This window comes from Primulina tabacum, chromosome 14, assembly GCF_025594145.1.
Source record: "Primulina tabacum isolate GXHZ01 chromosome 14, ASM2559414v2, whole genome shotgun sequence".
Classification (NCBI taxonomy): Eukaryota; Viridiplantae; Streptophyta; class Magnoliopsida; order Lamiales; family Gesneriaceae; genus Primulina; species Primulina tabacum.
The window spans coordinates 8,911,440-9,055,618 of record NC_134563.1 but is presented as its reverse complement, the minus strand read 5'-3'; the positions used below and the strand labels follow the sequence as shown (position 1 = coordinate 9,055,618).

The 144,179-nt window shown below is 37.1% G+C and overlaps 7 protein-coding genes and 1 pseudogene across 9 annotated transcripts; 3 read left to right on the top strand and 5 right to left on the bottom strand.

Moving 5' to 3' along the window:
• Nucleotides 1–5,524: 5,524 nt before the first annotated feature.
• LOC142523767 (uncharacterized) lies at nucleotides 5,525–9,773 on the bottom strand. The gene is made up of 4 exons (XM_075627499.1): nucleotides 8,300–9,773; nucleotides 7,329–7,466; nucleotides 6,578–7,209; nucleotides 5,525–6,112 (listed from the first exon to the last, which is right to left on the bottom strand). The coding sequence occupies exons 1-4, from the start codon at nucleotides 9,771–9,773 to the stop codon at nucleotides 5,525–5,527; spliced, it is 2,832 nt and encodes a 943-aa protein (XP_075483614.1).
• A 40,828-nt stretch (nucleotides 9,774–50,601) lies between these two features.
• On the top strand, nucleotides 50,602–55,608 carry LOC142524339 (proline-rich receptor-like protein kinase PERK8). The gene is made up of 8 exons (XM_075628284.1): nucleotides 50,602–52,302; nucleotides 52,401–52,811; nucleotides 52,887–52,973; nucleotides 53,805–53,875; nucleotides 53,946–54,022; nucleotides 54,128–54,275; nucleotides 54,791–54,952; nucleotides 55,130–55,608. Exons 1-8 carry the CDS (start codon nucleotides 51,282–51,284, stop codon nucleotides 55,337–55,339), a joined length of 2,187 nt encoding a protein of 728 aa, XP_075484399.1. The 5' UTR covers nucleotides 50,602–51,281; the 3' UTR covers nucleotides 55,340–55,608.
• Nucleotides 55,401–75,670, top strand: LOC142523766 (uncharacterized; annotated as a pseudogene).
• Nucleotides 75,671–79,436: 3,766 nt separating this feature from the next.
• On the top strand, nucleotides 79,437–80,639 carry LOC142524875 (uncharacterized). Its single transcript, XM_075629018.1, has 2 exons — nucleotides 79,437–80,231; nucleotides 80,344–80,639. The coding sequence occupies exons 1-2, from the start codon at nucleotides 79,572–79,574 to the stop codon at nucleotides 80,443–80,445; spliced, it is 762 nt and encodes a 253-aa protein (XP_075485133.1). The 5' UTR covers nucleotides 79,437–79,571; the 3' UTR covers nucleotides 80,446–80,639.
• Nucleotides 80,052–85,953, bottom strand: LOC142524874 (isoprenylcysteine alpha-carbonyl methylesterase ICME-like). 3 transcript variants are annotated; one of them, XM_075629015.1, is made up of 12 exons: nucleotides 85,385–85,949; nucleotides 84,885–84,961; nucleotides 84,720–84,789; nucleotides 84,491–84,571; nucleotides 83,997–84,071; nucleotides 83,529–83,630; nucleotides 83,302–83,439; nucleotides 82,701–82,766; nucleotides 82,473–82,616; nucleotides 82,151–82,241; nucleotides 80,331–81,995; nucleotides 80,052–80,247 (listed from the first exon to the last, which is right to left on the bottom strand). In XM_075629015.1, exons 1-11 carry the CDS (start codon nucleotides 85,612–85,614, stop codon nucleotides 81,834–81,836), a joined length of 1,236 nt encoding a protein of 411 aa, XP_075485130.1. In that variant the 5' UTR covers nucleotides 85,615–85,949; the 3' UTR covers nucleotides 80,052–80,247; nucleotides 80,331–81,833. The 3 variants fall into 3 exon arrangements, with proteins under 3 accessions (XP_075485130.1, XP_075485129.1, XP_075485132.1); XM_075629014.1 differs by lacking the exon at nucleotides 80,052–80,247 and having other exon boundaries at nucleotides 81,853–82,241; nucleotides 85,385–85,952; XM_075629017.1 differs by lacking the exons at nucleotides 80,052–80,247; nucleotides 83,997–84,071 and having other exon boundaries at nucleotides 81,853–82,241; nucleotides 85,385–85,953.
• Nucleotides 85,954–87,572: 1,619 nt separating this feature from the next.
• Nucleotides 87,573–91,113, bottom strand: LOC142525087 (ABC transporter G family member 21). Its single transcript, XM_075629257.1, has 5 exons — nucleotides 90,734–91,113; nucleotides 89,777–90,575; nucleotides 88,883–89,083; nucleotides 88,528–88,706; nucleotides 87,573–88,391 (listed from the first exon to the last, which is right to left on the bottom strand). Exons 1-5 carry the CDS (start codon nucleotides 90,932–90,934, stop codon nucleotides 87,741–87,743), a joined length of 2,031 nt encoding a protein of 676 aa, XP_075485372.1. The 5' UTR covers nucleotides 90,935–91,113; the 3' UTR covers nucleotides 87,573–87,740.
• Nucleotides 91,114–110,294: 19,181 nt separating this feature from the next.
• LOC142523765 (uncharacterized) lies at nucleotides 110,295–111,839 on the bottom strand. The gene is made up of 2 exons (XM_075627498.1): nucleotides 111,113–111,839; nucleotides 110,295–110,812 (listed from the first exon to the last, which is right to left on the bottom strand). The coding sequence occupies exons 1-2, from the start codon at nucleotides 111,837–111,839 to the stop codon at nucleotides 110,295–110,297; spliced, it is 1,245 nt and encodes a 414-aa protein (XP_075483613.1).
• Nucleotides 111,840–112,202: 363 nt separating this feature from the next.
• Nucleotides 112,203–112,916, bottom strand: LOC142523764 (uncharacterized). Its single transcript, XM_075627497.1, has one exon. The coding sequence runs from the start codon at nucleotides 112,914–112,916 to the stop codon at nucleotides 112,203–112,205; it is 714 nt and encodes a 237-aa protein (XP_075483612.1).
• Nucleotides 112,917–144,179: the final 31,263 nt, after the last annotated feature.

Sequence of the window (144,179 nt, the reverse complement as noted above, 5' to 3'; positions counted from 1 at the left end):
TTCTTCAAGATTGATAAAGTATCATCAGGCAACATTGAAAAACATAAAAATAGACTTATTGCTAAGAAATCCACCCAAGAGAAAAGAATTTACTAAATGAAAATAATTTCAAATGTATTTAAGACAATTCTCTTCATGTGGTCATGACTTTAATTGCTCATATGATTTAGAAATTTCCAATAAATGGATATGAAAACAAAATTCATCAATAATGATATAGAGTAAGAATGTTATATCAAATAACATTAATTATTCTTCTCTAGTTTGGTGAGTATTATTAGTATGCAAGATTAAGAAAACTATAAATATATTGAAACAAGCCTCGTATTAGTGGTATTTAAGGTTTCAGAATGTTATATCATAATCAAGTTTTGTTTATAATATTGTGGACCATTATGTATATCGGAAGGTTAGTGGGAACCTAATTATTAGGAAAATTATCAAACTAATCTAGATATTGACACTATGAAATCTATATTTGTCTCTTATTTTGAAGCACTATTGTATGATGTATGTTAAGGAGTTTTATTTTTTGCCTAATTAGAATTGTGAATTTTATGATAAAGTCTTCATTATTATATTACAACAATTAAGATATAGTTTTTGTGACTAAAGAGAAAGTCAAATTTAGTATATCTACATAAAGATTTATAACCGTTGAGAACGTGTTAAGTAAAATAAAATGGTCATTGGAAATGTATGACTGAATTAATGATCTTTTAACCTAAAGATATGCAAATTAAGATGTTTAAGGATCTTGTGGTAATTAATGATGTAACGTCCCGAGAATTTAAAGGGTCACGTAAACCACATGCATGCGAGTTATTAAATTTCTTTGGTATTTTATTAAATTGTTTTAAAGTTTTAAATGCATTTTTATTTCGTTAATTTATGTTTAAATATTTTTATGCATTTTATGCATAATTCATGCATGGTAGAATTTAATTAATGAAATTTTAAAGGTTCATTCATTAAGATTTTTAAGTTTCATTTCACGCTCGAACGAGGAGCGGAGATCGGAGAATTTTCAGGAAAAATTATTTTAGTACATGATTAATTTTTATTAATTAATATAAGGTATTTTAAAGGTATTTTTTAAGAATTGGGATTTATTGGATATTTTACCCGCAGGATTTTAATTTTTAACAGTACGCAAAATTTATCGAATCGGGGGATTTTTTTAGGGTTCGACTAATATTTTCAAAATATTTTCAACACGAAATATTTTTCGGGAGCATGTTTGGATTTAATGGGCCTATTTTTAAGCTTGTTGGACTTAAAAATCATTTTTGACTTTTAATTAGTAACTTAGGGCCCATTAGCTAATTGTTAAACTAATTAAATACTACTTAATTAACTCTACACCTATCCTTCCCCACCACACCAACCGACACCTCTTTATTTCAGTTTATCCCCACTCTCATTATCTCAATTCAGCAGCCTCCCTTAAGCAAACCATCGGCCATAGCATTTTGATTTCAAGAAAATTCTTCGGTGCTCTTCCGTTGCGCGGTTCTTCAAAGTTTCGTTCATATACATCAAAGGCACGCCGCGTACTTTTATTGCTGCATCATATATGCTATATACATGCTGTAATTCGTTTATTTGTTGGTGGAATTCTCGATCTAATGCATGTCATGGAATCTCTCGGTTTTTTTTGGCTTAAATACATGCATCTTTTGTTCTCTTCTCACGTTTTTGTTGAATGGTTGCAAGGGGCTGCTGATTTTTGGTTGCCTAGAGGTGAACATGCTGTGTCTAAGGCGATATGATGAAGGGATTCTAAGGAACACTCAGCTCTTGGTGAAAAACGATGGGGTCATGCGTGTGGCTAAGATTTCGGGTGACTTTGGTGTAGTGTTGGGTGAGTTCGGTCGGCTGGGGGCCTGGGGCTATGGTCTGGTGCGTGTCTAAGGGTCCTAGGATAAGTCTCTTTATGGTGGTTCATGGCCTGGAGCGGCAGCCAAGAGGCTGAACAAAGAAAGCTGCGGCTGTGCAATTTGGGTTCACGTAGAGCAAGCCACGGCTGTGGGGTTGGGGCGGCTGCTGGACGGGGCCAGGGCATGGGGCAGTGTCTTGGGTCGTTCCTTATGGTCCTAGGGAGGGCCTGGTGGTGTTGGTTCAGGGCTGGGTTGGCTAGGGAAGGTGGCTAGACCAGGAAGCAACCAGCTGCACCAATGGGAGACGGGTTAGGCTAGTCACGGCTCTTGCTTGCTTTGGGGCTCAGGCATTAGTTCTGAGTTTGAAAGGGGTGTATCATGGTCTTAAGATATGCCTAAGGGTTGGGTCTAGGGCCTGGTTCGGGTCCGGTTCGAGTCGGTTTAAGCATGAGAGTCGAATTAAGGAAAGATGGTGACTAAGGCTTTCAGGGTTAGCACATGCTGGAAATTCCAGCAGCTTGCTGGCCTATTATTCTAGTGTCTAAAGGTCTGGTTTTAAGGTTTTTATGACCTTTTAGATGTTTTTAAGGTATGATAAAAATTTGAGAAAGTTTTGGTTAAGTTTCGATTCGATTCGGGTTAAAACCGGGAACCCGGTTCAAGTTTTAAAAAGAATGGGTTAAGTTGTGATTTTGGCTTGATTTTATGTCTAGGAATGCTTTTAATAATGTTTTAGGACATTTTAAGGAGTTTGGTAAGCTTCGGGTCAATTTTAGAGGTTCAGGGTTGAAACGATAATTTTCGGGTTTCCAGGGGCAAAATGGTCATTTTGCACCCGAGGTGAGATTTCGGTCCTAGCAGCGCCCTGAGCACATTTTATCATGTTTTAAATGTTTATGTATCATGTTTACGATTTTTACGCAAATATGATAAATACGGTGCATGCTTGGTTTAAAGGAAAAAATTACGTATATGCATGATTTTATTAAGTGATGAATATGATGACATGTTTTGAAGGAAGTGATTTAGTTGTGATTAACACGATGACATGATGATATGATTGGAGATATCGTGAGGAAAAAGGCCCCAGAGGGAGCCCATTTACGGGAGAAGGCCCCAGAGGGAGCCCGACGATCGTATTTCCATTGACATGATATGATGATATGATAGGCCAAGGCCCAGTTGACGGGTGAGAGTGTCGCTGGTGTCCCCGCCTCCCAGTACTGTGGTTACACGTAGATGGATCCATCGATTGACATGATGATACGAAAGTCACAGCTAATGAACTGAATTCAATTAAAAAAAATGTTTACGTATATGATAACATGAGATGACATGTTTTGACACGTATATGATGATATGAGATGACATGATATGAGACGACATGATTTTATACGACATGTTTATGTTCATGTTTTAAAGTTCATGAAAGGTATGTTGGCATTATGATTTTACACGACACGTTTAATTATATGATGACATGACATGCTTTAATACGATATGATTTTACACAACACGTTTACGTTATGCTTTTAAGTTCATGAAAGATATGTTAAGTATGATATTTTTCACTGTTGTGTGCTGTGTATATGTACTTGTTATTCCTGGTACAGGCGTGTTGAGTCTTTAGACTCACTAGGCGTGTATGATGCAGGTGAGCTAAATGGTGAGGAGACTGGAGGTGCCGAACTCTGAGTAGGCAGACTTGGTGGGGTGACACGACCCGAGGACCACATGTTTTCCGCATTACGATTTATGAGATTGAGAGAAGATGAATATTTTCATACGTTGATGATTTTAAGATTTTTATTAGTTTATGTTTTCGAATGATTATGGATGAGTTTGGTTATTTCGAAAATGTGCTTTTTTTAAAAAAAAATTCTGCACTTTTAAAATGAGCGAAACGCTACAAATGATGGATTTGGTTCCTCAAAGAATTTTATGGTATATACATTTGGTTGATATTTATGCAAATCATTCAGTTATGATCTTTCTCATATTCAGTTATGTACATATTCAGTTATCTCGAGAAAAATATCAATTAAGTTGGACATAGAATTAAAAAAATTAGTTTTATTCATTAAGTTATGTTAAGGAATATGATACATGTGATACATGGAAGATAATACTCGGTATAACAGGACATATCGTCATGATTCATGTATTTGTTTATTAACTTTGGATGATGATTAATTTCTTGATTATTTAGTTTATTTGAAAATGTAGACCAAGTTAGAGAATGTTAGATTATTTTATTAAAATCTATAAAATAATCTAATTATAATCAATATATTTTATTAAGATAAATGTGAAAATTTTCTCATATTTAAATAAGATAAATCAAGAATATTAAATGTGTCACGCCCCGAAACTCGGGATTTGACACTGGCGGCGTTTAACAATCACACAATTGAAAACAACCAGCCTCGTAGCATAGTATAAACCGAAATACCAGTTTATTAATCATAATCTCAAAAACCAAAGTCTTTACAACTGAATAAAATAAATTTGCGGAAAAGGTCTAACATGAAATTGAAAGTAATAAAATTCAAAAAAATACAATAACATGACTGAACTAAATCACCAAATTCATCATCCCCCAAATTGTTCAGATTCTTCTTCTTCAACCTGTTCTTCGGATTTATCTGGGGAAGGTTGTAAGGGGTAAGTATTTTGGGAAATACTCAGCAAGTGGGGAATATCGAACACAACATAAAATTTTTTTCAATATTTTCGAAAATAACACATATTTACAACATACTTTTCATAATCGTAACATCGTATTCATATCATTGTAACACTGCGATTTTTAACCTTTCATGGTTTACTGATATCAGTCTCTAAGTTTTGATCCTCTAAGGGGGCGAGGCCATAAAACAGTTCTATCCCACTGTTAAGGGCCATATGTTGGAATTCCACCCATTTTCAGGGAATTCTCACAGTGCCAACGTATAAACGTACCAAAACTTTTAAAAAAAAAAACGTAGACGGTGTTCGACCGAATTTTTCTTTAAAAAGAAAACACATAACCGAAAATTTAAGAATTTTAAAATTTGCCCACTTACCTTGAATTCTTGATGAAAAAAAAACAGTGAATAACTAGGATTGCTTGCACAGGAGTTTTCGAAAATTCCTCTTCGGCGGCTGGACGGCGGCAGCGCTTCGCTGTGCTCGAAAATCCTAGGGAGACTAGGGCACAAATTTCGAAATTTTGTGTGATATGAGGTGTGATTTTCGAGTCTACAGGGCCCTTCTATTTATAGGGGTTGGCTGCTATCGTGATCAAGAGTTATAGTGCATTTGAACTCTGAATCAAATCTTAATCCAGAATCATGATATAATCGTGATATTGTTCGAAATCTTAAACCTTCCATCCCCTAATTTTCGAAATTTGCATTATATATATACACTGTTTAATTTCGACTTCTAGGGATTTTATTATCTCTTGCTTGATTTTTATCCCGGTATCTCAATATCAACTCAATTCTTGGATTTTTATCTGCTCAATTTCAAATCATAAACACGATATTATTATTCACTCAATCTTGGTAAAATCTTACAAATCTCACATCCTAAAATGAGATAAATCCTGGTATCCAAAATATACTATCGTGATAAATGATAAAACTTAAAATTCTTGGATTTTACATCCCTCCCTCCTTATGGGAAGTTTCTTCCTCGAAACATGGGTTGGCTTGGTCTATGAAGAGGTACGGGTATTGGTTTCTCATCCTTTCTTCTAGCTCCCACGTGGCTTCTCTTTCGATGTGGTTAGACCATTGTACCTTGACGTAGGGAATCATTCGTTGTCTTAGTACTTGGTCCTTGGTGTCCACGATTCTAATGGGAACTTCTTCGTACTTCAGCTCTTCTCCCAAGTTACTTTCGATCATGAGCGGTTCTGCTTCTAACATATCGCTTGGGTCCGAGATGTATTTCCGTAGTTGGGACACGTGGAAAACGTTGTGAATTCTAGACATGCTTGGTGGCAGGGCCAATCTGTATGCTAGTGTGCCCACCTTTTCCAAAATCTCAAAGGGTCCTACATAACGGAGGTTTAGCTTCCCAGCTTTACTGAATCGGTCAACTCCTTTCATAGGCGACACTTTTACGTAGGCCTTCTCGCCAACGTTGAATTCCACTGGCCTTCTCTTCAGATCTGCCCAACTCTTTTGTCGATCTTGGGCTGCCTTGAGTTTTTCTCGAACTACGGTAACCTTGCCTATTGTTATCTGTACGAGCTCGGGTCCTACTATTGCTTTTTCTCCCACTTCATCTCAATATAAGGGTGATCGGCATTTCCTCCCATACAGGGCTTCGTATGGAGCCATCCCAATACTGCTGTGATAGCTGTTATTATAAGCAAACTCGATCAATGGTAGATGATTGCTCCAATTGCTACGGAATTCTAGGGCGCAGGCTCGCAGCATGTCTTCCAGGGTTTGAATTGTTCTCTCGGTTTGGCCATCGGTTTGTGGGTGATAGGCCGTACTAAGAGTCACTTTAGTTCCCATGGCCCCCTGAAAGCTCTTCCAAAAACGTGAGACGAACCTTGGGCCTCTGTCAGACAGGATGCTCACTGGTACTCCATGAAGTCGTACAATATTGTCCATATACAGTGTAGCCAACTTGTCCAGATTATAGTTCATACGGACGGGTAGGAAGTGTGCAGATTTTGTAAGTCTATTTACAATTACCCATATTCCGTCTTGACCTTGCCTCGACCTTGGTAACCCCACCACAAAGTCCATGGAGATATGTTCCCACTTCCATTCAGGTATCTCCAACGGTTGCAATAATCCTCCGGGTCGCTGGTGCTCTGCTTTGACCTGTTGACACACTTGGCATTTAGAGAAAAATTCTACCACGTCTCTTTTCATTCCATTCCACCAAAAATTCATCTTAAGGTCCCTGTACATTTTTGTACTCCCTGGATGGACTAAAAATTTGGACTTGTGTGCTTCTGACACTATTTTTTGGTGAAGGTTATCGCTGTCTGGTACACACATTCGTCCTTTCATCCACAGGACTCCTTTGTCATCAATTTGTAGATCTTGAGACTTCCCGCTTTCAAATTGTCCCTTAAGTTTCTTTAGCTCAAGGTCTCGATCCTGGTTTAACTTGACGATCTCTTGCAGACATGGTCTCGCGGAGAGAGAGGCCAGAGTAATCTTGCTCTCACTTTTCCGACTCAGAGCATCGGCCACCTTGTTCGCTTTACCCGGATGGTAGCTGATAGTCAGGTCGTAATCCTTCAGCAGTTCGATCCACCGCCTTTGCCTCATGTTCAGTTCTTTTTGGGTGAACAGGTACTTGAGACTCTGGTGATCTGTGAAAATTTCACACTTGGCACTGATGTCTGAAAAATTTTCTCGCAACCTTCGTCCCAGACGAACTTGAAATTCTTCTGAGTGAGTTTAGTCAGTGGTATGGCGATTGAGGAAAAACCTTCGACAAACTTTCTGTAATACCCTGCCAGTCCAAGAAAGCTCCTGATGTCTGTGGCGTTCTTAGGTTTTGGCCACTCTGTAATTGCCTTGACTTTCTTGGGATCCACTGATACTCCTGCTTCAGAGATTACGTGTCCTAAAAATGATACACTCTTTAACTAGAACTCACATTTCTTAAACTTAGTATAGAGTTCCTTCTCTCTCAAAGTCTGAAGTGCAATGCGGAGATGCTCTTCGTGATCATGTTCGTTAGAAGAATAGACGAGGATGTCGTCAATAAATACCACTATGAACTGATCCAGGAATGGCTTGAAGACTCTGTTCATTAGGTCCATGAAGGCTGCAGGCGCGTTGTTCAACCCAAACGGCATCACTGTGAACTCATAATGCCCATATCTTGTCCGAAAGGCTGTTTTGGGGATATCTTCCGCCCTGACCTTCAGTTTGTGGTATCCTGTCCTTAGATCCAGTTTAGAAAATACTGCGGCTTCCTTAAGCTGATCAAATAGGTCGTCAATCCTCGGGAGGGGGTACTTGTTTTTGATGGTGATCTTGTTCAGTTCTCTATAGTCGATGCACAATCTCAGACTCCCATCTTTCTTCTTTACGAAGAGTACTGGTGCTCCCCATGGTGACACACTGGGTCGCACTTGCTTTTTGTCCAGCAATTCTTGGAGTTGTTCCTTTAACTCCTTGAGTTCAGCTGGCGCCATCCTGTAAGGCACTTTCGAAATTGGTGCTGCACAGGGACCAGATTAATTTCGAACTCAACTTCGCGGTCCGGGATTATCCCTGGGAGTTCTTCTGGAAAAACATCCGGGAATTCGCATACTACTGGGATGTCTTCTATCTTCAGTTCGACTTCTCCTTGTACTTCGCTGATCATGGCCAGGTAGATATCTTCTCCGGATTTCATAGCCTTCCATGCTTGGGAAGCGGAAAGAAGTGATTTCCGTTCCTTGGATTTACCTTGATACACGATCTCTTCCTGATTTGGGGTTCGGAGCTTAACTCTTTTCCTTTTACAGTCCACTATTGCATTGTTTCTGGCTAACCAATCCATTCCTAAAATGATGTCGAAGTGGGCCATAACTAATTGTATCAAGTCTGCACTGAAAGTCTGATTACCGATACTGATTAAACAGTCCCTGTGAATCTCATGAGTTTTGATGGCCTTATTTGTAGGTGTGGCTATTCGAAAAGGTTCGGCTAATAATTCAGGCTTAAGTCCTAGTTTCTTAGCCAATCTCTTAGATACAAAAGAATGCGTAGGACCACAATCAAATAACGCATACGCAGGCACTTTTTGAATTAGGATGGTACCTGACACGACTTCATTGGCGTCGTCAGCCTCTTCTTGAGTCATAGCAAAGACCCTGGCGTTAGGCTTGCTTTCCTTTGGCTTGTTGGGGTTAGCTCCTGGATTTGGCCCAGTTCCCTTATTGGGCCCGGTGGCTTGGTTGGCGGCAGTAGAGCATTCGGCAATTCGGTGTCCCGCTTTCCCACATCCGAAGCATACACCACTGTTTCTTCGGCATTCTCCCCGGTGTCGTAAGTGACAAGTTGGGCAAGGCTTAATATCCTGGAAGCTTGAGGTAGGCGAAGGCCCTTTAGATGGTCCACCGGACTGGTTAGGCTTCTTGAACGTCTGATTGCTACGTGAGGACTGACTATTCATGATCCTTTTGTTCTTAAATTCTTTCTCCCTGCGCTGGATGTCAGTTTCAGCTCGGATAGCTGTACCCATTAGATCTGAAAAATTCGCGGGTTGGTAGACTGCTAGGGCTGATTGGATCCTACTGTTCAATCCCTTTTTAAAACGGTGCAATTTCAAAACTTCGTCCGCCATGATTGCCGGAGCATAAGATCCAAGGGCATTAAACTGGGAGGTGTATTCCACAACCGACATATCCGGAGTTTGAGTGAAGTTTTCAAACTCACTCAGTTTCTGCAGTCTGACCTCGGCTGGATAATATTGTTTCAGAAAGGCTTCTCGAAATCGCTGCCAAGTCATTGGTCCTGCAGCTGTCAAGGCTGGCGAGATTGCTTCCCACCATTTTCCTGCTTTATCTTCCAGGAACGGCACAGTCACGTCCACTTTCAGTGCCTCGGGAACTTCCAATAGTCGCAGCTGCGTCTCTACACTTTTCAGCCAACTCTGGCTAACTTCAGGGTCTGCAGCTCCACTGAAGGTTGGACACCTGTTCTTGCGAAGCGATTCATAGTGGAACCTAATTCCATTAGGTGGTGGTGGCTGATTGGCGTTCTGGTTTCCCAATCCTTGCAGTGTTGTCGCCACAATGGTGGCTATGGCCATAAGATCAGCTTGGCTTAAGTTGACTGCAGGCGAGGGTCCATTCCCTTGCTCGTTCTCATGTCCGCCTTCACGGTTGGCATTAGTGTAACGCGGGTTGCGGTTTTGTCTTGGGGGTCTACCGGCCATTTTCGACAATTGCAAGTTTTAAGAATTTTTTGTACGAGTAGAGTTCATACAATAGATTGTGCTGAAATAAATTGAAATCAATGAACCAAATAGAACAAATTTTTATTGATTTCTAAAAGAAAGAACATGATCAATCTAATGGAAACAAAAGTCGTACTGAATAAAATAGCAACAACGGAAAAAGTAAAATAAAACTCCTAGAACAAATTCACTAAGATATCCTAGTCTGATCCTCTATCTCTCCATCCCCAATGGCTGCTATCGGCTCCTCAATCTCTATGGGCTCTTCCTCTTCCGGCTCCTCCTCCGGCTCTCCTTCCTGAAGTAGCTCTACCATATGAGTGGGTTGGGCCTTCTCTGTATTAAGCTGGGCCTCTTGTGTCTTCCACCCTTGAACGTCTGCCTCTGCCTCGTCCAACATATCAATGGTAAGCTGGTGGCGCAGTTCGCAATCCCTCTTATTCTGCTTGATCTTGTTCTTCAGCGCTTCACCCTGATGAGCCAGATGCTGGTTCACCCTTGCAATGCTGCTTATAGCTTCACTTAAATTCTCTAGTCGCTTCTTGTTCCTGGCACTTTGCTGTTTTTCTTCCTCCAATTCTGTACGGTATCGGTCGATATCTTCTTGCATCTTTTTCTCTCGATACAAGCCGTGCTCTATGCCATCCCTCAAATCCATGTTATCTCCTCTTACCAACTCTCCCTGATAGATTGCGTTGTTAAGTTGGGTTCGTATTACCTCTTTTTCTGTGGCTAAGATCGCATTCTCCCGTCTTCTCTCACCTAGTCTGGCTCTAAGGCGCTTTATTAGACGCGACTGATTATCAATGGCAAGCTGCTTCATGTGGATGGCAGCCTGGGCACGAGTGCGGAATCGGGGAGACATTTTCCTGAAAGAAAATAAAAAAGAAAGTGCTCAGAATATCATCAATATGACAGAATAAAATATCAGGATATGGTAAGATACTGAAAATTAAAAATTTTCAAAAATTTCCTGAAATGGAAAGTTTTGAGATAGACACGTGTCGAGAGGGTGTATGTTGGCAGGTTGACTCGTTGAATCCGCCGAGTTGACTCGTCGAAGTATGGTCGGAGCAAAGGCGTGTGTCGGCGAACGGGGTCAGGATCACGGAACCGGTGGTGGCACGGAAAGAACCGGTCGGAAAACTACCCAATTTGGCCGGAACTCGCTCAAACTCGATGGACTCACTTTAAATTGGGCGTTTCCGATTGGTTGATACGATCTCAAAATTGATTGTTGGAAAAAGTTACCCATGGGTATTATAATGTTTGGGTAAAAGGAATTGAAAATCGGAGTAGGACTGGTAGGGTAATTGGACGAAATAAGATTCGGCGTTAGGGTTTCAGACGCCCCATCGTAGATCCGAAATTCAGGTTGCACCCGAACGCGAAACCTGAAATTGTTTGAGGGCTTTTGTTCGTCTCATCGAGGCGGTTCTAGAACTGGTCGCCGATCGAAGAAAAAGTACCGGAAGCGGCCGGAATCAGAGGAAACGCGGCGGCGCGCGTAGACGCCGTTCACCGGAATCTCCCGAAAATTTTCCTTCCTTTTTTTTAATCGATTTTTTCCACTCGGATTATGAACCTGGCGGCTCTGATACCACTTAAATGTCATGCCCCGAAACTCGGGATTTGACACCGGCGTCGTTTAACAATCACACAATTGAAAACAACCAGCCTCGTAGCATAGTATAAACCGAAATACAAGTTTATTAATCATAATCTCAAAAACCAAAGTCTTTACAACTGAATAAAATAAATTTGCGGAAAACGTCTAACATGAAATTGAAAGTACTAAAATTCAAAAAAAAGCAATAACATGACTAAACTAAATCACCAAATTCACCATCCCCAAAATTGTTCAGATTCTTCTTCTTCAACCTGTTCTTCGGATTTATCTGGGGAAGGGTGTAAGGGGTAAATATTTTGGGAATTACTCAGCAAGTGGGGGATATCGAACACAACATAAAATTTTTTTTCAATATTTTCGAAAATAACACATATTTACAACATACTTTTCATAATCGTAACATCGTATTCATATCATTGTAACACTGCGATTTTTCACCTTTCATGGTTTACGGATATCAGTCCCTAAATTTTGATCCTCTAAGGGGGCGAGGCCATAAAACAGTTCTATCCCACTGTTAATAAGGGCCATATGTTGGAATTCCACCCATTTTCAGGGAATTCTCACAGTGTCAACGTATAAACGTACCAAGATTTAAAAAAAAACGTAGACAGTGTTCGACCGAATTTTTCTTTAAAAAGAAAACACATAACCGAAAATTTAAGAATTTTAAAATTTGCCCACTTACCTTGAATTCTTGATGAAAAAAAAACTGTGAATAACTAGGATTGCTTGCACAGGAGTTTTCGAAAATTCCTCTTCGGCGGCTGGACGGCGGCAGCGCTTCGCTGTGCTCGAAAATCCTAGTGTGACTAGGGCACAAATTTCGAAATTTTGTGTGATATGAGGTGTGATTTTCGAGTCTACAGGGCCCTTCTATTTGTAGGGGTTGGCTGCTATCGTGATCAAGAGTTATAGTGCGTTTGAACTCTGAATCAAATCTTAATCCAGAATCATGATATAATCGTGATATTGTTCGAAATCTTAAACTTTCCATCCCCTGATTTTTGAAATTTTCATTATATATATACACTGTTTAATTTCGACTTCTAGGGATTTTATTATCTCTTGCTTGATTTTTATCCCGGTATCTCAATATCAACTCAATTCTTGGATTTTTATCTGCTCAATTTCATATCATATACACGATATTATTATTCACTCAATCTTGGTAAAATCTTACAAATCTCACATCCTAAAATGAGATAAATCCTGGTATCCAAAATATACTATCGTGATAAATGATAAAACTTAAAATTCTTGGATTTTACAAAATGGATTAAGATGATAAATACCAGGAGATTTGATAAATCATATCCCGGATAACTATCATCAAGATAAGTCAAAATCGATTCAAACTCTCTCTATGATGGTTGGAGAACATTTATAAATAGTGAAATACAAGGACCCTAAATAAATGTAGTTATTCAAAGATACAACATCTCATAAATTGAATAAAGATTTAGAAGATATCTGTTTTTAGTGTTTGTGTGATCTCGTTAGTTGCAGTCTCAAATTCAATATCAATGCCTACAGAGGTTAGAACTCATTCATTTCTTTAAATTTTTCACATATCGATTTTTACGTGTTATGTTGTACGTATGTACATCGAATTTACTCCAGTCTTATATTATATTTCTAACAATTTTTACAAAATTTCGACATTTTTATGGATGATTTGGTTGGTTGTCTGGGTTGATATTTGCTCTTGGTTGAGTTCAATCCACCATCAGGGTGATAATAAACGAGGACCGTTCGATTAAACTTAGGGCAAGACACGTCTAACATTGATTGATATGCATCAAAAGATGTATGTTACAGTGAAATCATTAGTTAATAGCCATTAAGTTAAATATAATTTGACTTATAGTCAATCTTGCCATTAATATTAAATTAAAATGTGACTAATTCTATTTGATATTACACATTTTTTTAAAGAAATTACACATTTTTAAGAAAAGAGTACGATAGTCTTGCATTCTATCGGACACAGGGGCGTAGCCAGAAATTTTTTTCATCATGGGCTCTGATTCAACGGAATCTAGGTTGAAGCTTGAAGGAACAATAAATATTTCACTTAATAATGAGTTTTACAAAAATTTAACACAATCTATAATTAAAATACATAATAATCATATTTTTTTACCCTGGGCTCCGTCCCTGATCGAACATGACTTTCTTATATAAATTAAAAACTAAATCTTGGATCTTATTTCAAGGGTCGAAAAATTGGATTAAGATCTAATAATTCTAACTTGCGTAAAATCCCATCCAATCTTGGAATCAAATTTAGGTATGGAACCATAATTTATATATATAGTAAAAAATAGTAACACATGATATTTCTTTAATAATACTCGTTTTAACTCTTTAGTAATAATATATAACAATACAAAAACTTGTTTATGAGTCAATTTTGTGAGACTGATATTCTATTTAGGTCACTTGTGAAAAAAATTACTTTTTATTGTAAATATAAATATGATTTACTCATCTCACGAATAAAATTCATGAAATCGTCGTAATAAATAGCCATTCGGCCTTACGAGTCCAACGAGTTTCCGCCATTTGTTCAATGGTATAATGATTATAGGATTTCTTCAATTTTGTTACATTAGCTTTTGGATAATTAATTTCATGTAATGCTATGAATATATTATGTGGTAGGGAACCTAACATTGTCATGGAGGCATACGTGTATTAATAAATCATGACTAAAATATGATTTTACTTTTTTTATTTAAAATTAATACTAGTAAGTTTATTTATACATCATCTAATAAAACAGAAAGAAAAAAAAATATCATTACACCTTCAATAAAAAAAAATTAAATATTTAATTTCAATAATTTTATTTTTACATCCGACACCAAATCATTCGTCCACGTTCAATAAGTAAAAGCGTGCATGGTGAAAGAGTGAAGCTGCATTTTTCATCATTGCTATCCGATCAAACTTAGTGGTGCTTTAATAGTTTACATGTGTCTTTGCTTAAAACTAGCCAGAGCGCACAAACTTCGAATCATATTAGTTGTTTGATATTTTTATTAATAAATTAAATTATTTATATATATTTTTTATGTTCGATTAACTCTGTTTGCTGAGTGTTTTTCCAAACATCCATCCTTATTTTTCCTCTTCTGATAAGAGTAAATATATATATTGTTCGATTAACCATGTTTGTTAAGTGTTTTTTAAAACACCCATCCATATTTTTCCTCTTCTGATAAAAGTGAAGAAGAGTGAGTGGTTCGATTAATCCTGTTTGTTGAGTGTTTTTTCAAACACTCAAATATATTTTTACTCTTCTGATAAGAGTGAAGAAAAGTGAATATATATATATATAAAATCGAAACGGGAATTTTACGAAGCTAAAAATAATTTTATTGCAATTATTTCAAAAACTAACATAAACATATAAGCACTAAAAATCTTGTAATTTCTTCAGGACTATTGATATCAGTCTTTAGACTTAACTATCCTAAGATAAGATCAGGACATTATTAGTTCACTCATCGGATAAGAGTCTGAAAATCACAACGGTTTCCCATCCTATTAAGGTAAGAACAACAGTTACCACCCCTAAAATTTATTATTTTCTTTTCACTTAGATTTCGAGTCTTAACGGTGTTCATGAACTTACACTTGCTTTAACCTTTCATAGTTTATGATACCCCTGTAAGGGTCCGGGATAATGGTGACCCATTTCCGGGTTAATGATGACCCGGGTTATCGGTTGAATAGCCCGGATCAGAAGACAGCTGTCCGGACACTTCTTCTCCACCCGGTTTCTCATACAGGTACCCAGGTAACCAACTACCCAGGCCACCTCGAGAATTGCACCACACTCGAGTGTGATCGATACAGGCAGTCTAATCCGTCAGAACCACTTGGGCTTGGAGTGTCCTAGAAGTCATCAGAAGCTACAAGTATGGGCAGCCGACTTGCCATACTTAGTAGGTGGCACAAGAATCGAGGTACATACCCCATTTTCTACTATAAATAGCTGGTATTAGTGTCATTTAAACATTCGGAAATCTTTGAACTAAAAGCACTTACATATTTCCCTTCAAATATTGCTTGTGTTCATAAAAAAGCCTGCTGACTTAAGCATCGGAGTGGCCACGCCGGACATCCCTCCGGCGTTCATTCACGAGTTACTTTCTTGTTTACAGGTGTTGATCTAAGTCATTATCTTCACTCAAATTCCCAAACATTATAAATTATTGATTTGGTCCGTTGAAGCCCCGTACCCGGCTCACCTATTTTAACGAGATCACATCAATTTATATTTTCAAAATTAATATTCACATATACAATCGATTTAAATCCTGTTATATGATTTTAAAACAATTAGCCGACTTACCGATTAATATTTAAATAATTTCGGTAGTTTTGATTCTATTTGGAGGACGAGAATTCCTTTAGCTCGATCTAGCCTACTTCCACTAGCTAGCTGCTTGTACTAAAACTTTCCAGCTTTTGAGTGTCTCTTCCCATGAATTACAAGTGGGTATTGGAGTAAATTTGCTATAAATCTTCCTAATCAAATTTAAATTTATAAATCTTCGTAATCAATTTAAGTTCGCATTCAGTCCATATCAGAAAAATTATGTGTTTGCATTCTCTGAACAATAAAATATGATTCTGCATTCTTTGGACCCACAGATTTTTCATCGGATGAAAATCGATACAAAACATTAAAAATGTGGTACTAATATATGATATTTCAATATCAGTTGTTTCATATCCGATGCTAATATATGCTTAATGAGTACTCAAACATGTATAGTCAGAATTGATATTATTGACACATTTGTTTTTTGGATGAAATTCGATACAAAATATAAATGGTACTGATATGTGAAACAAATGTTGATATTAATAAAAAAAATTCTGATTTTATACTCAAAATCTTATCTTTTGTATCTGATCTAAAACATTTTAAATAATAAGACTATATTTTCAATGTTTTATCTATCGATTTTCATCCGTGAAAAATATATGGGTTCCAAAGAGTGTAGAAATATTTTTTTTGGATCAAGAAGTACAAACACATATTTTTCTGACAGATATCGGATGCAAAATTAAGTTTGATTTGGAAGATTTAAAACAAATTCCCAAATTACAGAGGGTAAATATATGAGAGTTACAAGTCCGGCTATCATTAACCTATCACAAACACAAGTTTTCAATAATTATCGCCAATAACTTTCCTGTCACACTCCATTATTACTCGTTAATTGATTGTTACAAATCTGAAGCATATATCTTTCAGGTTTGCATGAGTTTGACAGGGTAGTGTGTAAATATATCGAGCTGGTTTGTGAGTTTTTCATGACAACTCGAAAAATATTTGATTTATATTCGAATTTATTGAGCTCGAGCTGAACTCTTCAAATTTTTTTCGCCCTTGAATCAATTTTCTTTAAATTTTAAATATTTTCACATTATCTTTTACATGTTATATGTTGGGAAATCTGTTTTCTTGTGTTCAAAATGCAGCGAACATTTTAAAATTTTATTTGACATTCAAATAGTATGGTTTAAACAAATTAAATCATTCATATGGCGTTTATGAATTTACCTTTAGTGAATAAATCATTCGACACCAACTATTCTGGAGTTAGCGAATATAGCTCTTGTAGTATTCCCTACGTACATTCTTCTTGATCTCTTTTATTCAATCCTACTAATCCGGTCCACGACTGGATCGATTGTTCCCTTTCTAAATTACACTAAAAATTTATAAGTATTTTGACGTTTGAGATCAAAAATTAAGAGGTGGCTCAAACCCTTAAAATTCTAGTAGTGGGGCCGAAAATTGGAGATAAAATTTGAGTGCAATTTTCGAAAATTGCATTGGTATGGTGATTAGGGTTTGTGGCCTCATTCCATAATATTGAACCATTAACCTAATTTCCATAATTGTAGATTTAGGTTCCTTAATTAACATTGAGCTTATTAATTAATTTTGAACATTCCAATTAGTTTAATTAATTAATATGTTAAAGTTCATTAAGAACTTTAATTAATTAGCATGTTGAACTTATACTCCTACAAGTCCATTATGCATTCTCCATTTACATTTATTACTGTTCAATAAACTCAAAATTTGAGTTTATTATTTTAAATTCTCAATTTTCTATAAGTTCATCTCCTTGAGTTCATTCTTTCCAAATTTTAATTATCATAAATTCAACTCTTTGAATTTATTATCTCATAATTTTATATAAATTCAACTCCTTGTGTAACGTACCGTACTTTTACATCTTAAAATTTGCGGAAAAATTTAAAATTTTCTTAAAGGAGTAATCAAACTTCAATTTCGATAATGTAAACCGTACATCCCAAAAGTATTTGCAACAAAAGATCTAAAAATAAAGTTTGACCAAAGTATTTGTTTGAAATCTTATAACTAGTAGCTGTGAAATCAGAGTATTCGACATTTCATAAAAACTTAAAAACATGGGCGGTCCTCGGGTCTAGCCTCCTGCTCAGTCCAAGCCAGCTTCCTTGGTCCCCACCCGTAGTCTCATCGAAATCATCCTCACCTGCATCGATCAAGTCTAGTGAGTCTAAAGACTCAACACGTATAAACTGGAAGTAACGAGTAATACATAATAAAACCACATGCAAATTTAAAATAGAGCGTACATACATGAACTTGAACTTGCATAAATAAACTTGAACGTACATACTACATAGACGTGTCATAAACATAAACTTTTCTTAAACATGCTTGCATACTTGAACATACATAACTTCATCATTTTGTGTAGAGGCATGTTTCAAAGCAAGTGACCCATATATAAATACGTCTGATCAGACCAAACCACAGTACTGGGCTGACAGGGACGAATTCACTGCCACATACATGAGATCCTCGTTCATGCTTTAACGGGTGGATTGATCCCCGTTCATGCTTTAACGCTTTCCAATCCTGATCTAAACACGTTCATGCTTTAACGGGGTGGAGAGGTCCTCGGCCACGTTCACCGACTTCTAAATCTATTCATAATTTGGTCACAAGACATTTAGCATACCTCAAAAACATGAAAATATTTTCCTTTGCACGTCGAACATACTTAGTTGGCGTTGAGGGATTCGTTGGATCTCGCTTGGGGCCACTGCTGCAACATACTAACATGAATTTAAATACTTAACTTGCATGTCTTAGACGTAGGTACTCATGCTCAACACCGAAGTAATTAAATAGCTTATACATTCTAGATCACTCGGGACTTGACCTCTTTTAATCATCGTACTAACCATTATCATGCACCCCAACACAAACCTGAAATGAAGTCTACAAATTTTTCCCAAAATATGAAGTACACGGACCCCGTGCCCGGGTCCGTGTATAGTTCCGTATAGGTTCGCAAAAGAAATGCTCGAAAAGAAGTAAGGACACGGACCCCGTGCCTAGGTCCGTGTAAGGGTCTGTGTAGCCTCGGTAAAAAGACACATCGGAAGAAACAAGGGCACGAACCTCGTGTCAGGGTCCGTCGAGGGGTCCGTGTAGGCTCGGTAAAATAAAACCAACGGAAAGTCATGTACCCAAAGCTCATTTCTCCTAACTCTATCATCCCGATCATAACTCGACACCTCGAGACCCGTCATAGAGTGCTAGAACACTCATTCAACTCAAACGAATGCCCCAAACAACGATGTCCAACTTACAGCGCAATTCAACTCATGAACACGAAATTTGACATCAAAATCAATTCCTACAATTTCTAACTCAACCAAGTGCCTAAAGACACGAAACGAAATACCAACGTACATCCCAACATCATTCTCGGTATACTTAAACGCAGCACTGATCACCCATCGATGCCCAACGAAGCCTACAACAAGAAAATCTCAAGAACACATCAATAACATAATTTTTCAGAAAACGCAGTTTGAGCAGTCCCACGAAAATGATCATAACTCACTCAATTTTCATCCAAATATTTCGAACTTTATATCAAATCGAAGGTATCGAAACGTTCTACAATTTTTGTGATGAAATTTTTCTCAGAATCACGACCGAAAAATCGCAGTTTTCAAAAGAACAGTAAATTTCGAAATTTTAGATCTAAAAACGTTTCAAAATCGATCCAACATGTTTCTGCCCAAACCTCGCACATCATACATGAATTTTACGCATAAAAACAACGCAACACATATTATGACATGATCGACGCAGAAAAAAAAAAGAATATACGTGCCTTTAAATCTTTAACGTTACCGAAACGACGATACCGAAGCGGAGACGGAGCGAAGGTTGATCCGGGACGAACGTGGCTCTAAAATCCTTGAAGAAAATTCAACGAAAAATGCTGGGAATTGAAGGGAATAGGGGCTGCTGCTCTAAACTTTAGAACCCTAGGTTTCTCTTCTCTCAAAATAAAACTTGAATAAATTGTGTGTGTGTGCGCTATGTCGTGTGATGTGTGTGTAAAAGTGTGTTTAGTGCTGAAAACGTGTGTGTGGGTTTAATTAGGGGAATAAATTTGATTAATGATAATTAAAAATGTTATTTAAAAGTAAATCCCCAAATAAAAAATAAAAATACACAATGCTAACTTTAAAAGCTTTAAAAAAATTCTAGAGTCACTAAATAAATCAATTAGACTTTAAAATGCTTAAACTTTAATTAAACCTTTTAAAATGCCCCAAACCCAACTTAAAATAAAATACCACGTTTTAAAATTATCAAATCGTCCCCGGTCTCATATCCTCGACCCCGCATCAAATAATCACCTGAAACATGAACCTCGAGAAAACATTTTAACGTGCATCACATAACATAAATAATTTAGAATAATGCAATTTGAATAATTAATGCATCACTAAAATCATTTTAAATTTAAATAACTGCTTTTATAATTAAATAAATGCATGGGTTATACGTGTACTGAATTTGGGCTCTACAGTTCCTCCCCCACTTATAAAAATTTCTTCCTCGAAATTAAATCTTACCGAACAACTCCGGGTAGCGAATCCTCATGTCCGCCTCTGACTCCCAAGTGGCTTCCTCCACTGATTGATTCAGCCATCGGACTTTGACCAGCTTGGCCACTTTGTTCCGAAGTCTACGCTCCTGTCTATCGAGGATTGGACAGGTCTTTCCTCATAGGACAGATCTGGAGCCAACTGCAACAACTCTTAACTCAACACATGCGAAGGATTAGCCAGGTACTTCTTCAGTATTGAGACATGGAACACATTGTGTACCCCGGCCAGATTCGGCGGAAGGGCAACACGATAAGCTAGTGTCCCAACTCTGTCAAGAATCTCGAAAGGTCCAATGAACCTCGAACTGAGCTTGCCTTTCTTCCCAAATCTCATACCACCCTTCATGGGTGCTATCTTCACGAAAACGTGATCACCTACGGCAAATTCTAGATCTCTTCTTCTTTTATCAGCATAACTCTTCTAAAGACTCTGGGCGGTCTTCATCCGGTCTCGGATCTTGACCCCCACATCTGCAGTCTGCTGAACAATCTCTGGACCAAGTTCTGCTTCTCTCCGACTTCATCCCAATGAATCGGCGATCTGCACTTTCTCCCATACAATGCCTCGTAGGGAGCCATACCTATAGATGCTTGAAAACTGTTGTTGTAGGTAAACTCCACTAGAGGTAGCTTCGATTCCCAAGTCCCCTGAAATCGATCATACATGCTCGCAATAAATCCTCCAAAATCTGGATCACTCGCTCAGACTGGCCGTCTGTCTGCTGGTGAAAAGCTGTACTGAATAGCAACTTCGTCCCCATGGATGCATGCAAACTCTTCCAAAAGGACGATGTAAACCTCGAGTCCCTGTCGGACACAATATAAACTGGGATTCCGTGCAATCGGACTATCTCCCTGATATATAGTTCTGCATACTGCGTCATGGAGAAAGTCGTCTTTACTGGCAAGAAGTGCGCTGACTTAGTGAGTCGATCCACTATGACCCAAATGGCATTAAAACCTCTGACTGACTTTGGCAAACCAACTACGATGTCCATGGCAATATTCTCCAATTTCCACTCGGGGATAGGGAATGGATTAAACATCCCTGCTGGCCTCTGATGCTTTACCTTCACTTGTTGACAAGTGATGCTTTCAGACACAAACCGACGGATGTCTCACTTCATCCCTGACCACCAATACAAAATCTGCAGATCCTTGCACATTTTGGTGCCTCCTAGGTGGATGGAATACGACGATGCATGTGCCTCTGACAAAATATCTTCTCTGATCGAGTCAACACTAGGCACCCACATTCTACCTCTGTAACTCACAATACCATCAGACACTGTGTAGAGCACACTGCCCTTGGCCTCATCTTTCAGTCTCCATTTCTGCATCTGTTCATCTGAAGGCTGTCCTCTACGGATTCGGTCTAGCAAATCAGACTTGACTGTCAAATTAGATAGCCTGAGAGCTCTACCCTTGGAATAAACCTCGAACCCAAACCTCTGGATCTCAGACTGAAGAGGTCTCTGTACTGACAACTGAGCTACAACTGTCACCTTCTTGTTCAAGGCGTCTGCGACAACATTAGCTTTTCCCGGATAGTAGCTAATTTCGCGATCGTAGTCTTTTACTAACTCCAACCACCGTCTCTATCTTATATTCAGCTCTTTCTGCGTGAAGAAATACTTGAGACTCTTGTGATCAGTGAATATCTGGCATTTCTCGTCGTACAAGTGGTGTCTCCAAATCTTCAATGCAAAGACAACGGCGGCTAATTCTAAATCATGAGTTGGATAATTCTTCTCATGCACCTTCAACTGTCTGGAAGCATAAACTATCACCCGACCATGCTGCATCAACACTGCACCTAACCCGAGCTCAGATGCATTGGTGTATAGCACAAAATCCCCTTGCCCGGATGGCATGGCTAGCACTGGTGCTGAAATAAGGGCTTGCTTCAAAGTATCGAAGCTCTTCTGACACTCGTCGCTCCACACGAACTTAGCATTCTTCTTGGTCAGTGAAGTGAGTGGCACTGCTATCGAAGAAAATCCCTAAATAAACTTACGGTAGTAACCGGCTAAACCAAGAAAACTGCGGATTTCTGATGCATTATTCGGCTCAACCCATTCCTTAACCGCTGCCACTTTAGCTAGATCCACCTCAATACCGCTGTTAGATATAATATGACCCAAAAACGCTAATTTCTCCAACCAAAATTCACACTTACTGAACTTCGCAAATAACTTGCGACTCTGCAAGGTCTGCAAAACTGTCTTCAAGTGCCGACTGTGCTCCTCATGACTCTTCGAGTAAATAAGAATATCGTCAATGAACACTATGACGAATTGGTCTAAGTAGGGCTGGAATACTCGATTCATCAAGTCCATGAAAATTGCTGGAGCGTTCGTCAATCCAAACGGCATCACTAAGAACTCGTAATGCCCATACCTGGTCCTGAAGGCTGTCTTGTGAACATCTGCATCTTTCACCTTCAACTGGTGATACCCTGATCGAATATCTATCTTAGATAACATTTTAGCTCCCTGCAACTGATCAACCAAGCCTTCGATTCTGGGAAGTGGGTATTTATTCTTGATCGTCACTTTGTTCAACTCTCGGTAATCGATGCACAGTCTCATGCTCCCATTTTTCTTTTTCACAAAGAGCATTGGTGCGCCCCACGGTGAGAAACTAGGGCGAATGAATTCCTTGTCAAGGAGCTCCTGGATCTGCTGCTTGAGTTCTAACATCTCAGCTAGAGCTAAACGGTACGGTGCTTTGGAGATTGGCATTGTGCCTGGCATGAGATCAATCGCAAACTCTACCTCTCTCTCTGGTGAAAGACTTGTGACGTCATCAGGAAAGACGTCTGGGAAGTCTCTGACTACTGGCACATCTGATATTGACTGGAGTGGGTATGTCAGGTGTTGAAATGATGCTGGCCAAGAAAGCCTGACACCCCTTGGAAATAAGTTTCCGCGCCTGCATGCAAGAGATCATGCGAGGGAAACTCCTTCATCTTGCTGGTTCAAATAGAAACTGTTCCATGCCCAACGGTCTAACCAATACTGATCTCTTCTGAAAATCAATCAGGACTCTGTTCTTTGTCAGCCAGTCCATACCCAAGATAATATCGAATTCCGGTATTGGCAACACTATCAAGTCTACATACACTAGGTGGCCCTGCAGCTCGAGATCGATGTCTCTGACCACGCAAGTAGCTGATATTTCTTCCCCTGATGGGACTGTTACTGAATAATTCACATCGATTCCAATGGTCTTGATATCCAAGTGACTAGCGAACGTCTCCGAGATAAATGAATGGGTGGCTCCTGAATCTATCAAGGCCTGAGTAGCTATTCTCTTAATGAAAATATTTCCTGAGAGACGTTAGCACAACACAAAACTTATATCTCCTAAAATTCTAATATTAACCTCAAGCATAGCGGAAAATAATATTCCAAGTCACTCAAAAATTTTGCTAGAACACTAGTAATCCCAAATAAAATTTCAACATGCAAGGCAAAATAATACTGAGCTTAGGTAGATAAGTTTACCGGTCAGTAATGTCGTGTTTGGGTTCGCCTCCTGTGCATGCATGGCGAACACTCTGCCCTGAGTCGGCTACCTCCACTGTGGGCACTCCTTCAACATGTGGTCACTGGCTCCACATTTAAAACACTTGCCTGACCCATACAAACATTGTCCCAGGTGCTGGCGATTGCACTTAGGACACACTGAGAAATCACCGGGCTTCTGAGGCGCCCTCTGTTGCTGAATTGGACCATTTCCCTTTGGCGGTCCCTGATATGGCCTCTCCCTTGGATGTCCTTGGAAAGGCTTCTTGAATGGAGGCCGCTGATGTTGCTGCTGCTGTGGAGCCTGATAGGGCCTCTTGCCCTGCCTGTCAGCCTCAATATCTCTCTGATCCTGTTCTGCCGCCAAGGCTCTAGATACAGCAACTGCATAAGTCGTAGGACCAGCAACTCGAACATCACGGCGCAAGATCGGCCGCAACCCATCCATGAAATACCTCAGCTTCCCCTGGGCATCGTTAGCTATCAGAGGCACAAAGTGACACCCCCTCTCGAACTTCCTCACGAACTCCGCCACGCTGCTATCCCCCTGACGCAACGTCATGACTTCCCTGGATAGTCTGGACCGTACTTCTTCAGTGAAGTACTTGGAGTAGAATACCTCCTTGAAACCATTCCAAGGCAATACCTGCAAGTTGACTGCCACTGACGCACTCTCCCACCATAGTCTGGCGTCCCCTGTCAGAAGGAACATGGCACACCTGATCCTATCTGCATCAGTCAGTTCCATAAAATCAAAGATTACCTCGATGGACTTAATTCATCCTTCAGCTATCATCGGGTCAGTGGTCCCCGAAAACTCCTTTGGGTTCATCCTCCTGAACCTCTCATACACTGCTTCCGTTCTGGGCCTCGCCCCTGTATCCACTTCTGCCTGGTTCCCCGCAAACTGTGCGAAGAACTGGGTCATTCCTGCAAGCATCTGTGCCTGCATATCTGGTGGTGGAGGTGAGGGATTGGCCCTATCCCCATCTCGAGGCTCTCGATCCTCTTCCCTAGCTTCACGGTTAACCATATGTCTAGGAGGCATACTGTTCCAGAATTTACCCACTACGTAAGCCCCACATGCATGAACATGATATCAATAACATAAGATGCACGTACTTGAACTTAAAAATATGCACATGCTGAAATCAGAACTTCATGCTTACTACATAACATAAATTTAAAACCTTAAAACTTACAGACTCGAGGTGTGACTTCGTGAGCTTCTTGCGACTGGCAGTAGGCGTAACCCTTTACAAGAACACCGCTCTGATACCAACTGTAACGTACCGTACTTTTACCTCTAAAAATTTGCGGAAAAATTTAAAATTTTCTTAAAGGAGTAATCAAACTTCAATTTCGATAATGTAAACCATACATACCAAAATTATTTGCAACAAAAGATCTAAAAATAAAGTTTGACCAAAGTATTTGTTTGAAATCTTATAACTAGTAGCGTGAAATCAGAGTATTCGACATTTCATAAAAACTTAAAAACTTGGGCGGTCCTCGGGTCTAGCCTCCTGCTCAGTCTAAGCCAGCTCCTTGGTCCCCACCCCTAGTCTCATCGAAATCATCCTCACCTGCATCGATCAAGTCTAGTGAGTCTAAAGACTCAACACGTATAAACTGGAAGTAACGAGTAATACATAATAAAATCACTTGCAACTTTAAAATAGAGCGTACATACATGAACTTGAACTTGCATAAATAAACTTGAACGTACATACATAGACGTGTCATAAACATAAACTTTTCTTAAACATGCTTGCATACTTGAACATACATAACTTCATCATTTTGCGTAGAGGCATGTTTCAAAGCAAGTGACCCATACATAAATACGCCTGATCAGACTAAACCACAGTACTGGGCTGAAAGGGACGAATCCACTGCCACATACATGAGATCCCCGTTCATGCTTTAACGGGTGGATTGGTTCCCGTTCATGCTTTAACGCTTTCCAATCCTGATCTAAACACGTTCATGCTTTAACGGGGTGGAGAGGTCCTCGGCCACGTTCACCGACTTCCAAACTCATTCATAATTTGGTCACAAGACATTTAGCATACCTCAAAAACATGAAAATATTTTCCTTTGCACGTCGAACATACTTAGTTGGCGTTGAGGGATTCGTTGGATCTCGCTTGGGGCCACTGCTGCAACATACTAACATGAATTTAAATACTTAACTTGCATGTCTTAGACGTAGGTACTCATGCTCAACACCGAAGTAATTAAATAGCTTATACATTCTAGATCACTCGGGACTTGACCTCTTTTAATCATCGTACTAACCATTATCATGCACCCCAACACAAACCTGAAATGAAGTCTACAAATTTTTCCCAAAACATGAAGTACACGGACCCCGTGCCCGGGTCCGTGTATAGGTCCGTGTAGGTTCGCAAAAGAAATGCTCGAAAAGAAGTAAGGACACGGACCCCGTGCCTAGGTCCGTGTAAGGGTCTGTGTAGCCTCGGTAAAAAGACACATCGGAAGAAACAAGGGCACGAACCCCGTGCCAGGGTCCGTCGAGGGGTCCGTGTAGGCTCGGTAAAATTAAACCAACGGAAAGTCATGTACCCAAAGCTCATTTCTCCTAACTCTATCATCCCGATCATAACTCGACACCTCGAGACCCGTCATAGAGTGCTAGAACACTCATTCAACTCAAACGAATGCCCCAAACAACGATGTCCAACTTACAGCGCAATTCAACTCATGAACACGAAATTTGACATCAAAATCAATTCCTACGATTTCTAACTCAACCAAGTGCCTAAAGACACGAAACGAAATACCAACGTACATCCCAACATCATTCTCGGTATACCTAAACGCAGCACTGATCACCCATCGATGCCCAACGAAGCCTACAACAAGAAAATCTCAAGAACACATCAATAACATAATTTTTCAGAAAACGCAGTTTGAGCAGTCCCACGAAAATGATCATAACTCACTCAATTTTCATCCAAATATTTCAACTTTTATATCAAATCGAAGGTATCGAAACGTTCTACAATTTTTGTGATGAAATTTTTCTCAGAATCACGACCGAAAAATCGCAGTTTTCAAAAGAACAGTAAATTTCGAAATTTTAGATCTAAAAACGTTTCAAAATCGATCCAACATGTTTCTGCCCAAACCTCGCACATCATACATGGATTTTACGCATAAAAATAACGCAACACATATTATGACATGATCGACGCAGAAAAAAAAAGGATATACGTGCCTTTAAATCTTTAGCGTTACTGAAACGACGATACCGAAGCGGAGACGGAGCGAAGGTTGATCCGGGACGAACGTGGCTCTGAAATCCTTGAAGAAAATTCAACGAAAAATGCTGGGAATTGAAGGGAATAGGGGCTGCTGCTCTAAACTTTAGAACCCTAGGTTTCTCTTCTCTCAAAATAAAACTTGAATAAATTGTGTGTGTGTGTGCTATGTCGTGTGATATGTGTGTAAAAGTGTGTTTAGTGGTGAAAACGTGTGTGTGGTTTTAATTAGGGGAATAAATTTGATTAATGATAATTAAAAATTTTATTTAAATGTAATCCCCAAATAAAAAATAAAATACATAATGCTAACTTTAAAAGCTTTAAAAAAATTCTAGAGTCACTAAATAAATCAATTAGACTTTAAAATGCTTAAACTTTAATTAAACCTTTTAAAATGCCCCAAACCCAACTTAAAATAAAATACCACGTTTTAAAATTATCAAATCGTCCCCGGTCTCATATCCTCGACCCCGCATCGAATAATCACCTGAAACATGAACCTCGAGAAAATATTTTAACGTGCAGCACATAAGATAAATAATTTAGAATAATGCAATTTGAATAATTAATGCATCACTGAAATCATTTTAAATTTAAATAACTGCTTTAATAATTAAATAAATACATGGGTTATAAGTGTACTGAATTTGAGCTCTACACCTTGAATTTATTTTTTCAATGGGAACAAATGATCCAGTGCTTGTGTGACCCTCAATGGTTCAGAGATACAAATAGCCGTGGGTTCACAACTCCTTGTGATTCAGGACATTTTCATGTATTCGGATTTCTCTAATTTGCCTCATTCCATGCATCAACATTTGATAATGAGAATGTCAAAAATTATTTTTTTGAATTAAACCCATCGAATCATGGTAAAAATGTCTAGTAGCATTGCCCCGTGATTTCCTAGGTATCACTGATAGTGCATGCAATAACCAATCGGTTGATTAACGCACAATACGGTCCCTTCATCTCATATATCTCGATCGAATCTGCAACCATTGGTTCATCGATGGTTGCATGTTAGATTCGATATCTATGTGATACAGTCATGAAATATTCATAGTGTCATCGCATGCATAACTAGAGAAATCTAGTCCTAATGTACATCTTACACTATGGCAAGAGATTTCATGCACTATTATTTCATTAGATCAAATAGGATATCAACACCCGTAAGTGAGTGATGAACCCGACTACAATACACTGGCTCCTACACATATCGCAATTACACCAAAACTCGCCACCTTGTGACCCTCGCGAGGTTGGTAAACGAGTCAAAGCACAATCCTAGTATGTAGAACCACAGTGTTGTCTCGAGTCATAAGGATTAATGATGTACAATCACAACCACATACTTTTTCTCTCGATGAATGATAACCACTTGGAAAGTCCGAGGGAGGGTTGTTCTGTACAACCATCATATGATTACCCATCTGCATGATTGGACATCTATATGTCCTTGCCATTTAACTTGATACACAACATCAAATATGCTAGTTTCAAGTTCAAGCAGCATTTATCCTTATTTTAGGCGGCTGAATTGACTAGGAGCTAATTTATAATATACAATGTTTATAAATGAGTTTTAAGATCAAAGTTCGATTCCTTTGTATTAAAGTATAATCAAGGACTTTATCTATGTCGATTGCATTAGTATACAGATAAAATAAAATGAAACAATGAAATATAAATTCTATTAAAATAAAGACTATTAATTACAACCGAGTTAAAATTTCTTAGCTAACCATTGGCTTACAGGACATCTACTCTAACAATTTTCCACTTGCCATATATCCAGCTACCCATAAACTTTAATCTCATTGTTTTGCGATACTTTTCAAACAATGGTCCTGGCAAGTACTTTGTAAGTGTATCAACAACGTTATCTGCAGAGTCGACTCTCTCGACTGAAATATCTCATTTTTCCACAATCTTCCGGATGATGTGAAATTTTCTCAATATATATTAGGATCGCTGATGAGGCCTTGGTTTCTTTGCTTGTGCAACGTCACCAGTGTTGTCACAGTATACCGGGACTGGATCAACTCCATTAGGAACAATGCTCAACTCTTGGACGAAATTTCTCATCCAAACTGCCTTTTTGGCTGCAGCAGATGCATCAATGTATTCAGCTTCAGTGGTAGAATCCGCAACGGTGTCTTTCTTGGAACTCTTCCAAGAGACAGTAGCATCATTGAGCATGAATACAAAATCAGATTTTGATCCTAAACCATCTACGTCACTTTGGAAGCTAGAATCAGTGTAACCTTCCAATTTAAATTCTCTACCACCATAGACCATGAACAAGTTCTTAGTCCTCCTGTTAGGATCAGGAAAGAGTTTGGAGGGGGGGGTGAATGAACTCTTTCAAATTTTCTCGTGTAAAATGTTGGTTTCTACCGTTTTTAGGCGGTTGAAACAATTATTCTCAAACGGTTGGAAACGTGAACCACTATTTAGTGCGGAAGACGGTTCACAATTTCCAATAGAGACTTGAACACGTTAACAAGCTAATTCAACAATTGGAAACAAAGAAAATGCTTGTGATAAGTAAAGTGACACAAGGTTTTTTATGGATGTTCGGAGAATGAATACTCCTACATCACCCATTCTTCCTTCTTAGGAGGTTTTCACTAAAAGACTTTGGCTCTACAAACTTTTTGCAACAGCCCACTCCAATCAGGACTTATCACACTGCCTGTTTTGAAACTCTTAGTGATCACTTTACACTTCTGGATTTTAAGAACACTTAGTTCACCAGATACCGAGACTAAATCCAATAACCAAAAGGTTACTGATATCAACAATCAGTTTGTTTTTAGTAGCACGAAATTGATCCTCAGAAGATAGAATGTAATGCTTTTTTAGTGTGCTGAAAGAGCGATGAAGCATGAATGCTTTTGATAGTGCTCTAGATCTTTGTGTATGCTAGCAATGAGATTTTTAGCTGTAAATCAAGAGGTGGTCTAATCTAGCACACTCCTCCGTTAATATACGGGATCTTCTTAACGGTCGGAAAGGATGCAGCAACGTTAACCTGATTTACTAAATATATGTGTTGATGTCGTCTTTATGAGCATTAAATGATCTTTTGTAAAAGCATTTAATGTTCCTTTTGCTCAGCGTAGTTCTGAAGCGCTTTTTCTGAGGAGTTTCTTTTATGGTAACTGTCTTCTTTCATCAGAACATGAAGTCTATACTTGGTCTATCTTTTCTGGGATAAAAATATAAATGCAGATCATTCTTGGAACTGTTGAATGTATACGTTGATTTCAAGGCGGTGTAATACTTTGATTATATTAAGCCGGTCAGAGAATGTCTTTGAACAATAAATGATTCTCTTTAATGATCTAGTTCTGAGGATCATTTAAGTTCAAGCTGAAACTGCTAGCGGTCTGAAGTAAGCGGTGAAGATTTCTTTGATCTTTAGCCGGTTAAGAAGATATTCCAGCTGATGAGCTTAGCGGTTGAACTGATGCATATCTCATATACAAACCGCAGCTGTTTTCGAGCTGTCTTGTTTTTGTCATACACCAAAATTCTTGGGAATAATATTTTCTTAACAATTTCCCTCTTTTTGGTGATGACAAAACCTAGCTGTAGGGCTATGAAACAATATAATTTTGACGAAGATATATAAGAGCAAAAGTATTGTATTTCATTAAGTAAATGAAATTACAATATTCAAAATAACCAACTTTTGTAAGAAAATAGGCAACTATTGTTTCTTTGGACCTTTACTTTGTTCCACTACTTTTGGCCTTGTCTTCCTTTTCTTTCAACTCATGCAATTCCTTCATAACAGATATTAGCTTCTTGAATTGCCCTTTGTCGCTCTCTTTCCCCCTTTTTGACATCACCATGAACAAGGAACTCCTTGATTTCTGCAAGCTGAGCACCTTGGGTATCGAGGCTTTGTTCCAGATTTGTCTAAAGACGAGTCATTTGCTTCGATAGGCCAAGGCAGATGTTAAGATGAGCAGAGTTATGTTTTGCTTTCGTGAGAGAAAGACTTTTTTCCATGGTGGAAAGATCGTTGCGAAAAGCAGTCTTGAATGATCGAAAATCCTCCTTTAGATCAAATTGTTTGTGATTGAGAGCCAGAATAGATTGATCCATGGTGATTAGTTTGGTCAGAATCTGCTGTTGGCAACTCTCTTCTAGAACTTCTTGTTCTTCAGGTACGTCGTCTTCAGATAATAACCTGTTCTTGAAAGAGACCAGTTGAGAGGAGGATAGCTTACCAGCAAATTTTGATTGTTCAGGCTCAAGGAGTTCATCCGTAATGCTCTGAATAAGTTGATCAATGTCTTCAGTGGAAGCAGACGGTTTAGATCCGGTGACATCTAGTTCCTCTGGTTTTGCTGGCGGAGAACTTGGTGGAGGAGAGTTTGCATACATCGAAGGATTGGTCAGCTAGGTTTTATGCAATTCCTTGGGAGAGGTCAACAACTTTTCTGAAAGAGCTGTTGGATCATCTTTGGTGGGAGAACATGTTGGAGAAATTGATTTTTCTTGAAAGGTGATAGCTTTATCAAAATTAGATAGAAACTTATCTGCCTCATCAACAGAAATAGTTTGAGCGGCTGAAAGATGAAGTGGAGGCAGTTGTGCAGACATATCAATGGCAAAGATTGTTGGAGACACAGATGGGATGTCAGAGGTAATATGATGACATTGTTTTTCAGTACTTGGAAATTCTTCTGGCCTGATTTTTCCAGAAGGAGGCATAGTGTTCTCTTCATCAGCCAGTTGAGCTGTTACGGTAAGTACTGGTGAAGAAAGTTTAGTGCTTGTACCGGGTGAAGTAGCTGAGGAATCCTTATTTGTGGGGATGACTTGAAACTGTTCAGAGCTCAGATCTTCATGTATTTCCATCAGAGAGTCGACTTTTCCTGTTCTATAACTGCTGGAAGATTGAGATCCTGTCGCATTAGAGCGACCTTCATAGCAAGCGACAATGCGTCCGATCTCAAGTTGAGAGATGACATTTGAATCATCATTGGCCGTAGGACAAAAAGGATCAAAGTTTTTCCTTTTCAATTGTATGATGACTCGGAGAGTGCTTTCTTTCATCTGAAGTTCCAGAAAGTCTCGTCGACGTAGAGCGGTTTGGATATCCGTCCATTCCAAAATGGACCGTTCAAGCTTAGCGGCTGCTTTTAGTTTTTCGGTTTGAAGTAAGGAGTCAAAAGTTATAGCAGCCCGATATTGAACCATTTTATGAAACATCTTCATTTTCTTCTGGACGGCCTCATTGACACGCTCGCTTGTGAGTACTATGGCCGTATGAACTGAATTACTTTGTGGCGGATTTTCAATCATTACATGTTCGCCCTTATCGGAGGAGAAAATAATAGGAACTCCTGAGTAAGATGACTCAATCTCTGGTTCAGTAATTTGAATGCCTTTTAACTTTGTGGCTGAGATTGCATGGATTGGGGCAGGAACGAGTGGTGCAGAGATATGTTTGACCAGTCTGATCTTTGCTGGTTTTGAGTGTGCAGTTCTCTTCTTCTAAAAAACTTGAGAGACTGGAACGTCATCCTTGGAATCATCATCGGAACTTGATTTTAGAACCAGCTTCCTTTTGATTTCTTTGGCTGTTGAAGCGGTCTTGGATGTTTTCTTCTGTTTCATGAATTCTTCCCCGGTTTCGGTTTTGATGGAGAATATCTCCTCATCTGTCGGCCGATTCTTTTTGATAAATTTTTCAACTGATGCCCAGTTGAAAAGCTTAGTTTGCCAACTTCTACCATATGAACCGGCTGAACACCGATGAATTAAATCGAGTTTGGTTTTCAAACCAAGCGGAAGACACTCGAAATAATCCTTCGTAGAAACCAACTAACATTTAGTAAAGTATTTAAAATATATGCAAGTTGAATGTGTACAAATATTTTGGTTGAAACATTTTATCAAACACTTGGTATGCAATATTTTGGTATTTGAAGAACACATAAAATGCTTCAATAATGCTTCTTTAAAAACAGTGGAAATGAACAATAATGCAATAAACAAATATACACAAATTTGTTTATGGATGTTCGGAGATTAACAACTCCTACGTCACCCCTTCTTCCCCTTGGGACTTCCCCTTGGGAAGAATCCACTAGAAGACTTTGATTTATACAACAACTTGTACAAACCCATTTCAACTTAGGACTTGTCTCTTGCCTAATTGAAACTCCTAGCACACTCTCGATTGTAGGCCGCAACCTCACAATCTGCATAATGTTTAACGTCTCTTATGCCAAGACTACAAACACAATCTTTAATGTCTTTGTGTGAAGACCCACTCAACTAAACTTTGAAGTTCAACTCTCTTGTATATGTGTGAGTGATTGTGTGTGAGGAATTTATACTTTAAAGTGTACATCTCAAATATATCCTCACACAAGGTCTTGTGCTCTCAAATTGCATATTTATTCATGCTAACTGCCCATGCTTTGAATCCCCTTCAAAAGCTCTTGTTTGATCTTCAAGATGTTGTATTTATAAGCCCCAATAAAGATATATATGTTAGACACAAGAATATGACCGTTTGGAAAGTTTCTGTACTGTTTCTGAAATTTCAACAATCAAATTCGCTTTGCTAGACATTTTCCCGAGCTTAAACTGGCAGGTCAACGGTTCAAATTGGTCAGCGGTTCAAACTTGTCAGCGGTTGAAAACTGTTCAGCGGTTCAAACTGGTCAGTGGTTCAAATTGGTCAAGCATCGCAACTGCCACGTGTGCTGTGCAGAACCTGTAGCTTCATCGTCATTTATCAGCATCTTAAACTTCGATTCAGACTTTGACTTCTGAAGATGATTTGTAGATCATTGTCTTATATTTTCAACGCATACTGAATCGCTTCATTCCAATAAGCGAGCTGAGAGATATGACCAAAATACCGCAACTGCTCATTGCTCTTTTCGTGCAATCCGTTTGGTCATTCAGCAACCGGTTTGGCCTAGATACCATACGATTTTGCCCAACTGACGTGAAATACGACTTGTTCCAAATTGCGTTTTCTGATCAAGAAAATTGGCGGATTGTCATTTGAATCATACATCTGAGAGATATGGGCAAAATACTAACATTTCTCGTTTTGAACCGTTTGCAGAATCCGAAATGTCTTGTCTGCTTCAATCAGCGGTTTGACCTAGATAACCTTCGAACTGGTCCCACTGGCCTGAGATATGACTTGTAGATAATTGAGTTCTATTTCCAACCGTTTTGAGGTTAGGTCATTCTGGTTTGTGTTTCGTAAGATATGCTCAAAATACTGCACCTCGCCAGAATTCAACCGTTTGCAAAATTGAAGTTTCAGCTTCCAATTTGAAGTATTAACTTCACACTTGAATAAATATGTTAGAAACACAATAACAATTTTGTTATCATCAAAATCAATATTGCTAGTGTTTATGTAACCAACAATCTCCCCCTTTTTGATGATCACAAAACTTGAATAAAGCGAATTTTATCTAACATATTTCTCCTCCCTTTTTGTGTGAATAAAAAATATTGATTTTAAAATAAATTAAGCACAAACTTTGAAATTCAAACTCCCCCTTAAAATTATAATTAGTTCTCCCCCTATATCTTGGAAAGTTCTAAATTGATAAAAATTAGAAGGATGACTAACCAATGAAAATATTTTCAAATGATGATATTTAAAAATTTGAAATGCACAAATTATCCAACACATGAATACGTGATTTAGTCGTCTAGCTTCAACAAGAACAAGCAACTCAAACTCATTTCAAACAATTACAAAATCAAGACATGTTTGCCAATTCAATATACATAAACATTGAAGAGTCCCTTATTTAATCATTAAGCACAATCAACATATGAAAGGGAATTGCTAACCAAGCCAGCATAATATAGAATATCTAATCGGCATTTTACTCGAATAATAAATAAAACTTGGAGAGAGGGTACAGAGTTTTCTTGAAGAAGTGTGACTGAAATTGTCTTTTTCTTGATGAGTGCAACATCCTTGAGCCTTTTTTTTTTTTTGACAAAAACATCAACTTTGGCCCATGCCCTATTTTCTGCCGCAGCACACATTGGTCTGGCTATGATGAATAAACTGATTTTCCTCGAGCATGAACTGGCTGAAAATCTTATACCGTTTGGAACCTTCTATGAGTCTAGTTTACAACGCAAAAAGCGGTTTGTCATTTGGACACCCGAGCAAAGACTTATGCCATTTTTCTCAAGGTTGCTGCAAACTGTCCGAAAATTCAACTTGTACATATGTTAGAAAAATTTGAAAATTTGAATTTTAAGCATAAAATTCGGTTTAAATGTTATTTCAAGAACAACCTTCTCTGATACCACTTGTTAGGATCGATAAAGAGTTTAGAGGGGGGGCGTGAATGAACTCTTTCAAAATTTTGATTTTAAAAGCTACAATAGCTCGTTCTTGAAAATTTGAACACCGATGAATTAAATCGAGTTTGATTTTCAAACCAAAAACCAAGCAGAAGACACTCGAAATAATCCTTCGTAGAAACCAATTAAACATTTAGTAAAGTATTTAAAATATATGCAAGTTGAATGAGTACAAATATTGTGATTGAAGCATTTTATCAAACACTTGGTATACTATATTTTGGTATTTGAAGAACACATAAAATGCTTCAATAATGCTTCTTTAAAAACAGTGGAAATGAACAATAATGCAATAAACAAATAGACACAAATTTGTTTATGGATGTTCGGAGATTAACAACTCCTACGTCACCCCTTCTTCTCATTGGGAAGGATCCACTAGAAGACTTTGATTTATACAACACCTTGTACAAACTATGGGGACCCGGACGCTAATTCATTTTCTTAATCATTATTAGGATCAAATGTAACAATTAAGTAAACTGGGTCATAATTTTTTTTTAAAATACATAAGTGCGCAACATATGAAATAAATCTTATTTCATTTACAAGATCAACATCTAGATCAAAAGTACAAGTTTGTACAACATATGTTCATATCAAATAGTGTTCAACAACTACATCAAGTGCTGAAAATCAAATCTACTTCTAAGTCCGGATCTACACGCTAATCTTGATCTCTCATCCTCTTCTTGACCCTGATCCTGTTCCACCTGTTGTCATGCACACATACAAACACAACAACAGGCGGATAACTCGGGTGAGAAATATATTCCCAGTATAAACAATGTATACATGCAATCATATAAACAGATATAAAAGCATAGAACATATATCAATAACATGTATCATAATCTGAAAGACATGAATCGATATAAAACTGTAAATCAAACTCTTGACTCATAATCTCTGACTCGACTCTTCTCTAATCTAGGGATCTCGATCGAATAAGAACGCAACGTTCTCCCACCTACTCTCCCAGCTAGATGGTGGTACGTTCTTATTCCCAGACTTTGGCATTCTGTATCGAATTTCTGCATTAAGAGCCGATCTGCTCCTAAGCCCATCAATACACCAAAATTCCAGTGACTTGGCGGTTCTACCAAAGACTAGGCACATCTGCCCAAGACTCTAACTCATGCTTTGCTATAAATCAATAGACTCAGCATATCAATCTCATGAATTGCAGACATCAATGCAATAAAATAAAGCATGTGGTTTTGGGAAACTCAAGTCAGATCTAACTCGAGTCGTATCTTCCCGGTTCAACATTGATTTATATCTTTCTTTTCGTAGATCAATCTGAACAATGAAATCAAATATTGATCTGGCTCTGTTCAGTCTTCGAAGTCTTCAATACCAACTCTGGAATATCATACGAGAAGCATAATATCATTATACAACTCAATACAAGTCTGTATTTGATCAATCTCAATCTAATTCTGTTTCAACGGCATAACGGCACAATCTCGATATACCCAGCAGTAAAATATCAGCATATACGAATCATAACTCATAACCAATCAATAAACACAATCTGATACCAAATCTGTATAATCTCAATCAAATTCAATCTGAAAATGATTACAATTTCTTACAGTATCCGTTCTTCAATCTGATTTCAATTATACAATGACAACAATCTCAAGAACAGATAATATCAGTCATATCATGATTTCTTCAATATCAGATTTCCAAACCATGCTGAATCATAAGAAAACTTACCTATTCTTAAAGCTTTTGTCGAGAGGAACACGGAAATAAAGTCGGATTGAAATTCTAATGGATGGATCTTCCGCAAACCAAATTCTCGTATCACAAGAATTGAAGCTTCCCTCGGTTTTTCTTCCTGAATTCTGAAGGAAATGAAGTCAATTTACATATATATTGCATGTCCCAGCCATGTGGCTCATCTCTTTGTACTGCACGTCTCGCACATATACGCGACCTCCCCCGGCGCATATGCGCGAGACCTACTGGTCTCGGCATATTCTGAATTCCTCAGCTCGCGCATATGCGCGTCCTCTTCTCGCGCATATGCGTGAGGTTCTCTGCCATGCTCGCGCATATGCGCGCATCCTGGTCGAGCATATGCGTGAGGTTCTCTGCCTGCCTCGCGCAAATGCGCCCTGCTTGGTCGCGCATATGCGCCGAGGGGTTCAGTCCTCGCACATAACAATGTCTTCTCTTGTCTTCCCCGGTCTATTCATTTCCGTCTATAATCATATCAATTATCAATTAATCATTTCAGATTACAATAATCAAAATCTCGGGCATTACATAAACCCATTTAAACTTAGGATTTATCTCTTGCCTAATTGAAACTCCTAGCACACTCTCGATTGTAGGCCAAAACCTCACAATCTGCATAATGTTTAACGTCTCTTATGCCAAGACTACAAACACAATCTTTAATGTCTTTGTGTGAAGACCCACTCAACTAAACTTTGAAGTTTAACTCTCTTGTATATGTGTGAGTGATTGTGTGTGAGGAAATTTATACTTTAAAGTGTACATCTCAAATGTATCCTCACACAAGGTCTTGTGCTCTCAAATTGTATATTTATTCATGCTAACTGCCCATGCTTTGAATCCCCTTCAAAAGCTCTTGTTTGATCTTCAAGATGTATTTATAAGCCCCAATAAAGATATATATGTAAGACACAAGAATATGACAGTTTGGAAAGTTTCTGACTGTTTCTGAAATTGCAACGATCAAATTCGCTTTGCTGGACATTTTCCCAAGCTTAAACTGGTTGGTCAACGGTTCAAACTGGTCAGCGGTTGAAAACTGGTCAGGGGTTCAAACTTGTCAGCGGTTGAAAACTGTTCAGCGGTTCAAACTGGTCAGCGGTTGAACTGGTCAGCGGTTGAAATTGGTCAGCATCTCAACTGCAGCTCAACTGGTGTGCAGTGCAGAAACAGTAACTTCATCGTCATTTATCAGCATCTTAAGCTTCGATTCAGACTTTGACTTCTGAAGATGATTTGCAGATCATCGTCTTATCTTTCCAACGCTTAATGAATCGCTTCATTCCAATAATCGAGCTGAGAGATATGACCAAAATACCGTAACTGCTCATTGCTGTTTTCGTGCAATCCATTTGGTCATTCAGCAACCGGTTTGGCCTAGATACCATTCGATTTTGCCCAACTGATGTGAAATACGACTTGTTCCAAATTGAGCTTCCTGATCAAGAGAGTTGGCGGATTATCATTTGAATCATACATCTGAGAGATATAGGCAAAATATTAACGCTGCTCATTTTAAACCGTTTGCAGAATCCGAAATGTCTTGTCTGCACTTCAATCAGCGGTTTGACCTAGATAACCTTCGAACTGGTCCGACTGGCCTGAGATATGATTTGTAGATAATTGAGTTGGCTTTCCAACAGTTTTTGCGTTAGGTCATTCCGATCTCTGTTTTGTAAGATATGCTCAAAATAATGCACCTCGCCAGAATTCAACCTGTTTGCGAAATTGAAGTTCCAGCTTCCAATTTGAAGTATCAACTTCACACTTGAGTAAATATGTTAGAAACACAATAATAATTTTGTTATCATCAAAATCAAGATTGCTAGTGTTTCTGTAACCAACACCTCGTTAGGTACTTAAGAATATCTTTCAAAGCCTTCCAATGCATTGGACCAGGGTTCGCCTGATATCTGCTTGTAACATTCAAAGCATAAGAAATATCATGGCGCGTTGATATCATACCATACATTATACTACTAATGGCTGACACATATGGACTACGTGTCATCATCTCTATCTCTTCATCAGTTTTGAGGCACATTGCTATAGATAGAGTAACACCGTGACACATTGGTAAGTATCGTCTCTTGGACCCAATCCCCAAACCCAAGGTTCCAACCTGTTGCCCTACTCCTTTCTCGATTTCCAACCATGCAACTTCCAGAATCCGGCTGTAGACCACCGTAGAGTGCAGCTAAGGTCTAGACAAAAACACTAGGGATTGAAATCAAAGAAACCAAGCTCCATAGATTTGTCTCGCGACCCTGTTTCAGCTGTATTCTATGAGCGAGTTTTTCCTCCGATTCTAGGTGAGTTTTGCTTCGTTCTTTGATTAATTTATGGCGTATTGAGTAAGGATTCGAAGCCCTGACATCCCTTGCTGTTATTGTGAATTCTAGCAGTTATAAGGTTATTTCGGTGAGTTTCCAACGGCTTCTTCGGTGAACAACCACCACGGGACCGCCATCTATTAGTTTAAACTCTGATCCTGGTGTTTTCGAGCTCAAAGTTCCAGCTTTGGTTCGTATTAGTAGGCTTCCAAAGTTCGGATATTTAGACATTTGATTTAATTAATTTTCGTCGATTTTAATGCTTTATAATAACTTATATATTGAGTTTATATTGTAGGTTCGATCATTGGAAATCTTCAAGGCACAATTCGACAAGTCTATAAAAATTTGTCGGATTAGTTTGTGTGATTATATTAGGATTTAATGTTAGTATGTTGATTTTCAAAGTTGATGGAAATTATTTGAGCGAGAACTATAAATAAAACGAATTATTTGAATAGTTTGATTATTATAGATTTGTTGGAGAATTGTGTAATTATTCGACTTATTTTATCATTGTTAGGTCGATGATATTAAAGTGATTGTTTTATTGTTTTCGAATGAATATATATATGTTAAAGTTCGATAACATATGACGGTAAATTACAAATTATGTTTTACTCATATTTAAGTTGTTTTTGTGATTTATATGAGTTATATGAATTATATTAATTAAATACCTTGTTGATTTATATGTTCCGTTATTTGACATATTTTATGTCATTTAGTTTAGGGAATGATATTAATTATTATGACATACACGTTGAGCCATATCATTCTTGTTAACCATTGTTCTGTTATATTGTATCCCTGGCACACATGGTTATTTCGGTATCAGCGGATGTCTTTCGAGCTTAGTTCTCCCAGAGATAAAAAATAAGAATGTATATTTCTTGATGCATTTTCTGTGTAATATGTCTTTAAAATCTAGACATCATATATTGTTTGTTATTGTGTCTTCTTATTATATCGTTATCAGCAGTACGGAAGCCGATTCGCGGGTGTTTGTTTTGACACAATACGAAATACCTCACAGACTTGGTAGGGTGGTTTAGTTGCATGACGATGTAGCTCATCTGTGTGTTATTGCTCGTGCATTACTCCTGTCATTATCATACAATTTACTGGCTCTTATTATCATGTTTTATTGATTCATGTACATTCATTGCATATTTTCATTTTATTATATGTTTATGCATGATTTATGATTATCATTATTGTTGTTTAAATGTTTTATACAAGAATCCTAACATCAGTATTTTGGGGCTATTGTTGTTGCTGTTGGGCACCATATATAGTAGGTCAACCGAGTAGTTTTGCAGCACCAGACGGAAGGGTCATTCAATGGAGCTCATAATTGAGATATGATTACTCGGTTGTCAGAATTGAAGTTCCCCAGTTAGTCAATTTTTATTATATTGGAGTCTGGTCAGTTTTATGTTATAGTATATTTATTGGTGAGATGTCCCGTGTATTTACATGGTTATTTGGAGTTGTTATAGCGAGTTTGGATTTAGTTTATGTTGTTGTGAGCCTTGTCGGCTTTATTTGAACTGTTGCCCGTGAATTGTTGCTTTGTATCTGGTCGGAACTTGTGTGTGATTGGTTATGCATATCATAAGGTCGTCCTTGAGTCATTTTTCTTTTACATGTATTTTAAAATTTTTTGTATCTTTTATTTACGGAGATGTCATGTCGTAATTTTTGTAATCCCTGAGGTCCATTTTTAAGTATTTTAAACTATTTTTCCGCTACAGATTTTAAATTAAATTAATATTGTTTGATAATTAATTGTAACTATAATAACTAGACCTCACTTATTTTCAGTTTTACCCAAGATTCGATTTTAGGTTTAGTTAATTTTAGGGGTTTAATTTCTTTAAAGGAATTTTTATATTTTTATGTAGGAAAATATTCATTGTGCCTGCTTGATAAAATTATAATTAATGAAGGGGTCAGCGCCTCAAATAAAAGAATAGAAATCGTATAATGTAAACTGGGATTATTCGTCTAGGATGATATTGATGAATCAGTCTTCCCCATCTTCTTGAATATATTGTATTAAACTTTTGGATAATACATGACGTATTTTACATGTATTATTTTATAAAGAAATAATTTTTTTAAAAAAAATTAAGGAACAAACAATCATTTATTTCATTAAGAAAAGGTAAACATAAAAGGTAAAATTTTCTATTATTTTTTTAAAAATTTACAAGCATTTTGGAACAAACAAATATTTATTTTATTAAGAAAAAATAGACAAAAAATGTAAAATATTTCTATTTGAAAATATAAGATTTTCGTTCGTTGCTTTGAATATGTGCATATAGTGATTTTTTTCCGTGAGGTGATAATACTGTTTTGATAATATTAAAATGAGTAGATCTTTTGTGAGACACTCTCACAAATATTTATTTGTGAGACAGGTCAACCCTACCGATATTCATAATAAAAAGTAATACTCTTAGCATAAAAAGTAATACTTTGTCATTGATGACTCATATAAGACATCTGTCTCACAAAATACGACTCGTGAAACTGTCTCACATAAGCTTTTATCTCTTAAAATAATGATGCATGTGAAAGAGTACAAAATAACTGAAATAATAAAATATTTTAGTCCACGTACGCATGGAAAGTCATCGCAAGCGGGAGTAAACAAATTCAAAGTCAGAAATTAGAATAGTACATACTAAAAATTAAAACTAATTACAAACAAATTTATTTTTTAAAAAATAAATAAGAAATACGCACTTCTGATTTTAATTTTTTTCGGACTCAAAGTTATAAATTTAACCAGTATTTAGAACTTTGAATTTTTTTTTTTTACATATAAAACTTTAAAATTTTACCGCTGAAATTAGATAATTCACCGTTTAATTACTATATATTTTTTGGTCTTATTCGATACTAATAAATTATATGTCTAAGAAGAATTTGTATCTTAGTAAAAGAAAAATATATTAATTCAGTGCAATTTTCATGCATACCGTGTGAAACTATTATGAATATATATATATAATTTTATAAAAAGTAATATTTATTGATATTAATTATTCATATACCATATTAAATATTTAAAAATAAATAGAAAATAAATGTGATTAAATGTTAAGTCTTTTCAATTTCTTTTTAAAATTCAAATTTGAATTTGACGTCCTTTGAAAAATATAAATTACATTTAAGTGTGTATGTTGATTATGACGTTTCATTTAATTTTGATTATGATTTTGGTTTTGTATTAATTTTATATATTTAATTCTCATTAATCTCTATTATATTAAATAAGATATAATTTTTACATAATATTATGTTTTTCAACTTTTTAAAAGAATGTCATTGAAAATTTGATATATCGATTGTCGTAAATTACTAATAATAATAATAATAATAATAATAATAATTATTATTATTATTATTATTGTGTATCTCAGTTAGATTCCAATATAAATATTTTGAAATGTTATAAAAAAAATAATTAACATTTTAATCAAATTTTATTCTTTTAATAAATGACAAATTTTTTATTTTTTGAAAAATATTTATTTTTTGTTTAAAATTTGAATAGACAAAATAATATATTATTTTTTGATATTTATTATTATTTTTTAATAGTTACAATTCAACTCAACTAAAATAAAAAAATAAATTTAATATTAGAAATTTTTTTATAATTTTAAGTTTATATAAAATGATATAATATTTTTGATATAATAAATTTTTATAATAATATATAAATTTTAAATATTTTAATTATATTATATCAATAATTTTAACTAGTTATTCAAAAGTTAATACTTATTAATTTTAATCATTAGTTACATAAAATAATATTACGTGCATCTTACAAGTAAAATACTAGTAAATAATAATCATAGAACATCAATAACCAAACAAGTGCAACAAGATTGTAAGACCGAGCGCTTACCGCTTTACCAAAAGCTATAGCTAGTGGTAATGGTGCAACTCAAATCTTTTAAACCGCACAGCATCTCAAACACCACAGTTCGATCGCTCTAACAAGTAGGGACAATTATTGCACCCAACAAAGATTATATTTTTCACCTACATTTAAGTTCTAAAATTTAAAACTTGTAACAAAATATAAGATAAATTTAATCTTTCAAAAATAAAAGATAAATTTTAATATCATATTTAAATAAAAAAGAATTACCCGTGTGCAATGTAATAAATATATATAAATTATATTATAATAACTTGTTAGGATAGAGAAAGAGTTTAGAGGGGGTGAATGAACTATTTCAAATTTTTGCTTTTAAAATTGGTTTTCAATCGTTTTGAGGCGGTTGAAAATTTTTCTTAAACTTGTTAGAAAGGTGAACCACTGTAAAGTGTGAAAAACGGTTCAAGATTTCTAATGATAGCTTAAGACCATTGTCGAACTTATCAACAAAATGTAGTGTGAAAAGTAAATGTTTGCAAGATGTAAAACACATGGTTTTTTATGGATGTTTGGAGATGAAAACTCCTACGTCACCCCTTCTTTCTCTTCAGGAAGGATTACACTTAAAGACTTTGGCTTTACAAAAACTCTGTGCAACAGCCCATTCCAATCAGTACTTATCACACTGCCTGTTTTGAAACTCTTAGTGATCACTTTAAAATTCTGGATTTTAAGAACACTCAGTTCACCATACACCACAACTTAATCAAATAACCAAAAGGTTACTGATGTACATGAACAATTTGATTTTGGTATCACGTGATGATCTTTGGATGATCAGGTATCTTTCTGTTGAGTGCGTGCTGATGAGCGATAAAGTATGTAATCTTTTGAATGCGCTCTGAATCTTTAAGGTATGCAGGCTTGTAATGATTTCACTACTGCGAATTTGATAATGTTTCGCGTTGTGTCACTCTTGCTTGCATACTACCTTCTCTGTTAATATAGGCGATCATTCCAACGGTCAGAATGAATGAGTAACGTTAACTTGTAACATAGGGATGCTGTGTCACCATTAGCTACAACCACATTAAATGTTCATCAGATATGCATTAAATGTTCTCTTTGTTGTCATGGCCTTGAGTCCCATTCTTTGAAGAGTTTCTTCAGAGTTACCAGTTTGTGGTAACTGCTTTTATCCTCAGACCCTTGTAAGATATAAATGATCTTTATTTTCTGGGATAGTGGTATTAATGCAGATCATTCTCGGGAATAATGTAGGAATTAGTTGACTTTGAAGCGGTGAAAATCATTGAATGTCCTGAACCGGTCAGAGAATGTCTTTCATTAAGTAAGAAATAAATAGCCCTTTTTAATGACATCCTCGAAACAACCGGTTTGGGAAGTTCATCAAAGTTCGAGCTTCTTTTACTTCAAGCGGTTTAATTATCAGCGGTCTGTAATTCAAGCGGTCATGCTTCTTTAGTATTACCTGGTTGATCCTTTGATTAAGCGGTTAAACTCTTTTTGCTTTAGTCGGCTGAGAAGCAGTCCGGTTGCTAAGTTGGGCGGTTGAGCTGATATCTGTTACACAGAAAATAAGCATCTTTTTCCTGAAATAGTGAAGTGTTGTCTTGATTTTGTCGATCACCAAAACTCTTGGGTAATAACAATTTCTTAGCATAACCAATGGTGGAGTAAGCGTGTCGTTGCTTGCTTACAAAATGATTTATCACCATTAACTAAAAAATAAAAAATAAAAATTTATTATAAAACATTGAAAATTTTAAAAGTATTAATTAAATCAATATTAAAATAATTATAAAAAACTATGATATACATATTGTGTCATAATATATTTAGTTATTGAAATTCTTATTAATATTTATGTTGGAATATTTCATGTTCGCAATCTTGCTTGATTTTGATGTTAACAAAACTTGTTATTTGTTTCTAATGAGTTCACCTAAGTGCGCAGAAAATGAAACTGATCAGGCTTCAAACTAAACAGTTATCAAGCTTAAACTGAAGTTATTGAGACGCAAACTGAAAGTGTCAACTGATTGATCGAACTGAACCAGTACAACTGAAGTATCAAGAGCAGTTCAAATCGTCCAGTTGATAGGTGGTTCAGCAGCAGAAGACCTTCAGAAGCCCGACCAGCTGATGAAATGTTCAACTGATGAAAAGTCCAATTGACCAGTTGAACTGAATTAGTGAAATTTGTTCAGCTGACGAGTCAACTGATTTCACCTCACCAGTTCAAGATCAGTTCAACTGACCAGTTCAGAACATCAGTTAGGAGCGAACTAATTTGCAGATACGACAAGCTTAATCCAGCTATGCACAAAGGTACAAAAGTTATTGTACGATCAAGGTACAACAAGAGACGTTGCAGCAGTGCTTAAAGCCAAATGTTCCAGATATCTATTTGGGGGAACAAATTCAAACTGCAACGGGTTCATTCACTGAGTCTCACTGTACGTTCAGCCAAACGCCTATAAATAGAAGTCGAAGCTCAATGAAGACGATGATGAGGGTTGACAAGTAAAAAGATAAAATATAGAGAGGGCGTGCACAATGCTTATCAGCTTTGAAGAAGCAATGAGCCTAGAGGAAACACTTCAACGTGTTATCAGCTTAGTTTTAGAAGCATATTTCCCTCAGTGTGTGATAATACTTTCGGGTAGTTTTCAGATATCAGTTCTCACGCACACACACATACCACTACTCAAATTCCGTCTTGCACAATGGCGTAAAACATGTTTATATAGTCTTTGAGACACAGATGTTAAATAAATGTTGGCTGGAAGGTGATGCCTTCACTCTAGACCAGGAGTTCAGTTAGGCAGTGGGTAAGTCCTAAGTTGGGTGGGTTGTTACACTTGTTATAATTAATCAAAGTCTTCTAGTGTACCTACCGAATTGGTAGAAGGGGTGACGTAGGAGTAGTTGAAGTCTTCGAACATCCATAAACATATCTTGTTGTTATTTCTGTTTAACTAATTGTTTTTGTTCTTAACTGATTTCAACTGATATCAGTTCTGTTCTGTCCATAACTGAACTGATATAAGCCAGAACTGATCTCATGTAATTTTCAGTTATTCAGTTGCACAAGATATAAAATATATCAGTGTTTCTTAACGAAGGATTACTTTGAGTATTTTTCGCTTGGTTTGAAACCAAACTCGATCTAATTAATCGATGTATATATTCTTAGAACACGAGCTATTGCAGCTCATTGAGAAATTCGTGTCTTTGAAGCATCATATGTATTGGGTGCTCAAACGCTGTCGATCCTTCAATTTATACTACATTATAATATAAGAGAGGTAGAAATGATCAATTTGGTGTCATTATTGATAGAGTAATGATCACATTACTCTAATCTAATGATCAAGAAAAATTATTATAAAATGTGATAACTTTTAAAAATCATAAAAAAAATTACCATACTAAAATAGTTATTTGATTGATTAAATAAAATCAAACTTAAAATTTTTAATTGATATAGGAAAAATATTATACACAAAAAATAATTTATATATATGATGTCTGTGATACCTCTTGTCCCATATGGTAAAAATTAAAGATTTAAAATGAGTTTATAATGGGCTACAATGAACTTTTATAGTAACTTGGGTTAATCATTTTCGTAAAACGGTGATGAATACAAATAGAAGTCGAAGCTCAATGAAGACGATGATGAGAGTTGACAAGTAAAAAGATAAATATAGAGAGGGCGCACACAATGCTTATCAGCTTTGAAGAAGCAATGAGCCCAGAGGGAACACTTCAACGTGTTATCAGCTTAGTTTTAGAAGCATATTTTCCCTCAATGTGTGATAATACTTTCGGGTAGTTTTCAGATATCAGTTCTCACGCACACACACATACCACTACTCAAATTCCGTCTTGCACAATGGCGTAAAACATGTTTATATAGTCTTTGAGACACAGATGTTAAATAAATGTTGGCTGAAAGGTGATGCCTTCACTCTAAATCAGGAGTTCAGTTAGGCAGTGAGTAAGTCCTAAGTTGGGTGGGTTGTTACACTTGTTGTAATTAATCAAAGTCTTCTAGTGTACCTACCGAATTGGTAGAAGGGGTGACGTAGGAGCAGTTGAAGTCTTCGAACATCCATAAACATATCTTGTTGTTATTTCTGTTTAACTAATTGTTTTTGTTCTTAACTGATTTGATCAGTTCAACTGATATCAGTTCTGTTCTGTCCATAACTGAACTGATATAAGCCAGAACTGATCTCATGTAATTTTCAGTTATTCAGTTGCACAAGATATAAAATATATCAGTGTTTCTTAACGAAGGATTACTTTGAGTATTTTTCGCTTGGTTTGAAACCAAACTCGATCTAATTAATCGATGTATATATTCTTAGAACACGAGCTATTGCAGCTCATTGAGAAATTTGTGTCTTTGAAGCATCGTATGTATTGGGTGCTCAAACGCTGTCGATCCTTCAATTTATACTACATTATAATATAAGAGAGGTAGAAATGATCAATTTGGTGTCATTATTGATAGAGTAATGATCACATTACTCTAATCTAATGATCAAGAAAAATTATTATAAAATGTGATAACTTTTAAAAATCATAAAAAAAATTACCATACTAAAATAGTTATTTGATTGATTAAATAAAATCAAACTTAAAATTTTTAATTGATATAGGAAAAATATTATACACAAAAAATAATTTATATATATGATGTCTGTGATACCTCTTGTCCCATATGGTAAAAATTAAAGATTTAAAATGAGTTTATAATGGGCTACAATGAACTTTTATAGTAACTTGGGTTAATCATTTTCGTAAAACGGTGATGAATACAAATAGAAGTCGAAGCTCAATGAAGACGATGATGAGAGTTGACAAGTAAAAAGATAAATATAGAGAGGGCGCGCACAATGCTTATCAGCTTTGAAGAAGCAATGAGCCTAGAGGGAACACTTCAACGTGTTATCAGCTTAGTTTTAGAAGCATATTTCCCTCAGTGTGTGATAATACTTTCGGGTAGTTTTCAGATATCAGTTCTCACGCACACACACATACCACTACTCAAATTCGTCTTGCACAATGGCGTAAAACATGTTTATATAGTCTTTGAGACACAGATGTTAAATAAATGTTGGCTGGAAGGTGATGCCTTCACTCTAGACCAGGAGTTCAGTTAGGCAGTGGGTAAGTCCTAAGTTGGGTGGGTTGTTACACTTGTTGTAATTAATCAAAGTCTTCTAGTGTACCTACCGAATTGGTAGAAGGGGTGACGTAGGAGCAGTTGAAGTCTTCGAACATCCATAAACATATCTTGTTGTTATTTCTGTTTAACTAATTGTTTTTGTTCTTAACTGATTTGATCAGTTCAACTGATATCAGTTTTGTTCTGTCCATAACTGAACTGATATAAGCCATAACTGATCTCATGTAATTTTCAGTTATTCAGTAACAATGTCTATACGTAAAGGATGGGGCTAATTTATTTTGTCCCCAGTGAAACATCAAAAGTTCTTGAAACTCCCTGTGTAATATTAACAGGTTAATAACCTCCTCATTGGTTAAAAAATTGGATCACGACATCCCACGTCCAGAAAATAAATTGCACAGCGCTGTAATTGTGAGTTTTCTTTTTTTGAAGATTTTTTAAACTAAAATATCGTAAACGACCTTTACTTCAATATTAAAATTGTTGTCTTCATTATTCATTTGAGTCAACTTCTTCCATACGTTAATGAACTTTCCTTCTCACCGATCCAAAAAAATCAACCACTATGTCGCTTGGATTTAAAGTACCCAATGCCTCCAGTCTGTTCTTGCAACGTTATGGCTGATTTCATAACTTGTTTTCCAAAAAGAAGAAACTAAAAGTATGTTGTACTACAGCTGCTCGATGAACTAGTGTGAGTTCTTTCATTAATGTCACCCGGACTGTTATACTTTGCTTCCCGATGGAGATGAAGATGAATATCATGCGTATTTAAGATGTCCGAGTTTTAGCAGCTATGGTTGTATTAACAGCCGAGATAAACCCCATGACGAGGATGTTATGTCACTGTGCAAGAATGAAATTATGGTGCAGTTGATAACAATCTTGTCATTTATCTTTCCCAAATACCTGTAATTGGCAAGCTTATCCTCAATCCAAATGGTGACTAAATTTGAATCCTTATACAACGCATACATGTTTGCGACATCCAAATCCTCATAAATATTTATCAAACCATGTTCAATCACTATACCACGAATTCAGTAAAAAAAATTATTTTAACTTATTCCACCACACTATTTGTACATACCATATAAATCCGAAAAATTAAACATGTCAAAATTCATATTTTTAAACTTATGCTTAACTCCTCCAACATAAACTACTTTGGATATGTACCTTTCATATTAATCTTAAACTTACCTCTATACCATACATAGAACTGGATCGGCAAATCCATACGATAGAAGATAAATACAACAATAAACAATACCGGATTTGTGAACAACACCAAAGCTTTGTGGAAGCGGCCACGATAATTTGGAGATTAGGGTCTCTGCAACAAAGTTAGAACGATGATGAGAAAATCATTGGCTTTTCGAGTGTTATTTAGTAAATGACAAAAAATTGGTTACAAAAATAAAATAATTAAAATATCAAAATTAAATCAGATGAGACACATGGGCTAATTTTTTAAATAATGAGAGAGTTATTAGCCTATTATTATTATTATATAGGAGAACATCACAAAAGTACATAACAATTAGCCAGTGAAGACTGCATCCCCGCGTTTTTTAATTAAAAAAAGTCAATAATAATGTTTTTCTTAGATCATATATTATATTAAATATTTTGAATATTACATTATAATCCACATTCAACCGAATGGAACTTGGAAGGGAGAGTATTATATTCCCTCTGAAGTCACTGTCAATGCTTGTATTGAATGCTACTTTGGTATTTCATCTATGTATGTTTGACAGACCCCATTTTCCGTGTCTCATATTCAAAAACTTCCGACTAAATTAGAGAAGTTTCCTTTTTTGATTAATAATCAAACCTATATGCATATGTAATCTCTAAATTTGCTGATGTTAGCTGTGTTTAAAATCTTCCACATTCATACAGAGGGGATGAGAATTTTTGGTCGGATTTTTAGCATTTGTAGTCTATCCTATGGTCCTCTGAAGCAATAGTCTTCTTACCTGTACCATTTGGATTTTGCGATATTACACCAGAGAAAAGATTCTGCGAGTGAAATTATTGCTCTCTCTTTATTGGGTTATTGGTGTTCTGTCGGTAAACGTTAAATTTGTTGCGGATATCCTTCACTTGTTGTGGGACTGTGTGTCTAATGGTCTGGGTTTTGCTCGTTTTTGTGTTTAATGATTGGGGTTCAAGTTCATGATTGAGATTTCTCTGTTTTCTTGAGGAAGGTTGTGATTTGGGCAGCTGGGATTTGAATATTGATTTGTGGGTTCAGTCGAGAACTGATCCTGGGTGTAAAGATTGAATCTTTTGAAAGAAGTCGTTGATTCGTGCCTGATTCCAAGTGATCTTGTTTCATTACATTGTGAAATTTTGTAGGAATATGATTTGGGATTTGGCTGTAAAATGATTGAATTGGTCAAATTATGTCGATGAGATGTCCTTTACATCTCCATCACCAAATTCTCCCATTGTTGATGCTCCCTTGAATCCTCCACCATTTCAGCCACCTATTTCTCGGAATTCTAGTAGTGCATCACCGCCTCAGATCGTTTCACCTCCACCGCCTGTAGCCTCTCCAGCACCGGCCACCGACGTAAGCCCACCAGAGCCATCCTTGCCACCGCCTCCTTCTATGTCTTCTCCACCACCGGCGTCATCTCCTCCTCCGCCTTCTCAGCCTACACCATCTTCTACCCCACCATCTCAGCCATCTACTCCACCTCCAACAGCGTCTCCACCGCCTAATCCCCCGGTCTCCTCGCCACCTCCTCCTACTCCTCCGTCTGATCCTCCTATTTCACCTCCTCCTCCGTCCACTAATCCACCACCAGCCCCTGAAAGTCCACCTCCACCAGTAACACCTGAACCGCCAAGCAGGTCCCCCCCTCCTCCTGCTGCTACCCCACCAGAAACCTCACCCCCACCTCCCCAGCCACCTGATAATTCGCCGCCGCCACCGTCTCCTATACCCCCGGGAGATTCACCTCCACCACCCCAAAGTTCACCTCCACCCCCATCTCGTAGACCTCCTCCAACTTCACCTCCACCACCACCGAACTCTGTGCCACCAGGTCCACCTCGTTCTCCGCCCGCACCTCGACCATCTTTAAATTCTCCTCCTGGAATATCTCCACCACCTGTAATAGGATCACCACCACCACCACCACCCCAGGCTTTGTCACCACCATCCTTGTCACCTCCTTCGACTCCCCTGGTTCCATCAGGTAATACAAATACCAGTAACTCCGGTGGCAATTCATCGAATGGTTCACCTTCCCCTGGAGGTGGTGGTATAGGCACTGGAGGAACGGTGGCAATTGTTTTAGTAGTTGGTTTTCTACTGCTCGGAATCTTTGGAGCTGCTGCATGCTGTGTGTGGAAGCGAAAGAAAAAGAATATTGGACAAAACGGTGGTCACATTTTACCAACTTCAGTTGAACCTTCTACAGAATCAGGTGCTGTCTTTAGCGTGTGCTAATGAAGTTTTCAACAGTGACGTATACTTTTTTTAAATGTTGCAAATGATTAAAGAAGTGCTTTAATTTGTGACCAGGTTCTGGTATGGTGAAGGTGCAAATAGCAGGATCCGGTTATGGAAGCGGCTCTGGCAATGGCATCTCTCATTCTCCCCACGAGCCCGGTGGGTTGGGGAATTCAAGGTCATGGTTCAGCTACAATGAGTTAGTTGAGGCCACTAATGGATTTCCCCCTCAGAATCTCTTAGGTGAAGGTGGATTTGGTTCGGTGTACAAAGGAAGACTTGCAGATGGTCGAGAAATAGCAGTTAAGCAGTTGAAGGTTGGTGGAGGGCAGGGGGAGCGAGAATTCAGATCAGAAGTCGAGATAATAAGTCGTATACACCATCGACATTTGGTTTCACTTGTAGGTTATTGCATTGCCGAGAATAGAAGGCTGCTCGTGTATGAATATGTCCCAAATAATACTCTCTACTTCCATCTTCATGGTAAGTTTTATTGCTCAGTGTTGGAGTAAGGTGATGTTGGCCAAAAGTGTACTGATGTTTTGTTTCTCCTCTTAGGTCAAGGTAAGCCAGTTTTGGATTGGATTACACGAGTGAAGATCGCCATTGGTTCAGCTCGTGGCATTGCCTACCTTCATGAAGACTGTAAGCTATTTATCCTCGTTTCCTGATACATCATTAAATCTATCAGAATTTGCCTCCACGTTTAATTTGATTTGACTGTCTTTGTTGTGATAATAAATATGCTGTGAAAATGAAACTTGAGTTCTAAGGGAGAACTATGGGTGTAAAAATATGGTGATAATGGCTTATTTGAGACAAAGTTTCCTAAACTCTTACATAATAGCTTTGCTCTCTATAACACCTATCCAATGGGTGGTTAAAAGAAACAAGTTTTTAGCAAAATTCAGTAATCACTACCTGTCATAGTTCGGCATGATAAAAAACAATTGCTTTGACAAGACTCGAGGAATCTGTTCTAGAGGGTGAAGTGCTTCCCGTAACATCTCTCTTCTTGTCTTTCATATTTAGTTGTGCAACTATGTATTTATCTTTTTTACTAACAGGATAGAAAATTTATGAAATACTAACTCCTAGATGTGCTTTGGTAGATATGAAATTTCTGGGAGCAGATGTCTTATCCCCCCCTTTTTTGGTTGAAATTTGTCAATGTTACTCTTTTCTGTGTCTATATATCTTGTTTTGTCTTTTGGAAGGTCTGGACAAAAACTGGTGGCAGTTTTACTAACGAACGGTTTCAGAAATTAGAAGTAATTTAATCATCAAGCTATTGAAAAAATTATGGACAGTAATCATTTAAGCTATTGAAAAAATTATGGACAGCAATCATTTATTGGGTGGTTCGCTCTGAATCATCATTTTGTTTGATATTCTAATCTAGTATTGACATTTGATTTTCATTATTTTTGTGCAATTAAAGAGACATTAATCGGGAAGTGGCTTTTTAATCTTCAGGTCACCCCCGTATTATCCATAGAGATATCAAGTCATCAAATATCCTTTTAGATAACAGTTTCGTAGCGCGGGTAAGCCTTCGTTACGGAGAACTATATTCTTTTTGTCTTTCAGATCTTTTTTATAAAATCTACATTTCAGGTATCTGATTTTGGACTCGCTAAATTAGCCATGGATGCTAATACACATGTTACAACACGTGTAATGGGAACCTTTGGGTAAGTTGTCATCCATTTAATTGTTCAAAGGAAGCTAAATAGGAGCATCAGAAGATTGTACGCTACCATATCTTTAATATTATTCCTCTGGTTGGATTGGTTCAGATACATGGCTCCTGAGTATGCATCCAGTGGCAAGTTGACTGACAAATCCGACGTGTATTCCTTTGGTGTTGTGCTCTTGGAGTTAATTAGTGGACGCAAGCCTGTCGATACATCCCAGCCCTTAGGGGAGGAGAGCATAGTGGAGTGGGTAAGTTCATTAAATACCCTATTCATGAACCCAATGAATGTTGACCCGTGTACTCAACCGGCTTTCTTTTCACTCTGGCATGAATGACTGAGTAATATGTAAGATCTATCTGGTTGGGGGCAATTCAGGGCCATCTGTCTAGAAGCATGGGACAGTCCGATCCCCTCATCCAACATAATTTTCATCATACAAGAAGCTTAGATATTTTCAAGTCTTGACTCTTGTTTTTCTGAATTTCTATTCTTAGTTTATGCTATGATTATTTTGAACTGTAGATAAGTTTCTTATTAAGTTACTCTGGGTGTGTGATCTTTTGCGGTTTTGAGTCTTCAAATTCGTTTGTCGGGCTGTGAGATTCCAAATGTCAATCATTCAAATCAGATAGGTGTCACTTGGTGTGCCAATTGCCACCTGACCTCAAGTTGTGATGTACCATTACACAGCTGCATAATTCGTTGCGTAAAACAGGAATATAGGCTTTCAGAAGTTTAACATCTTACATTTATATATCTCAGGCCCGACCTTTGCTTAGTCATGCACTCGAGACACAAGAATTTGAGGAGTTGGCAGATCCAAGGCTTGAAGGGCAATATGTCAGCGGCGAGATGTTCCGAACAATTGAAGTTGCTGCGGCTTGTGTACGTCATTCATCTGCAAAGAGACCCAAGATGGGACAGGTGACACCTTCTACTATAAATCCTGTTAAATCTAATTAGAAAAAACACCCATTAATATTATGCCCACACCTCCTACCTTTTATGGACTCTAAAAAAAGATTCAATGTCTTTTGTAAATTGTCACGCTTTCCATTTTAGAAGTAGTGTAATCATTCACACATTTCCGTGGCACTCCAGGTGGTGAGGGCTTTAGACAGTATGGCTAACTCGGATTTGTCAAATGGAATGAGAGTCGGTGAAAGTGAAGTATACAACTCGGCTCAACATTCCGAAGAAATTAGATTGTTTCGCAGGATGGCCTTTGGTAGTCAAGATTATAGTACAGATTTTTTGTATCAAAATAGCTCCAGTAGTGATGGCAACCAAGTACAAAGCCCAAGAAATTGATGCTCAGAAGTTCCAAAATCTTCCTATCAAGATGAATAGATTGGTGTAAAACGTAAATGCAATGGCTGCACGACTTGGAGGTGGCGCCATCTCTTGCTCTGACTCAGCTGCGTTTAGATTCGGGTTAGTTTTTTTGACGAGTAGTCTGTTTTTGGCTCGGTTTTCTATCGTATATATCGACTGCTTTCCATTTGTTGGGGCAATTCTTTTCTGTAAATAGAAACACAGTTTTGACTTTAGCAGTATCTATTCGAATAAAGTTTCTTTCATTGTTGTGCAATAATGTGGAGCTGAAAGACAAACTTATGCATGTGCTATAAACGAGGTAAATCCCTTATTTTTCATGCCCTCCAATTTATTTTTTTTAATAAAGTAATATATATATATATATATATATATATATAATATACCGTTTTGATATCCTGCACACCTACTGTGCACACCTTTGTGGGTAAATGACACATCATCGGTGCACACAAAGGTGTGCACGGTAGGTGTGCAGGATATCAAAACTGTATATATATATATATATATATATATACCTATAAAAATGTGGAAAAAGGACATTGTTTTTCAATGTATAATGACAAAATTAACCTTCTATACACACTTCAAAAATATAATGTAACTCCTATATTAATTTTATCAAATAACTCATTTTTATATTACATTTAAATGTTTTATCCTTTTAATTTTTTCTCCACATTTTTTTCCAATGATTTTATTGTAATTTTGTAATTATATTTTTAGTGTAATTTCTAATTAAGTAATAAATTATAGTATCACAAAAAGATATATGAAAATTTTATAACTATATGTGCAATTGTAGAGACAAAATTAACTTTCTATACACACTTCAAGAATACAATGTAACTCCTATATTAATTTTATCAAATAACTCATCTTCATACTACATTTAAATGTTTTATCCTTTTATTTTTCTCTCTACATTTTTTTCCCATGATTTTATTGTAATTTTGTAATTATATTTTTAGTGCAATTTCTAATTAAGTAATAAATTATAGCATCACAAAAAGATATATGAAAAATTTATAACTATATGTGCAATAGTAGAGACAAAATTAACATTCTATATACACTTCAAGAATAGAATGTAACTCCTATATTAATTTTATCAAATAACTCATCTTTATACTATATTTAAATGTTTTATCCTTTTAATTTTCTCTCTACATTTTTTTTCAATAATTTATTGTAATTTTGTAATTATATTTTTAGTGCAATTTTTAATTAAGTAATAAAATATAATATCACAAAAATATATTGAAAAATTTATAACTATATATGCAATAGTAGAATAACTAACATATTTTATGGGTTTTTTTAAAAAAAATTGAAAGTAAAGAGTTTAATTTTGATTTTAAAAGATAGTACAATTTCAAAAAAATATGAAAAAAATTTATCTATAACAAATATATATGTTATAGGTATTTTTATTTTATTAAATTATATAACTAAAAAATTACATGTATTACTTGTAAAATCAATCATCAATCAAAACTTTGAATATGTAATTCATGAAAAGAGATTTAATGAGCAATAAAAAGACTCTAAGTTATTTTCTACTATAAAAACAATATATGATATAATACTTATAATAAATATAATTATAATGATCATTGATTAGCATTTGTCAAAGTATCAGATTTTTTACATATTATAGTTAATATCTTTATTTTATTATTTTGAAATCAAACTAATTAATTCAATAGATACAAAATAACATTTTTTTTATGAAAATTTATTTCTTTTGTTATATTTCTAATTTTAATGGTGAAAATCATATCAATAGTTTAAAATCTATATTTAATAATTATTATATGAGTTTATTTGATATTTACTAAATAATCTTATTTGAATGTGCATTTCTTTACATATGTTGATTTATTTATTATTTTAAAATTTATTTAACAAGAAATTAATAGTCATCAATATTAGTCTACGAAAGATCGATATATAGAATTTATTATCCTTGATATAGAATTGTAAAAATAAGAGGTAAAAAAATTCTTTATGAGGTTAAATTAAATATTATGATTTATATTTTACTATCAATATTACTATTTAATTTGTTTTAATATTGTTTTTATGAGTTAGTCACAATGATTTTAAATTGAAAATTATTTGTCTTTAGTATGCTTCGTTTATGTAGATTATGATTTATACATGATAAAATCCATAATTTGGTTGATTTTTAGGTTATTACTCTTTATACGTGGTGTTTGAATATATAATTTTTTAAAAAAATTTGTTTCAGTTCATTTTGTTATATATATTATGTTCATTACAATTTATTATATAACATAAAATCTACTGCTTGGATTTTAATTTGGGAAACAATTTTAAAAGTAAGTTATATAAATTCTTATAAATCGTCTAATATAATAAGAAATTAAGCTCGGATAAATAACAAAATGATTCAAATTGTTTTTTAAAAACTATTTTTTTTAATTTTTATAATATAATTGATATTACGTGCCACGCACGTGTATCATACTAGTTTCATTAAAATAGATAAAAAGAATTACAAATATAATTATACTGGGCATCTCTAGAAGATACACATAAAATCAAACCACTGCAATCTACCTACGGTAAACTAGAAAACAAATTAAAGAAAGAAGGTAAACATCCGTAGGTGTGAATTCAGTTTATAGAGTGCCCATAACCCCAAGTTATTGCTACGATTCATACGGATTAAGGCAGTACTATTATCCAACAGTCGTGTAGGAAACTGGTTTCTGGTGGTTATGATGGGTGTTTTTATTACCGGTTGCCAGTGTGTGATTTTAATAGAAGCTGTTATTGTGGTAACTTTAGGGAGATAGATTTTGGTGGGAGAAGGTTTAGGTTTAGAAAATATACGGTTTTCGAGGGAAGGGGTGAAAGGTGTGATCTTGGAGGTGCTGTGGAGGCTGAGGTTGTGCTTAGTTTGTTGGCTGAGGATGTCAGTGAGGAGAGTGTTCATGTGGGAAAGACAACCAAAAGATTAGTTAAGAAATCCTCGGTGGAAAAGAGAGAGGATGGTGAAGTTTGTAACGAGTGTGGGAGTAAGAAAAAAATAAATAATTTGGATGTTCACGGGAGTGGGACAAGCATTAAATATGAAGTATCGACATCTAGCTCAAGGATAGGAGATAATAGAAGAGAAGAAAGGATTCAGGAAGAAGAAAGGGAAGCTTTATTGAGAAAAGAAAAACTAAAGGCTCAGCTACAAGAAGAAAAAAGTGGGGCCTCAATAAGAAAAGAGGATAAAACTAGGGAAAAATTAGAGAGGGAAGCCTTTTTGAGAAAATAGAGTCAAAAGGCCGAAGAAAAACAAGAGAGGGAATTTTTGTTAAGGAAGGAGAATTGGGTGTCACATGCACGGGAGGAAGATAAGGAAGAGTTTTTGAGAAGAGCGGATCACAGAGAGCGAGTGAGGAAAGATGGATGTAGTTGCTCTTCTTATTACTCGTTTTCTTCGGCTGGTGATTATGAAAGTGACAATGAAATTGATAATAGGGACAAGAGATTTGTGGGAGAGTTGTCAAGTGGGTATGTGAGGGATGCAAAGGGCAATGAAATGATTTACCAGGAAGCTAGGCAAGAAAACAAGAGGTTTTATGATTATGAAGAAGAACATGGGGTTAGTTTGACGAAGATGAGCTCTGCACAACAATCCCACGCTGGATCAAGATTTGTTGATTCAGAACTCAGAAAGAAAACAGAGAAGAAACTTACTGATATCTCAATTGAAGTGATAGAAAATAGAAATGAAACATATCAAAAGGAATCAAAACTTTCGCTGGTGCATGAAAGTGATTACAGAAATTCTTCTGACTCCTACATGAAATACGATGGTAGGACATCACAATTAACTGGAAGTACTGGATTTGTTAAGGAGAGAGCACAAAAGAATATGGACAATAAACTTTCAAGGCAATCTGAAACAAAGCTTAACTACAAACGTTTGGCGGAAATCCCAGGCACTGAAAGAGATAATGTTAGGTCTACCCATGGCTCTCAAAAGATGTTCAGTGGCAAGGATGAGCTGTCTAAAGTAACAAGCTCAAGTGAGGAGGTTGTAAGAGAAAATCTAACAGCAGTTGGACTTAGTACCAGAGAAGAGGAATACCAAAAGAATTCTCTGAAGGTTATGGAGCAATCACAAGAGATCGACATTAAAAAGAACTTAATTTCTCACCAAACGTTTGAATCCAATGTTAAAACCAGGAGAGCAGGAGACTACTCAAGTAGAGTTCTCAGTTCAACTAATGACGCAGAAAAGCAGAAACACTCTGAACAGGCTAGCAGGCTGGTGGAATCAAGGGGAAAATCTCAACAATCAACAAAAGAAAGCACTTTGGTTCATCTTCAAGATTTAAAAAGCATCACTCCTCAGAACATGCTAAATTTAATAACAAAGGGGATTACAGAAGTGGATCTGATAACTTGACTGACATATTTATCACTCACTCCAAGGATTCTGGTGGAATGTTTGTAGAGGAACAACATAAGATTTATCCAGAGCTGTTTGTGAGACCTCCATCATCTCAATTAGGAGCTACAAGGGTACTAAATGTTGATTCAACTGGTGTAGTTGTTAGTGGCAAGGTCCCTGATGAAAACTTACATGGTGATTCTACTGATTACCTAGGCGTCACTTGGAGAGATCTCCAACATTGCATAATGAATCATATGGTGGTGTCAATAGCAATGCAGGGCAGCCTTCAAGGTTAATATTGCAGGACGATGAAAATGGATCAGCTGCTCGATTACAGGAATCCTCAGCCCACTATGTTGGTGAGTTTGTTGACAAGGTGAGGCATGAACTTTTGAGTTCTAAAATTCAAATGGAGAAGAAAGCCTATGAAACCGAAATTGTGGTTGAGGAGAAGCATGACCAAAAGAGTTTGGTTCAATATACTTCTGGGGTTCTCAATCCAAGAAGCATGACAGAAGACATTCCAACTGGAACTCTAGCACACAAGGGCCTTTGAATGAGACGTGGAGAGAAGATGAGCCATCTGTTGAAGAGCAATCAAAGGCAGAACTGCAGGAGGATGCAGAGCATGCTGACAATGCTATTGTCAAGAGAACTGGTAGGTCCTTGTGGAACATCATAGCAGATATTGTTTAGCTACGGTGGTCTTCACGATCCAAAATTCAAAGCACAGTTGGAATGACAGGTGGCAGGAGCTCACAAAATCAGTCAACAAGCAGCGAAACATGGTTTTCTGGTCATGAAGCTGAGGAAAATGAAGAGGCAACTGGAGAGAAAGAAATGAGAAGCATGACACAAGAACCTATATCTGGCATTCAACAACATGAACAAGAAAGCCACTCAAAATTTGAAGAAGGTTCTAGCTCATCAACTTTGGGGGGCCACCTAGTGCATGCGGAAATAAATGCAGCTTCTTCATTTGTTTTAGGAAGTGTTTCTTCAGCGATGTACATTTCTTTGCCTAACACTGAAGAAACTTCCAAAAAAAATCATGGATCATCTTCTGCAGCTGCAGTAGTAGAGCCCTCAAATAATTCTCCTGCATCACGGCTGCGAAGGTCTCCTGTTGTGAGGGTGGTTTCAGGGGCGGAGAATCAAATGCATCTGATAGTTGCATGAGTGAACAACTAAATACTGGATCAATGGAGCAATCAGAAGCAGCAGTTATCGCGGGGGAAGCAAAAGGAAGGAAACTTAAGAGGAATGACCAATTCATAAAGGATAGATTTGATGTATGGGAAGAAGCATATAGGATTGAATCAGAACAACGGAAAAATGATGAATTGTTTATGAGAGAAGCACTCTTGGAAGCCCAAAAAGCTTCTGATAACTGTGAGGTTCCCGTGGGGCTGTGCTAGTGCATAATGGCATGATAATTGCTCGTGGATGCAACCTGTAAATTTCCAAGACATGTTCTTTTCTTTGATTTGTGTGTTACACGTAAATCAAGTTGCTCTTGATTGGCAATAATTCAGGGTAGAAGAGTCGCGTGACTCCACTGCTCATGCAGAAATGATCTGCATACGGAAGGCCTCAAACATATTAAAGACATGGAGGCTTTAAGTAATATCTCTGTCTCTGAATGTCACAACAAAACATAATTATATTTTCATTTTATCCCAAAACATTTCAACATTCTGCATACTCTACTAAAATTGAAGTTTTGTATCTTATGAAAACAGTATTTGTTTTGCCGGGTGGAGGTACTAATTTGATTAGTTTCCTTTAGCCTATTTCATTGGGGCGTGATGTATCTTATTTTTCTAATATAATATTATTATCAGGTGAGAGGTTACCCTAGTTGATATCGATTAGTGCAAATTAGCAACAAGAACAAGGTTTGTCTTTGCTTTAGTTTCTGGTAAGTTGAAATGTACTGGCAAAAATTTATGACCACTTATTTTGTGGTCACTGTTTTTGGATGTACATTTGAGTTGCATTTTCCATCAGACTATATAAATGGTTCTTCACATTGAATCTTAGTGACGAGAACCATGAGAACCAGGTTTACAGTTGGCTTTAGATTATTCTGGTAAGTTGGAATGTACAGACAAATACGTGATCACTTATTTTGGAGGTACATTTGAGTAGCATTTTCCATCAGACTATATAAATGGTTCTTCAGGTCGAATCCATGCCAATTAACATATGAAGTAATGACCATGAATATGTCTTGATTTGAACAAGTATTCTAGGACTCTAACAAAAGAAATGACTTATTAGCAAGTAATATGGTGCATAAAAAAATCAATGAGATATATCCTCATTGCACGTAAACTTGTGCGTCTTACACTTGTATATACCTAGATTTTGTTTTAGCATTGCACTAAAGGGAATGGATTTATCCTGATTCCTGATTAAACATGTTATTTTCTTCTTCTGATTCTTTTCTCTTTTGGCTTTTCCTAGCGCAAGAAATCAAGGATGAATTTGTAACATAATTTTGATGACAGAGACCTAACAATGATTTTCTATTTGAAATTACTAGAGATAGTTCCCATGTTGCTTTGTAACTTTGATGTGGAGCCAAAGTTCGGAAAGCACTTCCTAAGAAGTTTTCTTTCATAGTTCACCTTTCCTTGTCCATCTTTACATGAAGGGAGAGGTTTTGTGTTTGAGGGAAAAATAAACCATTAGATCTCTTGACTCGTGACTTTACACCTTTCATTTGTTCTAAATTTATATGTAATATTTATATATTTTTAAAAAATTGTCGTATCCTAGCCGTATCGTGTCTTATGTTTCCGTATCGTATTCGATACGATACCCATGCCCGTATCCATGCAAAATGGCCCATTCTTGATCTAAACTTGCCAATAGCTGTTAGAAAAGGTGTAAAAATTTACTCAACATCCTATCTTCTAGTATGTCTCCTACTCAAAATTATCTCCTCCATTTCGTTTTTCTATTTCAAATCTGTCTAGTATATTTACTCTCAGGTCTATTGAGGAGGCATACCATGGAAAGCTGTTGTCCTAGAAGAGATGGATGCCCTTGAAAAAATCAAAACATGGGACTTGGTGAGATTACAATAGGCAAGTGTGCGGTGGGATGTAAATGGGTTTTCATTGTCAAATATATGGCTGATGTCTCTGTAGAAAGGCATAAAGCCCGGTTGGTGGCCAAAGGCTTTACAGTTTACACAAACCTTCGGGATTGACTATAATGAGGCTTTTGCCCTTGTTGCCACACTCAGTACGGTTCAGATCCTTCTCTCTTGAGTAGTAAATCTTGATTGGCCTTTGCATCAATTTGATATTAAAAATGCATTTTTAAACGACGAGTTGGAAGATGAGGTTTATATGTGTCAATCTTCGGGATTTGCGGAGAATTGAGGAGGGAAAAATTTTTGTAAACTTAACAAATCTTTCTATAGTTTAAAACAGTCTCCTAGAGCTTGGTTTGTTAGGTTTTCAAAAGCATCAAGAGATTTGGTTACAAACAGAGACAAGCTGATCACACAATGTTTGTGAAACACTCTGAGAAGGGGAAGATTACGGTGATAATTGTCTATGTTGACGATAGTATTATCACCGGAGATGATAATGAAGAAATGAACAAAATCAAATTGATGATGGCAAAGGAGTTTGAAGTCAAAGATCTTGGAGCAGTAAAGTATTTCTTAGGGATGTAAATAGCTAAGAGCAAGAAAGGTATTTCTGTTTCTAAAAGGAAATACACCTTGTGTCTTTTGAAAGAGACTATCATGCTGGGATGCAAACCAAGTAAGACCCCAATTGAACTTGGTAATAAAGAAAAGATGCTGGAAGGTGTGAAGGGAAATAAGATTTCGATTTTAAATGATATATTTTATTTATTTCCCTAATAGAGTTTTCCTTGTTAATTTGATTGAGCAAATATTTGATATGATTTTGCCTTCCTTAGATAATGAGATCTTAATTCAAGAGATATGGTATTAGTGTTTAAAAAGAGTTTATTCCTAATAAAACTCTCACTTTCCTTGTATTTTAGGTTTCCTTGAGGAGATATGATTCTTCACCTATAAATAAGAAGAAAAGCTCATTGATAGCCCGGCTTCAACATCGACCATACATACACACACGTTGCAGAGATTTACAGAGAAAAATTATTCTCGAAGCCGTTGCTGTTTGGAGTGGTGATTCCCGTGTTAAGTTGAATGGTGCCAACATCTATAGACAACATCCGTAACGATGTTGACTGAAGATTGCATCTAGTTGATAGTGGTTTCCGGGATCAAGTTTTTGCTTTCTTGTTTTAGTTTTATTCTGGTTGTTTGTTTTTTAGAAAGCATTTGTTTTCTCAACTTGTTGAGGAAATTGGTTTTTGTCATAATCACTAGTGTTAGGTTTTTGTAAACGATTTGGTTTTTCTAGTGATTAATTTTTGCCATAAGGCACCGCACAAGTATTTATACTTGTGCATATTTAATCTTGTCCATCTATTTATTTCAAATCAATTTGTGTTATAAAAGTTAATTTTCCGCTGCATATAGATGTTGTCCGAGATGTTGTAACATCTGGCACAACATTTAATTCTGATAAAACACAAATTTACTGTTTTACATCCTATACTGAAAGTCTTATTATTTGTATCATCTGTCGGACAAAATAATCCTAACAAGTGGTATCAGAGCAGGTTCTTGATATACTAAGTGCTGATTCTGGTTTTTGTTTTTGTTTGACAGAACTAATCCGATGGACAATTAATTTGCAAGCGCAGCACTTCGACCACCAGTTCTAGATGGTACCAATTACAGCCTATGGAAGGTCAAAATAAGATACTATATAAAATCTCTAGATGAACGGGCATGGCAGCGTGTCATCAATGGATGGACTCCACCAGTCATGATAGATCAAGAGGGTGACAAACGGCCAAAGCCTGAAACTGACTGGACTGCTGATGAAGTGCAAAATTCGAACCACAACTCAAAGGCTTTAAATGCTATATTTACATCGGTTGACATGAACATGTTCAGTTTAATCACAAACTGTACTTCGGCTAAAAGTGCATGGGATATTCTCCAAAGTCACTGTGAAGGGTCTGAGAGTGTGCGACGAACCAGATTAAGGATGCTTACTTCCAAATTCGAGATGATGAGGATGGAAGAATCTGATAACATACTTGAGTATGATCGTCGCCTACGGGAAATTGCTAACGAGGCATTCAGTGTTGGAGAAGCTATCTCAAATGAGCGCCTAGTTAGCAAAGTCCTCCGTTCTCTGCCCGAAAGATTCAACATGAAAATTTGCGCAATAGATGAGGCTAAGGACACTTCTAAGATGGCATTGGAAGACCTTATCAGTTCATTACGTACTTTCGAGATGAACTTGGACATGCAGAAGAAGAATAAAGGGAAAACAATTGCACTCCAAGCTTCAAATGACTCCTACAATGAACTCCTTCAAATATCTCAAGAAGTCAATGATTCTGATCTCTGCGAGGATTCTATCTCTTTTATCACAAAAAAATTTGGTGATTACTTGAAAAGAATCCGAGATAAAAAGAAGAATGCACAACCATCTAAATTTCCTAGCCTGCCTGCACCTGAAAAGTCACAACAGTACCCTGCCAAGCAACAATTTCAGCCACGGAATGAAGGCAAGGGACAATACAATTCAAAAAGGTACGATTCAGTGCAGTGTAGAGAATGCAAGGGCTTTGGACACTATGCCAATGAATGTGCTAACCGACTACGAAAAAACAAAGGCTACAATGTGTCTCTAAGCGATGAAGAATCCGATGCTGAGGAGAAATCCACTGATGAAGAAAGTCAAACCTCCTTGACTGCACTATTTACAGAAAATTGCTGGCTGCAGGTGAATCCTTTAGGTGTTGCCACACCTGGCCGCAATATCTGCAAAAATTCAGTATGTTTGAAATCCACAACTTCTGGAAATTTGAGTGGAGATGATCAATCAGAAGCTGATTATGAAGAACTCACTCTTGAGAGTGTGCAAAAGCTTTATGAAGAGCTGTTTGAAGATTGAACCAAAAGAAACAAGTTGAACTCAAGTCTCATGAAGGAGAACGTTGAACTAAAAGCCGTAGTTGCCAAACTTGAAGTAATTTTGAGCAAAAAGGACTTGGAACTTGGTAAGACTAAAGAAGAACTTCAAAAGGCAACTGAAACCTTGTCCAAGTTTAATTCAAGCACATCCAAGCTTGAATCCATACTTTTGATGGGAAGAGATGACAAGAAAGGCTTAGGGTTCAAAGACAGTGTGTTTGAAATAGGTGAATCTTCCAAGTCTACGGTTTTTGTGAAGGGAAAAGCTGATACATCTCCACAACCACAATCCAATTCACCAATCAAAATCTCTTCATCAAAAAGACAACCTGCTGCACCAATCGCTAAGAAAAGAAAACGCAGGTATGTATGTCATTACTGCTTTAAGCCTGGTCATATCAGGCCCTACTGTTTTAAACTCAGGGATGATCGCAAGAATCAAAAGTCGAGTCGGATGTTGCCCCGAATGTTGTCCAACACTTTCCACAACACCTCCCACCATCGACCTACAGTAAGACAAATTTGGGTCCCAAAGGTAAAAACTCATTGTAAAGTTGTTTATACCTCGTTAAAAACTAACACTGCAGGTCATTGGTACTTTGATAGTGGAAGCTCCCGTCACATGACTGGATCACGAGAATGTCTCACCAATTATGTTGAGCAAAAAGGTGGCAAAGTTACATATGGAGGGGGAGCTAAGGGAAAAATTGTTGGAAAGGGTACCTTGAAAGTTGAAGGACTATCAAAGCTCCACAATGTGCTTCATGTTGAAGGATTAAATTCAAATTTGATAAGCATAAGCCAACTGTGTGATGATAATTTGCTTGTTAAGTTTGATAAACATACTTGTGAAGTTTTTGATGAATCTAACAAGTGCATAATGACAGGTACAAGGTCTTCGGATAATTGCTATCAAATAAGTGAGGAACTTTCGTGCAAACATGTGCAAATCACCGAACTTGACCTTTGGCATCAAAAACTCGGACATGCAAATTTCAAAACCTTGAAGAACTTGAGTAAGTACCATGCAGTTAGAGGTATGCCTAATCTTTCATCTGGAATATCATATGTGTGCGGAGATTGTCAAAAGGGAAAACAAACGCGTGTGTCGCACCCAGTGTTGCCAACATCTGGGACAACATGCTATCTGGAATTACTGCACATGGATCTTATGAGTCCCATGGAAGTTAAAAGCATTGGAGGTAAGAAGTATTCTTTTGTGTGTGTTGATGATTTCTCGCGGTTTTCATGGGTGAGCTTCATTAGGGAGAAATCGGACACTTATGATGTGTTTAAACAATTGCTCACAAGATCTCAAACTTCCACAATTTAAAAGTGAGAAGGATCAGAACTGATCACGGTAAAGAATTTGAAAACATATCCTTCTCATCCTACTGTGACAGGAAAGGTATTTCACACGAATTTTCAGCACCAAAAACCCCACAGCAAAATGGCATTGCCGAATGCAAGAACAGGACTCTGCAAGAAATGGCAAGGGTGATGCTAGCCTCAAAGAATATTTCAAAGCGTTTTTGGGCTGAAGCCCTTAATACGGCATGTCATATATCGAATAGAGTCTATTTAAGAAGTGGTTCAACCATGACTTCTTATGAAATCATTATGGGAAAGAAGCCTAACCTTAAATATTTTCATGTTTTTGGTTGTGTTTGCTACACTTTGAATGATAGGGATCAACTTGCAAAGTTTGATTCAAAAAGCGACAAGTGTTTATTTTTGGGCTATGCCACAAATAGTCGAGCTTATAGCATGTTTAATCTAAGAACTAGGACTATTATGGAATCCATTAATGTGGTGTTTGATGATTGTGCAGATCTCAAGAGGAAAACTGCTGAAGATGACGTTGAAGACCTTCTGGACAATCCAATCTCACTGGAAAATGCAGATGTTGCCCCAGATGTTGCAACATCTGGCACAACATGTGACACTGAAGACACTGAATCTGAAGAACCGCATTGCAATGATGATACAGTAGATGATGGATTGTGTATTCCAAGCAAAATTCAGAAAAACCATCCATCATCTCAAATAATTGGAAACATGCGTGGAGATGTTCAAACTCGGAAGAAAGAAAAGATTGATTACCGAAAAATGCCTGGACTGATTTGCATGAGTTCTACATACTCACAGGTTAGATTTTCATGTTTTATATCAAATCTTGAGCCTAAAAATGTTGACGAAGCTTTGAAAGATGAGTTTTGGATTAATGCTATGCATGATGAACTTGAGCAATTTGTTCGAAATGATGTGTGGGACTTGGTTCCACCTCCTGACCATGGTAACATAATTGGTACAAAATGGATTTTCAAAAATAAAACCGATGAGTCTGGAAACATCATTAGAAACAAAGCAAGATTGGTTGCTCAAGGGTACACATAGGTTGAGGGGGTTGATTTTGATGAGACCTTTGCTCCTGTAGCCCGTATTGAGTCAGTCAGACTACTACTAGCCGTTGCATGCTACATGAAAATCAAACCTTTTCAAATGGATGTTAAAAGTGCATTTTTAAATGGTATTTTGAGTGAGGAAGTGTATGTTAGACAACCTAAGGGTTTTGAGGATCCACACCATTTGGATCATGTATACAAGTTGAAGAAGGCACTTTATGGCTTGAAGCAAGCACCACGTGCATGGTATGGGAGATTGACTGAATATCTACTCGAAATTGGCTTCAAACGAGGGGAGGTAGACAAAATTCTTTTTATTCAAAAGTCCAAAGGTGAGATTCTTATTTGTCAAGTATATGTTGATGATATAATCTTTGGTTCTTCCTATCAAAAGCATGCTGATGATTTCGTTGAGTGCGTGTCATCTACATTTGAAATGAGCATGGTTGGTGAGCTAAATTTCTTTCTTGGTTTGCAAATTAAACAAATGCATGATGGCATCTTTTTGTGTCAAAGCAAGTATGCTAAGAATTTGATTAAGAAATTTGCAAATAAAAACCCAAAACACATGAAAACTCCTATCGGATCGAGTGAGAAATTGTGCAAAGATGATGTTGCCGAAAATGTTGACAACACCTTATATCGTAGCATCATAGGTAGCCTCCTGTATTTGACTGCCAGTCGTCCTGACATCATGTTTAGTGTTTGCTTATGTGCTAGATATCAATCCAATCCTAAAATTTTTCATTTGAAAGTTGTTAAACGTATTTTACGTTACATAGCAGGAACAATTGAATTAGGATTATGGTATACACACGAAACCAACTCAAACCTGGTAGGATTTTCTGATGCTGATTGGGCTGGGGATTTAGATGATAGAAAAAGCACTTCTGGGGGGTGTTTCTATCTTGGCAATGATCTGATTTCTTGGCATAGTCGAAAACAGAACTGTGTTTCACTTTCCACTGCTGAATCAGAATATGTGGCAGCTGGAAATGCGTGCACCCAACTTTTATGGATGAATCAAATGATAGAGGATTATGGGCTTAAAAGTGAATCCTTAGTCGTGTATTGTGATAATTCTAGTGCAATTAACATTTCAAAAAATCCAGTACAACACTCTCGAACAAAGCACATTGACATAAGACATCATTTTATTCGAGATCTTGTAGAGAAAGGATTGATCCAAATGGAGTTTGTTGATACAAATAACCAACTGGCCGACATATTCACCAAAGCATTGGATTTTGAGAGATTTTCCAACCTTCGGAAATCTCTCAGCATGTGTTCTGCCTAATCATTCTTGGATGTTGTCTCAGATGTTACAACATCTCGGACAACATCTCATTTGCATATACATTTCTAGGACTTAGACATTCTGCATTGCATTCATACTGTGATATGATGTGTTGAACATGTGTAGCATAATTCTCTGTTGCACCTACAATTCCTTGTTATCAAACTTCACACCTTTACATGTGAACTTAGCCACAGAAAGATTTGAAGTGTGGTCACTTGACTCTAACCAATGTGACAAGTAAACGAAGTAAAATTGAAAAATCAAGTGATGGGTCTGTGATTAGAAGGAAAGATGGAAAAAGCTACAAAAAAGAGCCCAATGAAGGCTGTGCTTTTAGTGTGGGAGCTACCCCTTCTAAAATTAACACAGAAATAGAAGAAAATGGAAAAAGCTACCTAGAGGAGTCCAATGAAGACAGTTCCTCTAGTGTGGGAGCTACCACTTCTAGGTTAAAAAGATTATTCAGTCACTGAGTGTGAAGATTATCTAATTTTGTTTTCAGGAACTGTGGGTGTTGACTGGAGATGTTGCCAACATTTGTGACAACACTTCATCTGTAAACATATCTCATATTTGCTCTCATGTTTTTATCTATGTTCCATTCTATTTTTAGGCATCCATAAGTCATGCATAAACATAACAGTGTGAATTGGGTAATGAGGTTATTTGTATTACAACAAAGACGTTTTGTGACAAATCCAATCTTCGCAGGAAATCGAATTAATGTGCACCTTGATGGTAAGTGGAGCTATAATTCGATGTGGGTTTTATGTCTGGAGTTAATTTTTGAACTGATATTGCACAAAATTATTGCGATAAACTCTGAAGGCAGTAACGGTTATTTTTCTACCCGTTGTTCTTTTTGAATAATCTGTTACTAATTTTCTTACCGTTGTACTGTGCACACATTATTAACTCTGTGCGTTACACCGTCTAATTCATCTCTGTTTACCTAATCGGTTCTCTAAATTTCACAGCGGCATCTCGAAATTTTTCTCTGAAGGAATATTTCGTTGTTTCAAAATTTTTTTTACTTTCCTCCCTGTTCGTAAAGTAATTTTCGATCTACCATCAATGGCAGGAAAGGATTTGACCCCCATGATATTCGAAGTGAAATGGGAAACACAGATGATGTTGCCCCCAGCACGACAACATCTGTTACAACACCCACTGTGGAATCGTCGCTACCTTTGATACTTGCTGTTGAAGACGCAGTGCCCCTGGAGATTATTCAGCCAGGTGAGCCTGGTAATCCACAGGATATTGATAACCCACCTATCATTAGGGTTTTCGATCCTCCCTCTCCTCCAAAAAGACGCTCAAAACGACAAGCTGGGTATAACCCAGACCTCACGCCGGGCAAACATTTCCGATACAAGGGTCAGCCATCCACTCGCCCCTCGCTGATTGATCCAGCAGACACCTCCGGTGATGACTCTGATGATGCGAATTATGAGTTTGTGGCTCGCAAGAAGAGTGCCCCTCCTCCTACGGAAGGCAAGTCTACCTCCATCAATGCCACTAACACCACTGAGCAAACAACCCATGTTCCTCCACAAGAGATCTCGCCCTCCACTGCAGAAGAAATCACGTTGGCCCAATTTATGGCCAACCTGAAAAATCAGAAAAGTGACGGCCCTGTCGCTCCTGTTGCTCCCCAAGAAACTGAAAAGTCCACTGATTCCAGCAATTCTGCTGATACTCCTGCTGCAGTCAATGAAGCCCCTGAAACAAACGAGGCAGTGGACGAGGATACTGTCAACGATGTTGCCGACACCTCTGACAACACTGATCTTAGCGAGTATGATCTAGACGGTAGCTACAACTCCAAGTTTTATACTGAGAAGTCACTCTCCAACTGAGATCTCTATACCAACAGGGAGTTTGTTGAAGAATGCAACGCTGATATGGCAGCCTTCTCCCGAAACAATTTGATCGAGTTTCTTAAAACTCGTGGTCTGCTCTCTACCGTCTCATCTGTATTGCCCTATTGCCATAAAGTTGTGGCTGAATTCTATGGCAATCTCTCATCTGGGGTCAGTGATCCAAGATCGGCCAAATTTGGCAAGGTTTTTGTACGGAACAAGATATATAACTTTGACCCGCAAATCATTAATGATTACTACAGCACACCATCTGTTCCTGAAGGCCCTCCACCAGATCTTGATGAGGTAGTCTCTGTACTAACTGGTGGATTGATTGGCAAATTCCCTGCCCATCCACACAAGGTCTCAGCTGCTAAACTCACGACCCTATACTCTGTCCTGCACAAGGTTGCCACCCGGAATTGGACGCCGTCAACAAACACCACGATGGTTACCAAATCTCAAGCACTGACTCTGTTTGCCATTGGCAATGGCACTCTTAATTTTGGGCGTATGGTATTTTACACTGTGATGCAGTATGCTGATGGGGGATTAAAGTCATCCAAACTCCCATTTCCCAGTCTGATCTATGGGATACTGGTGTCTCAAGGGTTTGTTCGCAATGTTGATGAGGGTCTGTCTGATTTCCGAGAAACAATCAAAATTGCCCAGGCCCTGTTCAAAGGAAACCGCAAAGTTGACCTTCCATGGAAAGACTCATCCAACGCACCGCATGTTACTGGACCATCTCCTGCGTCTACCTCTCGACCACCTAAACCTGGTTATGTGAAGATTACCGTAGCGGGTGCCCAGACCCATCTCGATCATGCTCTTAAGAAAATTGCCCAGGCTAAGGCCGACTTGGCCTACTATGAGAGTTTGGCTGCTGCCATCAGTGTCATGTTAGATATGGCCGTTCATGGACAAAAAGGGGGAGATGATCAAACTGGTGCTGGTCCGTCAGGGACCAAGGATGATGAAGAGGAAGAGGAAGAGGACAGTGAGGATGAAGAAACTGAGGATGAGGAGGATGAAGATGATGATGTTTAGATTTTGTTGGCTTAAATGTTTCTATCTCTGCTCTTACTTGTCTATTAATATTTCTGTTTGTATTCTTGTCTTGATTAATATCTCTAACTGTCAATGGAACTGTTGCAGGTGTTGTGTTAAGTGTTGCCAACAATTCTAACAACACCCCGTACTAACAGTATTTTTTTCAGGGGGAGTTGATTTGATCTTAACAAGGATAAATGAGTTTGATCTCATTTTGTTCAAGAAAGGCAAAAAGGGGAAGGAATGAAGGGAAATAAGATTTCGATTTTAAATGATATATTTTATTTATTTCCCTAATAGAGTTTTCCTTGTTAATTTGATTGAGCAAATATTTGATATGATTTTGCCTTCCTTAGATAATGAGATCTTAATTCAAGAGATATGGTATTAGTGTTTAAAAAGAGTTTATTCCTAATAAAACTCCCACTTTCCTTGTATTTTAGGTTTTCTTGAGGAGATATGATTCTTCACCTATAAATAAGAAGAAAAGCTCATTGATAGCCCGGCTTCAACATCGACCATACATATACACACGTTGCAGAGATTTACAGAGAAAAATTATTCTCGAAGCCGTTGCTGTTTGGAGTGGTGATTCCCTTGTTAAGTTGAATGGTGCCAACATCTATAGACTACATCCGTAACGATGTTGACTGAAGATTGCATCTAGTTGATAGTGGTTTCCGGGATCAAGTTTTTGCTTTCTTGTTTTAGTTTTATTCTGGTTGTTTGTTTTTTAGAAAGCATTTGTTTTCTCAACTTGTTGAGGAAATTGGTTTTTGTCATAATCACTAGTGTTAGATTTTTGTAAACGATTTGGTTTTTCTAGTGATTAATTTTTGCCATAAGGCATAAATACTTGTGCATATTTAATCTTGTCCATCTATTTATTTCAAATCAATTTGTGTTATAAAAGTTAATTTTCCGCTGCATATAGATGTTGTCCGAGATGTTGTAACATCTGGCACAACATTTAATTCTGATAAAACACAAATTTACTGTTTTACATCCTATACTGAAAGTCTTATTATTTGTATCATCTGTCGGACAAAATAATCCTAACAAGGTGAATTACTCGACAAGGGAAATTACTCGCGCTTTGTCGGAAGGCTTGTCTATCTTTGGCATACGAGGCCAGACATTGCATTTGGAGTAAGCTTGGTCAGCCAATATACGAATGCTCCGAGTCAAGGTCGTCTCAATGTTGTGAATCATATCTTGAAATATTTGAAACATACACCTGGAAAAGGTTTATTCTTACACCAAAACCAATTGTGGGGAAATTTCGTAACTTGGAGGAGCAAGAAACAATCTATTGTGGCTAGGAGTAGTGCAGAAGCTGAATGCAAGGTCATGTCACATGGGACATGTTAACTCATTTGGATAAAGAGAGTAATGAAATAATTGAGGATTGGATTTGAAAGCCCTACAAAGCTATATTGTGATAACAAGTCTACCATCAGTGTAGCTCAAAATCCTGTTAATTATGATAGAACGAAACATGTGGAAGTAGATCGCCATTTTATTATAGAAAAGTTGCATGGAGGCACAATCGACATTGAATATGTTCCCACTTCTCATCAACTAACTGATCTGCTCACTGAAGGCTTGACAGAAATGCATTTGAGTTTCTTATTCACAAGCTTGGTCTCATCAATGTCTATGGCCAAGCTTGAAGGGGGGTGTGTGGAAATATTGAGACTAGATTAAATCAAATTTTATATTTTTTTCATATGATCGTTTTATTTTGTGATAGGATTTATTTATTTATTGATAGATATATATTGATATCCTTACGTAAGATATGGGCATTGGATATACATTGTAAATTATTTAAGTGGGCTGCACCCAATGAAAAAAGTGTGTACATAAATTAATAAAATATTATCTGTTTTTTAAAAAATGTTCCAACATTTTTTTTATCAACAGGCAACTACCCTTTATGTGACTCTTGAACCATGCCCAATGTGTGCTGGAGCAATACTTCAAGCTAGATTAGACCCTGTTGTATTGGGGGGGGGGGGGGGGGGGGGGGGCGCCTAACAAGCTTCTAGGGGCTGACGGCAGCTGAATCAGGTAAGCAGAACAAATTGAATAGTCTGGTTATTTCAAGAAATCCCGAATCTATGATGTTTTGTGTGCTTATGTTGGGGGGGGGGGGGGGGGGGGGGGCGCGGCGGGCGCCTAACAAGCTTCTAGGGGCTGACGGCAGCTGAATCAGGTAAGCAGAACAAATTGAATAGTCTGGTTATTTCAAGAAATCCCGAATCTATGATGTTTTGTGTGCTTATGTTGGGTATGATTTGATCTGGGGAAGTTGCTTGCTAATTTTGTATATTATTGTATTTCACCAGCAACTTGAGTCAACATATCAATGTTGATCACTTGAAATTTACGTTTCCAACTTTCCATGCTTCTTATTCTCTCAACGATGAGCGTCCTATCCACTATCCTTGTTAAAGGTGATAAAAATTCTTATTTCCTTAGTAAGAATATACATTCCAAAATTTTTCCAACCAAGTTACTGATATCATTCTATTGCCAATTTCCTTTTCTTTACTTCGGCCAGTTGATATATTTTGTTATAATCCTGAATCTAATGAAGCATTTCAGACTTTATGAATGTGCTGGTAATGTAGTTAGTTCAATGTTTGGGTTCATTTATTTGTTAATTATTAAAGCCAAAGATGTTTCTTCCTGTGTCAACGGGAACTTCCTCATGCTTGGTCTTATCTTTGTAATAGGGAAAGACAAGGAAATATTGTTGTGCCAGCAAAGTGGAAGCAAATTTACTTTATTTTTAATCATTAGAAATCAATAAGTATAATCTATAATTAGAGTTGATTAATTAAAGGTTATGATATATTTTTTGAACAATTTTATTTTTACCCTGAATATTGTATAGTAGATGTTAAGTTTCATATCCGAAGCATGTAAACAGTGTATAGGTGTTATATTCTCTATTATATTTCTGGTATTTCAAACTCAACATCATTTATGGATCATTTCTATTATTGGTGAAATATGAATGTGAAAAAATAACCATTACTCGATGGTATCTTTCTTAATTTCCCCCAAACTTTAATGCACCCGTTAACTGGTTATCTGCTACTCTTCTTGATCGATCCCATCAACAATTTTCATCATATACGCCGACTGGTATTACAAGGATTATGAAGATACCGTTCATAAAGAACCAACAATCTTGATCAACATTTGCAGACTTTTCAAGCTTGATGCTAGCTCGGCACGAAAATATTTTTCTGGTTCAAGCTTGCTGTTCACAACCACACCAAGCTTGGAGGGGGAGTGTTAATTGTATACTCATATACGTTTTTCTATATACTATTCAAAAGCACGCTTATTAGTTTCTTTCATGTACTATATAAATGCCATGTACAGCGGTTGGATTCAATAATAAGAATGAGATTTCAGTTAGCTCAGTAAGCTCAATTCTCAGTTCTTGACATCCCATTATACACCATCCTTCTATGTTCTTGACAAAGCTTCAGAATGCCTTCCACATTATGTTCTGTTTGTAGTTAACCGGGCAATAGATTTGACGTTCCTCCTGTTCCAGGATCATTTCAGGAGCTGCAGAAATCCATCAGTTAGATGAGCGGGTTTCTTTTGTACCTGTTTGTATTATGTTGTATTTGCATTGCTAGTTTCTTTAACGCACAATTTTTCCTTGAGGGTGTAATTTTTTGCAAAACCTTTGGTTATGTTTGGATCAACTCTGTGTCTTTTGGAAAAAAAGGATTTTCTAGAAATAATTCGCAAACGTTATTATTAAAAATGTGATGTATATTCGATCTTATTTTCTAAGGAAAATTATCTTTATATTGTAGAAGTCATGTCACGTGATTTCACATTAAAGATATTATTATTCCTGCTTGTAGAAATTGTAGGGACATGATTATTGGATATTTGTGGACTCCAATTACTCCCACTGGCTTGTGGTTGGGCTGTAGCAAATAAAACTAGTTCAGTTGTATTATGATCGTAGTATGAAGCCGGAAGTACTAGTTCAACTTTTCAAGACAGGATTGCTAATTAGAGCTTTTTCTTTCAAATCGAGTCAAATTACAGAAGATGCCAATGTTTTGACTCGAGCTTATCTTCAAACTCATGATGTCTACTTTGATTTTCATCCTTCTAAACATCATCCATTACAGCAGAGCAAAAAATGTATTGCCTGCCACCGCCAATGTTTATTTCAAATGAATGAGATGTGACTCAATACCAAAAAAAGCAGCTGTGCAAAAATCATATTTCTGTTGAAACCAACTGCTTGGTTCAAGGTTTTTGCCCACCTTAATAGCTGTACTCTGCGTGTATGTTGTCAATCATTTAATGTTCCGCATGATCAACCTCTACAGGTGAGAGGAAAACATAAAATGAATATTTTGGGTTTTTTTTAAAAAATATTATAAATTAAAATAATAATTATAAAAATATTGCAAAATAAAAAAGTTTATAAAACTATAACAATCCACTGCACATTGTAGCGGATTCATCCTTTTTTTAAAAAAAAAAAATTAAAAAAAAAAAGAAAAGTGGAGTGGGTCACGGATTCGAATCCATGACAGTCTGTCACGAATTCAGAATCCGTGTCCATTCCGTGTGTATTCCGTGTGTATTCCCCTATAAATAAAAATGTTCATCCCCTTCAAATTATACCCTTTCCTTCTTCCCTTTCGTCGTCCGAAAATATTTCTTCTCCGTAATAATTCTCGCATTCATCCGATTCATATGCGCAGAATCCATCTTTTCTAATTCGATATTGTATTAATATTATTTGTTGTATTTATCATCCTTTTCATTTGAAGATATATCAAGAGGTAATGCTTAATTTCGTTGATAATATTATAATTATATATTAAGAATTAATATTTTTTTTTGTGTAATTTTTTTGATAATACTTGTCATTTATTTCAGATATTAACACCGTCCGTTGATATTATTACAAGTTCCGTATAATTACGTCGGAGAAGGTAATTTAAGTAATTCTTTTAATATTTTGTTTGTATTCTTTATATTATATTAATGTAATTATAATTTTGTTCATTAACATTATATGATTAAGTATAATTTAGTTAAATATTATATTTTTAATAATCTTGATATTAAAAAATAGTTGGAATATTAAAAAAATAATAAATATCATATTGTGTTTTTTGAAATATTTGAAGGTTAATATTTTTAATATAATTAAATTAATTTAATATAAGAATGAGTTAATATTATTGTACTTAATACTAATGAAATTATAAAATATTTTGTTATGTTTTTTTAAAAAATTTATAAAAAAAATAGTGTTTAGTTACTCTTTAACTTTGGGCATTTTAATATAATTTATATAATATTATAAAAATTTTTATGTTGATGCAAAGTAATATAAGAAATTGATAATTCTAATTAAAATATTTTTATCCACCTATATATTTTGAAATAAGTTACTTAAAAGTTTAATATAAGTAACTTATATTAATTTTTATTGTCATATTAAGTTGTGTTGTTATATACAAATTTTTTTTGATTACTATTATAATTATTACGTGATGCGTTAATTAATATTATATAATTATGCAATTAATACCATAATTATTCCAATATTTTAATTATATAGTTATTATTATACAATTAATATTATAATTATTTCAATAATACAAAACTTATACATTTATTATAATTAAATTAAATTTAGTGATTATTATAAAATTAATATTATAATTATTTCAATAATAAAATTATTATTATATGTATTACGTGATTTGTTCATTAATATTATACAATTAATATTACAATTATTCCAATATTATAACTACATAGTTATTATTATACGGTTAATATTATAAGTATACTAATAATACAAATAATATTATAATTATTGAAATTAAATTAAGTACTTTATTATTATTACTTAAAACTACTATAATGTGTTCATAATGTGCTCGTGATACAAAAATTCTAAATTATAGTATTATAATTTCATTAATACAATTAAAATTAAAACTATTGTTATCATTTAAAACTACAATAATTAACGAACAAAAATAAATATACTAAACAAAAACAATATCATTAACTCTTAATATTATGAAAAAAAACTCGAATACTTACGTTAATAATGAAGATCGGTGATGAAAGAAGAATGCAGGGGAAAGGAAGAAGTGCGCTCCACAATAGGTGATATGATCCGTGAAAAAAAAAGAAGAGAGAAACCTCGGTGATTGGAAAATGAGGAGGTGCGCACCTCATTTAAAGAAGGAGAGTCACGGGATTCGGTCATGGGTGGAGAGTCACGGGAGGAAAAGGTCACGGGTGGGAGAGATCACGGACAATGGATCCGTGACCCCCTGTCACGGATTCAAAGAATCTGTGACCCACTCCACTTTTATTTTATTTTTTTAGTTTTTTTAATTTTTTTTTTAAAAAGGATGAATCCGGTGCAGTGCACTGCGAATAGTTTTTAAAACTTTCTCATTTTGCAATATTTTTATAATTATTATTTTAATTTATAATATTATTTAAAAAAACCCCGAATATTTTTGTATCCAGTGGAATAATTTGTTTTATTTTATTCATAAAAATACCATATATTAAAGAAAAGGATGGTATGAAATCTTGTATTCATAAAAATTAAATTTTATATAATATATACATATTGAAGTGTTACGAAATCGACTCCAACTTGAAATTTGAAAACCATTGATCGTTGTGCAATGAAGACATTTTTGTCTTGGTACGTAAACATTGTCTTTTATTAACTTTTTTTGATGTATTAACCAAATTGTATTTCCCTTTACTTCGAAGAAAAGCCCTCAAAACTCCAATAGTGAAAGGCACACACAAAAAGACATGAAATGAAAATACTGTATAAAGTGAGATTCTAGATTGATTAATCAATATTATAATTTCAACATTGACCTTTAATCTGTTTGATTATCTGATTGCAACACACGAACAATATTTCAAGCCACATGTAGCATTCAAGTGAAAACTGTATTTCCTCACATGACATATCACCAAACTCTTCCAACTTTCGAAAATTTGTGACAACTTTGAATTATAAATTCACAAATTCTTGCACATCAACTCCACCTCTGCAAAATGGGAACTTTACAATGGACTCATTTCACAGCTTTCTTCTGCATTTTCTTCGTGATAGCCAATTGCCAAGGACCGGCATCTTCGCCCTCTAGTACACCAGCTGCACAGAATATAGTCCCGCCTCCAGTAACTGCAGCTGCACCGAATATAGTCCCACCTCCGGAAACTGCAGCTGCACCGAATATAGTCCCGCCTCCGGTAATTGCACCTACTTCAAGTCCAACGATCCCACCACCACAACCTCCACAAAATCCACCGGTTTCAAGTCCATCACAGCCACCTGCATTGCTGCCTCCACAACCTACTATTCTACCACCAGCACCACCGCCAACTGTTCCACCACCAGCGACGTCCCCAGCACCAGTGCAAGTGCTGCCACCAGCCTCTCCTCCTGTGATACCTCCACCAGTCCTACCGCCTACAACACCACCAGTACAAGCACCGGCACCAACAATAACCTCACCTCCACCAGCACCAGCACCAGCAGCTGAATTAGTCCCATCACCTTCACCTACTCCTGGAAAACACAAAAAAAGGAAGCACGAGCATAAGCATCTTCATGCACCAGCGCCTGCACCCACTATCCTAAGTCCTCCAGCACCTCCTAAAGTTAAACAAACCGATGAAGCAACACCAGCACCAGCGCCAACCTTAGATTTGGTAAGACATCTTCTGCCTAAAGTTTTGACTATTTTCAGATGAAAACAGATAAAGAAACTTATCGATATATCAAAATATCATAAAGTTGATGATTCTCACAATTCATTTACAGAGTGGAGGGGTATCCATCCATCAGCTGGGAAGAACTAGAATGCCGGTGACTGCAAGGCTGATTGTGGCTACCCTTTTGGCTGCCATGGCATTCTGTTCCTAAAATTTTATGGAAAGAGTTCTCTCTTATGGATGCACTCATTAGAAAGAATTTGGTGTGAGAGATATGTTTATTGGCATACAGAAGGGGATCAGAGCATCACGTCAATTTTCAATATTTAATTTTCATTATTTTCCTCATATATAATGTTTTCTTACTACATACTGATATGAAATTGGTTCATTTATTAAATCCTATACATGCTTTTCCATTATAGACGAATCTGAAAAGAACAGAAAGTTCGCTCTAGACTTATTTGTACCAGTATTAAAAAATATTCCTCCTATAATTAGTACACTGCCACGATCCCAATATTATCAAGTTAGCTTGAAATACAGAAACCATTGTAAAGTAGCTTAAATTTATGAATGGGAGAAAGTCACTTAAATTTATGAATGGAAAAAACAGAAATCATTGTAAATCCAGACTAAGTAGCTTAATTTATCAGCTGGAAAAAACACAGCAACATATCCATAAAAGGTTGAAGAATCTGTAGGAAGTAGCATGACATGGTAGACAAGAGATTATGCAACAATGATGAAGGAACAAAACAGAAAATCACAGCTAATGATCATAGTAGAACATAAAGCAAGAGAATCATGAACATCACACAAATCCATATCATTCCAAAGCTAATGGATTCAAGATAATAACCCAATAAGCTATGTGAGAATTCTAAGATTGTCACACAATTTTGCATTTTATACAGATTACAGAACTTCCCATGATAACAAAATAAACTTGTCATCAAAGATTTGATTATCATGCCATGACATTTAACAACATGAAATATGTATACACAGAAATCATGGTCTAAATGAATTGGTAATATTATCAGAGCAATTATATATCCTTGTAAACTACAAAATACATGCATATATGTGATGGACATTGGCGACAAACACAAAAATACACCAAAGTTCCGATAACCCTTCTCTATTTATTGAAGAGGAAAACATTTTCCAACGGAGATATTTTCAGAAAGATTCAAGCTAACTAATACAACCAACATCATCAATTTTTATTAAACAGGTAGCTATGATAGCATTTAGAATCATCACATAGGGTCTTATTAAGCGACTAAAGTAAAGAAAGCTATTCGCCAAATTGAATTATTAGTCAGTCAACTGGCTTGAGAGATGTAATCACGCAGGTAAAATTTCAATGCAACATTAAAATGCTCTTGTATGTTTTTCCTACATAAGACAACCAACAGATTCTGCTTTACATTGTAAAATCTTTCTAAAATAATATATTTTATATTGAATTACATTTTACATTCTAAAAGCCACTTTCTAAAATAATATTTATGTTGAAGACAATAATATATTCCAAATTGCCAGGACTCCTTGTTTTAGTCAACCTAAAAGTTAAAAGAATCGAATCGATGATCAAAAGGGGCTAACATTGCTTGCTAATTTTAACATGAATTCAGGTACTAGGCGCTTTCTGGGAGGAACTGTAGCATATTTGGCCAGATCTTCAGAGTCTCCAGCATGAATTATTCCAACCAAATCTTCAAACATGTCATCTCTGCCACCCCTCATTGGGTCCTGAATTCCGCGCATGATCGAATAAAGAAATATTGAAATAAATCGTAAGCACTTGTCCTCAAGAATATGATTCCAAAAGTGGAGCAAGTTTTTTCATTCCTTCTAATGATACTGTGGTAAGAAGAATAAAAACAGTTCGTGTCCGCCAAACATACCTGAAGGAACAAATCTGTATGTGTCTTTCCTTCGTATAGAATCAATTGTGCATGTACTCCCAAGCTTTGAAGTGTCTCAACAAAACTTTTACTGAAAGCAAGCACGGTCCTCACAGTCAATATACAGACAAGAATTGTAAAAGGAGAAAATGACAAACAATAGGTATCCAACACAAAAATGTGAGTATTTTACACCTTAAATATGATTTACGGATATAGAATTTGAATGATGTTAGTGCAATTAAGGTTGCAAGTTCTTTCATATCTCTACTTTCAATATTTTCAGTCGCTATACATTTTCAGAGAGAATAATTTTCCCCACCTGGAATCAGAAGGAATAGAATAGTCTCCGGTTCCATGGAAGAGGATCATAGGCGGTAGGAGAGAAACAGCATTTCTCATTTTTGGGTCTTGGACCGCCATTTCCGGAGAGTATAGTTGTAGGGATTCTTCTCCCTCCATTATGCTGGGGGTGAACAATTAGGAAAATAAAATTGGATACATCAAGAAAAGTCGAGTGAAAGCAGAAAGCACTCAGTCAAGTACAAACCTTAGAAATAACGAACGGTGCAAACCTCGACTATGGAAATGATCCACCAAATTGAGAAAATTGTATCTGTCCATAAAATTGAAAATGCCATTTAAATTCCAATTCCGGCATACAAAGACAAGAAGTTCAAACTATTTTCTCATCCTGTTAGCTGTCATCCAATTATCCAAAGCAGGCAGGAAGAAGAGCTACTTGGAGTTAACAAACTCAGGCTAATGAAAGGAGATTGAAGCAACAGAAGATAAGAGATTCTAGCAAGACCTTAAACTTGTACAAAAAGAAAAACAGAAGTACGAAACAAAGATGGCAGGTAAGACCAAAACGAAGGAACCAACATGTACTAACTTACCAAAAAACAAATAAATCAAAACAAAGTCTATGTTCTAAATGTTGTCAATGTTATTGACCAATTCTACCCAAATTAAATTTCAGTACTTCGGAAGCGCAGAATCCAGAAGCTTTCATAACCTTGACTATAAGAGCATGTTCAGAACATTATTTACATATTTATAATATGTTATTACCACCTTCTCTCTGCATAATTCACTTGAAAAAAAGCTTGTTTAATTCAAAGAGAGTGATCCTGAATACAAAAGCTCACCCTCCAGATAAACCAAAAAACGATTTCAGTTGAGACACACTCCAAGAATTCTTCCCTCCAGTAGATTCTTTGTTTGCCTGCTCCAGTAGAGCACAAGCAGCAATATGCGCACCAGCTGACTGGCCCATGAGGAAAAATCTAGACGAAGAAAAAGAGAGTTAGCAATAATTTACTGATAGTTGCTTAAGAGTATTAATCCTGATCGAATGTAAAAACAAACAGACTACCTGTTAGGATCACCTCCGTAATCAGCAACATTGTTGCAAACAAATGAGATACCTCGAGAAACATCTTTCACCATGTCACTAATTGTACCCTGTGGGAAATTCCTATAAAACAAAAGTAGCTGTATCTGTAAGCCAAAAAACGGCCATTAACATAATCTTGCCTATAGTTGTTGGCAGACAGACGTACCATATCTGTGATTGGACTTCAGATGACTGATTTAATATAATGCATGCAAAATGGGGGTTATATAAGATATTACATCAAAGAGCTCTGTCTGTATATTAAAATTAGGACCGTCGGCCGCTGGGATTACATTGTTTTGTCAATGTGGATTAGACTGAAAGTTTAAATTCTTCACATTGATTTTTCCCAAAACGATCCGAGTTAGAATTCATTAATCTCGGTCTCGGGACAAAGCTTGTTAGCATCCATCAAATAAAAATGGTTCATCCAATAGATTAATTTACCTGTAATCTATGCATGCTACAATGATATCTCTTTCTGATAGATGTTGTCCTAAGAGCGAACCCCACGCCCTATAACTGTATCAAGAAGAAAAATCCAACAATGAAGCTTGGCCAAAGAAATTTTTTTTACTGATTATTTATACTTTAAAAACATGGATAATTTTTTTTAAGAAAATAAATATTTATGCATGGTTTGGTTCATATAAAACTTCTCTCCAGGGGTGTCTGGGGAAATCTTACTAGCCAAGTCAATTTTTTTGTTTCCTCTTCTAAATATTGCTATGTTCAGTTCTTTGGTGCTCTAATTTGCCTGACACTAACTTTTAAATACCAACGGTTGTGTTTCAGATCGTACAATCATGGCCATTATCACTTGAGCATTACTTAATCAAAATCACCTTTTGCAAAACATTTGACCAGGGCTTTTTTAAGTACAGTTTTGTCACAAGAAACAAACAGTTCTACATTAATTATCAAAGCAAATGACTAAATACCCAATAATCCAGGCTCCACCAGTTACAAATGCGACTACTGGCTTCAGTCCATCTCTGTTTTTGGGTAAATAGAGATCAAGCCTGCACAAGAAAATCTTGATAATGTATCCCATCAAACTGTCATAAACATTGGAGATAAGCATGAAACATTCTATATTATATATAACTAGTTATGGACTTATAGTTGAATCAAGATATAACATCTAAAATACATTGAACTAAACTCTACCTGTTTCTGGGCTGGTCTCCGTAAACTATACCTCTATGAATGTCCCCAGAATAGAAGTAATTATATCCAACTGCATGAGAAATTTACCTTTCTTTGAGGTAATGTAACTCTTATATTCATAAAATGTCGGTTAAACGGCAATGGATGTTCAATATATTTACCAACCCTGTGAAAAACCAGGGAGAAGAAGGAAAGCATAACACCCAAGAGCAAGAATTCCAGTAATCCATTTGTAGCCTACCCTGAATAAAAACACATATGATTCAAAGGTGTTTAGCATAAAAATCAACACATGTTTAAGCAAATGCTGTGCTTGAAGATTTATAGACTAAACGGACCACATGAAAACTTGATTGCAAAGAAACATGGAACCACTGGTAAGATAGGAAAGAAACATACCACAACGCAATTTCTGGCATAATTTTCGACTTCACAAATCAACAAATTTACAGAAAACCGGATGCATTGAGAGACATTGTTTCTTCGAACAAAAAATCTTTCAAAATTTTTATGCAACTTTTCTAAATATAAAACCTTTGCTCCCTAAAATCTGCATAATCACCCTTTCGGTAAAACAAACACAACAACATTTGCAGTGTACAATCATAGAACTTCAATGCATTTCGTAAATGGCAGTATAGAAAAAGCAGAAAACGTTGTTTCACCCAAGATAATGGAACATCTTGAAACGAAGCCAAGTTGTCAAGACATAAGTATCTGAAGCAGCTCTCCGTAAACCCTGCGGGAAAGACTGGCCGTGGCTGGCGGAGAGGACGAAACGAGACACGCCGCTCGCCACGTGCCTCCGCAAATTGGTGGCGTTAGAGTAACTCAAGGTTCTTGGAATAAAGGGCCTGGTTTCATTTCTCCTGCCATCCTCAAGAAATGAAGGCATCAGAACTTTCGATATTAAGGCTGCTGCTGCGGTTTGTGACAGCGGAGAAGATAAAAATGGTGATGGTGAAGTGGGATTTGATAAACGAAGTGTGTATGATGGCGTATTTATAATGTGTAAGGATTCGAATAAACTATTGCTTGTGTAAGATTTGAATTGGCGACTGTTAAGTTAGCTGCAATCGATGACGAAAGAATCTTGTAGAGGATAAAAAGCTGCAGAAGTGCAGAAAACCAGCAGGAGAAACAAGAAAAGAAGAGAGGTTGTTGTATGTAGTTTTGTATATTTGTTCCAACTGGATATGGAATTCGAGACCTCGTATGTCAACTCGAGAGACGCTGATCATTTTGGACAGTCTAAATCGTAAGGACAGAAGTTGCCAGGCTGGAGTTTGTTCGATAGGTAGGTACAAATGCATGGATTTGTTATTTTTATATAAAATTAGGAACAATTATATTGAAAATATTTGTAATTTTTTTAATTTAATTGTGAGATTATTAGTGATATGATACTGTTACAATAGGTTGTGAGACGGTATTACGAATCTTTATCTGAGACGGGTCAAACCTAACAATATACACAATAAAAAGCAATACTCTTAGCATAAAAAGTAATATTTTTCATGGATGACTCAAATAAGAGTTCCGTCTCATAAAATACGACTCGTGAGACCGTTTCACACAAGTTTTTGTCTTAATTTATTTAAAAACATAGAAAATTAATTTCTTTTAGTAAACTTGTATAACTTACATATATATAACTATCACATCTCATTAACTTTCCAAATTACTTAAAATTGTTAAACTATTTCTTTATCTTTATTTATACTCCTTAATTTATGGAAAAACATATGATATGTATCCCTCCCATTTTCCAAATAATTTAAAATTAATTTTTATTATCCATTAATTCGTTTGAATTACAAAAATATAGGATATATTACTTTAATCTTATAAATTAAAAAGTTTTACAACAATTAATTTAATTACAGAATACATGCACGTAAATAATCGAATGCATGAATGACTATTTTCATATTATTTTTTAGTATTATGTTTCTTTATTATTCAGTAATTTCAACAACAAAAAATATGTTTTTATCCGAGTCCACGCTTATTTTTGTTTCGGATTAAAACTGATTTAATTTTAAACATGCATTTATTTATTTTTTTTCTTGAAAAAATATATAAAATAAGAATCAAAATTGAGAAACAAAAACATCATTCCTCCGTAATGTATATACTTAAAACCATAATGATATAATTATAAACTAAAAAATGTCAATAAATACAATATTGTTTCTATGGAATTATCTACAAATTAAAAGATGTATAACTCACGTAAAAATATGTCCAAAATTTTAAATGCTTAATAATCCATATTAATTATTTCCAGTTTCAGGATAAACTTGATCTTTTTTTGGAAGTTGACATCTTTTTTATTGTTATATTTGGTGCTTTATTGCTTTATCTTATATTTGTTGGCCTTTTCTTTCTTTTAAACTCTTGCTTTTCTTGTACGGATTCTTAATGTGTTCCTTGTACGTAGAGAATTGATATGAGACTTGTCTTTACATATACCACCAATGAACTAAATTGATCTTATGTTATTATACTCATGTATTGAAAATGATATATACTATTAATTATTTCACATCCCAATTTTTTTTATTTAAATAAAATATATATTTTTGTATTAATGTTCACATGATCTTACGGGTTCGGTCTATGCTATACTGGTGTACTCCAGGTGTAGGACATAGAAATGTTTTAACACAAGAAAAACAAACCAAGTGTAGCACACTAGATGTAGCATAGACTGAACCGTTCTTACATGCAATCGTTCTTACATGGCATTGCAATTGAACTAAAACGATATCAGCACAATATTCTCTAAATTAGTCCCATAATTGTAATAATAATTTAAATTTTTTAATATTTCATTCACAAGTCACAATGTTCAAAAACAAATTCAAATTCATATGGAATAGATTTATATTTTATCCCTAAATATAAGATGTACAATTAAATCATGATATTGTCAATTACATGTCATTTCATCACTTGTACATGGCGTCAATACATATAAAATAAAATGTTAAAACTGAAATTTTCAGTCACTAATTATTAAGGTTGCCTCAACCTCAAAGCTACATAAGCCAAAACCCTATATCCCACCAACATCACCACCAAAACACCCACATCCGAAGCCAGATTATCAATCCCAAGATTCTTTATTGCTGGATTATCAATCACCCTGCAATATCCTAAATTCACCCCACACTCATAAACTTCATTCTCCTCATACTGCGCCCCAACAAGAAGCTTGTAGCAATAATGACTAAACGAAATGTACTTCAACCAGTCGATAAAAGTCGGAATGTGCTGGATGTAATACCCACTTGCCAGCAAAAACACGAGCATTAGCACCGAAGATAGCGTTGTTCCTTGCTTTACGTCCATTAGGACAGCACCGAGAGCTAGCCCGAGTCCTTGTGCTACGAGAACATTGAGTAGGATGATTGATAGGGTTAGTAGGAAGGTTACTAGGTTTGGCTTTAGGCCACCCAACCAATATGAGATAGTAACAAATATTGTTGGAAGAACGAGTTCCATTGGCAAGTCGCCTATCGTTCTTGCAAAGAAGTAGGATGACAGACGATACATTTTCGAGGAGCGTTCTCTTGTTAGCATCGATCTTTCTTGTGGGAAGACGAATATGGCATTGAATAGAGGGAAGAATCCCCAGAAGATTGAGAAGAAAAAGAGGAGTCCCACCTATTGAAAAGAGAGAGAAATGGATCATGGCATAATCTTCGATATATAGATTACGACGTACAATTGAAAGTAACAACTGTCCTTACTCAATCCATGTATACAATGGCATAAATTTGATAAATTAATGCATATATACCTGATCTTGAATGTGATTAGGATCAGAATGCCACCATAAAAGTCCACAAAGAATCGAAACAGACATGACTTGAAATATCCTTAAACCGGAGTACGATTCGTGCTTTCTTTCTTTTAGTCCTCTGCTAAGCAAAACCTTGAATTGCAGCCACCAACTGTTAGTCCACTGCTTGTCTGAATCTGCATAAGATGAAATTGAACACCTTGTATATCAATTAAAGCTAAACTCTAATAACAAGCATATATTGAACATCCAATGCTGAGACAATTGTCATGTGATCTTTATTAAATGTATATAGAACAAGGCAAGTTAAATGCAATGAATTCGGATCGAGTGATCTAGTTCCATCACGTACCTGCTCTTGATGGTACTGAGGATTGAGTTAACTGCGATTGATCGTGCATGCCACGATGAATTTCTTCCTTCAAAACAGGGTACAGACTCTTTTTATATGAGTGTATTAGAAATTGCTTTGTGGAGTCGTAATCATGATTATAGTCTAGTCTTCCCTGAATGTTGTTTTGAACGTCATTTTTTGAATCAGAAGGTGTCACCCCTGCAATATTATGTGAAGAAGTATATATATATATATATATATATATATATTAGTACATATGGTTCTCGTTCTTGTGGTAAATCATAAATGGGACAAAAAGGAAATTTAATGGGACCAACATAAAGATAAGCTTAGCAGATAAAGATGGAACCTTTAATTTTGTGGGTCAAAATATCACAAAAATATATTTCACATGATAGTGATTAAAACGTAGTTGAATTTGACACTCCATTTTAAGATAATTATTACATCTAAGGGTCGTTGCTCGATAAGTGGTACTATCATCGTATTAAGGTTGGATTTAGGCCTAATTTATATGGCAATCATAGTTATTTAATTAGATATTCAAAGTGACTACACTTCCTCAACCAAGACTCCATCACGACGGTTTATTTCATCCTATCCATGTAGTCATTGCCCCATGATAGGATGGATGACCAAGATTTGCCCATGCATGTATAGGACCCACTTTTTTTTTTGAAATTGTATGTATGGCAAGATCTTACCCGTTGAAATTGAAGTGAGGGTAGTGGCCACATAGGTAGGATCTCATTAACCCATCGCGACAATAATTAATAAACTATATAGACCCTTCATTATTACTATACTACAAATAAATACACTTAAACGTAATTACTAACTTGTATAAAATGCAAAACCCAAATCATATTAATCAAGATAGAACCTTCGTACCATTAGCTAGATCCAGAAGAAAATCAGCAGGATTCATTAAATCAAACCCGGGGGTGTAACCGATCGAACCGAAGTAATCCATCACCCTTCCGGCATACCCGCTATAAATAGGGAAACCCTCCGATAACACAACCACCTTATCGAACATCCTGTAGAGCCTACTCGACGGCTGATGTATAGTAGTTACCACCGTCCTGCCACCACGCGCCAACAACCGGAGAGTGGCCACTATTCTCTGCGCGGTAGTCGAATCCAGCCCTGAAGTGGGCTCGTCCACTAACAAAAGACTAGGGTTCACCAGCATTTCTTGACCAATGCTCACCCTTTTTCTTTCACCTCCTGATATACCCCTCAACAAAATCCCACCAATTATAGTGTTTCTGCACCTTGTCAATCCCAACTCCATGATAATAAGCTCAGCTTGCTCCATTTTTTCCTGTTTAGTGAGGTTTTTTGGTAGCTTTAACAGGGCCGCGTAGGTTAGGGTTTCGAGAACTGTGAGGTGCGGATAGAGCACGTCGTCTTGTGTAACAAAGCCTGTTTTTCGTTTCATCGTGCTTGAAAATGCCTGCCCGTTGTACGTGATCTTGCCGGAGATTTTTCCAGGGAGTCTGCCTGCAAGGGCTGACAGAAGAGTTGTTTTTCCGCTTCCGGACGGGCCGAGCATTGCCATTAGCTCGCCGGGGCGGACAATTCCGGTAACATTGTTGACTATGTTGCGTGTTATCTTTGGTTGAGAGGAGAAACAAAAGCTTCTACTATTGTTTCCGGTCTTGATTGTGTAGGACACATCTTCAAACTAGAAAACGAAATCATTTAGGTACGACAATGAACCAAAATTAGTGGAGGGCCTAGTGAAAAATGATTTATGAAAACGAAAAATTTAAAGTTAAAACACAAACTTTACCTTTTAGTGCCCCTCATTAGAAAATCTTATTTAACTAAAGTAATACATACCTTAAGAGTGATGGGTCGTAAGGATTCCCCTAAAACCCCTAGTTGAATTTGAGTAGCTCGATCTTTCTCTAACGTTTTACGATCAGAGCACGAGCTCACGACGTTTCTTGTTGAACTCGGCGCTTCAACTTGAACGCTAACATAATCGGCACGATTGGTAATTCCATTAATAGTACCAGATTCTTGCTCTGGAGGGATCATTTCAATGAAAGTAAAAGGGAAAAAATAGCAGCGAAAATATCGAGAATTAATTCAGAACATAAAGATCTAGCTAAGGGCATATCAAAGCCACTCTTTTCTTCAACAAGAATGAGTAAATGGGGCCTTTTTTATAGTGAGATTTGGCCTCAAAATAAATAAAAAGGATGTGTTAGCTTTAAAGTAAAAAAGAGTGCACGGGAAATAGATTGTCCCACAGCTCATAAATATAGGAGCTGATGCCAAAAGCATACGTTGTAATTAACATAACCATTATGCCAAAAAGTATTTTCTTATCTTCTTTTTTAATAAATAATGATGCTTCACGTTTTCCAGTTCATGTATTTATTTTTTCAATCACAAAAAATTCTTTAAACGTCACATCTTTATAGATTGATATTATTGAATTTATATCTTATTTTATTCAAGTAATATGGAAGACTGAAATTTCATTCTCTTGTGAAAAAGTAAAAATTTATGGTAAAAAGTAAAAATCTCAAACTCTCAAAATTTACCAAACTACACACTTTATAAAATTTTTCTCTCCACTCACTTGTGAATTTCTTCACAAATGGTGAGGCTATTTATAGAATTTCTTTACGAATAATCTAAAAATAAATTCATCATTACCTACATCATCACACACTAATTTTTAATATTTACAACTCTTATTTTCAACATGCAAATATTCAACACACATGTTTTAAATATTAATTTTCAACACTCCCCCTTGTGATGATGATCATAATGATTGTCTTCATTACGTGTTTTTATACTGACGCGTTAAAAACCTTACTAGGAAAAACCCATTGGGATAAAAACCATAGTAACGGAAAAAGAGTGCAGTCACGTAAACTCCCCCTCATGTTGACACGAACAATTCTTCACAAATTTCGTAGATTGCGCATCCCAATATTATATATGTGCTTTCTGAATATTGTCGTAGAAAGTGCCTTTGTGAAGAGATCTAATGAGTTTTCACTTGATTGAATGTGACGAACATCAATATATTTATTCTTCTCAAGCTCCTTGGTGAATGCGAAGAATTTAGGAGGAATATGTTTAGTTCTGTCGTTTTTTATGTATCCTTCTTTCATTTGAGCAACACATGCAGCATTATCTTCATATAGTATCACATGCTTCTCGTCGAATGATAATCCGCATGAGATTTGGATATGTTGGATCATGGATTTTAACCACACACATTCACGGCTTGCTTCATGTAGTGCAATAATCTCGGCATGATTTGATGAAGTTGTTACGAGTGTTTGTTTCTGTGAACGCCAAGAAATTGCAGTGCCTCCACGAGTAAATACATATCCAGTTTGAGAACGTGACTTGTGTGGATCAGATAAGTATCCAGCATCAGCATAACCAATTATATTTGGATTACATCTTTTGAATACAAAAGTCCCAAGTCTGTCGTTCCTCGTAGATAACGGAATATATGTTTAATTCCGTTCCAGTGTCTCTTTGTTGGATATGTGCTAAATCTTGCCAATAAATTTACGGCAAAATATATATCAGGCATTGTACAATTTGTAAGATACATAAGGGTACCGATAGCACTTAGATATGGTACTTCTGGACCTAGAATATCTTCATCATCTTCACATGGACGGAATGGATCCTTTTCTATGTTTAATGATCTAACAACCATTGGAGTACTTAAAGGATTTGATTTATCCATATTAAAATGTTTAAGGATCTTTTTTGTATAATTTTTCTGGTGAACAAAAATTCCACATTCTTTTTGTCAATCTGTAAACCCAGACAATACTTGGTTTTTCCAAGATCCTTCATTTCAAATTATTCCTTCAAGTATGACACAACTTCTTGAATTTCCATATTCGTTCCAATGATGTTTAAATCATCAATATATACAGCAATAATTACGCATCCGGATGTTGTTTTCTTAATGAAAACACAAGGGAATATTGAATTATTTACATATCCCTTTTTCATAAATTGATCACTTAGCCGATTATACCACATTCGACCGGATTGCTTTAACCCATATATTGATCTTTGTAATTTCACAGAATAACTTTCTCTGGGTTTTGAACTTTGTGCTTCAGGCATCTTAAATCCTTCAGGGATTTTCATATATATATATATATTACTATCAATTGATCCATATAAGTAAGCTGTAACAACATCCATAAGGCGCATTTCTAAATTTTCAGATACCGCCAAGCTAATCAAATACCGAAACGTAATTGCATCCATCACGGGAGAATACGTTTCTTCATAATCAATTCCAGGCCTTTGAGAAAAACCTTGTGCAACAAGTCGAGCTTTATATCTTACTATTTCATTTTTCTCATTTCGCTTTCGAATAAAAACCCATTTGTATCCAACAGGTTTTACACCTTCAGGTGTAAGGACTATAGGTCCAAAAACATTATGTTTATTTAGCGAATCTAATTCAACCTGTATGGCATCTTTCCATTTTATCCAATCCTGCCGATTTTTACATTTATCAAAAGATTTTGGTTCATGATCTTCATTATCATTTATGATGTCAATTACCACATTATAAGAAAATATATCATCCATTTCTTCTATATCTTTTCGGTTTCATATTTTTCCAGTATTAATATAATTGATAGAGATTTCACGATTCTCGTCATTTTGTGGTTCTGACAGAACATTTTCATCATCATGTGTTTCTTCAGGAACATCACTATCTATTTTGTGATCATCATGTGTTTCTTCAGGAACATCATTCTCTATTTTGTGATCATCGTGTTTCTCTATGAATTTTATTTTTCGAGGATTTTTATCCTTGGAACCGACTGGCCTTCCACGCTTCAGGCGTTTAATGACATCATGAGTATCTTCAATTTGTTTTTTCGAAATTTCAATTCGAGCAGGGGCATTTGCAACATGTATATATGATTTAGTTACCTCTTTTGTGTCTGCAAATGCATCTGGTATTTGATTTGCTATTCTTTGTAAGTGCACAATTTGCTGTACATCTTTTTCACATTGTTTTGTTCTTGGATCCAGATGTAACAATGATGCTACATACCATGTAATTTCCTTTTCGGTATGTTTCTGTTCTCCCCCTAACATTGGGAAGATTTCCTCATTAAAATGACAATCAGCAAAACGTGCTATGAACACGTCGCCTGTCTGAGTATAATTGGTTATTCAAAACATATATTCCGTTATCTACGAGGAACGACAGACTTGGGACTTTTGTATTCAAAAGATGCTAATCCAAGTATAATTGGTTATGCTGATGCTGGATACTTATCTGATCCACACAAGGCACGTTCTCAAACTGGATATGTATTTACTCGTGGAGGCACTGCAATTTCTTGGCGTTCACAGAAACAAACACTCGTAACAACTTCATCAAATCCTGCCGAGATTATTGCACTACATGAAGCAAGCCGTGAATGTGTGTGGTTAAAAGCCATGACCCAATATATCCAAATCTCATGCGTATTATCATTCGACGAGAAGCCTATGATACTATATGAAGATAATGCTGCATGTGTTGCTCAAATGAAAGAAGGATTATTGTATGTCTATGGGAATCATTGTTGAGCATCATGATGTTCATGTACATACACAGAATGGATTGGCTGAATCATTGATTAAACGTCTTCAAATGATTGCTAGACCAATGATTATGAAAACAAAGCTCCCTATTTCTATATGGGGACATGCAATTTTACATGCTGCTTCATTAATTCGCATCAGACCAAGTGCATATCATAAATACTCCCCATTGCAGCTTGCATTTGGTAAAGAACCAGACATTTCACATCTGAGAATTTTTGGATGTATGGTGTATGTGCCTATTGCACCACCACAACGAAAGAAAATGGGACCTCAAAGAAAGATTGGAATTTATATCGATTATGATAGTCCATCAATCATTCGATATCTTGAACCTCAGACAGGCGACGTGTTCATAGCACGTTTTGCTGATTGTCATTTTAATGAGGAAATCTTCCCAATGTTAGGGGGAGAGCAGAAACATACCGAAAAGGAAATTACATGGTATGTATCATCATTGTTACATCCGGATCCAAGAACAAAACAATGTGAAAAAGATGTACAGCAAATTGTGCACTTGCAAAGAATAGCAAATCAAATACCAGATGCAATTACAGATGCAAAAATGGTAACTAAATCATATATACATACTGTAAATGCTCCTGCTCGAATTGAAATTCCGAAGAAACAAATTGAAGATACTCATGATGTCATTAAACGCCTGAAGCGTGGAAGGCCAGTCGGTTCCAAGGATAAAAATCCTCGAAAAAGAAAATTCATAGAGAAACACGATGATCACAAAATAGAGAATGATGTTCCTGAAGAAACACATGATGATCACAAAATAGATAGTGATGTTCCTGAAGAAACACATGATGATGAAAATGTTCTGTCAGAACCACAAAATGACGAGAATCGTGAAATCTCTATCAATTATATTAATACTGGAAAAATATGAAACCGAAAAGATATAGAAGAAATTGATGATATATTTTCTTATAATGTGGCAATTGACATCATAAATGATAATGAAGATCATGAACCAAAATCTTTTGGTGAATGTAAAAATCGGCAGGATTGGATAAAATGGAAAGATGCCATGCAGGTTGAATTAGATTCGCTAAATAAACGTAATGTTTTTGGACCTATAGTCCTTACACCTGAAGGTGTAAAACCTGTTGGATACAAATGGGTTTTTATTCGAAAGCGAAATGAGAAAAATGAAATAGTAAGATATAAAGCTCGACTTGTGCACAAGGTTTTTCTCAAAGGCCTGGAATTGATTATGAAGAAACGTATTCTCCCGTGATGGATGCAATTACGTTTCGGTATTTGATTAGCTTGGCGGTATCTGAAAATTTAGAAATGCGTCTTATGGATGTTGTTACAGCTTACTTATATGGATCACTTGATAGTAATATATATATATATGAAAATCCCTGAAGGATTTAAGATGCCTGAAGCACAAAGTTCAAAACCTAGAGAATGTTATTCTGTGAAATTACAAAGATCAATATATGGGTTAAAGCAATCCGGTCGAATGTGGTATAATCGGCTAAGTGATCACTTTATGAAAAAAGGGATATGTAAATAATTCAATATGCCCTTGTGTTTTCATTAAGAAAACAACATTCGGATGCGTAATTATTGCTGTATATGTTGATGATTTAAACATCATGGAACGAATAAGGAAATTCAAGAAGTTGTTACATACTTGAAGGAAGAATTTGAAATGAAGGATCTTGGAAAAACCAAGTATTGTTTGGGTTTATAAATTGAACAAAAAGAATGTGGAATGTTTGTTCACCAGAAAAATTATAAAGAAAAATTCCTTAAACATTTTAATATGGATAAATCAAATCCTTTAAGTACTCCAATGGTTGTTAGATCATTAAACATTAGAAAAGGATCCATTCCGTCCATGTGAAGATGATGAAGATATTCTTGGTCCAGAAGTACCATATCTAAGTGCTATCGGTGCCCTTATGTCACGCCCCGAAACTCGGGATTGACACCGGCGTTGTTTAACAATCACACAATCGAAACAACAAGCCTTTCGTAGCACAGTATAAACCGAACCAGTTTATATATCATAATTTCAATCCAAAGGAAACATTGTCTTTTACAACCACCTGTTCCTCGGACTTATCTGGGAGGGAAGAGTAAGGGGGGTGAGTATTTGGGAATACTCAGTAAATGGGGGATATTGAACACTGCATAACCAATTTAATAACATTTTCGAAACATACATATACATACATCATGCTTTTCATAACCGTAACATCGTATTCGTAATATAACAACACTGCGATTTTTCACCTTTAACGGTTTACTGACGCCAGTCCCTAAGTTTTAATCCTCTAAGGGGGCGAAGCCATAAAACGGTTCTATCCCACTATTGAGGGCCATATGTTGGAATTCCACCCATTTTCAGGGAATCCTCACATTGTCCACAAAACGTACCAAGATTTTCGTAAAAACGCATAGACAAAACGACGGTACTCGACCGTATTTTTAAACCAAAAACTGAAAATCACATATGCATAAAACCGAATTTATAAGCATTTAAAACAGCCCACTTACCGTATTTTAATGCTACGAAACGTGGAGTGCACGTCTTGGATTGGATTGCTCCTTTGTTCTTTGATCGGGCGATGCTTCGGCTCGATTTCTGGCCTAACCTTGGGACGGTTTTGGAGCAGAATTTCGGCTAGAGGAATGGCTGGAATTTTCGAGTTTTTCAGCAAGGGAATTTTGAGTCTTGGTGTGGGGAAGGACTAGGAATGGTGCGGTATTTATAGGAGAAGGGATGAGAGCTTAATATGGCATCCAAATAATGCATGATAGGCATCAAAGTCTTACGATTTTCCTTCCAATTTGCCATCAAATCTCACGATTTTTGGCTTAGAAATCCCTTCCACAAATGAGTTATTTAGCTACCAAGATGAGGGATTTATTCCTAAATTTTTGAAATATCCAAGAATCACTTATCTTATTTTCATTGTATCTTGTATCACACACCAAACTTGCAAATATTCTCCCCAAATTTCGAAAATTGCATGCTCATAACATATCAATTTAATATTGTATCTCCAAGAGTATCCTCACATTTCTCCTCAAAATAATAGTAATAAAATCCAAAAATTTCCTTACACATAATTAATTATATTATTGCAAGATTTTCGGTTCTCACATCCCTCCTTCCTTATGAGAAGTTTCGTCCTCGAAACTTGAGTTGGCTTTGCCTCCAAATAGGTAGGGATAATCCTTCCGCATTTTCTCTTTCACTTCCCAAGTTGCTTCTCGCTCAGTATGGTTAGACCACTGCACTTTGACGTAGGGAATGATGCGTCGTCTGAGGACTTGTTCCTTGGTGTCCACGATAGGAACTTCTTCATATTTCAGTCCTTCTCCCAAGTTTCCTTCGGTCAAGAGTGGTTCTACTTCTAAAACGTGAATTGGGTCTGGAATGTACCTCCTTAGTTGGGACACGTGGAACACGTTGTGGATTCTTGACATGTTTGGGGGCAGTGCCAGCCTGCATGCTAGCGTGCCCATTTTTTCCAAGATTCAAAGGGTCCAACATATCGAGGGTTCAGTTTCCCGGCCATACTGAATCGGACAACTCCTCTCATAGGCTAGACTTTCACGTAAGCTTTCTCGCCCACGTTGAACTCTACCGACCTTCTTTTCAGGTCTACCCAACTCTTCTGTCGGTCTTGAGCTGCCTTGAGCTTTTCTCGGACAATTTTAACTTTGTCCACAGTCATTTGTACTAGCTCGGGTCCCACTAAGGCTTTCTCTCCTACTTCGTCCCAATAAAGTGGTGATCGACATTTTCTTCCATACAGAGCTTCGTATGGAGCCATTCCGATGCTGCTGTGATAGCTGTTGTTGTTAGCAAACTCGATTAAGGGTAGATGAGTGCTCCAGTTGCTACTGAATTCAAGAGCGCATGCTCGCAGCATATCTTATAAGGTTTGGATGGTTCTCTCCGTTTGCCCATCTGTTTGAGGATGATAGGCCGTACTTAGGGTCACTTTCGTTCCCATGGCCTCTTGAAAGCTCTTCCAAAAGCGCGAGACGAACCTCGGGTCTCTATCAGATAGGATTCTCACTGGCACTCCATGCAGTCTCACAATGTTGTCCATGTACAGCGAAGCCAACTTATCGAGATTGTAATTCATGCGGACGGGTAGGAAGTGTGCGGTCTTCGTGAGTCTGTCCACGACCACCCATATACCGTCGTGGCTTTGCCTAGACTTTGGCAATCCTACCACAAAGTCCATGAATATATGCTCTCATTTCCACTCGGGAATTTCCAGAGGTTGCAGTAATCCTCCAGGCCGCTGGTGTTCTGCTTTGACCTGCTGGCATACCTGACATCTGGAGACGAATTCCGCTACATCTCTTTTCATGCCATTCCACCAGAAACTATTCTTGAGGTCCCTGTACATTTTCGTACTGCATGGATGGACTGAGAATTTTGACTTGTGCGCCTCTGCCATTATCTCTTGGCAAAGGTTGTCGCTGTTGGGCTCACACAGCCTTCCTTTCATCCACAAAATTCCCTTGTCATCAATCTGATGATCCTGAGACTTCCCTTCTCTGACTTGTTCCTTAAATTTGGTCAGTATCGGGTCTCGATCTTGGTTTAACTTGACGGTCTCCTGCAGGCATGGCTGTGCCGAGAGGGAATCTTGAGTTATCTTGCCTGGGCCCTTTCGAATTAGAGTATCAGCCACTTTTTTTGCTTTACCCGGATGGTAACTTATGGTCAAGTCATAGTCCTTCAGAAGTTCGATCCATCGCCGTTGCCTCATATTCAGTTCCTTTTGGGTGAACAAGTACTTGAGGCTCTGATGGTCTGTGAATGTAACGTACCGTATTTTTACTACTTCAAAATTTGCGGAAAAATTAAAAATTTTCTTAAACATAAAATTTCATACGGTCGTCACTTGTCATTTAACTTAATAATATTAAAATCAACATTCCCAACTAATATTTTCCAACAAAGTACTTATTTCAAACCATCTCACATCCAACATAAAAACATAATATTTTAAAGTTTTCATAAAACATAAACATAGTGGTCCTCGGGTTTAGCCTTCCGCTCAGTCCAAGCCTGCCCCTTGGTCGCCACCTCCTGTCTCCTCCTCAACGTACTCACCTGCATCGTTCAAGTCTAGTGAGTCTAAAGACTCAACACGTATAAACTGGGAATAACGAGTATTACATAATAAAACCACATACAACTTCAAAATATAACATATATACTTGAAACTTAAACTTTCATAATAACTTTGAACTCTCATAAACTTCTTTGAACTTGAACATACATACTTTGAAACTTGAACTTGCATAATAACTTGAACTTTCATAAACTTGAGCTTTGCATAAACTTTGAACATACATGCATACATAATATGACGTGCCATCACATAAACTTTTCTTTAAACATGCTTTCATACTTCAACATACTTAACTTCATCATTTTGCGTAGAGGATGTTTCAAAGCAAGTGACCCATAACATAATAAATGCCTGATCAGACAAACCACAGTACTGGGCTGACAGGGACGTATCCACTGCCACATACATGAGATCCCTTTTCATAATTTAACAGGCCAGTTGATCCACATTCATAATTTAACGCTTCACAACCACGATCTAACCCGTTCATAATTTAACGGGCGGATTGGTCCCCGTTCATAATTTAACGCTTTCCAATCTTAACTTCAAACCCGTTCATAATTTAACGGGGTGGAGAGGTCCTCGGCCACGTTCACCGACTTCCAAACCCATTCACTTTTGGTCACAAGACATTTAGCATACCTCAAAAACTTCAAATATTTTCTTTGCACGTCATACATACTTACTTTGCATTGAGGGATTCGTTGGATGTCAATCGGGTCGTTGCTGCAACATACTAATATGAATACATAAACTTAACATGTACAACTTAAACGTAAATGTCATGCTTAATCCCAAGCTAAATAATTTCTTAAAACATTCTATGATTTCCCATGACATAACCCTGTAAAACATCATATTAAACCATGGTATAAAACCTCAAATCAAACCTTAAATAATAAAAGAATATACCTAAAATCTGAAGGTACACGGACCCCGTCCCTAGGTCCGTATCATGGTCCGTGTCCGTGCGCTTAAAAATTGTTGTGATGAAATAAGAAGGCACGGACACCGTGCCTACCTCCGTGTCCGGGTCCGTGTCCGCTCTGTTCGACGAATTATTTTATGAAAATTTTGCGACATGTCTATTCTCCCAATTAACACATAAGGCATCAAGATTCATCACTATGAGACCATTCTAGGACACCATAACAATGAACTAAACTTTTATAATCACCCTACAATTCATACGACCCAAAATATTGTCATTTATATTAAAGTTTATTTCTTACGACATCTTAATAATTCAAGCTCTTAACGACATGAATCAAAACCTCAAAAATACTCTAAACATCATTACTAACTTTCTTATATGCAGCAACGATCACCCGTCGATCCCCAACAAAGCCTGCAACATAAAAACTTCAAGAACATATTAAAATTCATAACTTTCTTGAAACACGATTTGAGCAGTCATACTAAAAACTCCATAACTCACTCGTTTTTAATCCAAATAACTCAAATTTTATATCAAATCGAACGTATCAAAAAGATCTACGTTTTTGTAATTAAAAGTTTTCTCAAAATATGTACCGAAAAATCGCAGTTTTTGAAAGAACAGAGAAACATGAGTTTTCGGATCTAAAAATAGTAGTCATACTAAAAACACAATAACTCACTTGTTTTTAATCCAAATAACTCGAATTTTATATCAAATCGAAGGCATCGAAAAGTTCTACGATTTTTATGTTGAAAGTTTTCTCAAAACAAATACCGAAAAATCGCAGTATTTTACAGAACAGCAAAAACGTGAATTTGGTGATCCAAAATTGTTTCAAACTTGATCTAGACGTGATTGCTCAAACTTCTACGCATCACACATATAGTTTTTGCATAAATAACAACAAAACGCATAATATGACAAGATCGATGCATCAAGAACAGAATATACGTGCCTTTTGATATTTAAAAATACTGAAACGACGATACCGAAGCGGAGATGATACAGGGAGACGATCTGGGACGAACTTAGCTCAATTTCTTCAAAGAAAACTTACTAAATATATGCTGGAAATTTTTAGAGGAGATGTGCTCGTTGAATGAAAAAAAAGAAGTAAGAAAATGAAATAAATAAATTAAGAGAGGAGTGTTTTAAAAACACAACCTTCTCTTTAGTCAAAAAGTTTAATAGCATGTTTTGTTTTGTGTTTTGTGTTGTGTGTGTACGTGTATATGTGTGTGTAAATGTGTGAGTGTGTGTGTGAGTCAAAGTGTGTGTGCTTGTGTGTTGATATATATATGTGTGTATATATATATACCTACATATATATAAACAATTGTAACATATGTATTTAATATACTAAAAAATCTATTTAAAAACATTTAACATACTAATTTAAAATAAATCTCATATTAACCCCATTATAAATTTTAAATTTAAATAAGATGCACAAATACTACAACTTTAAAATTTTAAAATCAATTAATCATTTAAATAATTAAGCTCTTAAATTACTAAAATTAATTAAATTATTTAAAATACTCCATCCTTATCTTAAATAAAATACTGCATTAAAATTTACTAAAAAAAATCGTCCATATCTCCTTTCCTCGATCTCGCCTCGAATAATCGCCTGAAACATAAAACTCTAGAAAAATTTTAACATACATTAAATAAACATAAATAATTAAAATAATAAATTTCATAAATTAAATATATGCATGAATTTTGCGTATACTATTTTGGGCTTTACAATATCTCCCCCCCTTATAAAAATTTCGTCCTCGAAATTAAGTCTTACCGAACAACTCTGGGTAGCGGATTCTCATATCTGCTTCAGCTTCCCAAGTGGCCTCCTCCACTGATTGATTCAGCCACTGGACTTTGACTAACTTAGTCGTCTTATTTCGAAGTCTACGCTCTTGTCTGTCTAAAATTTTAATCGGTCTTTCCTCATAAGACAAGTCTGGAGTCAACTGCAATGGCTCATGGCTCAGAACATGCGAAGGATTTGCTAGATACTTCCTCAACATCGAAACGTGAAATACATTGTGCACTTCGGCCAAATTCGGCGGTAGGGCTACACGATAAGCTAGTGTTCCAACTCTGTCAAGAATCTCGAATGGTCCAATAAATCTCGGACTCAGCTTACCTCTCTTCCCAAATCTCAAAACACCCTTCATAGGTGCTATCTTAACAAATACATGATCACCTACAGCAAATTCAAGATCTCTCCTTCTCTTATCAGCATAACTCTTCTGACGACCCTGGGCGGTCTTCATTCTGTCACGAATCTTAACCCCCACATCAGCAGTCTGCTGAACTATTTCTGGACCAAGTTCTGCTCTCTCACCAACTTCATCCCAATGAACTGGCGATCTGCACTTTCGTCCATACAAAGCTTCATAAGGAGCCATACCTATTGATGATTGAAAACTGTTATTGTAGGTAAACTCCACAAGTGGTAGTTTAGACTCCCAAGTCCCATGAAAATCAATCATACAAGCTCTCAACAAATCCTCTAATATCTGAATCACTCGCTCAGACTGGCCATCTGTCTGAGGGTGAAATGCAGTACTGAATAACAATTTCGTCCCCATGGCTGCATGTAAACTTTTCCAGAAGGACGATGTAAACCTCGGATCCCTGTCTGACACAATAGAAACTGGAATCCCATGCAAACGAATTATCTCCCTTATATAAAGCTCCGCATACTGCATCATGGAGAAAGTCGTCTTCACTGGTAAGAAATGTGCTGACTTAGTTAGTCGATCCACTATAACCCAAATGGCATTGGATCCTCTGACTGACCTCGGCAAACCAACAACAAAATCCATGGTGATATTCTCCCATTTCCACTCTTGAATGGGAAGTGACTTAAGCATCCCTGCTGGTCTCCGATGCTCTGCTTTCACCTGCTGACAAGTGAGACATTCTGATACATATCTGCGGATATCTCGTTTCATCCCTGGCCACCAATACAAAATTTGCAAGTCTTTGTACATCTTGGTACCTCCTGGGTGAATAGAATACGGAGATGCATGTGCCTCTGACAAAATATCCTGTCTGATTGAATCACCACTAGGCACCCACATTCTATCTTTGTATCTCACAATACCATCTGACACTGTGTAGAGAACACTGCCCTTCGCTTCATCTTTTAGTCTCCATTTCTGTAGTTGCTCATCTGAAGACTGTCCTGCTCGAATACGATCTAGCAAGGAAGATTTGACTGTCAGATTAGACAGCTTAGGAGCTTTGCCCATGCGATAAACTTCCAAGTCAAACCTTTGAATCTCATACTGAAGAGATCTCTGAGCTGATAAATGAGCTATGACTGCAACTTTTCTGCTCAATGCGTCTGCGACAACATTAGCTTTTCCCGGATGATAGCTAATTTCACAGTCGTAATCCTTAACCAGTTCTAACCAACGTCTCTGTCTCATATTTAATTCTTTCTGTGTGAAGAAATATTTGAGACTCTTGTGATCAGTGAAAATCTGACATTTCTCACCGTATAGATAGTGTCTCCAAATTTTCAATGCAAAAACAACGACTGCTAACTCAAGATCATGTGTCGGGTAGTTTTTCTCATGTACCTTCAACTGTCTGGAAGCATAAGCTATGACCCGACCTTGTTGCATCATTACTGCTCCTAAACCGAGCTTAGATGCATCAGTGTATAACACAAAATCTCCTTGCCCTGATGGCATGGCTAACACTGGTGCTGAAATAAGAGCTTGCTTCAAAGTATCGAAGCTCTTCTGACATTCATCGCTCCACACAAACTTAGCATTCTTCTTAGTAAGTGAAGTGAGTGGCACTGCTATCGACGAGAATCCTTGAATGAACTTACGGTAGTAACCAGCTAAACCCAGAAAACTTCGGATCTCAGATGCATTCTTTGGTTCAACCCATTCCTTGACAGTTGCTACTTTCGCTGGATCCACCTCGATACCACTACTAGATACTATATGACCCAAAAACGCTACCTTTTCCAACCAAAATTCGCACTTACTGAATTTCGCAAATAACTTGCGACTCTGAAGAATCTGTAAGACTATCCTCAAATGCTGGTTATGTTCTTCATGGCTCTTCGAGTATATGAGGATGTCGTCAATAAATACCATGACGAACTGATCAAGATACTGATGGAATACTCGGTTCATTAGATCCATGAAAATAGCTGGAGCATTCGTTACTCCAAACGGCATCACTAAGAACTCGTAATGCCCATACCGGGTCCTGAAAGCTGTCTTGTGGACATCTGCATCCTTCACTTTCAATTGATGATATCCTGATCGAAGATCTATCTTAGAAAATACAGTAGCTCCTTGCAATTGATCAAACAAATCTTCTATTCTAGGCAATGGATACTTATTCTTGATCGTCACCTTATTTAACTCACGGTAATCGATGCAAAGCCTTATGTTCCCATCTTTCTTTTTCACAAATAGTACCGGTGCTCCCCAAGGTGAGAAACTTGGGCGAATAAATTCCTTGTCCAGAAGCTCCTGTATCTGTTGCTTGAGTTCTAACATCTCAGTTGGAGCTAATCTGTATGGTGCCTTAGAGATTGGCACGGTACCTGGCATGAGATCGATGGCAAACTCCACTTCTCTATCCGGTGGAAGTCCTGCAACATCATCTGGAAAGACGTCTGGAAAATCTCTGACTACTGGAACATCTGATATAGATGGAGTGGTTACATCAGGTGCTGACACAATACTGGCCAAGAAAGCCTGACACCCTTTGGAAATCAATCTCCTCGCCTGTATACAGGAGATCATGCGAGGAAAATTCCTCCATCTAGCTGTCTCGAATAGAAACTGCTCCATGCCTAATGGTCTGACCAACACTGATCTCTTCTGAAAATTAATAAGAACTCGATTCTTTGTCAACCAATCCATTCCCAAAATGATATCAAACTCTGGCATTGGCAATATAATCAAATCTGCATACACCAAGTGACCCTGCAGTTCTAGATCAATATCTCTGACCACACTGGTGGCTAACAACTCTTCCCCTGATGGAAGTGTCACTGAAAAGTTCACGTCTAGGCCAATGGACTTGATGTCCAAATGATTAGCAAAGGTCTCCGATATAAAGGAGTGAGTGGCTCCTGAATCTATCAGTGCAGTTGTGGCTAATCTCTTTATGAAAATATTTCCTGAGAGATGTTAGCACAACACCAAACTTATATCCCGAAATACTAGCAATTAACTTTAAGCATAGTTGAAATCAATATATTCCAAGTCAATCTAAAATCTTACTAGTACACTAATAATCCCAAATAAAATTTCCACATGCAAGGCAAATAATACCGAGCTTAAATAGAAATGATTGCCGGTCAGTAGTGTAGTGTCTGGGTTCGCCTCCTGTGCGTGCATGGCGAATACCCTCCCTTGAGTTGGCTGCTTCCACTGAGGACACTGCTTCAGCATGTGATCCGTAGATCCACATTTAAAACACTTGCCTGATCCATACAAGCATGGTCCTGGATGCTGGCGGTTACACTTCGGGCACATTGGGAAAACAACGGGCCTCTGAGGCGCCCCCTGCTGCTGGATAGGACCCTTGCCCCTAGGTGGTCCTTGGTAAGGCTTCTTCCCAGGCTACCCCTGAAAAGGTTTCTTGTACTGGGGTCGCTGATGCTGATGCTGTGGCTGCGGTGGTGCCTGGTAGGGCCTCTTGCCCAACCTATCAGTCTCAATGTCTCTCTGGTCTTGCTCCGCCGCCAGAGCTCCAGAAACGGCAGCTGCATATGTAGTAAGGCCAGTTACTCTCACATCACGGCGCAAGACTGGCCGCAAAACCACCCATGAAATGCCTCAGTTTTGCTCGAGCATCATTAGCTATGAGTGGCACAAAGTAGCAACCCTGTTCAAACTTTCTCACAAACTCAGCCACACTACTATCTCCCTGTCGTAGTGTCATAAATTCCGTAGTCAAACGGGCCTGTACCTCCTCAGTGAAGTACTTAGCGAAGAACATCTCTTTGAATCCATCCCAAGACAACATCGGCAAATTAACTGCCACCGATGCACTGTCCCACCATCGTCTTGCATCCCCTGCTAGGAGAAAAATGGCACATTGGACTCGATCCACATCCTGCAATTCCATATACTCAAAGATCACCTCTATAGACTTAACCCACTCTTCCGCCACCATAGGATTCGTAGTCCCTGAGAACTTCTGAGGATTCATCTTCTGAAATCTCTCGTACACTGCTCCGGTTGAGTCCTCGGTCCTGCACCTCCTGCTGCAGGAGCTGGATTCCCCGCAACCTGTGCGAAGAACTGCGTCATAGCTGCAAGCATCTGCGCCTGCATATCTGGAGGTGGAGGAGGAGGAGTGGCTCTTTCCCCATCACGAGACTCTCGGTCCTCATCCCTAGCTCCACGGGCAATCAAACGTCTAGGAGCCATACTGTTCTAAAATTACCCAATACGTAAACCCAACATGCATATGAACATGATATAAATAACATAGGATTCACGTAACTGAACTTAAAAGTATGGACATGCTGAAAATAATAACTTAATGCATACTACACTAACATAAATCTTTGAAAACTTAAAACTTACAGACTTGAGGTGTGACCTTATGAGCTTCTTGCGACTGGAAGTAGGCATAACCCTTTACAAGAACACCGCTCTGATACCAACTGTAACGTACCGTACTTTTACTACTTCAAAATTTGCGGAAAAATTAAAAATTTTCTTAAACATAAAATTTCATACGGTCGTCACTTGTCATTTAACTTAATAATATTAAAATCAACATTCCCAACTAATATTTTCCAACAAAGTACTTATTTCAAATCATCTCACATCCAACATAAAAACATAATATTTTAAAGTTTTCATAAAACATAAACATAGTGGTCCTCGGGTTTAGCCTTCCGCTCAGTCCAAGCCTGCCCCTTGGTCGCCACCTCCTGTCTCCTCCTCAACGTACTCACCTGCATCGTTCAAGTCTAGTGAGTCTAAAGATTCAACACGTATAAACTGGGAATAACGAGTATTACATAATAAAACCACATACAACTTCAAAATATAACATATATACTTGAAACTTAAACTTTCATAATAACTTCGAACTCTCATAAACTTCTTTGAACTTGAACATACATACTTTGAAACTTGAACTTGCATAATAACTTGAACTTTCATAAACTTGAGCTTTGCATAAACTTTGAACATACATGCATACATAATATGACGTGCCATCACATAAACTTTTCTTTAAACATGCTTTCATACTTCAACATACTTAACTTCATCATTTTGCGTAGAGGATGTTTCAAAGCAAGTGACCCATAACATAATAAGTGCCTGATCAGACAAACCACAGTACTGGGCTGACAGGGACGTATCCACTGCCACATACATGAGATCCCTGTTCATAATTTAACAGGCCAGTTGATCCACGTTCATAATTTAACGCTTCACAACCACGATCTAACCCGTTCATAATTTAACGGGCGGATTGGTCCCCGTTCATAATTTAACGCTTTCCAATCTTAACTTCAAACCCGTTCATAATTTAACGGGGTGGAGAGGTCCTCGGCCACGTTCACCGACTTCCAAACCCATTCACTTTTGGTCACAAGACATTTAGCATACCTCAAAAACTTCAAATATTTTCTTTGCACGTCATACATACTTACTTTGCATTGAGGGATTCGTTGGATGTCAATCGGGTCGTTGCTGCAACATACTAATATGAATACATAAACTTAACTTGTACAACTTAAACGTAAATGTCATGCTTAATCCCAAGCTAAATAAATTCTTAGAACATTCTATAATTTCCCATGACATAACCCTGTAAAACATCATATTAAACCATGGTATAAAACCTCAAATCAAACCTTAAATAATAAAAGAATATACCTAAAATCTGAAGGTACACGGACCCCGTCCCAAGGTCCGTATCATGGTCCGTGTCCGTGCGCTTAAAAATTTTTGTGATGAAATAAGAAGGCACGGACACCGTGCCTACCTCCGTGTCCGGGTCCGTGTCCGCTCTGTTCGACGAATTATTTTATGAAAATTTTGCGACATGTCTATTCTCCCAATTAACACATAAGGCATCAAGATTCATCACTATGAGACCATTCTAGGACACCATAACAATGAACTAAACTTTTATAATCACCCTACAATTCATACGACCCAAAATATTGTCACTTATATTAAAGTTTATTTCTTACGACATCTTAATAATTCAAGCTCTTAACGACATGAATCAAAACCTCAAAAATACTCTAAACATCATTAATAACTTTCTTATATGCAGCAACGATCACCCGTCGATCCCCAACAAAGCCTGCAACATAAAAACTTCAAGAACATATTAAAATTCATAACTTTCTTGAAACACGATTTGAGCAGTCATACTAAAAACTCCATAACTCACTCGTTTTTAATCCAAATAACTCGAATTTTTTATCAAATCGAACGTATCAAAAAGATCTACGTTTTTGTAATTAAAAGTTTTCTCAAAATATGTACCGAAAAATCGCAATTTTCGAAAGAACAGCGAAACATGAGTTTTCGGATCTAAAAATAGCAGTCATACTAAAAACACCATAACTCACTCGTTTTTAATCCAAATAACTCGAATTTTATATCAAATCGAAGGCATCGAATAGTTCTACGATTTTCACGTTGAAAGTTTTCTCAAAATCAATACCGAAAAATCGCAGTATTTTACAGAACAGCAAAAACGTGAATTTGGTGATCCAAAATTGTTTCAAACTTGATCTAGACGTGATTTCTCAAACTTCTACGCATCACACATATAATTTTAGCATAAATAACAACACAACGCATAATATGACAAGATCGATGCATCAAGAACAGAATATACGTGCCTTTTGATATTTAAAAATACTGAAACGACGATACCGAAGCGGAGATGATACAGGGAGTGTTTTAAAAACACAACCTTCTCTTTAGTCAAAAAGTTTAATAGCATGTTTTGTTTTGTGTTTTGTGTTGTGTGTGTGTACGTGTATATGTGTGTGTAAATGTGTGAGTGTGTGTGAGTCAAAGTGTGTGTGCTTGTGTGTTGATATATATATGTGTATATATATATACCTACATATATATAAACAATTGTAACATATGTATTTAATATACTAAAAAATCTATTTAAAAACATTTAACATACTAATTTAAAATAAATCTCATATTAACCCCATTATAAATTTTAAATTTAAATAAGATGCACAAATACTACAACTTTAAAATTTTAAAATCAATTAATCATTTAAATAATTAAGCTCTTAAATTACTAAAATTAATTTAATTATTTAAAATACTACATCATTATCTTAAATAAAATACTGCATTAAAATTTACTAAAAAAAAATCGTCCCTATCTCCTTTCCTCGATCTCGCCTCGAATAATCGCCTGAAACATAAAACTCTAAAAAACATTTTAACATACATTAAATAAACATAAATAATAAAAATAATAAATTTCATAAATTAAATATATGCATGGATTTTACGTATACTATTTTGGGCTTTATAGTGAAGCTTTCACATTTAGCACAATAGAGGTAGTGTCTCCAAATCTTTAAGGCGAAGACAACTGCTGCTAGTTCCAGATCATGAGTATGGTAGTTCTGTTCGTGCGGTTTCAACTGCCTTGATGCGTAGGCGATCACCCTTCCTTCCTGCATGAGCACGCATCCTAAACCTTCCTAAGATGCGTCACTGTAGATGATAAAGTCCTTATTCTCTGCAGGCAATATTAACACTGGTGTGGATGCAAGTTTCCCTTTCAATGTCTGGAAACTCTTCTCACAATTTTCATCCAAGATGAACTTAGAATTCTTCTGAGTGAGCTTCGTCAGTGGTACGGCTATGGAGGAGAACCCTTCGACAAACTTCCGATAGTAGCCTGCCAATCCAAGAAAGCTTCTGATATCGGTGGCGTTCTTTGGTCTCGGCCATTCTGTGATTGCTTGTACTTTCTTTGGATCCACTGACACTCCTGCTTTCGAAATTACATGTCCCAGGAAGGACACACTCTTTAGCCAGAATTCACACTTGCTGAACTTAGCATAAAGCTTATTCTCTCTCAAAGTTTGCAGAGCAATGTGAAGGTGCTTTTCGTGGCTGGTCTCATCAGGGGAATAGACGAGAATGTCGTCGATGAACACCACTATGAACTGATCCAAGAATGGCTTGAACACTCTATTCATCAGATCCATGAATGCTGCCGGTGCGTTGGTCAGACCAAAAGGCATCACTGTGAATTCATAATGCCCATACCTCGTTCGAAATGCTGTCTTGGGGATATCTTCAGCCCTGACCTTCAACTGGTGATAACATGTCCTCAGATCTAGTTTAGAAAAGATGGAGGCTCCTTTAAGCTAATCAAATAGATCGTCTATCCGAGGTAGAGGGTACCTGTTCTTGATTGTGATCTTGTTCAATTCTCTGTAGTCGATGCACAATCTCATACTCCCGTCTTTCTTCTTCACGAAGAGTACTGAAGCTCCCCACGGGGACACACTCGGTCGAATTTGCCTTTTATCTAGCAATTCTTGGAGTTGTTCTTTCAGCTCCTTGAGTTTGGCTGGTGCCATTATGTAAGTTGCCTTAGAGATTGGTGCAGCACCGGGAACCAGATTGATCTCGAACTCCACTTCGCGATTCGGGACCGTTCCCGAGAGTTCTTCTGGAAACACATCTGAGAACTCTCTCACTATCGGGATGTCTTCCAGTTTCGGCTCGACTTCTTCTCTAGCTTCACTGACCATTGCTAGGTAGATGTCTTCTCCGGATTTCATGGCTCTCCAAGTTTGAGTTGCGGAAAGCAGTGACTTCCGTTCCTTGGACTTGCCATGATACACGACTTCTTCCTGATCTGGGGTTAGGAGTTTGACTCTCTTTCCTTTACAATCTACCATCGCATTGTTTCTGACTAACCAATCCATCCCTAAGATGATGTCGAAGTCGACCCTGATCAACTGTATCAAGTCGGCACTAAAAGTCTGACCACTAATACTGATTTTACAATCTCTGTGAATTTCGTGAGTTTCAATGGCCCTACTTGTAGGTGTGGCTATACAAAAGGGCTCATTTAATTTTTCGGGCTTACAGCCTAACTTCTTAGCAAATCTCTTAGACATAAAGGAATGAGTAGCACCACAGTCAAATAATGTATAAGCATACACTTGCTGAATAAGTATGGTACCTGACACGACTTCATTGGCATCGTCTGCCTCCTCCTGAGTCATGGTAAAGACCCTGACATTGGGTTTGTCCTCCTTTTATTTACTAGGGCCTGCTCCTGCATTTGGCACAGTTCCTCTGTTCGGCCCTGCTGGTCGGTTGGCGGCGGTAGGACACTCTGCAATTCTGTGCCCCGATTTTCCACATCCAAAGCATACACCGCTGGCCCTTCGGGATTCCCCGGAGTGCTTGAAGTCGCAAGTTGGGCATGGCTTGAGTCCTTGATGGTTATTGGCGGGGAATTTCCCTGAGGGAGGTCCACCTGACTGATTGGGCCTCTTGAACACTGGTTTTCCCTGGGAAGGCTGGCTGATAGGGGGTCGCTTGTTCCTGTTTTCCCCTTCTCTTCGACGAATATCAGCTTCAGCTCAGATAGCCGCACCCATCAGGTCTGAAAAGTTGGCAGGTTGGTAGACTGCTAGAGCTGATTGGATCCTGCTATTCAACCCCTTCTTAAAACGATGCAATTTCAGAACTTCATCCGCCATAATTGATGGAGCATAAGATCCAAGGGCATTGAACTGAGAGGTGTACTCCACCACTGACATATCTGGAGCTTGACTGAAATTCTCAAACTCACTTAACTTCTGCAATCTGACTTCCGTCGGGTAGTACTGTTTCAGAAATGTTTCCCGAAAGATTCGCCATGTAATTTGTCCAACAGCGGTCATGGCTGGCGAGACTGCTTCCCACCATTTGGTTGCCTTGTCTTCCAAGAAGGGCACTATCACGTCCACTTTTAGTGCATCCGGGACTTCCAACAGTCTCAACTGAGTTTCCACGCTTTTTAGCCAACTCTGGATAACTTCAGAGTCAGCAGCTCCACTGAAGGTTGGACACCTGTTCTTGCGGAGGGATTCATATTGGAACTTTACTCCGTGCTGTGGTGGAGGTGGTGGTGGTTGATTGGCATTCAGGTTCACTAACCCTTGCAGTGTTGTTGCCACGATTGTGGCTATGGCCATCAAGTCTGCTTGATTAAGACTGAACTGAGGTGGAGGTACGTTGCCTTCGTCGTTGGCATTGTTGTTGTTGTTAGCATAACAGGGATTGCGGTTTTGTCTTGGTGGTCTACCGGCCATTTCCTACAAGTTAAACGCTTCTAAGAATTTGACGTGCACAACGACAAGATTAGATAAATGAGTTATGCTGGAACAACTGAAGTTAATAAGTAAACATAACTTGAATATAGATGGACGATTGAGATTAATAAATAATCATAATTTTATTAATTTTTGAATGTAAAGAAACAATCGAATGAACAAAGCGTACTGAATGGAAATAAATCATACTGACTGCAATAAAATAGCAACAATGGAAAGATAAACTCCTAGTAATAAGGAAAGGTCACTAAGAAACTCTAATCATCTATCTCTCCATCTCCTATGGCAGCTATAGGCTCATCGATCTCTATCGGCTCCTCCTCTTCCGGCTCCTCTTCTGGCTCCTCTTGCAGTAGCTCCACCATGTGGGTGAGCTGGGCATTCTCTGCATTAAGCTGGGCCACATGCGTCTTCCACCCCTGAACGTCTGCCTCTACCTCGTCCAACAGATCTATAGTACACTGGTGGCGCAGTTCATACCCCCTCTTATTCTGCTTGATCTTGTTCTTCAGCGCTTCACCCTATTGAGTCAGTTGATGGTTCACATTGGCAATGCAGCTTATAGCCTCACTTAAATTTTCCAGTCTCTTTTTGCTCCTGGCATTCAGCTGTTTTTCTTCCTCCAATTCTTTTCGGTACCGGTCGATATCTTCTTGCAGGTTTTTCTCTCGATACAAGCCATGTTCTATGCCATCCCTCAAATCCATGTTATCTCCCCTTACCAACTCTCCTTGATAGATCGCCTTATTGAGTTGGACCCTTATGTCCTCCTTTTCCGTGGCTAGAGTCTGAATTTCTTGTCTCTTATCGCCTAACTGGGCTCGAAGTCGCTTGATCAGGCGCGACTGATTGTCAAGGGCAAGCTGCTTCATACGGATGGTAGCTTGGGCACGGGTGCGGGGTCGCATAGGGGTAGATGGAGCCATTTCCTGAAATAAAAAAAATGAAAATGCTCAGAATCCGAAATAGATAGTATATAACAAGTGAGAATATGCAATATATATGAAATTTTCGAAATTTAAATAAATATATATTTTTTTCCAAAAATGGAAAGTTTGGAATTTGACATATGGGTTCGAAGCATATGTCGAGAGTATTCCAGAACAATTGACATAATGGAATTCGGAATTTCCTACGAGAAGTTATAGGGTCTACGAATATTTCCTAAAACGGCAAAAACGACGTTTCAGGGGTCTAAACGGAGGATTCTCGCGATTTCAGCCCCTACCTCACGAGTTTAGGGTGGTGAGTCTCGTTCGTTGGGCCGTTTCGGAGGGGATAGCATCGGCCTCGAGTTAAAATTTTACCGACGATTTTTTTTTTCGAAAATCGATTTTTCCACTCAGATTATGAACCTTGCGGCTCTGATACCACTTAAATGTCACGCCCCGAAACTCGGGATTGACACCGACGTTGTTTAACAATCACACAATCGAAACAACAAGCCTTTCGTAGCACAGTATAAAGCGAACCAGTTTATATATCATAATTTCAATCCAAAGGAAACATTGTCTTTTACGACCAAAATCACTAAACGACAGAAATAAATGCGGAAACGTCTTACAATTCATTAAATCATAAAAGTCGAAATAAAACCTATTACTAATCTTGTGATTCACCAGACCCAAAACTGTTCGGACTCTTCGTCCTCAACCTGTTCCTCGGACTTATCTGGGAGGGGAGAGTAAGAGGGGTGAGTATTTGGGAATAATCAGTAAATGGAGGATATTGAACACATCATAACCAATTTAATAATATTTTCGAAACATACATATACATACAGCATACTTTTCATAACCGTAACATCGTATTCGTAACATAACAACACTGCGATTTTTCACCTTTAACGGTTTACTGACGTCAGTCCCTAAGTTTTAATCCTCTAAGGAGACGAGGCCATAAAACAGTTTTATCCCACCGTTGAGGGCCATATGTTGGAATTCCACCTATTTTAAGGGAATCCTCACAGTGTCCACAAAACGTACCAAGATTTTCGTAAAAACGCATAGACAAAACGACAGTACTCGACCGTATTTTTAAACCAAAAACCGAAAATCACATATGCATAAAACCGAATTTATAAGCATTTAAAACAGCCCACTTACCGTATTTTAATGCTACGAAACGTGGAGTGAACGGCTTGGATTGGATTGCTCCTTTGTTCTTTGATCAGGCGGTGCTTCGGCTCGATTTCTGGCCTAACCTTGGGACGGCTTTGGAGCAGAATTTCGGCTAGGGGAATGGCTGGAATTTTCGAGTTTTTCAGCAAGGGAATTTCGAGTTTTGGTGTGGGGAAGGACTAGGAATGGTGCGGTATTTATAGGAGAAGGGATGAGAGCTTAATATGGCATCCAAATAATGCATGATAGGCATCAAAATCTCACGATTTTCCTTCCAATTTGCCATCAAATCTCACGATTTTTGGCTTAGAAATCCCTTCCACAAATGAGTTATTTAGCTACCAAGATGAGGGATTTATTCATAAATTTTTGAAATATCCAAGAATCACTTATCTTATTTTCCTTGTATCTTGTATCACACACCAAACTTGCAAATATTCTCCCCAAATTTTGAAAATTGCATGCTCATAACATATCAATTTAATATTGTATCTCCAAGAGTATCCTCACATTTCTCCTCAAAATAATAGTAATAAAATCCAAAAATTTCCTTACACATAATTAATTATATTATTGCAAGATTTTCGGTTCTCACACCTTATGTATCTTACAAATTGTACAAGGCCCTGATATATCTTTTGCTATAAATTTATTTGCAAGATTTAGTACATATCCAACAAAGAGACACTGGAACGGAATTAAATATATATTCCGTTATCTACGAGGAACGACAGACTTGGGACTTTTGTATTCAAAAGATGCTAATCCAAGTATAATTGGTTATGCTGATGCTGGATACTTATCTGATCCACACAAGGCACGTTCTAAAACTGGATATGTATTTACTCGTGGAGGCACTGCAATTTCTTGGCATTCACAGAAACAAACAATCGTAACAACTTCATCAAATTATGCCGAGATTATTGCACTACATGAAGCAAGCCATGTGTCACGGCCCAACCCACTTGTGATATTGTCCGCTTTGGCCCGAGGGCCTCACGGATATAAAACGCGTCACAAGGGGTTGCTACACGCTCATTTAAATGCCCAGCATCTCTCCCGTTGTTTAGCGATGTGCGATTTCGCCTAAGGGCCCTCTCACCCCCCCTTTCGGGACTCAGCGTCCTCGCTGAGGTTTCCCCCACCATCCCAAACTCACGCGGAGTCGCTCTGATACCAAATGTCACGGCCCAGCCCACTTGTGATATTGTCCGCTTTGGCCCGAGGGCCTCACGGCTTTAAAACGCGTCACGAGGGGTTGCTACATGCTCATTTAAATGCCCAGCATCTCTCCCGTTGTTTAGCGATGTGGGATTTCGCCTAAGGGCCCTCTCACCCCCCCTTTCGGGAATCAGCGTCCTCGCTGAGGTCAATTCATATTCTTAGTACACTAATTTACATTTTTTCAAATTTAATCATTTTCCATCTTAATGCTAATATGATGCTTAGAATTGCTGACATGACAACGAAAAATATTGGTGTGATATCGGTGTCCGATGTCATATCAGCACTTCGATGAAAAATGAATGAAATTGAAAACAAAGTGTGAGTTAGTGAACTAAAATCATAAATTTACTGATAACATGACAAAAATAAAAAAAATGTGTAATTTACGTGACAAAAAATATTATCTCTCGTTTTGAAGACTTAACATTTTGCCTCGTAAAGTATTCGTTGTTATAACAATCCCTCAACTTTAAAGAAATCTTTTTATGACAACTTTATTGAACAAAATGGAGGGGGAGGGGAACATTTTCTTTTTTTCACGTCTTTCGCTTGTAGTATTAGTCAATTAGTAAGGGAAATTTCGTTCACACTTCATGTTTATCTATCTGCTATCTGTCACTCTCGACAGATGAAGAGAGTGATCCATAATGTAAATCTTATTATCGCAAGGATTTGCGGTGTAGATTTTTCGAAGTTTGAGTCGAATTTTTAAAGTTTGATCACTCGAGCAATAGTGTGCATTCAATTATTTTCCATTAACGAGAATATTTCAAAACTAAATATGTGAAGTGCACACATAAAAAATACAATTAATTAATATTTGTAAAATAATCAAATAATAACACTACAATATTCTGAATAACAACTTAAATAGTTCCCATATTATTTGAGTTAATTTTTGTAATCAAGATGTTTCACTCCTATTTTTCTCTGGGAATCTTTAGAATTCTCATCGCTTATCTTTCAATTCGTCTCTGATCATCAAATGAAATATGAATAACCGATCATCCTCTCTTTATTTGAAAGAAGGGCTTAGTAGTTAATTAGATCAACTTCAATTTATACGAACTTCTTTATTTTTTTTTGGTTGAACGCTAAATTTATTTTATCCCTTGTGAGTTAGGCCCTAAATTTATTGCATTATATATATATTAAAGCGATTATCATTCGAAATAAGGACAATACTGCAATTGCAAAACTTGTTATGAGCAGCCACATGTTACATATATATTCAACTCGAGGTGAATCAAGAATTCGAACCAAACCCTAATGATATTTTTGTCATATGAATAAGAAATATATCTTACTTTATTTGTTAGAAAAATTCGAAAGCTGATTCCATTTGCCTTAGTATGTGTCAAATTCTCACTTATAATGGGGTATCGTGTCGTGCTGCTTATTAAAAGTGCTGGGAAGGTGGTGTCAAATGTCAATATCAAATCGATCAAAGTCTATTTTTTGGGCTTTAATTCCTCGTTTTTGTAATTTTGCTATTTGACAGACACAAAAACTGTTGAAATATGATAAGGTCACGCCTTATATGGATGTCTCTTTCTATATGAGACAAAAATTATAATTTTATCTACCATAAAAATTTCATGATGGGACGAGGTTGGTCGACACCGACGTTGCTCTCAAATTTACATCCGAAAACAACAAGTCTCAGAAGTATAAGATTCAGAAACCAGTCTTTTATTCATAATACTGGATATTCAATGTCTGACACAACTCAATTAATAATGTTTTACATCGAAAATGTAAAACCAGAAATACAATGTCTGAACAGATGCAGCGGAATATAAAATATAAATCAGAACTGAGGACAACGATCTTCATCACCAGCCCCAAAATTGATTATGCTCCTCTTCTTCTAACATTTCTTCAGTATTCTAATCTGAGATGGGTTTGGTGGGTGAGTGATATGGTTGTCACTAAGTAAGCGGGGGCGGGAATAACTCCAGTTTTCGAAATCATTTTCAACAGAAACAGTAATACAAATAATATACAGAAAACTCTTCTTTTCAAAATAGGAATCAATATTCAGAACATAAATCAGAAATTAGCAAGTAAGTAAGCACTGAGCACGTTTGTGAATTTCATGGCTAAACTTATATCAGTCATGTATATGTTCTCTCCTTTAAGGGGTGAGGCCAGAATCAGAAATCAGAATTCAGAAATGTTCAGAATATATATTCCTATCATTAGTTCACTAGGTTTCAGTGTTTCAAAATCAGATATCAGAAATATATAAAACATGAATTATCAAACTGATTTAACGATATTTATACATAAGTCCACTTACCGTAATTTGCTATAAGGTTTCGGTAGAAGTCTAGAATCTGCTTGTTCTTGTTACTGGTTTCTACTGCTCGAAAATAAGCACTCTCTTAGCTCGAAAATTCATGTGATAATCTCAAGATTTTTGTAACATCAATTCAGAGGTTTGAGGGTGTTATTTATAGGCAAAAATTCTGACTGTTAGCCTCCCAAATAATGGTCATAATCTGCCATTAACAACCTTTATTCCATGTTAAATGCTTCAGTTAAAAGTCATGAGTTGAATTAGTAACTATCTGCTGTAATCTCGTTCTTCTGCTGCTGGATTCTATCTGCTGGAATTCTATCTGCTGGAAAATATCAGCTTCTGAAATATTAGCTGATGCTGGAATTGTTAGCTTCTGCTGGAATTTTTCCTTTGCTACTGAATATTGCTAGCTGATGGAAATTCAGGTTCTCACATCCCTCCCTCCTTATGAGAAGTTTCGTCCTCGAAACTTGGCTATACATGACCCTCAAAGAGATAAGGGTATTGTGCTCGCATCTTTTCTTCCAACTCCCAAGTAGCTTCTCTTTCGGTGTGGTTGGATCATTTTACTTTGACATATGGAATAGTTCGTCGCCTCAGTACTTGGTCTTTGTTATCCACAATTCGAATCGGAATTTCTTCATACTTTAGTTCTTCATTTAGATTTCTCTCAACCAGAAGTGGTCCAGCTTCCAGAATATGACTTGGATCGGAAATATATTTTCTCAGCTGCGAAACGTGGAATACATTGTGAACTCTTGACATGTCGGATGGAAGTGTTAATCTATAAGCAAGTGTTCCCACTTTCTAAAGAATTTCAAAGGGTCCAAAGTATCTAGGATTCAATTTCCTAGCCTTATTGAATCGAATTACACCTTTCATGGGTGGCACTTTCACATACGCTTTTTCTCCAACTTCGAATTCCACGGGTCTTCTTTTCAGGTCAGCCCAACGTTTCTGTCGATCTTGTGCAGCTTTTAATCTCTCCTTGATCAAAGTGACTTTATCCACTGTTTCTTGGATCATTTCGGTTCCAACAATGGCTTTTTCCCCTACCTCATCCCAATACAGTGGTGATCGACACTTTCGTCCATACAGAGCTTCGTATGGTGCTATTTCAATACTGCTGTGGTAACTATTATTGCGAACTCAATTAAGGGCAGATGTTCGCTCCAATTACCACCGAAGTCTAGAGCACATGCTCTAGCATATCTTCTAAAGTTTAAATTTTCCTCTCTGTTTGGCCATCGATCTGAGGATGATAGGCCGTGCTAAGAGTAATTTTGGTCCCCATAGCTTGTTAAAAGCTCTTCCGAAAACGGGATGTAAACCTTGGATCTCTGTCTGATAGTATGCTAGCTGGAACTCCATGTAGTCGTACGATCTCATTCATGTACAATGTGGGTAGCTTGTCCAAATTATAGTTCATGCGGACAAGTAAGAAATGCGCGATTTCGTGAGTCTCTCTACGATTACCCAGATGCCATCATGACCTTGTCTCGACTTGGGTAAACCAACTACAAAATCCATGGAAATATGTTCACATTTCCATTCCGGGATTTTTAATGGTTGAAGAAGTCCACCAGGTCTCTGGTGTGCTGCTTTAACTTGTTGGCACACGTGACACTTAGAAACAAACATTGCCACGTCCTTCTTCATTCCACTCCACCAGAAATTTTTCTTCAAATCTCTGTACATCTTGGTAATGCCAGGATGGACTGAAACTTTCGACTTATGTGCCTCAGACATTACTTCTTGTCGAAGGTTATCGATGTCTGGTACGCATAATCGTCCTTTCATCCACAAGATTCCTTTGTTATCCGTCTCGAAATCTGGTGATTTCCCTCCTTTAGCTTGCTCTTTTAGTTACACCAAAACGGAATCTCTATCCTAACTTATCTTGATTGTCTCTCGAAGACATGGTTGTCCTGCAAGTTGTCAGGATCACCTTACTCATATTCTTTCGACTTAAAGCATCTGCTACCTTGTTGGCTTTGCCTGGGTGGTAGCTTATCGTCAAGTCGTAATCCTTCATGAGTTCGATCCATCGTCTTTGTCTCATATTTAGTTCCTTTTGAGTGAACAAATATTTGAGACTTTGGTAATCAGTGAAAATCTCACACTTGGCTCCATAAAGATAATGTCTCCAAATTTTTAGAGCGAACACCACTGCAGCTAGTTCGAGATCATGCGTTGGGTAATTCTGTTCATACGGCTTCAACTGTCTCGACGCGTATGCTATCACCCTTCACTCTTGCATGAGTACACATCCTAAACCTTCTTTAGATGCATCACTGTAGATGGTGAAGTCTTTGCCTTCAGTTGGCAATACCAACACTGGCGTGGAGGTAAGCTTTTTCTTCAAAGTCTCGAAGCTTTTATCACAATCTTCACTCCATTGAAATTTAAAGTTCTTCTATGTGAGTTTGGTGAGAGGTATTGCTATTGAAGAGAATCCTTCAACAAATTTTCGGTAATATTCTGCTAATCCCAAGAAACTTCGAATTTCTGTCACAGTCTTTGGTCTAGGCCAATCTGAGATTGCTTCAACTTTCTTAAGATCCACAGATACTCCTGCTGCTGATATTATGTGTCCCAAGAATGCGACGCTCTCTAGCCAGGATTCAAATTTCTTGAACTTGGCGTACAGTTCCTTTTCTCTCAGCTTCTGGAGGGTGAGACGAAGATGTTCTTTGTGGTCTCCCTCACTTAACGAGTATACCAGAATATCGTCGATGAATACCACAACAAACTTGTCAAGAAATGGTTTGAATACCCTGTTCATGAGATCCATGAAGGCTGCTGGAGCATTTGTTAATCCGAACGGCATTACTATAAACTCATAGTTTCTATATCTTGTTCTGAAGGCTGTCTTCGGAATATCGTCTGCCTTGACCTTCAGTTGGTGGTAGCTTGACCTTAAGTCGAGCTTGGAAAAGACTGTAGCTCCCTTGAGTTGGTCAAACAGGTCATCTATCCTTGGAAGCGGGTACTTATTCTTGATTGTGATCTTATTCAGTTCCCTGTAATCACACAATCTCATGCTTCCGTCCTTTTTCTTCACAAACAGAACAGGAGCTCCCCACGGAGATGCGCTTGGTCGGATTTGCTTCTTATCCAACAACTATTGAAGTTGTTCTTTTTAGTTCTTTCAACTCTGCTGCAGCCATTTGGTACGGTGCTTTTGAGATTGGTGTAGCATTGGGTACTAAATTAATCTCAAATTCCACTTTGCGGTCGGGAATTTCGCCAGGGAGTTCTTCAGGAAAGACATCCAGGAACTCTTGTACCACCGGAATCTCTTCTAATGCAGGTGTGGTTTCTTCTTTACTTCGCTTAACATAGCTAGTTAAATTTCTTCTCCACTTTTCATGGTTTTACAAGTTTGAGACGCAGAAAGAAGAGTCTTTCGTTCTTTTGTATTACCATGAAATAAAATTTTCTCTTGTTGTGGAGGTTGGATGGTTACCGTCTTTCCATGATAGTCTACTAAAGCATGATTCTTGGCTAACCAATCCATTCCAAGAATTACATCGAATTCCACCATGTTTAGTTGGATTAGATTTGCTTTGAAACTCTAATTTTCTATGAGGACACTAATATCCCGATATAGAGTGCGAGTTTCTAAAATTCGATTGGTAGGAGTTGCTACTCTATATGGTTCTTCTAAGTTATCAGGCTTAGCTCCTAATTTCTTGGCAAATCTCTTATACATGAATGAATGCGTAGCACCACAATCAAATAACACATAATCATGTATATTATTCATTAGAGTGATACCAGCAACCACATCATTTGAGTTGTCAGCCTCTTCTTGAGTGATAGCATAGACTCGAGCATTTGGCTTGTTCTCCTTGGGCTTGTTTGGAGTTGTTCCTCCTACTGGACCATTCTTTGGATCTGGAAGAGGGCATTGAGCAATGCGATGGTCCATCTTTCTACAACGGAAACAAGCTCCAGAATTCCTACGACATTCACCAGTGTGAGCGAATCAACAGGTTTGGCACTTGACTCCCTCTTTGATTGATTGAGAAGAAGTGGTTCTTTTGGATGGAGCACTGATAAATTGGTTGCTTGAAAACCTAGGCTTCTTGAATTGTTAGCCCGATTGGTACTGACTTGACTGAAGACGTTTGAATTTGTTCTCACCTTCACACCTCTTGATGTCATTCTCAGCTCTGATAGCGGCTCCCATCAATTCATCAAAACTATTGGAATCGCTACGGCAATGGCAGATTGAATACGGCTGTTCAATCCCTTCTTGAAGCGATGCATCTTCAAGGCCTCGTCTCCCATGCTGGTTGGGGAGTAAGTTCTCAATGAGTGGAACTTGGACTAATACTCCACCACTGTCATGTTTGGTTCCTGAACCAAGCTTTCAAATTCTGACAACTTCTGCACTCGAACTGCTGTCGGGAAGTACTGCTTCAGAAATGCCTCTCGGAACCTTTGCCAAGTGATAGGTCCCGCCCTTACCATAGCTGGTGAGACTCTTTCCCACCATTTGGTTGCTTTATCCACAAGAAAAGGTGTAATCACATTTAGCTTGGTCCCTTGTGGAACCTCAAGTAGTCAAAGATGATTCTCCACCTCTTTCATCCAATTTTGTCTGACCTCAGGATCGGAGCTTCCATCGAAGTTTGGGACTCTTGCTCTTCGTAGAGACTCAAAGTGTTGCTTAGTCCCATTCTGAGCTGAAGGTGGTGGCGGTGGCTGATTAGCATTAGGGTTTACTAACCCTTGTTGCGTGGTTGCCACAATCGTGGCTATAGCCATCAAGTCCACCTGACTGAGGCCAATTGCTGGTGGTGGTTGTGGTGGTTGTTGTGCATCTTCATCATTGCGGTTATTGTTGCGGTTATTGTAACGAGGATTGCGATTGTTTCTAACTGGTCGTCCGTCCATTTCCTACAATTATGAAAGTTCTAAGGTTGATGGCAGAATAGAGACTAAACAAAGGAAGCAAAATAATTGAGTAATTGCTCAAATTTAAATATGAAACCAATGGATAGAAATAAATTTATATTGTTTTCTCAAGAAAGTGCAATTACAACTAACCATCGAAAATGCTAACAGAAATGTAATTGGAACGAGAGTTATTACAAATAACTATTACTGATGGTCTAATCTATCACTTCTCTTAATCCCGAATCCATATGATCCTCTTCGATTTCTTCATCTTCTTCGGGATCCTCCTCAGGTTCGTCTTCATTGTTGGCTATTACTGCTTGTAGATGTTCAATATGACCATGCAGAACTGCATTCTGGTCGCTAAGAGCTTCAACAGTGTCCTGCAGCTCTTGAATCTGAGCATCAGTCTGTTCACTATACTGATTATGATGGTGAACGAGTTGGTGATTTTGATACTTAAGTATTTGGATCTTCTCAACTAAGGTATCACGTAACTCGATAAACTCTGCAACAGTCTATTGGGAGGTTTCAAACTCTTCTTGAGCCTTCCTACTCCTCTCTTCTGCTTCATGTAGATAGTGAGCATAACGTTGAACATCACTTCTCAAGTGTTCTGCTCTACGCTGTAACTCATCTTTGTCTAACTCCAAGCAGTAGTTATGTTCCTTGAGTTTCTCTAGCTTCCTCTCTAAGCTCTTAATGTAATTACTCTGGTCAGTCATATCCTTTAATAGAAGAAAAGCTCAAAAATTTTCGGTTTCAGAATTTCGTGAAAAATTTACTAAAAATCCTTCACATCATAAACATGAAGCGTACCAAATTTTGGTGCAAAAATACTGAGCCGTTTGGAAATGAAAATTCCTCAAAGTTTCAAAAATTTGAAAAATTTTACGGAAATGATGATATCGCTATCTAAACGAAGGTTTTGGGGTTTGTCGGCAGTACTAGAATGAAAGTTCGGTTCTCCTCGTCGAGAGCTTTCCAAACATATCTTTTAATAGTAAAAATTATTCCTGGATCAAAAGTTATGGCCGTTTGAAGTTTGCGCGAAAAACACCTCAACTTCCATGCCATTTGCAAGGTCTACTGCATGCGCCTACTAGAATTCACTCCCTCTTGAAATTTTGATGCTACTGCAGTCAAGTCTGCTGCTTTCCAGCATTGTTAAAACCAGTCTGCTGCATTCCGATCTACTGATTTTCATTTGCTGATTCTGGTTCCAGACTACTGGTTTTGATGCTACTGTTTATCTGCTGGTTCCGGTCTACTGATTTTGGCATACTGATTTTGGCCTACTGATTTTTTTTTTCCTACTTATTTCAGTAGTCTATTACGGTAGCTTATTTTCAATATTTTATTACAGTAGCTTATTTTCAGTAGTCTATTACAGTAGTTTATTTTCAGTAGTCTATCTCAGTAACTTTCAGGACTTATTTTCAGAAGTCTATCAGAACTTATTATTTCTAGTTCCTCCTCCCCAGATTATGAAACCTGATTTGCTCTTATACCACTTCAATGTCACGCCCCGGGTCGGGGTTGGTCGACACCGGCGTTGCTCTCAAATTTACATCCGAAAACAACAAGCCTCAGAAGTACAAAATTCAGAAACCAGTCTTTTATTCAAAATACTGAATATTCAATGTCTGATACAACTCAATTAATAATGTTTTACATCGAAAATGTAAAACCAGAAATACAATGTCTGAACAGATGCAGCGGAATATAAAATATAAATCAGAACTGAGGACAACGATCTTCATCACCAGCCCCAAAATTGATTCAGCTCCTCTTATTCTAACATTTCTTCAGTATTCTTATCTGAGGTGGGTTTGGTGGGTGAGTGATATGGTTGTCACTCAGTAAGCGGGGGCGGGAATAACTCCCAGTTTTCGAAATCATTTTCAACAGAAACAGTAATACAAATAATATACAGAAAACTCTTCTTTTCAGAACAGGAATCAATATTCAGAACATAAATCAGAAATTAGCAAGTAAGTAAGCATTGAGCACGTTTGTGAATTTCATGGCTAAACTTATATCAGTCATGTATATGTTCTCTCCTTTAAGGGGTGAGGCCAGAATCAGAAGTCAGAATTCAGAATTCAGAAATGTTCAGAATATATATTCCTACCATTAGTTTACTAGGTTTCAGTGCTTCAAAATCAGAGATCAGAAATATATAAAACAGGAATTATCAAACTGATTTCAAGATATTTATACATAAGACCACTTACCGTAATTTGCTATAAGGTTTCGGTAGAAGTCTGGAATCTGCTTGTTCTTACTACTGATTTCTACTGCTCGAAAATAAGCACTCTCTTAGCTCGAAAATTCAAGTGATAATCTCAAGATTTGTGTAATACCAATTCAAAGGTTTAAGGGTGTTATTTATAGGCAAAAATTCTGACTTTTAGCCTCCCAATTAATGGTCATAATCTGCCATTAACAGCCTTTATTCCATGTTAAATGCTTCAGTTATAAGTCATGAGTTGAATTGGTAACTGTCTGCTGGAATCTTGTTCTCCTGCTGCTGGATTCTATCTGCTGGAATTCTATCCGCTGGAAAATATCAGCTTCTGAAATATTAGCTGATGCTGGAATTGTTAGCTTCTGCTGGAATTTTTCTTTGCTGTTGAATATTGCTAGCTGCTGAAAATTCAGGTTCTCACATAAAAATATTTGGTTTGCAAAGGATTATAAAAAAATAAAAATAAAAATCAACGGTTGATAACATGTGGCAATCGATCCACAATGAGTACGAGGACTCAATATTTGACTTAAATAAGTTAATAGTGCACTTGGGAGACATGAGTTAGTGATTTTAAGGGCAGTAGTCAATCACAACTCAAAAATTGACATTGGGCATAAAATTTTGTATTTTACATAGATTTTTCCATTTGATGATACGATGGGTGGGTGGTACGTCCAATTTTTTTGTTGAATTTTTTTGTTAGAAATTCAACAAAAAAATTATAAGCTTTTGTTTCTCCAATTATATGTCTAAGCCGTTCCGTAGAAATATTTTATGGAAACAGTCTCGCAAAAAGCAACCTTATTTCTTCCTCCGTACAAGCTCTCGAACCAAGATCGCTTCCAATTCATAATTTATGCGTAGTAATAGATTTTAAAAATTATACATTCGTAACATTTAATTTTGATTGTGTTTGGGATTCATCTTATTAGAAGCCTAAATTTAGTTAAAAATTACACATTTTGAAAGTCGATACCCTTTGGAAAGAACCCGAGCCATCAACATGATCGAGAGCAAGAGGGAGCCAGGGAAGGAAGGATCAACATGGATAAAGGAAGTGCCCTTTTAGAAAGTCATCGTTAAGTTCGCAGAGACAAATAATGAGAGCTAACAAACGTTCGAGTAAGCCTAGGCTCTTGGATTAGCCCGGGCAGCGTAAAATGAATTTGAATACCTGTGATCTCGTATGCATCCTCACACAATGATTATTGACCGAGCACATCAGTACAAGTATCAATACCCGGCCAACAGATTTGGATACTATGCTTCGAAATAATTGTTTCGTCACTCAGCGCATGTCGGGATGATGTGACTAAACTAGAGGCAGTACGGGCTGACAGAGTGTGGCACTGTCAGAAGACAAGGGATGTACAGTCATCTTGCCATGAGTAGTAATTGGGCACTGAAAACAAGGTCATCGTTATCTTTTCTCCTACAAATACTCATGTTTACTTTATCCAGATGTAGGCTATTCACTTAAATTTTCCACAAGCACTCAATATACAATCTATATATTGCATTTCTCTTTGCGGAAGACATTCGACATACTTGAGAATCGGAGTGACTACGCTAAAAAATCTTTTGACGCCTCGCTAACATTTTTTGTTCTTAAAGTGCACAGATTCTTCAGCCAGGGTGCCATCCATCCGACATGTCGAGTGCCCGAGAAGAATCCACCCGGCTCAATGAATCGTCCATCCAGCTCGCCTGATTTACCCGGCCCACATCATTGGCGTTTTCTATGATGTTGGTCCCACTTGGGGTAATTTGAGATAATAAAACCCAAAAATAAAGAATAAACTGGACACCGAGATTTACGTGGAAAATCCCTAAAAATTATTAGGGTAAAAACCACGGGCAAGATGAAAATAATTTTCACTATAATTTTTTATGGTGTACAACTCACTCACTGTGTTTCCAAAAAGAACACACACTCTCTTAATACAGGAGAACAAACACCTCACAAATATTATTGAACTAAGCACTCAAATGCTATAAACTGATAGAAGACTCGAGAATTGGATGCCTTGAAATGTCGAATGATGCATCTATAAATAGATGCATCATTCCAGTGTGAACCTTCATCCCCAATTTCGGAAAAGCAGCTGCCGAACGAAACGTGTTCAAATATTATTCAAAGAAGGCTGCAACAAATTGAATGCATTTAAAGCATTGTGTGTGTTGTCCACCTTTTTTTGACTAACTTTGCCGACATTTCTCCTATTTAGAGATTTGATTGAGAATCAAACATATCTCCACACATCTTTTCAATCTTGTCATTACCTGCTGCTTACGTTTCTGCTAGGCCACTTGAGGATCTACACCACTCAAAATTATCAGTGTTCACTGGCTTGGTCAGAAAATCAGCTATGTTATCTTTTGTATAAATATTTTGCATATCAACACTTCTTTCTTCTACTACTTCCCGCACAAAGTGAAATTGTGCTCCAATGTGTTTCGTCCTGGAATGAAAGGCTGGATTCCTTGCCATGTGTAAGGAACTCTGACTGTCACAAAACAAAGGGAACATTCTCATTTTTGTGCCCGATCTCCTCCAATAACCTTTTAATCCATATTGCCTCCTTGCAAGCTTGAGTAGCTGCCATGTATTCTGCCTCTGTTGTAGATAATGCCACAGCTGTCTGCAGTTTTGAAACTCAGCTTACTGCCCCCCCTGCAAGTGTAAACACATAACCAGTAGTATATTTCCTCATATCAGGATCACCTGCATAATCTAAATCGACATAGCCCCTGAGTGTAAAATCCGATCCTCCATAACATAATGCAGCATTTGAGGTACCCTTAATGTATCTAAGGATCCTCTTGACAGAGCTCCAACGCTCTCGTCCAGGATTCGCCATATACCGACTAATTGCTCCCACTGCTTGAGCAATGTCCGGTCTTGTACAGATCATGGCGAACATCAAACTTCCCACTGCTGATGCATATGGTACTCGAGACATCTCCATCCTCTCTGCTTCACTGCTAGGACACATCTTGGAATATAACTTGAAGTTAACAGGAAGAGGGGTCGATATTGGCTTACTATCTTGCATGTTGAAGCGTTGCAAGACTTTCTTCAAATAATTTTCCTGGGAAAGCCAAATTTTTATGTTACTTCTGTCTCGGTAAACTTGCATCCCTAGAATCTTGTTTGCTGGTCCCAATTCTTTCATATCATTCCCTAGCCAACTGTGCCTTCAATCCTTGGACCTGATCTTTGTTGGGGCCTGCTACCAAGATGTCGTCCACATACAACAACAAAATGATATAATCATCACCAGACCTCTTGAAATACGTACAAGGGTCTGCACTCAATCTGTTGTATCCAAGGCTCATGATATAAGAATCAAATCTCTTGTACCAACACCTCGGCGCATGTTTGAGACCGTACAGAGATTTGTTCAACCTGCAAACCAAGTTCTCTTTGCCTTTTTCCGCAAAACCTTCTGGCTGGAGCATATAGATTTCTTCTTCAAGATCTCCATGAAGAAACACTGTTTTCACATCTAGCTGTTCTAGATGTTGGTCAAACACCGCACACAATGCCAACACTACTCTGACTGTTGTAAGCCGAACCGCAGGAGAAAATATCTCATTGAAGTCAATGTCTTCTTTCTGAGCATACCCTTTTACCAACAATCTAGCACGATACCACTCAACTTGGTTATTGCCATCACGCTTCATCTTATAGACCCATCTGTTTCCAATGGCTTTCCTCTCTCGTGGTAGTGTAATAAGATCCCAAGTTTTATTCTTCTCTAATGCTTCCAATTCTTCTTGCATTGCTATCATCCACAAGGATACATCCGAGCTTTGAGTAGCCTCGTGGAAACTAGATGGCTCACCATCCCCTGATAATAGACAATATGCAATGTTGCTTTCAGTGACATAATATGAAAGATAAACTGGTGGTCTTCTGTCTCGAGTTGACTGCCTCACATTAGAAACCTCAGACTCAACATGTTCTTGTTCTTCGTGCTCTGGTACTGCTTCACAAGAAACTTGACCTTTGTCCGTCTTATTTTCCACCTGAAATATAGTAGTTTCTGAATTCAATGTGCTTTTGTCTCTCTTTACTTTATCTTCCTCGAAGATAACATCTCTGCTGATGACAAGCTTGTGAACAGTAGTATCCCACAAGTGAAATCCCTTTACTCCATCAGCATAACCCAAGAAGATACATTTTCTGGATTTCGAATCCAACTTCGATCTTTCTTGCTCATTGTACAAAACGTACACAGGACTTCCAAATGTATGCAAATGAGAATAATATGTCGGCTTCCCAGTCCACATCTCTATCGGAGTCTTCAGATCAATCACCACTGAAGGAGAACGATTGATAATATAACAAGCGGTTTTAACTGCTTCTGCCCAAAATGATTTTTCTAGACCTGCAGTCCTCAACATAGCCCTTGTTCTGTCCAACAAGGTTCTGTTCATCCGCTCCGCCACTCCATTCTGTTGAGGTGTGTAAGCCGTCGTAAACTGTCTTTTGATGCCCTCATCTTGACAATATGCATCAAATTCGTCACTGGTATATTCTCCTCCATTTTCAGTCCTCAAACACTTGATTTTCTTTTCAGAATCAAGTTCAACCCGCGCTTTGAAATCTTTGAAGATCCGAAAAACATATGATTTCTTCTTGATCGGATATTTTCAACATCTCCTAGAGAAATCATCAATGAACGAGACAAAGTATCTCGCTCCTCCTAGGGTACAACCGGTGCTTGCCAAACATCCGAATGAATCAGCACCAATATACTTTTTCTTCTGGCAGTAGAAGTGCCAAACTTTAATATGTGTTGTTTACTGGTAACACAATGCTCACAAAAGGGTAGTGACACTTTTGTAAGTCCTGGCAGCAACTTCCGTTCTGAGAGAATTTTCAACCCTCGTTCTGACATATGCCCGAGCTTTTTATGCCATAACACTGTTAATTCTTCTCTTAAACCAAATGATGCAACAGCTAGTTCTGCCTCTTTTTGTATTTCTCCCAAAAGTACATACAGATTTGCAGCAACTATTTCCGCCTTCACAATTTTCATGATCCCGTTCTCGATACGGGTTTTGCACCTGATGTCATCCAATTGCCCCAAGGGCAAAAGATTCTACGTCAGTCCTTTCACGTGTCGTACCTCCTGTATAGTGCGAATGGTGCCATCAAACATCTTTATTTTGATAATACCGACCCAGCAATTTCCAAGGCATGATTATTTCCCATGAATACAGATCCTCCTGAGACTGGTTCATAATGATCAAACCATTCTCTCCGAGACGTCATGTGCCACGTCACTCTTGAATCCATAATCCATGTGTCACAAAACTTGTGCCTGCCTTCTGCAACTGTTGCTGCTTCGCTGAATAATATTTCACCACTGCCTGAAGTACTGGACACATTTCCTTGAGAACCCTTCTCGATAATCGTACACTCTTTCTTGAAGTTCCTTTTACCGCCACATTTAAAGCAGTAAATATTTTTCTTCTTACTTCTTGACTTTGACCTACCTCATTTTCGGCTCCCACTGGAGTCACGGTCCATGAATATTCCTCTTATCATCGGTAATGCCTCTGCCTGCTTTGATGTTACCAACCTATCTTCCTTATTCTTGCGCCGGCTTTCTTCTACGAGAACCGCAGTTAAGACATCGTCGAATCTTAGAAAGCCCATAAGAATATTGTTGGTTATGTTGATGATAAGTTGATCATATGAATCTGGTAGACTTTGAAGTAGAAGCTTCGTGCGTTCATTTTCCCCTATTTTATGCCCCATGGAAGTGAGTTGGGCAAATAGAGTATTTAGTGTGTTGATATGGTCGGTCATCGATGAAGATTCCGCCATCCGAAGAGTATAAAGCTTTTTCTTTAGGATAATCATATTGTGTAGCGACTTGACCTCGTAAATCTTTGTCAGAGTATCCCTGATAACTTTGGCTGTTTTTAACTCAGAGATACTTGACAAAACTTCGTCTGCTATAGCCAAGTGTAAATTGGCAACATCATTATCATTCATCTCATTCCACTTTTCATTATCTGTAATTTTCACCGGTCTATCTCCAATAGCCGCCAAGCAATTCTCCTTTCTTAAAACTGCTTGTATCTTAATTTTCCACAGCATAAAATTGCGTCCATTGAACTTTGCTATATCGTACCTTCCCGCCATTATGTTTACAACAATTTTAGTAGACTGGACAAAATAATCCCGCCTTAAATAAAAAATCTCAAAAAATCTTTTCTGATGTGGAAGATCAGTCTAGGCTGCAACCATAGAGCATACTCAGAATTTTAAGAAATTTTAAACATAGGCTCTGATACCACTTTTTGGTCCCACTTGCGGTAATTTGAGTTAATAAAACCCGAAAATAAAGAATAAACTGGACACCGAGATTTACGTGGAAAACACCTAAAAATTATTAGGGTAAAAACCACGGGCAAGATGAAAATAATTTTCACTATAATTTTTTATGGTGTACAACTCACTCACTGTGTTTCCAAAGAGAACACACACTCTCTTAATACAGGAGAACAAACACCTCACAAATATTATAGAACTAAGCACTCAAATGCTATAAACTGAGAGAAGACTCGAGAATTGGATGCCTTGAAATGTCGAATGATGCATCTATTTATAGATGCATCATTCCAGTGTGAACCTTCATCCCCAATTTTCGGAAAAGTAGCTGCCGAACGAAAAGTGTTCAAATATTATTCAAAGAAGGCTGCAACAAATTGAATGCATTTAAAGCATTGTGTGCTGTCTACCTTTTTTTGACTAACTTTGCCGACATATGGGAAATCAGATCTAAGAAGTAGACATGGTTTCCACCCAAAAATCAGTTCGGAGGAAGGATTCTAGAAGGGAGCCCTCAAACTCAAAGGTTCCCTAAGGGAATCAACCCCCTCAGCAAACTTTTACAATCAATCCAGAACAACTGACTCAATTTATAGCAGTAGTTTTCCGGAAATCCATTGAGGAGAAGTTACTTCCCGACATTAGTCGCATGTACCGTGAAGAGGGGTTGGAGGATGAGTCCCCCATCGAGACAAAGAAAAGTATGAGGAAAGTTCTCAGGAATGTTCTAAGGCACTTACTATGGCCGAGGAACTGGAAGACTTAACGAATAAGGTAAAGAAGTTGGAAGGACAACCATGAAATTATGTACCTATCATCGGAAATTTTATCATGATATCGGCGAGTGTAAGCAATTGGACAAGAGCCATCCATGAACAGATCCTGTCAGGACCGGTCCATCTATAAAGAAATCTAAGGGACTCCCGTGGATACCCAGGACCTCGGGACCCCTCCACATTGCCCGTTCCCTAAGTTTCAAACCTATGTCAAGAAGTCGTGACGAGCCTTCCCCATCTAACAGCGCCCAGGAAGGAGAGGGGTCAAAGAAAAACCCCTACTCTTGGAATAATAAAGATGTTTTAAGGAAAATCCATCGATGAGGAGTCTAGTTGGGCTTGAAAGGCATAGAACCGATGATAGAGTTTGGGAGTGGATGGTACGAGGCGGGAGGATGAACCAGTAACCAGTTTTGGACCCCATAACTTGCAAGGAGTCAGCTTACCTCATAATGATGCTTTGGTAATCCAAGACAAGATTTCCAATTACGATGTCAGAAAGGTATTCTTTGATTCAGGCAGATCGATTAATATTGTGTTTCAAGAAGCCTTTGATCAGATGGAATTAAAGGAAAACAGGCTAGAACTAGTAGAAACTGTTCTTTTTGGTTTCGCTGGTCATACGGTGTACCCAAGAGGAGAGATTGTGCTTCCCCTAACAATTGGGATTGTGGATTAAGAAAATCAGTCATGACCACCTTCACGGTGGTCAGCGCACGTTCTTCATATAATGTGATCTTGGGAAGACCGACGATGAATGCTCTCAAATCAAGTTCCCAATGAAAAACAGGGTGTAAAAGGTCCGAGGAGATCAACCATCCTCCCGACAGTGTTTTACTGGAATCCGAAAAAATAATAAGAGAGTGAAAGAGAGAGAAGAAAGGGTGGATAAAGAGAAGTGCAATCGATTCCGGAAGTAAAAACAGTGGTGGAGGAAGAGCATGAAGAAGTGAATGTTGTTTCCGGTTATCCCGAGAAAATCACCAAAGTAGTCTGGGATCCTTAACCATCTACCAGGGATAGAATATTGGCTTGTTTACAGCAAAATATTGACATCTTTGTGTGGTCTCCTTCAGATATGGTCGGGATACCATCACATGTTACTGAACATAAATTAAAAACTCTCTTGGGTTCCCAACCTGTTATACAGAAGAAAAGACACTCTGGCTCGAAAAAGACATGGTAATAGCTTAGCAGTTGCAGGAGTTACTGAAAGTTGGGCAGGTTCGGAAAGTTCAATTCCTCACTTGGCCATACAATGTGGTCCTGGTTCAAAAGGCCACAAACAAGTGAAGAATGTGTGTGGACTTCAGGGATCTGAATAAGGCTTTTCCTAAGGACTGTTAGCCCTTACCTCGAATTGATCAATTAGTGGACTCTACCACGAGGTATGAATAGTTGTGTTTCTTGGATGCATATCAGGGATACCACCAATTCCCATTAGCCTGAGACAATCAAGATAAGATTGGTTTTATAACCTCTGATAGTATATTTTGATATACTGTCATGCCATTCAGTTTAAAGAATGCATGAGTCACTTATCAGCGGTTGATGGATAAGATCTTTGTGATTCAGGCTGGGAGAAATATCGAGGTGTACGTTGATGATATCCTTGTCAAATCTAAAGAAAAATATTGTTTCATCCCAGATCTCGAGGAAACCTCTCAACTCTCAGAAATTATGAGGTGAAATTAAACCCCTTCAAGCGTACGTTGGGGATCAAAAGTGGCAAAATTTCTCGTTGTCATGGTCACCAAGGGGAATTGAAATTAACCTAGAAAAAATTTAGTCATCTTAGAGATGATTTCCCCTAAGTATGTCAAAGAAATGCAAAAGCTCAAAGGCAGGATTGTTGTTCTGTCCCGCTTCATATCGAGGTCGGCACATTGCAATTATCTTTTTTTCCATAGTATCCCCAAGTGGGGAGAAAATAAAAGTTGCCGTGAAATTAGATTTTTGGGCTTCGAATAAAGAGGTCGAGTACGAATCTGTTATAGTCGGAATGAAAACAGCTCGGGAGGCAGGAGCTACCCGGGTCATCAATTACTTAGATTCACATACTAGAAGAAAAACACATTTTTTAGTGTGAAAAAATGATGTTGTAAGCATTGTTGTTAAAAACTTGGCAAACGAAAACGGATAAAAACCGTTGTTTTAGATAACAAAGACAACGATTTTGCAATGTTTTTTAAATGTTGTGTAATGTGAGCTATGACAACAGTTTTACAATGCTTAAAAATCGTAGTGTTATATTGAGCTACGATGAAGTTTTTGCAACAAATTAAAAACGTTGTTGTTCTAAAGTTACAACAACATTTTAAAAATGGATAAAAACGTTGTTGTTTGTGGTTTACAACAACATTTACTCAACGAAAAAAACCGTTGTTGTAAGTTATTTTAACAACAGGTGAAAACCGATGTCTTTGACCTTGATTACAAAACAGTTTTGCATCATTTTATAACTGTTGTCGTTAATTTTTTAAAAACCATTGTCTTTCACATTTTATATACAATGAACTAATTAATTAATAATTATATAAAAACACAAATTAAAAAATCTTAAAATTAGAACTAATGGCATATAATCATCCTCAAACAATTGTGCCCACATCAACGTACCATAATCCATAATATTTGATCGAAAATTAGTCTACAACACCAAAAACGCTAGATATAACTAGACGTGCATATTTTTTTGAAGCTTTCTTTCTCCGTCTATCGAAGCTGCAAAGTGTTTATCATTTTGAACCTATCATGTTTTGAATAACAAAAACCATGTTTATATTTTTCGAATATTTAGCTGAGCTGAAAAAAAACAGCAGATGCAAAAACAAAAACACATAGATTTTCATGCACTATTTCGCGGTTGCTAGCAAAAACAACACCAAACCTAACATATCTACAATAAAGAAGAGCTTTGAAGAATAAAATTAGAGAAGGCATGCCTTTGTTTCTAATGATAAAATTAACGCATTTTTCACAGTATCATTTAGGTTGGCATCTCTACAAATTTTATATGCCACTTTAGTTAGATGTCTGCCTCGTTTATATGACGTAAATTCGTGCTTACATAACCATGTGTTGGAAAATTTCATGTTCGCAATCTTGATTTTGATGTTAACAAAACTTGTTGTTGTGTTTCTAACATATTTATTCAAGTGTGAAGTTATTAAAACAAGAAGCAAGCTGAAACTGAATTCTGCACAGACTGAATTTCTGGCAAGTTTTGGTGTTTTGAATATATCTCTCAACTGGATGATCCAAATGACAATCCGTCTACTTGACTGATCCGAAAACTAAATTTGGAACAAGTTGTATTTCACGTCAGTTGGGCAAAATCGGATGTTATCTAGGTCAAACTGATCGTATAAAGACATCAATCAGTTGTGTTTGAGCAGCTGCGGTATTTTGGTCAAATCTCTCAGCTCGGTTATCAAAATAAAGCGATTCAGTATGCGTTGGAAAGATAAGACGATGATCTACAAATCATCTCCAGAAGTCAAAGTCTGAATCTGTAACGCCCCGAAAATTTAAAGGTCCACGCGAACCACATGCATGCAATTATTAAATTCTTTGTGTATTTTAATTAAATGTTTTAATTGCATAAATTAATTATGCGGGGCATATTTGTATTTTTAAAATATATTTTTCTACATGGTTGCATTAAAATGTATTTTTAAAGATTATTCGAGTTGCGATCGAGGAACGGAGACCTAGGGCTGAAAAATAGAAAATATTTTTATTAGATAATTGTTTTTAATTATTTAAAATATAGGTGATGCTTTTTCATATTTTTGAAAATAAGGGGTTTTGAGGTGATTTTATACGTCGGGACGTAAATTTTATCGGTGTTGGTTTTTCAACAAAAATAAGAACTTTTTGGCAACCCGGCTAATAAATTCACCAACTTATTTTTACTAAAACTATTTTAATATTTTAAATAAATCCTAATTAAGACTAATGGGCCTAATTTAGGTGCTTATTGGGCCTAAGCTCAATTAAGGAGATAATTAAACTATATATTATGTAAACCATCCCCACACCATCACACTTACACGCCACTTTTCAGAATTTGGCACCCCAATATCTCCAAATACACAACACGCAACACAACAATTTGAAGAAGAAAAATCATGAAAGCTCAAGGAGGAATTCAAGCCAAAGGTCTTGCCCCGTTCTTCGAGATCGTCAACGGTTTTCTTTTCGTGCGTTAAATACGCAAAAACACGTCATATTATTCTTTTTCTCATCATTTACACCATAGTAATTATTTAAAATCATTTTGCATGAAAAACAAGCCACACATCATAATATTTTCGCAACTATGCATACCCATGTTTTGAACTCATGATTTTTCATCCAATAACATGATTATTATTTTGTTAAAGGGGCTGCCATGTCTTAGGATGTTAAGGGGAACGATTCACACAAGTTTTAGAGTCCTAAGAACACACACAAAATGGTGCAACATGAGTGGAACAAAGCTGGAAACCATAGGGCGATAGGGTGTTTGAGGGGCACGGTTTTGAGAGATTTGTTGCTTGGCTTGGGTTTGGCTGGGGCCAGGCCTAGGCTAGGGTCATGTATGAGTCAGGAAGAGAGTCCTAGCCATGCTAGGACTCAAACACCAGGGCTGCGAAGGAGTCCTAGAAACCTAGGACTCCAACCCGTGAGTTGCAAGGGAAGTTGCGCAGGTGGGTAGCTGGTGCAAGGAACAAGGGGCTCGGCCTGGGGGATTTGGGCTGGGCTAGGTTAGGTCTTTAGGGTCCTAGGAGGGTGCTTGAGGGGATGGTTCAAGGGTGGGCTCGGTGGTTGGGGCCCTTGCAACAAAAACGTGGGAAACGTGAGTTGTGGCAGCAAGATAGGCGAGGAGGCTGCTGTCTTGTTCAGGGGGTTCACTGCTCGCGGTCAGGGGCTGGGATAGGCTTGGGTAGGGTCTGGGTGTGGTCAAGGGATGGTTAGGGTGAGGTGGGCTTGGTGGTGGCTCGGCTGGGAAAGTCATAGTTTGGTTAGGAGTCCTAGACAAGCAAGGAAGCACGCACACACACATGCAGAAACATGGGTCGAGTTCCAGCAAGTTTGAGCGGGCCATGGATGGTTTTACGGGTGGCTTGGTCAGGAAGGTCCCTAGATGCGTTGGCTAGGTTTTGGCTCAAGGTGGCTCGGGCGTGGCTCGAGTAAATTGGGAGATGGCTCGGTGTGTTCGATAAGGTGTCTATTTCAAAAATTAAAAGGCTAAAAATGAATCAATGGGTCCACGAGGGTGGCTCATGACTTGTAAGGGTAGAATAAATCATAAAAATTCTATGCTTAAAATTTGGGGATCAAAATAACGAGTTTTGGAATTTTCCGGGATTTAATCGCCGCGCGAAACTCTAATTAACGAATTAATTGAAACGCCTAGTTTAAGTTTTATAAAATTATGAAAAATTATATTTAAGATTAAATAATTTTTAAAAGTCTAAGTTTTTAATTTGGGGATTTTATATTAAGTTTTGGTTTAATTCGGGATTAAAACGCATTAATACGTCACATTTAAAGATTAATTTAAAAGTCCCCGATTTAAGCTAAATAAAAATATGAGAAAATTTATGTAGGCTTAAATAATTATTTGGGACATGTTAATACGTAAGGCCAGGGCCCAGTTGACAGGTAAGAGTGTTGCTCGTGTCCCCCGCCGCCCAGTACTGTGGTTACATGTATATGGACCCATCGCCCAACACGTAGACGTAGATGTAGATGAACACGAAAGTCACAATTAACGATCTGAATTCAACGAAAGAAAAAAAGAATACATATATGTTGATGATAATATGAATATTAATATGAATATGTTGAGGATGATATGAATATGTTTATGAAAAATGATCATGAAAATGTTTTTAAAGTTTATGCATCATGAAAATGTTTACGAAAATGTTATGCTTAAAGTTTATGCATCTTCATGAAAACGATATTTTAAGTACAAGTATTTTTCACTATTGCATGTGATTTTATACGTATTACTTGTTATCAAGATTATGGTGTGTTGAGTCTTTAGACTCACTAGGTTTGATTGATGCAGGTAATTATGATAATAATGTTAATGAAGGTCTTGATGGTTGATCTGACTGGACTGAAGGTGCACATAATCCGAGGACCGACGCTAGTTTTCCGCGCTAGTTTGTGATTTATGATTTTAAGTTATGTTAAAGATATTTTTATGACTTTTATTTATTTATGTGTGGTTTTTGAGAGGTTATAGTATGGGCTATACTTTTCAAATAACGTTTTTAGATTTGGTAAAACGTTTGACGATTTTATGATTCATACTATTTTCCTTTGGTTTTCAAATGTTAGTTGGGTGTTTTATTTTAAAATGATGTCAAAAATACTTTATGGTTGGGCCGAATGCTATGTGAGGTTTGAAAAAAAAAAATTAGCACGTTTTAAGAAAACAATTAAGCAGACGTTTCAGTTGGTATCAGAGCAATGGCTCTGTAAAGGGTTGTGCCACCATCAGCGCCGGGAAGATCAGTCGTCAAGCCTCGATTTGTAAGTTTTACATGCTTTATATGACTTTATGATGTTACCTGCATAAGTACATGAATTATATGTTCACGTCACCTGTTTAATTGCTTTATGCTAACATATGATTTATATGCTTTAGAATTTCTATACGTGATACGATATGAAATAAGAAATTATTTGATTTCAACGCATGTTGACTCTGTGGTGGAATTGGACAATGTTGATTTTTGGGTTTTAGTACTGACGTTCTACTTTTTGGGTCATAAGTTAAACGTGAATATTATAAATGCTTTTGGCACCTGTAGATTTTCTAAGAAAATATTTATGATTCGTGGTTACTAGTTAAATTAATTTTTGGGAATTACTCATAAGTAATAATGATTCGAAGATTTGTAACGACTTTGGAAGTATAGAAATGTATAAATTGAGATGTTAAGTTTTGATGAAAGGTAAGACTGGTTATGAGAATTGATTTTGGGGTAAATAAGTTTAAATTTTCGAAATTTATGTTATGGGAAACCTATAGAAGGGAATAAGAATGCCAAAAACTTATGGGTTAATCGTATGATTTTCGAAATTAAGGATCAATTGGATAATTTTTGAGGAAACTAAGAATTAATTTTGCAATTGTTGAGGAATTTGGGGACTAGTTTAGCAATAATTGTGAACTAAATGATTTAAATGATTAGAATTTTCGATGATTTAAACTTTTAAGAATATTTGGAACCTTGGGATATCTTGGTTTTAATGTTATAAGGAATGTTAACCAATGGTTTTTAAGGATGAAACAATTTTAGGCTTGAAAAATCTAAGCGTTAGCGGATGCGTTTGGGATTTTAAGGTTGAAATATGATAAGTTGATGAATATTTTGGGTATAAAATAAGGAAAGTAATATATGATAAATATGGTCATCCATATTTTAATTGGGAATCGTAAGAAAAATTGAAATTCGAGGTTATAATAATAATAGCACTAAGTCATTTGGGTCTTTTTAAGTTGCGATTTGAAAATAATGATTTAGAAGGAAAATTTAATTGGGCTGAAGGAGAAGTAAGGACATTCTAGAGTTTAAGTTTTATCAGAGTAGCGCAGCGGAAGCGTGATCTTTTGAGATAGTAGAACTAAGTATAAACTTTTGATTATAGAGGATAAGCGAATTTCGAGGACGAAATTCAATTTAAGGGGGGAAGATTGTAATGCCCCGAAAATTTAAAGGTCCACGCGAACCACATGCATGCAATTATTAAATTCTTTGTGCATTTTAATTAAATGTTTCAATTACATAAATTAATTATGCGGTGCATATTTGCATTTTTAAAATATATTTTTCTACATGGTTGCATTAAAATGTATTTTTAAAGATCGATCGAGGAACGGAGACCGATGTCTGAAAAATAGAAAATGTTTTTATTAAATAATTGTTTTTAATTATTTAAAATATGGGTGATGTTTTTTCATATTTTTGAAAATAAGGGGTTTTGAGGTGATTTTATACGCCGGGACGTAAATTTTATCAGGGTTGGTTTTTCAACAAAAATACGAACTTTTTGGCAACCCGGCTAATAAATTCAAAAACTTATTTTCACTAAAACTATTTTAATATTTTAATTAAATCCTAATTAAGATTATGAGCCTAATTTAGGTGCTCATTGGGCCTAAGATCAATTAAGGAGATAATTAAACTATATATTATGTAAACCCTCCCCACACCATCACACTTACACGCCACTTTTCAGAATTTGGCACCCCAATATCCTCCAAATACATGGCACACAACACCACAATTTGAAGAAGAAAAATCGTGTTAGCTCAAGGAGGAATTCAAGCCAAAGGTCTTGCCCCGTTCTTCGAGATCGTCAACGGTTTTTTTTTCGTGCGTTAAATACGCAAAGGCATGCCTATTCTTCTTTTTCTCATCATTCGAACCATAGTAATTATTTAAAATCGTTTTGCATGAAAAACAAGCAACACATCATAATATTTTCTCAATTATGCATATCCATGTTTTGAACTCATGATTTTTCATCCAATAACATGATTATTATGTTGTTAAAGGGGCTACCATGTCTTAGGATGTTAAGGGGCACGATTCACACAAGTTTTAGAGTCCTAAGAACACACACAAAATGCTGCAACATGAGTGGAAAAAAGCTGGAAACCATAGGGCGACAGGGTGTTTGAGGGGCACGGTTTTGAGGGATTGGTTGCTTGGCTTGGGTTCGGCTGGGGCCAGGCCCGGGCTAGGGTCATGTATGAGTCAGTGAGAGAATCCTAGCCATGCTAGGACTCAAACACCAGGGATTCGAAGGATTCCTAGCAAGCTAGGACTCCAACCCGTGAGTTGCAATGGAAGTTGCGCAGATGGGTAGCTGGTGCAGGGAACAAGGGGCTCGGCCTGGGGCTTTGGGCTGGGCTAGGTTAGGTCCTTAGGGTCCTAGGAGAGTGCTTGAGGGGATGGTTCAAGGGTGGGCTCGGTGGTTGGGGCCCTAGCAGCAAAAACGTGGAAACGTGAGTTGTGGCAGCAAGATAGGCGAGGAAGCTGTTGTTTTGTTCAGGGGGTTCACTGCTCGTGGTCATGGGCAAGGCTAGGCTTGGGTATGGTTTGGGAGTGGTCTAGGGATGGTTAGGGACAGGTGGGCTCGGTGGTGGCTCGGCTGGGAGAGTCCTAGTTGGGTTAGTAGTCCTAGACATGCAAGGAAGCACACACACACACATGCAGAAACATGGGTCGAGTTCCAGCAAGTTTTTGAGCGGGACATGGATGGTTTTACGGGCTGGGCTTTGTCAGGAAGGTCCCTAGATGGTTGGCTAGGTTTTGGCTCAAGGTGGCTTGGGCGTGGCTCGAGTAAATTGGGAAATGGCTCGGTGTGTTCGATAAGGTGTCTATTTCGAAAATTAAAAGGCTAAAAATGAATGCATGGGTCCACGGGGGTGGATCATGACTTGTAAGGGTAGAATAAATCATAAAAATACTATGTTTAAAATTTGGGGATCAAAATAACGAGTTTTGGAATTTTCCGGGATTTAATCGCCGCACAAAACGCTAATTAACGAATTAATTGAAACGCCTAGTTTTATGGTTTATAAAATTATGAAAAATTGTATTTAAGCTTAAATAATTATTAAAAGTCTAAATTTTTAATTTGGGAATTTTATATTAAATTTTGGTTTAATTCGGGATTAAAACGCATTAATGCGTCACATTTAAAGATTAATTTAAAAGTCCTCGATTTAGACTAAATAAAAATATGAGAAAATTCATGTAGGCTTAAATAATTATTTTGGACATGATAATACGTAAGGCCAGGACCCAGTTGATAGGTGAGAGTGTTGCTGGTGTCCCCGCCGCTCAGTACTGTGGTTACATGTAGATGGATCCATCGCCCAACACGTAGACGTAGACGTAGATGAACTCGAAAGTCACAATTAACGATCTGAATTCAACGAAAGGAAAAAGGAATAAGTATATGTTGATGATAATTTGAATATGAATATGTTGAGGATGATATGAAAATGTTTATGAAAAATGATCATGAAAATGTTTATAAAGTTTATGCATCATGAAAATGTTTACGAAAATGTTATGCTTAAAGTTTATGCATCTTCATGAAAACGATATTTTAAGTACAAGTATTTTTCACTGTTGCATGTGATTTTATACGTATTACTTGTTATCATGATTATGGTGTGTTGAGTCTTTAGACTCACTAGGTGTGATTGATGCAGGTGATTATGATAATAATGTTAATGGAGGTCTTGATGGTTGATCTGACTAGACTAAAGGTGCACATAACCCGAGGACCGGCGCTAGTTTTCCGCGCTAGTTTATGATTTATGATTTTAAATTATGTTAAAGATATTTTATGACTTTTATTTATTTATGAGTGGTTTTTGAGAGGTTATAGTATGAGCTATACTTTTCAAATAACGTTTTTAGATTTGGTAAAACGTTTGACGATTTTATGATTCAAACTATTTTCCTTTGGTTTTCAAATGTTAGTTGGGTGTTTTATTTTAAAATGATGTCAAAAATATTTTACGGTTCGGCCGAATGCTATGTGAGGTTGAAAAAAAATTAGCACGTTTTAAAAAAACGATTAAGCAGACGTTTCAGAATCGAAGCGTAAGATGCTGATAAATGACGATGAAACTACTGGTTCTGCACAAACTGAAATCAGTTAGGCTGATTTCAGCACACCGGCTGAAACTGAACCAACTGAACCAGCTGCTGACCACCTGACCAACCAGCTGAACTGAACCAACTGCTGACCAATTGAAACTGAACCAGTTGAACTGAACCAGAACAGCTGAAACTGAACCGAACCAGTTGAACTGAACCATACCAACTGAACCAGCTGAACTGAACCGAACCAGCAGCTGACCAATTGAACTGAACCAGCTGCTGACCAGTTGAACTGAACGACCAATTGAGTTGACCAGTCGGGAAAAAATCCAGCAAGACGAATTTGACCTTTGCAATCTCAGAAACAGTACAAAAACATTCCAAACGGTCATATTCTTGTGTCTAACGTATATATCATTGTTGAGGCTTATAAATACAACATCTAGAAGATCAATCAAGAGCTTTTGAAAGCATGGGCAGTTAGCATGAAGAAATCAGCTAGTTGAGAGCACAAGCCCTTGTGTGAGCATATATTTGAGATGTACACTGTAAATGAAAAATTACTCGCACACAATCACTCACACATATACAAGAGTTTTGAACTCCAAAAATTATTTGAGTGAGTCTTTACACAAATACGTAAAACATTGTGTTTGTAGTCTTTGC

Coding starts and splice junctions, on each gene's coding strand:
- LOC142523767 (XM_075627499.1), bottom strand. CDS start 9,773: ATGGCCGGTAGACCCCCAAGACAAAACCGCAACCCGCGTTACACTAAT. Junction 7,467..8,299: donor GGAAGAGATCGTGTATCAAG/GTAAATCCAAGG, acceptor TATCATTTTTAG/GACACGTAATCTCTGAAGCA. Junction 7,210..7,328: donor TTACAGAAAGTTTGTCGAAG/GTTTTTCCTCAA, acceptor AAATTTTCACAG/ATCACCAGAGTCTCAAGTAC.
- LOC142524339 (XM_075628284.1), top strand. CDS start 51,282: ATGTCCTTTACATCTCCATCACCAAATTCTCCCATTGTTGATGCTCCC. Junction 52,974..53,804: donor TGCCTACCTTCATGAAGACT/GTAAGCTATTTA, acceptor TTTAATCTTCAG/GTCACCCCCGTATTATCCAT. Junction 54,276..54,790: donor AGGAGAGCATAGTGGAGTGG/GTAAGTTCATTA, acceptor TATATATCTCAG/GCCCGACCTTTGCTTAGTCA.
- LOC142524875 (XM_075629018.1), top strand. CDS start 79,572: ATGGGAACTTTACAATGGACTCATTTCACAGCTTTCTTCTGCATTTTC. Junction 80,232..80,343: donor CAGCGCCAACCTTAGATTTG/GTAAGACATCTT, acceptor ATTCATTTACAG/AGTGGAGGGGTATCCATCCA.
- LOC142524874 (XM_075629014.1), bottom strand. CDS start 85,614: ATGCCTTCATTTCTTGAGGATGGCAGGAGAAATGAAACCAGGCCCTTT. Junction 84,790..84,884: donor TCTCCCTGGTTTTTCACAGG/GTTGGTAAATAT, acceptor TTTCTCATGCAG/TTGGATATAATTACTTCTAT. Junction 82,767..83,301: donor TTTTTTGGTTTATCTGGAGG/GTGAGCTTTTGT, acceptor TTTTATGGACAG/ATACAATTTTCTCAATTTGG.
- LOC142525087 (XM_075629257.1), bottom strand. CDS start 90,934: ATGATCCCTCCAGAGCAAGAATCTGGTACTATTAATGGAATTACCAAT. Junction 89,084..89,776: donor TCTTCTGGATCTAGCTAATG/GTACGAAGGTTC, acceptor ATAATATTGCAG/GGGTGACACCTTCTGATTCA. Junction 88,707..88,882: donor CTCAGTACCATCAAGAGCAG/GTACGTGATGGA, acceptor CATCTTATGCAG/ATTCAGACAAGCAGTGGACT.
- LOC142523765 (XM_075627498.1), bottom strand. CDS start 111,839: ATGACTCAGGAGGAGGCAGACGATGCCAATGAAGTCGTGTCAGGTACC. Junction 110,813..111,112: donor TAAAAGGCAAATTCGACCGA/GTGTGTCCCCGT, acceptor ACGCACCGGCAG/CATTCATGGATCTGATGAAT.
- LOC142523764 (XM_075627497.1), bottom strand. CDS start 112,916: ATGGCCGGTAGACCACCAAGACAAAACCGCAATCCCTGTTATGCTAAC.